The sequence below is a fragment of the Elgaria multicarinata genome, chromosome 13, assembly GCF_023053635.1.
Source record: "Elgaria multicarinata webbii isolate HBS135686 ecotype San Diego chromosome 13, rElgMul1.1.pri, whole genome shotgun sequence".
Lineage (NCBI taxonomy): Eukaryota > Metazoa > Chordata > Lepidosauria > Squamata > Anguidae > Elgaria > Elgaria multicarinata.
The window spans coordinates 11,376,121-11,520,299 of NC_086183.1; the positions used below are offsets into that span (position 1 = coordinate 11,376,121).

General features: G+C 45.9%; 1 protein-coding gene across 2 annotated transcripts; it reads left to right on the forward strand.

Moving 5' to 3' along the window:
* The first annotated feature begins 10,662 nt into the window (after nucleotides 1-10,662).
* RPS6KA1 (ribosomal protein S6 kinase A1) lies at nucleotides 10,663-120,610 on the forward strand. Of its 2 annotated transcripts, XM_063140112.1 has the most exons (23): nucleotides 10,663-10,810; nucleotides 31,661-31,705; nucleotides 69,691-69,744; nucleotides 83,412-83,528; nucleotides 86,244-86,325; nucleotides 86,578-86,658; nucleotides 88,752-88,831; nucleotides 90,684-90,790; nucleotides 92,980-93,017; nucleotides 93,199-93,341; nucleotides 95,096-95,166; nucleotides 96,026-96,114; nucleotides 97,070-97,134; nucleotides 98,616-98,718; nucleotides 100,347-100,474; nucleotides 102,095-102,220; nucleotides 103,544-103,633; nucleotides 105,200-105,358; nucleotides 106,518-106,679; nucleotides 109,073-109,149; nucleotides 115,715-115,832; nucleotides 117,393-117,530; nucleotides 119,559-120,610. In XM_063140112.1, the coding sequence occupies exons 1-23, from the start codon at nucleotides 10,736-10,738 to the stop codon at nucleotides 119,679-119,681; spliced, it is 2,271 nt and encodes a 756-aa protein (XP_062996182.1). In that variant the 5' UTR covers nucleotides 10,663-10,735; the 3' UTR covers nucleotides 119,682-120,610. The 2 variants fall into 2 exon arrangements, with proteins under 2 accessions (XP_062996182.1, XP_062996183.1); XM_063140113.1 differs by lacking the exon at nucleotides 31,661-31,705.
* The last annotated feature ends 23,569 nt before the right edge of the window (nucleotides 120,611-144,179 follow it).

Genomic DNA, 144,179 nt, shown 5'->3' on the forward strand with positions numbered 1-144,179 from the left:
AACTGGGGTTTTGTCACAGTTAGGAATATTTGGGCAAGGACAAATATATGGGATGCTAATACAGTATTCCAAATTCCATAGTCGGACAATTCCTTTATTACAGGGCTTGGCAGCCTGTGGACCTGTGTAGCCCTCTGCTGAATTGCATGTGGCCCTAATTAAAAAAAACAACTCTGCAAGTGATCAGTTCAGATCTTTGGTAACAGTGATCTCTCCCTTCCCCGGTGGAAGCACCTTCTTCACTTGTCAAACTGGTGTGCTTATTTTCAATTGTGTGAAGTGTTAAGAAGGGTGTGCAAATTGGGGCGCCATTCTTCAAGCATGAAAAAACATCTTGTTGGAAGTATCAACGGCATGAATTTTTAAACTGCCGACGACAATGGAAATGCCATTTTGTAATCTTTCAGGTGAATTTAGTACTGATAAACTGGGCTGGAAGGTGAGCTGTTAAACACCCCCTACCCCCACGTCTTGTCAGAAAAGACTTTTCCTATATAAATCAAAAGACAGCGTGCGTGCGCGCACGCACGCACACACACCCATCCCTAATGATTGATTGATTGACTTGTCACTTTTTCTGATCCATTCGCCCGACTGCCAACCTGCCCCTTCAGCCGTTTTAGGAACCAGCTTTTTGGAAACTCTAAATGAGTCTCGTTTTGCCATTTCAAAGCTAGGAGTGTGTTGGTGTCCAGCTTGTGTGGCCTACTTAAATATATATATAATATATATATTAGTTCAATCCTCATAGTTCACCAAAATGTTTCAAACTGACAAAACCAGAGCAAGTATTGAGGATTACTTAAAGTGTAACTAATCTGTGTTGATCAATCCCACCACAGGCTTGCACTTTTGATAAAGAATGTTAGAAGTGTTTGCCAGATTATATCAAAATCCAGCTAAGCCTAGCGCTCTTAGCCAGGATTCCAGTAACCATCAGGCAATGGGTGGTACCCCAGAAATGGGTTGGAGATCCAGCGATGGACCTCAAAATACTGTCTAACCATCCCTATTTTAACCAATAGCATTGGCAAACGCTTAGCTGTTAAATCGGAGCTGTTGTGGGATCATTTTAACTTAAACCAGTGAATAGAAGCAAGATGGTTTTACTGAAACTTACAATTGGTGCAGGACAGAGGAAAAACTGCAGTCTTGCTTTTTTAAAAATAATTTAAAAAAATACATGGCGCTGGACATTTTATTTTATTGTTAAAACATGCCTGCAGGAATGTTATCTGAATCAAAATACTAGAAAGACTTTTATTTTCTTTACTGTCAGTGTATGTAGTAAGCAGAAGAGTTAACCACCACATTTCTACTACTTCTTTCCTGGCTGACCGCCTGTATGTTTAACAGTTGCACAGCAGTATAAAACTTTTTATAAGTTTTCTTTCCTGAGCGTGACATGGAACACTGTGCTAAGCTGAATGTCTTGTGCCATGTAGCTGTTGAGACATGCAAAGAACTTCTTCACACACAAGGCGTGATTAATAATTATGGAATTCACTGCCAGATGACAGCTGCTAGTTTAGATGGCTTTGAAAGGGGGAGAGGGCTGCAATCCTATACCACACTTACCCAGAAATAAGCCCCATTAAATGCAATTTGACTTATTTCTGAGTAGATTACATATAGGATTGCATTGGAACTCCATCAATGATACTGAGCCATGATGGCTAGAAAGTCCATGTTGAGTGGCTATGTTGAGAACCAGCCCAGAAGTAGTTTCAATATATGTTTGGGGAAGGCTGTGAAAGAGAGGTCACCACCACCAGTGTTCCTGTTACAGTTTTTGTTTTACTCACTTCAAGTCCGAGCCCTCACTTTTGTTTAGCTATGTGGGTCATTCCTCCTCTCCCCAGCAGCCACCTCTGTGCTAGCTGGATGGCTGGTCTAACTGCACGTGTTGGAACATCATGCATGCCCAGAGGTGTTCCCCCAGGAGAAGAAGGGACAAGCGTTCCTGGGTGCGGTGAGCTGGCTGAAAGCCATAGTTGGGCTGATTTAGACTTATTAGCTCCCTGAGACAACCAGGAGGCACCTCTTCTTTGAATTCTTAGTATGGGCATCCATGAAGACCAGCCTTCTCCAACTTGGTGTCCTCCAGATGATTTAGACTTCAGCTTCCCCTAGCCCCAGCCAGCAAGGTCAATGGTCAGGAATTCTGAGAGAGGTGATCCAAAACATCTGTGGCTTCATCATCCATACATCTTATTTTTGATTGAAAGAGAGTTGTCCAAAACTCACCGAACTCAGTCATGCCTATGGGCCATAGCACACACGTACACTCACCCACCACAGTCAAATCTTAGACAACTAGGTGGTGCCTTAGTGTGAATTTACAGGTGTGTTTACACACACTCAGAGAGAGTGAGAGAGAGAGCAAGGAAGGATATTAAATAGTAAGCTGGCAGAATGGTCCGGGGTTGTTTCGTGAGCTGTTGATACCCCATCACCCTATGTAAACAGGATATTTGCGTGAGAAAAATGTCCAGCTTCAGCATCTTTATTTTCATGGCTAAAGGCACATGAAAATCTAGCAACATGCATAGGATTGCACCCTAAATGCATTAGTTAAAGACAACAGATTAGAGCAGCCTTCCCCCAATTTTGTGCCTTTCAGCAACTCCAACTAAATTGAAAAGATGCATCTTTACACTCTTTCTAAAAGCCAAGAGGACAGTTGTAGTTCTTTAGGGAGCGCATTCCATAATTTGGGAGCAATGCAGGACAATGCCCGTGTGAATGCCTGACAAATGGGCCTGTGCATGTAATGCCCCCCCCCTCAGGCCCTCTTCCCCAGATCTTAATAATTGGTCAGATTCATAGCGACTTCCCCATCCCAAGTTAAAGGATCAGGTTGCAGGAGAGATAGGAAAGACGCTAGATTGGAGAGCCAGCAGCAGAGGCTGGTGGCTCCGATATCAGTGGCGCAGGCAATCTGCTCCGGATTTCAGTCTGAACCCTAAAGGAGCTCTCCAAGGTACGTACTTTAGATAGCCCCTGACTGAAACCCAGAGCGGATTCACTGCCCCAGTAACATCGGAGCTACCGGTAGACAATAACGCTGGACCTATAATGTACAGTAGCTCAGTATAAGGCAGCTCTGTGCCCTTGTGGGACGAAGGGGAGTTGGAGGGGCACACTGAAGGAGGAGCTGAGGGACTGATTCTGTTGATTCTCCACCGTGAGTTTATTGATCATCATTTTTACATCAGCAGCAGTTCACAAGTGAACTGAAATTCTGCTCCAGAGGGAGCCAGCAATGTTGCTTTCTTTTCTCTTTCTTTTTTCCCTAACTGTGCTTTCACTGATGTCTCCCAATGCTGTTCTCTCTCCTTTCTGTTCACATCAAAGGAGCAGACGTGGCTGTGAATGGCAGTCATGTTCCTGTGGTGTTCTCTCTCCTCTCTTTCTGTGTCTTTGTTATTATTGTAGTTCGTTCATTTTAGTCTGCACGGGAAGCGAAGACACGCCTGCAGAAGTCTCGCTGCATATCATCATTTTATTACAGGGAAGGATCTATTGATGGCCCCCTTGACAATTGGCAACGTTATTCATCTCGTCCTACCTGTCATGCTGTTGCTATCCTGACTGGCACTTCTGTACTGAAATAAGTCTTTCATACATTCACAAGTAACAAATTAAACTCGAGTAAGCATTTATAACTTGCAAAAACATAAATCTTTAAGCTCACACTAACAGATTGCTTTGAAAGAGGCTCTGTTAGTCTGTTACCAGCAAACAAAACAAAGAATCATGTGGCAGCTTTAAAGATTAACAGATTCTTCACAGCAGAAGCTTTTTATGGACTAGAACCAACTTTGTCTGGTGGATGAAATATTATCTTTCATTAACAGATAGATAAATAGATACGCACATGGTTATAGAAGGGGAAACTGTAAAGCATGGGATCTGTGGTCCTGTTGGATTCCAACTCCCACCAGCCCCTGCCAACATGGTCAGGGATGATGGGGACTGTAGTCACACCTGGAGGGCCACCCTATCTGGAAGCAATGGGACCACCTGGCCGTAACAGGCAAAAGGTATAGTCTGTGACAATTCTATGCAATAGGGCTGGGGGACTTTGGCCCCCCAGATGTTTATTTATTTATTTATTTATTACATTTCTATACCGCCCAATAGCCGGAGCTCTCTGGGCGGTTCACAAAAATTAAAACCATTCAAAGTATAAAACAACAGTATACAACAGTATAAAACCATAATATAAAATACAATATAAAAGCTCAACCAGATAAAAACAGCAGCAATGCAAAATTACAAATTTTGCAATGCAAAATTACAACTCCCATTGCACTGGACCACTGGCCATGCTGGCCAGTGCTGATGGAAATTGGAATCCCAAAATGTCTAGAGGGCTATAAGAAGGTGTGGGGCAATCCCAAGGTATGCGTAAGTACATTAAAACCTTATGGAGGGAAGACCCGAAGGCAGCCTCCCTCTATGTTGGCTGGGAATTATGGGAGTTGCAATCCAACACATCTGGAGGGTGCCTCCTCTGAGGGAGACTTTGTAAACCACCCAGAGAGCTTTGGCTATGGGGTGGTAAATAAATGTAATACATACATACACATATACATACAAGGGAGAGGGCCTTCTTGGTGGTGGCTTCCCCCCCAATTCTACCTGACAAGGCCTGCCTGGTGCCAACATTGTGATCTTTTCAGCACCAGACTAAAACTGCCCTCTTCTCTCAGGCATTTGGCAGCATTCAGTGAGTTTTTAATCAGATCCTGGATTGTCTTTGGTTGATTGTTTAGAAAATTGTTTTTAGATATGCGTTGCCTGTGTGTGTGTGTGTGTGTGTGTGATCTGTTTTGCACTTCATATAATGTATTTTTGAATGGTTTTTCATTTTTGTGAACCGCCCAGAGAGCTTCAGCGATGGGGCATTGTGTAGAAATGTAATAAATGAAATGAAATTACGAGGACTGAACGCACTCAGTGGCTGCGGAATACCAAGCAAGCTACAGTTCAGCCTTCTCCAACCTGGCGCTCTCCAAATGTGTCGGATCACCACTCAGATCATTCCCAACCAGCAGGACAGGGGCTGGCTGGGGATGATGGGGGTTGTAGTTCAGCGCACCAGATTTGAGAAGTCTTGCTAGTCTGCGTTTATCAATCATTCTTTTGTTTGGTCTTTCTGGCACCTTTCTGAAGTGCCAGAACAAATGGGTTATGATTTCACTTCTCATTTAAATTCAGCCTGTAATACTTTTAACTCCCCATTATCGTTGTCAGGTACACCGTCAATATGCCAATTTCCTCAAGATGAAATGCTTGAGCTAATCAGGTCTGTTAAGGAGGGGGTGGAGAAGGAACAGCTGAAGTCCTCTGTTGGCTTGCAAGCTGTATGGGGGGGGTGCTACTGCTGCTGCTGCTGTGCTACGTTCCCTGCATAAACCCCATGGACGTTGAGCATTAACTTCCCGCTCTGTGTGTGACCTTGACAATGAAGCAGTGACTGTGCTACCTGCCTGGTGACTTCGGAGTAAACAAAGAGGAAACTGTTTTTTAAAAAACACATTTTCCCTGCGTACCATTGGCAAGCTTGACTTCTGGGGTCAGAGATTTCCCAGCAGTTAAAACAACCAAACAACAAGGGTTTTGTTCACCTCCCTGGTGGTTTGGACCTTGAAAGGACTCTCTCCTAGGGATGAGTGGGGATTTCATTTCAGTTTGGTTTTGTAAGAATTTACTAACATTTATTTATTTCTATACCGCCCAATAGCCAAAGCTCTCTGGGCAGTCCACAAAAATTAAAACTGTAGAGCAGTGGTTCCCAAACTTTTTCAGGTCACCACCCCCTTGGTTCCACAAACTCATGCCCAGTGCCCCCTACCCTACACTATAAAAATCATTATTCAGAATAGCGGTTTTCAACGACCCACTAAGGAAGATAATAACAATAAAATTTAAAACAGTAACAATTAATTGAATATTTATTCAAAATCCGAAGCACCCACTGCAGGCTTGCCGAGGGAGGGAGGGAAAAGAGAGCAAACGCCTCTGTTTTGCAGCCGGCGTGGCAGGGCACACCAAGCAGGGTATGTCTCTGCATTAGCGTTTTGGTGCTTTTGAAACATTTCAATTCACAGTTAAAAGGACTCTTCTTAAACGGTATTAATACATGTGTGGATTCTTCCCCTATATGGCTTGGGACCAAACTACCTTCTCCCATAAAAATGTCCCTGGGTTTTAAGACCTTCTGGAGAGGCGCTTTTCGGAAAAGGCCACCTCGAGCGCCCCCCTGCCACCCCTTTGCCTCTTAACGCCCCCCTATGCAATCCCACCGCCCCCAAGGGGGCAGTACCGCCCACTTTGGGAACCACTGCTGTAGAGTATAGCTTGAAGTATAAAATATGGAAACACAAATCACAATATAAAAACAAAATATAAAAGTACAACCAGAATAAAACCGAGCAGCAATGCAGATATTTTACAGATTTAAAATACAGAGTTAAAAAACTAGGATGCTAAAATTCTAAAATACTAGGAAAATTAAAAAGGTCTTCACCTGGCACTGGAAAGAGTACAACGTAGGTGACAGGCAAACCTCTCTCTGGAGCTCATTCCACAGCCCTGAAGATGATCTTTGCCAAGTTCTCTAATTTTGGAACAAAAAGCACGTGTGATTAAAACATTTTGTACGTGGGAGAAACTGAAACTGATAAATTCATCCATCTAGGGCCAGGGCTTTAAATGTTTGCTCTCAAAAGTCTGGGTTTGAACCCCATGTATTTAGCCATTTTTAACATCAGTATGGCAGGCAGGCACATCAAGGTCCTGTCTATGCTGGCAATAGCTCTACCCATTGAATTTGGCTGGTGAAGATGTGAGAATTTAGTTTCAGTTTGTTTTTCATATGGTTTTACCAAAATTCGCAAGGTCATTCATATTTGGGAGAGAAAGAACTTGAGAATTTTAAGTGTGAATGCGGGTAAAAGTGCAACTTACAGATTTGCCCTGCCTGCGTTCCACCCAGCATGACTCTTCAAATTGGTTGGCATTTCAAGAGCTTGGAAGTTCAAGCTATAGCTTTCCATACCAAGTCTACTTAATGTCCAACGAGCAGTGGTGGGCATTTGATTTCATGATGATCTGGGGAAATTGCCATGTGACGGCAACAGATGTAGCTACAGATGTGCCAGTCCACTCATGCTTCTAGTCCTTAGTGTCTCAGAGGAAAATTGATGGTGTGGAGGGGAGGGGAGGGGAGGGGGGATGCAATGGCATTAGATGTTAAAGACAAAATAAATAAAAGGTTCTAAGATACGTTGTATCTGAGCTTAGACTTAGCACCAGAACCAGTCTCAGAGCTGCATCTCAATCACGGAACACATGAATACTAAAGAGAGTGCTTCTGAGCATGCGATAAATGCTCAGAGGGAGACATTTTTCTCCCTCATAATATTAGAGCCCAGGGTCATCCTATGAATCTGATTGGTGGGAGATTTGGGACAGATAAAAGGAAGTACTTGCGGGGGGCCAGGGCTTTTTCAGTGGTTGGCCCCCGGTTATGGAATGATGTGCCCCTGGAGATTAGAAAGGCTCCCACTCTCAATTGCTTCAAATGCCTTTGTAAGGCGTTTTTATTTTCACAAGAGTTTGGGGAGGGGGTGGTTTAAATTGGGGTTGAGGGCTTTTAATGGTTTGAGGGTGAGGGTTTTAATGGAATTGCTTTATATGTTATTGTAAAGCGCCTCGATGCCAGAAATGGTGAGGCGGCGCTATAAAAATGCTTTAAATAAATAAATAAATAATAAAATAAGTACTTCTTCACATGCCCAGTTCAACTCTGGAATTCGCTACCAGATGTGGTGACGGCCACCAATTTGGATGGCTTTAAAAGGGGGTTGGATAAATTCTTGGAGGAGAAGGCCATAAATGGCTACTAGTGGGAGTGTAACTTCAGGTCATCCTCCTCTTCACTTCAAGAAATTAATCACTGGCCCTGCATAGCTTCCACTGCTACTCCTTAAGAATGCTGAGTTTCATGATTCAGATCCCTTCATTTTTATTTTGTAGAACTTCTTGATGAACAGCCAAGTTAACAAGTAAGATCACACCAGGTGTGATCTAAGGCAAAACAAGATGTGCTATAGTGTTATTAAGGTCAGCAGGATTTTGGTGCTTAATTGGATTTATTTAAAAACACACTTTAAAAATATTTGGGGGTGGATCTGGATTTAAGCTGGATCATCTTCACTAGCAGAAGTGGGCTTCCCCGCCCCCTCCTTCTCATGGCAGCCCTTCCAAACTTCTGAAAATGCTACGCTCAGAGGACCCTGTTGAATGGGATGAGCTGTAGTATTTGGGGGGGGGGATTCCCAAAAATCTGTCAGAGGGACCTTCCATGAGGAGAGCCCTTCCTCTTGTCCTGAATCCAACCCTTTAAGGTTTATAGATGTATTTATTACTGTATTTATTACGTCACTGTATTTTCATGGATTTACATTTTGTTTCAGTGAACCATCTGGAGAGCCTCAGCTATTGCACAGGATAGAAATGTAGAAAATAAATAAAAATTTAAAATGGAAAAAAGAAACTTTTTTAAAATTTCAGTGGGGTGCGTATAAACCCACTTGACTTTACCCACTGGCCTGTCCTCATCACATCCCTCTTGACTGGGGCAGTATCTACACTATTGCTTTAAAATGCTTTATAACTGTAGTGACAACTGTTGGGGCCCAGGACACACTGCACATACAGTTTTCAAACCGTTTTCAGAGTGCCATATCCTGCTCGGTGTACCTCTGGCCTTGGTGTTCTCAGCATCCTTTCACCTGGGTGAAAAGCAATTAACTCCAGGGCCTCAGCTAGACCTACCGGTCTAACGCGACAGAGGGGTGAGGATCTCGCGATATTTTTATCACAAGATCTCCCCCTCTGTTTACATGCGACACGCAACGACCTTGGAGGGAGCGGCTGCCATTTTTTTTTGTTAACGAAGAAGAGCACACGGACGGTCATGGGCAAAAGGTAGGGTTTTTTATTTTAAATTAATTTCCCACCCCACCCCGGATGGGTGCAGACTTCTGCGCCCATCGGGGGTGGGGTGGGGGGAGCGGGGAAATTAATTTAAAATTTTAAAAACCTACCTTTTGCACACAATCATGTGTGGGTCCTAGTTCCTCGCGAGTAACCACGAAGAACTGGGACAAACTGCAACACCCACACACACATTCCATGGTCTCGGGATTAGCCCGAGACTGTGGAAAAAGCGGACTCGAAGGGGAGGGCGAGATCCCAGGGCAAGGGAGGGAACATCCCTCCCTGCTCCTGGGATCCCTTGTCCGTCATGTGGATGCACAGGGATGATCCCAAGGATCACCCTGGGATTTTGCCCGGTCTAGCTATGGCCCAGGGCAAATTCCTGGAGTATTAAGCTATCGATGGCTACCGGTCCTGGTGGTGATACGCTACCTTCGGTATCAGAGGCTTATGTACACCAGTTGCTGGGGAATGTGGGCAGGAGGGTGCTGTTGCACACCCTACAAGTGTGAACAGAATTCCATGGTGTGAAAGGAACGCCGGACACGATAGACCTTGGCCTGACCCAGCATGGCTTTTATGTTCTTATGAAAGTTTGCGCTCCAGCAGGGTAGAGGTGCAAGGCCCCATTCAGCAGAATGAGCAGGAAGTCTCCCAAACCTATTGACAGGGGTGGCGAACCACCTTCTGAAGCAGGACCATTCAGCCCAGAGTCTAAAATTACCTAACTGCATCTCACCCCACCCCATAGTAAATGGCCCAGTGGCCTTAATGGGCGGAGCTATTTGAACCTGGGTCCGGATTCTTCTTCTGCACGGATAACGTCTTGTTAGAAAGCCAATCCCATTGCCTTTGATGTCCCTGACCCCCAGGTATAGAATCGCATTCCAATCCAGGTTAGGAGCAGAAACAGGGTGGGGTTTATTTCCGGATCACTTAACAGCGGAGGACAAAGGCACGCGTGTTGGCACGCGGCCAAAAAGCTTCGCGGGGGGACGTGGGTGGGGCCAAACCCCAAATTACGTCCCATGTAGAGTAGACCCAGGTCCCATTCAGTTCAACGGCTCTACTCTAGGTAGGGCTAACATTGGACTTAAGCCCAATCCTTTCGGCTCTGCGATCACGGCCTTGGAGGGGGGAAATCCTCCCCCCCACTGGAAATCAACAGGGCTTGCTTCCGAGTAAACCCACTTTAGCGCGGGGCGGGCTGCAAAACCGCGCGCTTCAGCGGCGGCCAGGACTCCGGAATTCCGAAGGAGAGGCCCATTTTGCAGGAGGAGGAGCTGCAAAGCACAGAGCTGCTACCTGGAGCAGCGGCGGGGCGGGCGGGGCTGCTCCTCCTCCTCCCCGCCCTTCCCCCGGAGCAAGCCCGCCGCGGACTGCAGGCCAGGCGGAGCTCCTTCCCCGCAAGGCCGAGCGGCCAATCGGGCGCCAGGGGCCGGCGTTTGGCGGCTCCGGCTCCGCCTGCTTCCAAGGGGAGCTCGGTGCCGGACGCTGCTTGCTGCTTGCTGCTGCTGCTGCCGGCGGCGTTGTTGCTGGTGGGGAAAAGGAGCTGCCCGGGAAGTCTCGGGGCGCAGCAGAAGCGCCTAGCCGCAGCCCGGCGCGAAGCGAGCGCGGCTACAACCAGGGGGAGAGGCAGGAAGGCAGGCGGGCGGGCGCAGGAGGCCACGGCGCGGATCTCCTGCCAAGGGGCTCGCGGGGCTCTGAGGAAGCAGCCGCGATGCCGCTTGCCCAGCTGGGAGCGGATCCTTGGCCCGACATGGAGCTGGTGGACATGGAACTGGACGGGACGGAGGTGAGACGCTGCGAGGCGCCGGCTGGCCGCGGGGACGGGGCAGGCGAGGGGAGCGGGTTGGGGGACGGGCGGCGCCTCCTTTCCCTTCCCTTCCTCCGGCGGAGTCCGGTAAGCGGGCGAGGGTCCCCTCCTCCCGGGTTACTTACTTTCCCAGGCTGCCAGCAGAGGGGTGGCGCGTGTGCGTAAGAGAGGGCTGCTGGTGGTGAAGGCACGCGTGCAAGCCCTCTTTCACCCCCACACACCCCGGGTAGGCTTGGAACGGGGTGTGTGTGCAAATCGTAGGGCAGCTGTGAGTTGGTATGGGGACGACGGCAGCCCCCTCGCCCTCCTTCCCTGTCCCCATCCGCCTCTCCTGCAAGGGTAACCGCCACCTGGGAGTAAAGGGTTCGGATTTCTGCGCGCTTTTGTAATCAGAACCGTCGTCCTGGTCTTCGCCTTGTGGCCCAAAGAAAACGGCCGGCTCCTTCTCCTGGAAGCTAGCCAAGCCGGCCATCGGGAGAGGGCTTTTTCCTGCTAATTAAAGTAATCCGAACCACATCATCGATCCGATCTATGTGCGCCTTTAGGGACTGCATGGGAGCGCCGCTGGCCGGCCGGTCTGCCTGCCTGCCTGCCTTCCCTCCCGTGTTTGGAAAGGAGTTGAGAAGCCTTGGATTTGGAAAGGGAGGCGTGTGGAGGGTGTTGAGAGAGCGGGTTGATTTTCCTGATCCTTGGCAGAACATGCCCTCGAGCAGACTTCCAGCTGTTCTGACACGATTCTGAGTTCTTCTCTTTTAAAGGAAAGCAAGGCAAAAAGAGAGAGCTTAAATTCGTAATGCAGCAAAGGGGGTTTATTCATTCTGCCCTGCGGCGGAGGCATGAGTGCGGCGCATTGATCTTGTCCTGCCACGCCAGGGTTGGCACAACGGTGCTCACGAGGAGCCTCCGTGGCCTTGAGCTGCTGCGCCTTGAGAGGTTCAGGGCCTAAACTTCTGGATCCAATGACTTTAAGGACGGGCCCTGATCTTGCACATTGGTAATTGGAGCTTCCAGTTAAGGCCAGGCTGGAGTTCATTATAAGATCTGGTGTCAAAGTACTAGGCAGGTGGAAAAGGGGAGAGTAAAATTCGGATTGGTAAAGATGACGAATTATTTAAAACACAGTGAGTATTTGAGACACGAAAGTGCTTTTTAAGACTTAAGGCTGCAATCCTAAGCATGTTTGCCTGGGAGTAAGCCCCATTGGGGTCAAAGGGGCTTCCTTCTGAGTAGACCCCTATAGGACTGCACTGCATCGCAGTCATCCTGTAGACATTTACTTTGCAGTAAACCTGCTTGAACAAAGTGAGACTTGCTTCCAGGTTAATCATGTGCAGGATTGGGGCGCTCTGTCTCTGTGTGTACGACTGCCTTCTGCAGCCTGTTTTGGGGGAAAGCTTCCCTCTGGCACCCCTGTGAAGTCTGGGGCCCACCGGATGCTTTGGATGACAATTGCAGACTTCCTGACCGTTTGCCATGTTGGCTGGAGCTGATGGGAACTGAAGTTCAAAACCCCTGGGGAGCACCAGGTTGGGGAAGGCTGATAAACTGGCTCGTGCTTGGCAAAGAGTATTTTGTCGCTACAGTAGACACATGCAACACAGTTACTCTCTTTCTCTCTGTGTATATATAGGGGTGGATTAATTGGCTAATGTCTGGCAAGGGTAAATCAGCGCAACAGTGGCATAGGTGCTCCTTTCATTGCACTGCTTTTAGCCGCTGCAGTGTGCTAGGTGCATCATCATCATCATCATTATTATTTATTACATTTATATAGTGCCCCATAGCCAAAGCTCTCTGGGCGGTTTACAAAACTCCCTGGGCGGTTGGGAGTGGGCAATGCAGGTCCTTCCTAGAAAGATCACAATCGTGCACCACCGGGCAAATGGGGAGATTGGGCCCACCTTGATAAGGAGTAGTGATTGCGTGGGTGGTGACGTGGGGGGAGGTGAACGGTTAGAATGGCTGAGACGACTTCAGGTGACTCAGCGAGAGGCTGGGCAGAGGCGGCGTCCGTCGGCTCGCCCAAGTGGGAGGGCCTAGGCTCTTGGTGGACACAACCAGGAGCATGGGTAAATTGCCTGGAAAGAAAACATGGGTACCTTCTCCCTTTGGCCTTGGCTCACATTTATGGGAGCTGCGATCCCCATCACTTTACGAGGATGCAAGGTTGGGAGAAGGTTTCCCTGTGAAGACTGGAGGAAGCCAGCTGTAATGGTTTGTGCAGCCCGTGCTAGTTTCTGCCAGCTGCTTGGGCTAGCTGGAGAGCCCTGCATCTTTCAGTGTTAAAAATTAGAAGGCGCAAACCATGGGATGGAGAACCTATGTTGTCCCCAGATGTTTCTGGACCACGACTCCCGTCCCTTCTGGCCTGTGCCCATGAAGCCCAGGGCTCACGGGATTCTTCATCCCTGCCCTAAGCTGTGCCCTATTTTGTTAGTTAGGGCACCCAGGAATTGGCTCAATAGAATAGAAGGCCATCAGCCATATTTAAGATAGTAGCCCCAAGGGCGGGATTAACCCTTAGGTTAACTGCGCCGTGGAGTCGTTTAGAGCTGAAAATGTTGATTTGCGTGTATAATAGCACTGGAGTGTCGTATCCGCAATTGGATAGCACTGTCTTTTCACTGTTCTCACAGCATGGAAGCACCAGCGTGGGTTAGTGACATTCCTAGATTTGAGTTTTTTTACTCGATGATTTCTCATATCAAAAGGATGCAAAGTACAACAGTGTCACGTTGTACCCCGGTTCGTTAAATGTGTGTACCTGGTTGGTGCATCTATGCCGGTAACTTTTGTCGTTGAGGGGGTGAATTTCAGGTCCATTGGGGATGTTTCTGCAGACCTTTGATGTGCAAAATATATAATTTCTTTTGAGGTGGCCTGACTTGCATAGTGCTACGTCTTTATATACACGTGCGCGCACACACCAGGAACAGCCATTGATCTGTTTAATGGCTTCACTACTTTCGCTGTGTGCCTTATTATTTATTCTTAATGGCCAGTTGGCATTGTGCAGTAACCAAAGAAGTGGTTAAGCTTCCCATTAGATAAAGGGGACAAGAAGAAAATCAGTTTCTCCCCCCGCCCTTTATTTTTCTCCAAAGTTCCTTCTCCCCATGGGGTTTCCGCTGATTCTTTGCTTTGCTTCAAAAGAATAACGTTGCCTGCATTTAAGGAAATAATTCAATCCTTTCCAGCTCTGTCAAATTTTAAGTCTAGGCTAGCAGCTTTTGTTGCTATGCATTATTATTATTTTAACATTTTAAAGAACAGTACCCCCAAGGGCTGGATTAACTCTTAGGTTAACCGTGTTGTAGTGATGTTCTGGAAACACGTCTCTGTACAGAGTGGGACTTCTCTACTCCAAACCTAAGATCCTTTTATCAGATAAAAGTATTTGCTTTTCCCACTTAACAGAGGGATGTAGCTATATTTCCAGTTAGGGAGAGGCTGATGGCTCTGGCAGCCTGCTTAGCGTGAGGTGAGGATGAGAAGAGAAAATGATTGCCTTCTCCATCGTGTGGCAGAGAACAGGTGTAGGATTAGCAGGGGACAGTAAAAGGGTGCTTCAATGCATTGTGCAGGATATAGTCAAATTCTGGATTGTGCCAAGTGGTGAGCATCTTTTTTTAATGCCCCCCACGTGTAATAAATCAGCACATAGAGAAGAGGGCCTTGCTAGTTTGCAAGGATTTTTTTAAAAATACGGAAGAACGTTTAGAAATGTAACACCTCCACCTGCATTCTGAAGTGGTACAGCCCTCTTCATTCTACCTGGAATCTCCTACCCCATCCTGTGTAAATAAGGGCCACTTTAAACAGGGATAAGCAACCTGGTGCCCTCCAGATGGTTTGGACTACAACTCCCATCAGCCTCAGCTCAAATGGTCGATGATCAAGGATTATGGACTATATAGTCCAGAACGTCAGGAGAGTACAAAGTTGTTTGGCCTTGCTTTACACAATCAACAGAACATAAGAAGAGCCCTGCTGGATCAGACCAAGGGTTCATGTAGTCCAGCATTCTGTTCACACAGTGGCCGACCAGCTGTGGCCCAGGAACCCACAAGCAGGACATGGGTGCAATAGCACCCTCCCGTCCATGTTCCCCAGTAACTGGTGTATATAGGCTTACTGCCTCTGGACCAAGTGCTAATGCTGCTCTTGGAAGTGTACTATTTCAGGCAGCAAAACAAAGGGTCACATTGTTTGCCCCCGCATACATGTGCGTGCACAACAGTTCCTGCATATAGAAGGCTAGCATCTCAGGGAAAAGGGTCCAGTCAAATTTTCTCCCAGATGTGGTATTTCTTTATGTGCAAAGAGGAAGTTGTCTGGGTCTGTGAATGCGGGGACTTTCAAACATGTGACATCCCCACATACGCACCCACAAATCTCCTGCACGAAGTTGTTTAATCCCACTTGATTCTTGTGATGATCATAGAAACAGGCCACGGTAGAGGAGCACTGCCTTTCACTCACAGTATATGATACTTCTTGACTGTTCAGGCCCTGTTCAGGTCAGAGCAGCAGTGTGTGACAGACCTATCAGCCACATTTTCAAGGGGAATCCATAGCCACCCTCCAGGAAAGAGAGAGATCCATACTGCATTCTGCTTGCCTGTTATTTATACTCAGAGGAGTTAACATTCTAGTTAAACGCTCCATCGTGAAACACAGACTTTCCAAACAAACAAACTACTAATAAAATCTCACAGGTTTACATGGCATGACTGCAATTCTATGCCTAGTTATCTGGGAGTAATCTACATTGAAGTCAGGGTTGCTTAGTTCTGAATGCATAGGTTCAACTTCTGAAACACGTTGAGCTTTAGGAAAAGATCTTCACCCAGCCGAAACGCAACTTTTTACCTTTTTTAAAAATTAGAAATGTAGATAATGTAAACAATTTACATTCCTTGTCTGAAGTAGGAACTCCATCAAAGAAAAGCATACAAGTATCCTTGTATGGGTTTGCACCATCACATTGGGAAAATAAGCCAAGGTGGTTTATTTCCTCCCTCGCACACATGCTACAGGGATTAGCATAATTACCCTCAGCAGCACAGCTTGTTCTGTCCCACAAACTTGGCAAAAGTAGCCCAACCCATTGGCTGTTGTAGCAAACTGCCCAGAACCCATGGCAACAAGCCATCTTGGCCGGGTTCCCATGAGAAGCTACGTTACCGAGGGTAATTAAGCTAACCCTGTGGGTGAATTTCCCCACGGGGCTTGTCATTGCATCAACCGTTTTGAATTTTCCAGGCACGTTTTGGTGGGTGCCATAGCTCTTGTTATGTGCAAACCCAGTGAGGGTGGATAGTTGGGGCAGTTGCCAAGCCATCAAGAACTCTTTGCAGCCACCACCATAAAGTACCCTTGTGAAAATTCCCCTGCAGTGGTTTCTCATTCCATGCAAACCATGTCCTGGAGTTGGGCAATGAGAGAAGGTTGAGGGGAGACATGATAGCGCTCTTCAAATACTTGAAAGGTTGTTACACAGAGGAGGGCCAGGATCTCTTCTCGATCCTCCCAGAGTGCAGAACACGGAATAACGGGCTCAAGTTACAGGAAGCCAGATTCCGGCTGGACATCAGGAAAAACTTTCTGACTTTTAGAGCAGTACGACAATGGAATCAGTTGCCTGGTGAGGTTGTGGGCTCTCCCACACTAGAGGCCTTCAAGAGGCAGCTGGACAGCCACCTGTCAGGTATGCTTTAAGGTAGATTCCTGCAATGAGCAGGGGGTTGGACTCGATGGCCTTGTAGGCCCCTTCCAACTCTACTATTCTATGAATACCCATAATAAGATTCCATAGAGAATTCCCCAACCACCCATGCAGGCCTCCTCTCCTGTAATTCAGTGCAACCGATGCCACAAAATGTTCTGGAAATCTTTCTTGGCTGTCTAAAATAGCCATGAGCTTTTCCATTGGCCATGTGGGTGTGGATGTGGGTTTTCCAGCTATTGAAAAGCTTGCACCTCTTGGATGGAGGTGGGGGAATCACCTCTCCCTTGTAACGCTGGCAAATGCAACCTTGGCTTGGTATCCAAACAATTAGGAATCTGAAATGTACCTCCCCCCACCCCCGCCCAACCCTCGGTTCTCGTCTCATTTCGGAGCGTGGTTCCAGTTGCTTAATTGCCTTCCCTTGTATTACTTTCAGCTTTGTGTTCAGCTGTAGCCCACATTCCCTGCGTGCCGCCCAGGCACTCCGGAAAGGCCAGGGCATCAAGTAACAACTTGCATGTGGGGCCCGTGCGCCGTCAGAGAGAGGCTGCTCTCGTATTGTTTGCGTCAAATTGGGCAGAGCGCTCTAAAGCAAGGAGGAAATGGCTTTGAGTCTTTGTTGGTTGGATCAAGGTGGTAAGAAAGAAAAAGCACAGGGTGACCCTCAGTGGTGGCTGGAGGCTCCGATGTCAGTGGGTCAGTGAATCCGCTCCGGGTTTCAGTCTAAACCAGCCAGAACTCTCAAGGAGCTATCCAAGTCCTGTTAGCATCTTTAGAGTTCTGAAACCCAGAGCGGATTCATTGCCCACTGACATTGGAACCTCCAGCCTCCACTGGCGACACTTCTTTGTGGGACAGACCGAAGCTCTGTGGTAGAGCCCTTTTTTCCTCATGCAGAAGGTCCCAGACTTCTCCTAACATCTCTGGTTGAAACGTATCAAATACTGGCTGAAGGGAAAAAGCTAAGACCATGGAGAATTGTTGCCAGGTGGAATAGACCAGCCTTCTCCAGACAGAGCCGGCTGCAACTCCCATCATCCCCAACCATGCAATTTGAGGTTGATGGAAGTTGTGATCCAACCCATCTGGGGGGCGCCCCCTTGAGGAAGGCCGGAGTATCCAATGCTGAGCTAAATTGACCCATCCTCTCTTTCGCAATCAGGCAACTTCCTGAAACGGCTCTCCAGCGGAGTGGGCCGCTTTCTTTCTTCTTCCAATGCAAAGGCTTTGTTTTACTTTAGTTTTCGGGAGTCACACTCTGATAACCAGAAGAAAGGTTAACGCCAGTCTCTGTGACAAAACACAGGGCTCCAGGCTACGCTTGGGATTTATTCATTAATCCCATAGGACAGGCCGCCACTGTGGGCTTTCTGCCACCTGCGGCCTCAGCTCTCCATGCGCCATGGCTCTGCTGATTCTCGGAGACCTCAGGGGCGTTGCAGAGAGCTCCTGGAGGGGGCATTTGATGGAGGTTATCTGTATTTGCAACCCTGGCTTGGCATCAAAGCTGTCTGAATGCTGCTCCTCTTTAGTCACAGGAATGCAGAATTTCTATCAATGCCAAGAAGCAAGTAGGAAAGAATGTCCGGACTCCTTTCTCCCAATGTCCGGACTCCGAACGAAGCTGGGAGTGTTTAATAAATTGCTGGGCTGCGTTTTTGGGGTGTGTGGGTTAATGACTGGACCCTAGACCTCTTTCTGTTCTACACTTAAGATGCAGATAATGATGGTTCCCTATGTAAAGTAGCGGGTTGTTTGTTTTTTCCTTTGTGGGGAGCGTGTTCAGTTCTCATCGGCTTAGTAAAATTGGGTGGATGGAGAGAGAAAAGTAGGTCTTTGAAGTATGCAGATGCTGCTGAGGGCTGGCTTGGACCGTGCCTTGAGGTTTTATCCCAGAGCCTGACTTCAGGGCACTGCTTCGCCACTTCTTCCCCCTGAAACCTTGCAGTATTGCTGCTGTGGGGCGGGAAATCCCCATGCCAGGGGGGAGCGCGGGCTTTTCTGGCAGTCGCCCAGGTAACTGGAGCCCTCCCCCTGCCATCTTCCCAGCTTCGGGCAACCAATCACCAGTGGCTATCCGCCCTGAATCAGGGTCACACGGCAAGGTCACACGGCAGAAGGGCCACGGTGACCTTGCTTCCGAGGGAAAAGTCAACGTAAATCCCTGACTTTTTAACAGCGCAACCTCGGGGAAAAGCCCCACAGTGGCTGTGAGTCGGTAGCTGCGTCATATAACTGATGCAGCAGCAATGTGCAGCCACCGCAGGGCAAAGAAAACATTTGAATCCCATTGGGATTAATTATTTATTTATTTATATCCCGCCTTTTTTCCTCCAAGGAACCCAAGGTGGCGTACATAACCCTCCTCCTCTCCATGTTATCCTCTCAACAACAACAACCCTGTGAGGAGGTTGGGCTGAGAACCTGTGACTGGCCCAAAGTTACCCAGTGGGTTTCCATGGCCAAGTGGGAACTAGAACCCAGATCTTCTGACTCCCAGTCCAACACTTCAGCCACTACACCACACTGGCTTTCAGTATTTAATTTATTTAATTTATTGCATTTCTATACCGTCCAATAGCCGAAACTCTCTGGGCAGTTCACAAAATTTAAAACCATTCAAAGTATAAAACAAACAGTATGAAAACATGATATAAAATACAATATAAAAGCACAACCAGGATAAAATCAGCAGCAGTGCAGAAATACAAATTTAAAACAGCCACGTTAAAATTAAATTTATAGTCTGTTAAAATGCTGAGAGAATAAAAAGGTCTTCTCCTGGCGTCTGAAAGAATCTAGGGTAGGGAGCTCATTCCACAGCCGGGCAGCCACAGCAGAGAATTGCACAGTAGGTACAGTTGTATCAAAGTGAATCTTTGTAATGGTACACAAATTGTGAATGATGCACAGGTGGCCCAGTTATCTCTGACTGCAATTTTGGAGATGCTCATTATGCCGTGCCTCCATCTTTCACTGCCTTCAAGGAAACTGTATATCAGAAGTGAAACAAATAGTACAGCAGATTCCCTTCCCCAAAAGGAACTATCCTTCAAGGAACTAGGGTAAGATGTGCTTTGTTTCCTTCATCCCTCTCACTTTTCCATTTCCTCTTTTATGGCAATCTTGCACACACTTTTGACCTTGGTGCATATTTATTCTACAGCCTTATCTGTTTCATATTGTTGCAGCTGTCATAAGTTCGCACCAAGAATCTGATCGCTGTTTGAGAGTGCTGAAAATTCTCTATTACAGATCTGAAGCTTCCCCCATCTCTCAATTTTTTAACTTTTATTTTAAACTACACTGCCCACAATTCCTTGGACAGGGAGAATGAATTTTCCTTGGACAGGGAGAATGAATTTTCCTGGGCTGTAGATATGCTCTTTGCATGAACTGGAACAAAACTCTCAAACCACTTAACAAAGAACTGTCCTGCTCTGTGCGTGACAATAATCCTGAACTAACATATCACCGAGTCACACAGAGAGTATTTGAATATAGTTTCTTCCCTCCGGCTCTCTGCATGTGGTATGTTTTGATCTGGATTACGGGAGTTAACTTGGTTTGTGTGGGCAGGGCTGATAGATGGATAATCCTGCCTTAGAGTGGGTGTTAGTGACCTTCTCATCCCTTCCAGACATAAAATCCTGGGATTGCCCTGTGCATAGAACTGTTCACTTGCCCCGAAGCAACTTGTATTGATTGATATTTTAGAAAAATGAACTTTCATGTCGATACAAGAAGGTGTTGGAGTTGACATAACCCTGGAAGGTGCAGTTCATATGTAGAACTGCTGAAAAGCAGAGTTTAAGCTGTCCAAGGAGACAGCCAGGACATGAATACAATTCGGGCGTGGGTGGGTGTATAGGTAGTTGTATTCTAGAAAATAGTTGTGCACAAAACATTTTTGTAAATAAATCTGCAAAAGGGACCACTTTTGTCAACTTGCTTGTAAAGCTGTTTTGCACAGAGCTATTTGTTTTATGCTACTGCTATTACTTGCTTGCCCACTTACCTGTCAAGTTTTTGTAAAAACGTCCCCACCTGATCACCTGGAGATGATTCTTCCTTGCTGAAGGTGACCAAGTGAGCGATCACTTAAGTTGTGTGTAAACTGTAGTTCCAGGCAGCGTGGACATCTTACAAAGAGTTGGTATTCTAATCCTAAATGCCCTATGCATCTTGCTGACAACCTACCAACTGGATCCAAAACTCTGCAAAATCTTTCGAGCATAAGCTCTTCCAGATGGTTGTTTGACCCTGGAGTAAATGAGGAAGCTCTTGCTGCGCGTTACTAACCCAGTTAATTAAATTAATGTTTCTGTTGTGCTTTGGAACTTGTGTTCTCTCTCTCTGGCAGAGCTCCTGTACTTAACCTCTGCAGGACAGGCAGAAATCCAGTGGGTGCAGCTTATCTGCCCACTGCATCTCCATGCAAGGTGACCCGTTGATTTTCTGCCTATAATGCAACAGAGACACAGGAGCCCTTCCAGAGACAAAAAGGTAGCAATCCTATTCTGGAATGTCAGTTATGTAAGTTACTCTGGGATCTTTGCCATGAAGGTCTTAGAAAGGTTTTCTCAAACTTTTCGATGTCTGAGTCACAGGGCAATTGTGTTGTGGGCGGGGACTAGGGTTGTTTGCCTTTCCCAAACCATGCAAGTGTTAGTAACTTAATTTTAGAGACTTGTCATGTACCTGTGTGTGTGTTTCTGCCCCCAGGGTTATAGCTTCTGATTCTACATGCAGATTAGTCAAGTACCTGAGTGTTTGCATTTCCCACCCTAAGGGTTATAGCTTCTGATTCTACATGCATGGTTGAGACCTTACAGCAGAAACAACAGACAGCTTCTATTTTAATTTCACCTGCTGCCTCCCTTCCCCCTGCATGCTAAAATTATTTCTCTTTTGTGAATATTTCTCCCTTCCTCTACTATTTGGTGGGTGTGACTATCCATAAGTCTTACTTAGTGAGTAAGAGCGTATGCACAGCAATAGGTATGTACAAAAGCATGCTGGCAGGTCCCATTTACTCCATCGGATGGCCAGGGTTGCACCAAACAGCTGATGGCTGGCACTTAAAATGTAGCCCTGACCTTTTTGTCAGTGGTAAACAGTGTGGTGTAGTGGCTAGAGCACCCTTCCCTAATCTGGTGACTTCCAGATGTGTTGGACTCCCAGTGTTTTCAGCCAGCATGGAATGATGGGAATTGTAGTCCTATACAACTGGAGGGCACCAGGTTGGGGAAGGCTGGGTTAGAGTATCAGATTAGGACTAAGGAGATATGGGTTCAGATCCCTTCGTAGCAATGACGTGCAGTGGGTAGCATGAAGTAAGGCACTCTCTGACGACCTAACCTACCTCACAGGGTTGTTGTAGGGGAAAAATAGCGAGAGCCTTTTGCACCACCCTGATATTCTTGGAGGGAGAACAGGAAATAATAATAATAATAATAATAATAATAATAATAATAATAATAATAATAATAATATGTTTTCATTGTCATTGTCCATCTGCCTAGCCAATTCCCTGCAGTATCTTACAGCTGTAAACTCTGAAGTATTCCTGGCCACATGACAGCTGTATATTCCTCACACTCAGCTAGCCCCTCAAGCTTGTCCCTGTCTCTTAGGAATTTAGAGAGCTTCCTTATATTGAGTCAGACCATTGATCCATCTAGACCAATATTGTCAACACTGACTGGCAGCAGCTTTCCAGGGTTTCAGGCAGGATTTTTTCTAGCCCTACTGGAAGATGCTGGAGAGCGAACTCGGGACCTTCTGCATACAAAGCAGGTGCTCTGCCACTGACCCATGGCCCCTCCCATCTCCCCATCAGACATGCTGGAGATTGGTCAGGGGAGGGCCAGCTTCGACAAACCCCCAGCACCTCTGCTCCTCGGCTGCTGCCTCTCCATGTTGGTAGATCTGCAGGTCTTCAGTCGAACTAGGGCACCTCTGCTGGAATCCCAGCTCCTCTTTGCACCAGACCCTGGAAATGTGAACTGCTGCTACTGAGGCTATGGAGGGTGCTGCTGTCACAAGGGGCACATGGTGCAGCCCAACGTTCTTCACGTTTGCACAGAAGCAAGTCTTGCTATGTTTAGTGGGCTTGCTCTCAGGCAAGCGTGCAGAGAGCTGAAAGATACACAGCCGGGAGAATCATGTCACTTGGGACCAGGATTCCTGAGAGAGCTCCTTCTCCCCTACCAACCTGCCCAGTCACTGAGGTCATCCAAGGGCCTGCTCCTGGTGATTCCACATAGATCCATCCTCCGATTGGAGTCCACCAGGGGAAGAGCCTTCAGCGTGGTGGCTTCCCTCCTGTGGAATTCCCTGCCTCTGGAAGTCAGGCAGGCACCAACTTTGTACTCCTTTCGGCGGCTCATGAAAACATCATTATTCCAGGAAGCCTTTCCTTAATGCCCAGCCATGAGTCACTGTATTTGCTTCTTTTAAAATCTGTTTAAAGGGTTTTATTCTGTTTTTATTTTCATTTTATCTTGTACACTGCTCCGAAATTTTCAATGGGGAGCGGTACATAAATATTGTAAATAAAGAATAAATGTTGGCTAGGCATTGCTGGGCTTCACCATTTAGGCTGCAGGTCAACAGGGTGGGATTGCAAGTCTCCCTGTATTGAAAACAACAACAACACACACAGGAAACTGCTAATGCATTGGAGACCTGGCCAGGCTAGACTCCTACTTGTCATTCTGCTTTTGTGTGCTCAGTTTTTTAAAACAGGGCAGACATTCAAAGAGGGTGATTTCCCTGCCTACCTACAATTCAAATGGTACAGCCCACCAGGAACTGGACTTCTGATCATACGTTCATTCTTCTGATAATATGTTTTGGTTTCCTGTCCAACTGTATACATGATCTGGAATATTAATGTGAGGATTTCTTACCAGATTCGTGGTGGGTAGGTCTATCAGTGGTTATTCAGTGAGACAGCCCCAAAATGAAACCTCCTTATTTAAGGGGAGTATACATGAGAATACCAGATGCTAGAAACAAATGGGATAGCTGTCAGCATTGCGGAGTTGTCTGGATGGCTATGGTCAGCAATGTTGTGTGAACCCGGCGGGCATGGGTTATGTAAGGGTTAAACAAATGTTGGGTGATCCTTGATCTGTTTTGGGGTTATGCTTAATTTACGCTCTGGGGATTCACACAACACAACACCCCCCAAGTGAAGATTGTGTATGCAACAGGGTGCTGCGTGTTGTCAAGGGTTCAACAACTGTGTTGTCTGAACCTATTCTAGATGGGCTTTTGGTCTCATCTGCCCAGTGTCTTCAGATGGACACCTGGTCTGTGTCCAGATAGGCTTTTGAACTCACTTGGCAAGGTAGTTCTTGAGTCTGAGAACTCAAAATGATGGATTTTGTATCCAGGAATTGTCTGTGCTTGCATTGTGTTTCCCTTTGGGAGTTTTTCAAGCCACTGTGCTAGGATTTCCAGTCTTAATGACTTCAGACCTTGACGTTAACACTTAAGAGACGGACAGGTGCGTGAGGCCCGCTATTGGCCACAGCAGGAGTAAACCAGTGGCAAAATATGGCATGGCGAAGTACAATGAACTTGTGTGCTGAAGCACAGCATTGCTTTCTCAGCCATTCAAAAGGGGTGTACCCCTGCAAGACTAATTTTCTGTAAGGCAACCATGCGTAGTTGCGGGGAGTTACGGAGTCTTGTGTATTTCCCGGTGTCTCATTGTACAGGAAATTTGAATGCTTCATTTGTATGTATTGATAAAGATGACTGGGAAGCAAAAGGAAAAAGAATTGAATGCGTTTGCCCTCAATCTAAATATTGTAAATAAATAATAAAATAAATCTGCTAAACAAGCCATCAAGCTGCGCTGACATTTTATTATGCTAATATAACAGCAGTGTAGCTATTGTAAAAGTTAACACAACCAACCCAAGGCGTTTTTGAGTTGGAATTAATTTGCTTTTCATGAAATATACAATCCTCACACTTCTGTATTTAAAAACTTCTTAAATCTCTCCAGTATTAAATGCCTTATTCAGACACATTGTCTCTCTTAAGACAGAACATTGCATTTTGTAAAAAAAAAAAATTTTTGCCTAGGTGATTTTGCGTGCTAGCCCACGTTCAGGGACTCTTATGGCCCACTTTAAAGATTGGGGGAGACACACACAATAAACATTTTGAAGTTGCAAAGCTCTGGGTGTACGTATTTTAATTAAGACCTTGATTTCTCCCCCATCACCACCACCAGCAGAGAAAACCCCACCTCACACCTGTAAATAGGGCCAGTCTAGAATTTTTTAGTGCCTGAAGAGAAAAATCCAAATGAATCTCTCTCTCTCTAACTAGGAGAGGTCACAGTCCCATACAAGTGCCCAATGAACATAAGAGTGTTGTGGTAAATTTATTGTAGCATAATTCCAGAAGGGTAGGTGTGTTAGCCTATTACACCAACCACAAAGACTTTTTTGTGGCCATAATAAATCTACTAGTCTTTAAGTTCTTCTACAAAACTCTGGCCCTGTTCTGACGACACACTAAGCCATGATGGTTAAGCATTTTGAGCTGAACATTATGGCTTACCGTGTGGTGTGAACCATGGCTTAGCGTGTCATCTGAACAGGCCCTGTGTGTGTGCGTTTCACACAACCTTCCCAACTTGGTCCCCCCCCCCCATGTTTTGAACTTCAGGTCACAGCGGCTCCAGCTAGTATGTCCAATGGTCAGGAATGCTGGAAGTTGTAGTCTAAAACATCTGGGGGGGCACCAGGCTAAGGAGGAATTGCAAAATTAAGCCTCTAGAACTAAAAAGATCAGGAGCTCTTACGCAGCTGCTCCCATTCACTTGAATGAGGCCTGTGTAGGAGAATTCACACAGAAGAGAGCAAAGACTTCTTCTCTGGTGAGGGCAAGCCCTACATCTAATACAGGAGTCTCCAATGCACTGTCTGTGGGGACCTCCAATGATGCTCCCCACTGTCTGTTCCCTTGGGGGGGAAGGAAAGTTTAATAAAAACCCTGGAAAATGTTGGGCAGCCTCTTTTTCTCTCCCTTTCTAGCCCTGCCTTTTCTCTACCCCTTTGGCTTGCTGTTTTCCCCTCCCTCCTAGCCGCTAGCTTCGCTCTTTCTCTCACTCTCCTCTTTACCAAGCTGTTTCTCCTCGCTCACAACTTCTGGTCTTACTCTTACTCTCCCCTCGTTCCCTTCGCCTTGTTATTTCCCTCCCAGCTTCTACTCTCACTATTTCTCCCTCTTTCCTATCACAACGTCTTTTGACTAGCCAGGCCCCCACAGCAGCTGTCATGTGACTAGCCAGGAGGGTAGATTTTGGCTGATTGTTAGGAACATTTGGGTGGTAAGAGCAGCTAGGCAGCCATCCATCTGTTGTGGGTGAGTGGGGGGTACGGGGAAATTGCTCTAAGCCTGGATTTCTGCAGGGTGCAGGAGGCTGACTAGGTGACCTACAAAGTCCCCTCCCAACTTTTATCAATTTCCTGGTGGATTGTGCCTCATGATTGGGAGAAAGAGTTTTTCTCCATCACCTGCATCTCGCCTCATTGCTGGTCTCCTATGACTATTATGCTCCCTTTTAGTTTTCTCTCCTCCCCACCCGCCAGCAAATCTCCGACCAGCCTGAGGCTCAGCTAGTGCTGAAAGGCGGATGCATACGCAGTTCTTAATGGTGGCAGCGGTCTGGTTTCATGTTTCCTGCGATCGAAGCCATGAGGCTGCAGAACTTCCCTTGGCTTCTATGGCCTGGTTCCTCCGAATGCTTTGTGTCTGCGTCAGGCTTCGATGTCTCCAGATAAGCACCTTCTCCCAAGTGCCTCAGGTGGGAGAGTATACAGCCAGGCAGGCTTGCTTTGGTAACTGAAAGCATATACTGGATTTGGGGAGAGGTAGAAGTTGGTTGGTGGGAAATGACCCCATTTTTGAGGGGACAGGTATGGCTTGGGAATCTTACTTAGCCAAGCTGCTTTCTTAAAGCTGTAAAGTAGCCAGAATAAGCTGCGGCTGCATGCTGTTGAAGAGACTGAGTTAAGCACCAGGACGCCCCTGATTTGTACCTTGCCATGTATTAGCTAGGTGGCCTTAGGCTATTGGATATACGCCCTCCTGCTACCAACTGTCTCTGCAGAGGCCACCAATGAGGGAGGAAGCAGCAGCCAGGCACCTCTCCACCGTGCCTGGGTCCAGCTCCAGCTCAGAGCCCCCTCCCTCCTGCTACCAACTGTCTCTGCAGAGGCCACCAATGAGGGAGGAAGCAGCAGCCAGACACCTCTCCACCGTGCCTGGGTCCAGCTCCAGCTCAGAGCCCCCTCCCTCCTGCTACCAACTGTCTCTGCAGAGGCCACCAATGAGGGAGGAAGCAGCAGCCAGACACCTCTCCACCGTGCCTGGGTCCAGCTCCAGCTCAGAGCCCCCTCCCTCCTGCTACCAACTGTCTCTGCAGAGGCCACCAATGAGGGAGGAAGCAGCAGCCAGACACCTCTCCACCGTGCCTGGGTCCAGCTCCAGCTCAGAGCCCCCTCCCTCCTGCTACCAACTGTCTCTGCAGAGGCCACCAATGAGGGAGGAAGCAGCAGCCAGACACCTCTCCACCGTGCCTGGGTCCAGCTCCAGCTCAGAGCCCCCTCCCTCCTGCTACCAACTGTCTCTGCAGAGGCCACCAATGAGGGAGGAAGCAGCAGCCAGACACCTCTCCACCGTGCCTGGGTCCAGCTCCAGCTCAGAGCCCCCTCCCTCCTGCTACCAACTGTCTCTGCAGAGGCCACCAATGAGGGAGGAAGCAGCAGCCAGACACCTCTCCACCGTGCCTGGGTCCAGCTCCAGCTCAGAGCCCCCTCCCTCCTGCTACCAACTGTCTCTGCAGAGGCCACCAATGAGGGAGGAAGCAGCAGCCAGACACCTCTCCACCGTGCCTGGGTCCAGCTCCAGCTGAGAGCCCCCTCCCTCCTGCTACCAACTGTCTCTGCAGAAGCCACCAGTGAGGGAGGAAGCAGCAGCCAGGCACCTCTCCACCGTGCCTGGGTCCAGCTCCAACTGAGAGCCCCCTCCCTCCTGCTACCAACTGTCTCTGGAGAGGCCACCAGTGAGGGAGGAAGCAGCAGCCAGGCACCTCTCCACCATGCCCGGGTCCAGCTCCAGCTGAGAGCACCCCTCCCTCCTGCTGTCACCTGTAACTGCTGAACTTTCCAACTAAGATTGTAGTGCCTGAATTTGCTTTCCTTTCCCCCCTCCTCCTCCTCCCTCCCAATCCCCTTTCCTTTTGTGTCATGTCTTTTAGATTGTAAGCCTGTGGGCAGGGACTGTCAAGAAATACTTTTGTAAGCCGCCATGAGAGCCTTTTTTGGCTGAATGGCAGCATAAAAATCCTTAAATAAATAAATAAATAAATAAATAAAATTAGGCAAGCCACTCATAATCAGCCTCAGTCTCTCCACCACCACCATCTCGCACACACACAATTTGGGGGAATAATCAGGGCCGGATTAAGACATGCTGAGGCCCTAAACCATTTCTAGATTCAAAGGCCCCATACCATAAAAATAAAGAGAGAAAAAGTATATATTATAATAGGAAGGGTATTGAAAGGGTACCATTTAGCGTTAGGGGTTGTTTATAGTTTAACACTGCTTTCTCTGAAGATGTGTCTAAAAGGACTGATAAAGTAAGTTGATCTGAACTTCTTTTAAACTGGCTCTAGTTTGCGCTTATTGCTTCAATACTAAATGCTGTGTTGCCACGCTTTCTCTGTATAAGGCAACTCTGCTGTAAGTGACACCAGACTTTCCAATGTATTTAAGCCAAACGATATCGTCTTAGTTAACTTACATCTTAGTTACCGCCAACCTATTTAGAGGTCCCTCATAATATGAGGATCTAAGCCATGGCTATTTGGCTTGTTCCTAAATCTGGCACTGGTATTGACTTACCTGACAAGTCTGATTTTGGGTGTCATGAAAGGATGGCAAATAGTTCATTATTTAATTCAGGGATTCTCAATCCCTGTAATTTAATACAGGGATTCTCAGGGCCCATTTGAGAGAGCTGAAAATGACTGAAGCCCACCAGTAGTACAGGATTGGAGCCAGTCACATAATCAGCTGACAGTTACCCTCCAGATGTTTTGGACTACGACTCATATAAGCCCCAGCCAACACAGCCAATGGTTAAGAATTATGGGAGCTGTATTAATTTTATTTTTTTATTTACATTTATATACCGCCCCACAGCTGAAGCTCTCTGGGTGGTTTACAAAGTCCAAATATCTGGAGGGCTTTAGGTTACTGACCCCAGGTGTAGGCAGACTAGTTACAGAAAGAAGCAATTAATGTAATGCTGTAAGACCAGTTTTATATGGCCTCAAGGGAGATGGATTGTAAGGTTCAAAACAGCCCGTTGGCCACCTTGGATAGGTCGTTGGCATTCTAACTGATTAGGGTATTTGTTTCATAACCCTTGTTGTTGAGATCAAAGGTTAGAATGGTTTAGATTGGTTTTATTTAGTATTTATGAACCTTGAACCCAATGCCATGATTCGAAGTTGGGATTTGTAAGGAGTCTATGGGGGTGGAGTGAATATGCGTGCAAGAACTGGCTTAAAAACAAGGATTAAATCGAATGCAGTCCACTTAGACAGTGTCTGTTTACCTTGGTTGACTTTGTACCACTGTATACCAGGGCAAGGATCCAGGTGATAAAACTCTCCCTCGTAAAGGGCTTCCTGCAACTGCCAGCTCAGCTACCTGTGGCACGCCCACCACGATTACTCTTTGCTGAGTCATCCTTGGGATGATGTGGTATATTTAACTCTTTCTATGGGGAAGGACCGTAGCTCCATGGTAGAGCACATGCGTTGCATGCAGAAGGTCCCAGGTTCAACCTCTGGCATCTCCAGGTAATGCATCTCCTACCTGAAACCCAGGAGAGTTCCTGCCAGTCAGTGTCGACAGTACTGGGCTAGATGGACCAAGGAACTTCTTCACACAGTGCAATGTTAAACTATGAAATTTGCCACCACAAGATGTATTGATGGCCACCAATTTGGATGGCTTTAAAAGGGGATTGGACAAATTCCTCAAGGAGAAGGCTATCAATGGCTACTAGCCCTGATGGCTATGTGCTACCTCCGGTATCAGAGGCAGTAAGTGTATATACACCAGTTGCTGGGGAACATGGGCGATAGAATTCTGTTGCACTTGTGTCCTGCTTGTGGGTCCCTGGTCGACAGCTAGTCGGCTACTGTGTGAACAAAGGGCTGAAGTTCATGGACCCTTGGCCGGGCTCTTCTGATGTTCCTATGATTTGACTCAGCATAAGGCAGCTTCGAATGTTACTAAACAGCAAGGGACAAATTTGTTCAGTACTTTGAACTGATGTCTTAGTGCACCATTCTAATGCAACAGCACTTGGCATTTAAAACTTGGTGTGCCTTCCTTTGCACATTTCATTATGTGGTCCTGGATGGCGCATGCAATGGCTGTGCAGGGTGTGTGAATGTACTGTAGTTGTGGTTAGGGACCCTGGGGGACCCAGGTTCACATCCCCGCTCAGCCATGAAGCTCACAAGGTGACCTGGGGCTAGGTGCTACTTCTCAGCCTGACGTACCTCACAGGGTCATTGAGAGGGTAAAATGGAGGGGCAAGCCATCTAAGGCCATGACTAGACCAGGTGATATCCTGGTGATCGCCCCGGGATCATCCCTGTGCATCCACATGACGCACAGGGCATCCCGGGAGCAGGGAGGGATGATCCCTCCCTTGGCCTGGGCTATCGCCCTACCTTTCTCCCCCTGCTTTTTCCGTGGTCTTGGGATGAACCCGAGACCGCAGAATGTGTGGGTGGGCGTCACAATTTGTCCCAGCACTTCACGAGTAACTACGAGGAGCCGGGAGCTGGGCACGGGGCACAAAGCTCCTCAGGAACTCTGTGCCCATCAGGGGTGCGAGGAGGACGAGGGGTGTTTTTTTAAAAAAACAACTTACCATTTCTGTTTGAGCACCCATACACTCCTCCTCTTTTAAAAAACAAAATGGCGGCCGTGATGTCGCACGCCACGTCTAGACGAGGGCGACGATCTTGCGATCATAAAATCGCGAGATCATCGCCCTCCAACCCCCTCGTCTAGCCATGGCCTTAGATACCCTGAGCTCCATGAAGGGAATGGTGAGGTGTAAATGTAGTCTTATCCATCTCTGTTTTCGGTGAGGACATTGCATAAAGGTTCATACACAGACACACCCCATTCTGTAGCCTCCATTATTTCCTTCTCCAACAGCACTAGTGTTCTCCAGTAGCAGCAGGAAGATGACAGAGTTGCACTGGAGTGGGCGAGTGAAAGAAGCTCTGCCCAGCTTCCTGTTCCTGCCCTCCAACCGAAGTATCTATCTCAATACCCTCTTGCTTATTCGTTCATTCTTTCATTCCCATATCACCCAATAGCAGTCTGGGCAGTTGCTTAGGGAGGAGACAGGCCACACCTGCACATGTGGCAACCTCCGGGAACCTCCTGCCCATGGGGCAAATTCAAGCCATACAACCTGCCTCTGAGGCCTCAGGTTAGGGTCCCACCCCCTTAGAAGAGAGAGGGGGCAGGAGAACTTTAAACCAGGGGCTATTGTCTGTTTATGAATCCTGGCTTGTTTGGGTGTAATAAACTATAGCAATTTATTTGTGGCATTGATATACCCCTGCATATAATAACGTCTCTCAGCGGTTCACAATATTAATGGGTTTATATTGTAATTTCTTTGGAATCCATGCTAAGCTACCCCTGCCTGGTTTGTTTTCCTGCTCACATGAAGAAAGGAGCAAAGAGGGAGAGAATCGGCCATTTGCATCAGGATGGTTCTTGTTCACATTGTGATTTAATAATCCAGAACCTGTAGCTTATCCTTATGTGAATGCAGTTTGGGGATGGAGCACTTTGCTTCTGACAAAAGACCTTAAGCTGTTGAGGCTTTTAATAGGTTTAGGGGCCAATGAAAGTTTTAAGTATCAAGCAATGCTTAAGTCATTGGTATTTTTGTCAATGAGAGATGGCGTTGCTGGTCCTACTGCTAATGGGATGTTTGGCTCTTTTGCTTTGCAGAATGGACAAGCTGCTCCAGAAGAAAAAAAAGAAGCGCTGTCAAAGGTAAGAATCCCAACTGTGTTTTTCCCCCCTCCTGATCTTAATCGCACCATTTTATTTCCTGTTGCATATAATTGCTCTGTGCTTCTGGTTCGTTTTTTCCTGGCAGGTCTACGGCCATAGCTAGATGGGACGATATCCCGGGGATCATCCCAGGAGCATCCCTGTACGTTCACATGACGCACAAGGGATCCCGGGAGCAGGGAGAGATGATCCTTCCATTTCCCCGGGATCTTGTCCTACACTTCTAGCCCGCTTTTTCCGCGGTCTCGGGCTGATCCCGGGACTGCGGAACGTGTGGGCAGGTGTCGCGGTTTGTCCCAGCTCCTCGTGAGTAACCGCGAGGAGCCGTGAACCACGCACAGGGCACAGAGTTCCTCAGGAGCTCTGTGCCCATCGGGGGTGGGGGTGGTGAGCAGGGAAAGTAATTTTTTTAAAAAAAAAACCTCACAATTTTTTTAAACAAAAAACCAAAATGGCGGGCACGATGTCGATCTTGCGATCTTGCGATCATAAAATCGTCGCTGTAAAACCACCTGGTGGGGTTTTCTCCACACCATGCATGATTGTGTATATCTCTAGCATGCCCCCCCCCCTTTGCCTTTTTTCTAAGCCAAGCAATCCCAACTCTTGTAACCTTTCCCCATGGGGGAGTTGCTCCGTCCCCTTGATCGTTTCTGATGCAGTAAATAAAATTCTGATTTCATGTTTCAAGGCACAATTCAGCCCCTCTTGTGGCAGGCTGCTTGGAAATCTGCTGTTCTATTTCGACCAGGAGAAACCAGGGCTTGAACCTTGGTCCTTTCTGTATGTCACACATGTGCTCCCCCCCTTCCTTGAGCTATGGCTGACCCAGGGTCCCATGACTTCTCCAACAGGCTAAATAAGGTTAAAGAGAGTTGATGCACATCTTGTTATTTTGACTACATGACGCCCTCGGAAGCTTCATGGCCCACCATCGTCCACCCCCCCCCCCATCCTGTCTTGCGGGGTGGGACAGAAATGGATCCGTGCAGGATCATTCATGTTAAAAGAAGAGTCAGAGCATTTTCGATCTGGCCTTTGCTTCAGCGCTGTGTATGTAGCAAAGCCGTTGCTTCTCTTGAACGTTGCTGTGTTCTTAGAGACGTGCCTCTGTCCCTCTCACAGCTCTTCACCGTCCCGTGCTGAGGATGGGCCTCTGCTAATGGCCAACTCTTCAGTGCCATTAAACAAAGATCTCAGTCTTGCTCCTTTTGAGCAGTCGGCTCCAATTAATAATTAATAATCCGTTTTCAGTGCGCTGCGATCCTCATAACCAGGTTGCTCCCTCCCTCCCCACCCCCACTCAGGCGCTGTGGAAATAGCTTCATTGCACAACAGACATAGCTTATGCCTGTTTTGTAAGGGCTTCAAATATCTTGCCTCACTTTTTGTAATGATGCATTGAGAATAAAAAACTTCCCCAAGTTCTTCTGTCCCCCAAACTCTGAAACATTGCCTATAAAATTTAGGAACAAAGCTGCGATATATTTCCTCAATTGACAATTGGTCACCTGTGGCAACTTCTAAAGATCTTTTGGAGAGAGTGGTCAAAAGTGTTTTAGGTGACATATGGGAGGAAACATTGTTTTAGTCTGCGGACCAATGATGATATTTTTTCAGAGGGCCAGGACAGATGTAACACTGTCCAATCTCCTAACCGTGGTTAGAGGATAAGGTCAGGAGTAGCCATAAGAACTTAAGAAAAGCCATGCTTGATCAGACCATGGATTCATCTAGTCTAGCTTTCTGTTCACCCTGTGAGCTCCTGCCCACTCCTTTCCCCTGCCTCTTTCGGAGTGCTAGCCATGGCTACCTGCAAACCAGAGTTTGCAACCGTGACTAAAACCACGTCTCTGAATTCTGGGTTAAGCTAATCATGGCCAGTCAGTGCTTATGTAATGCTAAACAGGGTTGACTCTTTTATCATACAACTTTCAGTTCTTACATGATTGCACAGATTGTATTAGATACTGTTCTCCAGTTATAATTGCTGTTCTTGGATCAAAGATAATTTACGATAGGAATAAAAGAACCTTATAATCCGTAATTGGGATAAGTAAAGTGACTAAGCCCATCCAAATTTCCTTTAGCAGCAATAATATGATTTGGATTTCAACCCACATAGAGACTGAGATACATTTAAATTGTGGAGAACTAGCAGTGCCTATATAAATATTGATTGCAGAGCAATCTGATCTCTTTGTATGAAAAGATTGTGCACAAGACAGGCAGTTAGGAACTATCATGGTTTGAATGGTTAGGGTTAAGATTTTGATCTCCAAGACAACTTTTCCAATTGCATGATCTAATTTGGATTTGGCAGTGATGGTCTGTGAAAATGCGAAAACATCTTGGCCCTGATCCAGCTGACATTCCTCCTGAATTAAGCCCCAATGAAATCAATAATGATTTTCAGATGATGATGGAGGATAGAATGAATGACACTGTGTGTGAGGGGGTGGGGGAGAAAGAGAGAAAGCAAATTACAGCACCAGCTCTAGCAGCTGCCCATTCCACTCCCCCAACTTGCATGCATACATTCTCAGGTTTGCATAGAGTAGAGGTGTGTGTGGCTCAGAGTTCCCTAATTGAGTAGAGAGAACCATAGATGTATTCTGTTGTATGTGTGTAGGCTCTAGGTCAGCCTCCCCTAACCTGACATCCTCCAGAGGTACCAGACTACATCTCCCATCATTCGGGAGATGTTGTCCGACACCTCTGGAGGTCGCCAGGTTAAAGGAGGCTGCTGTAGTCTGTGCAGGCCTTCAAACGAACGTGCGTTGGTCAGAGACAAGGCTGCCAGCACAACCCCGCATCTCTTCTCCGCTACCTCATGCACATTCAGGGCATAGCTAGACGGGGCGATATCCCAGGGACCGCCATGGGATTGTACCTGTGCATTCACATGACGCACAGGGGATCCCGGGAGCAGGGAGGGATGATCCCTCCCTTGCCCTGGGATATTGGCATGGCCTTTCCCCCTGCTTTTTTTGCAGTCTCGGGATGATCCCAAGACCACGGAACGTGTGGGCGGGCATCACGGTTTGTCCCGGCTCCTCGCAAGTAATCGCGAGGAGCCAGGCACGGGGCACAGAGCGGGGAATTATTCTATTTTTTTAAACGTACTGTTTCTCTCTCGAGTGCTAGCCCTCAAGAACACAGGGCTGGCCCTCAAGAACCCAGGGCTGATACTGTGCTCATTTAAAAGAAAAGAGTGCTTTTATTCAATGATGCAACATCTATACGGATTCTGGCTGATGGTCCATCCAGTGAAGAACCTACTTTTCCACAATCGCTTCATGGCTGGTGAATACGTTTTGTGGTATTTACCCAAGAATAGCTGATAGTGGAGACAGCCTGTATCTCCTCCCTCCCTTAAAAGTTTTAGCAGTTATTACATCATGGTGTGTGTTGAACAAAGGCTCTACTCTTGCAATATTGCAGGGTAATATTGGAAACACACCGTTTCCTGTCATGTCTTCTTGGGCTGTTTCAAATGAGGAAAATACTAGCTGTTGATCCTTTTTTTTGGTTTTCAGAAAACGTGTTTCTAATTATAGGGTTTTTTAAAGAAACGCAGATGTAGCGGTAACCGTTGTTGGATCTTGTGGCAGAGAGTTCCACAGAGCGTAATTGTGCTGTGCAAAAGATTATGGCCAGAATTTGGCATTGGTGGACATGCTTCAGCCCACAGACTTTTATGAAATCTAAATTCAAGTACTGTTGCGCTGGATTTTGGCTTGCTGATTTGAGCATTAAAGCATAATGCAGGTTAGTATAATTGTCTGGTGTTTTTGGTGAACAACCACTGACTTCTTTTTGGCTCCATGCTTGGTGAGGCTGCAGTCCTAAACACACTTACGAGAGAGTAAAACCCACTGAAAACACAAGAACTTCCTTCCAAATAGGCATGCCTAGGATTGCGCTGTGAGTCTTTTTTTTTTCTGACATAAAAGGGAAGTGTGCTTTTATCCCCGAATAAGCTGTAAATTCTCCCTCCATCCTGCTGTCCGCCCCTGCAGTTAGTCATCAGTCAAAGGTGGTAATATTGATATATCTTGACAGAAGCAAAGGTGGTTGCCTTGGAAGTATTGCCTTCACTTGCTCTGCTCTTGATGTGTAAACAGGGTGGTGGTTGGACAACAGACTTGACCTTTGTTTGTTTTGGTTTTTTGGCTCTGCATTTTTCTGTGGCTGCCTGCATTGTGTGTTAAAGGTTCTTTACATCTGCTGAAAGGAGATTCTGGCTTGGAAAAGTGACTCCTTTCCACACCGTTCAATGAAGTCAATGCTTTTCTCTTTCAGCAGCCTTATTTAGGTCGTCAGTGGTGAGGAGTCCTTCTGTTGTCGCTGTAGTGAGAAAATTGAGAGTCAGAAATCCTTGCCAATCTGCTGCAAATCACCCAGAGATCTACCAGGAGATCCGGATTTACCTTCTGCCCATCTCTGATGTAGGAGATGAGGGGGAGCCACGTTTCAAAGTAGTACTTTCATTTAGTCGGCCTACTTTGATACCTTAGCTCTTCAGATAGTGCCAAAAACCAAATCCAGTTGTGAACCAGTTCTGGATTGAATATCCAGAGGTGTTTTTTTTCAGGGTCTGGTTCCTTCCATTCTAGCTGTTGTAAAGAAGAATAGGATGAGGTCGTTGGGGAGAAGAATAGGATGAGGCCCTTTTTCCTTCATGTGTAAAGCTTTCCATTCACAGGACCCCACAATATGCCTGCCTGGGCACTTGTAACTGCCTGGAGTTGTTGGGATAGCAGGTTCTAGGTTCAGATTTTAAGGCAGGGCTGGTGACCCTGTGGACCTCCAGAGTTTGTTGGCCTTCAACTCCCATCAGCTCCAGCCAGCATTGGCAACTGGTCAGGGATTATGGGAATTGAAGTTCCACAACAACTGGAAGACCATAGTCCCCCGCTCCTGCCTTAAGGTTACCTTGGGAAACGAATGCACCAATATTCCAGAGCTCTCTGAATCCGCCCTGATTTCTGCCGCCACCCCACAAAAAATAGCAATTAATGTGGTCTCTGTCCTCTCTTTGCACCTGCCGTATGTAATGTCTGCTCTTTTGGCACTGCCAGTTCTAAATGTCGAATTTCGTGAGCTGAGCTTGTGGTGCCAGGAAAGGGAGCACAGTTCAGGCACTGAGCACCTGCTTTGCATGGTCAAGGTGCCAGATTCAATGCCAGCCATGTCCAATGAAAGAAGAAGCAATAAGCAGGTAACAGACCTCTGCCTGAGACCCCTGCCAGTCAGAAGAGGTGACTAGTCTGACCCTAAAGGAGGCAACTTTCTTTGCTTTTGAAATCTAATTTGTGTAATGACTGTTTTTGCCCCCTTGTCTCTAATTTGTAGACATGCTGCTGTCATGTTTTTGAGCTTGTCTGCTCGATAATGAGGACTGGAAGTGTGTGTGTGTGTGTGTGTGTGTGTGCGTTCTATCACTTTTTAAAAAGTATTATGTAGAAACCTTTCAGCAGATGCTTTCTCATTTTGTGGTGCCCGGGGACTTCTGTGGCAGCCGTGAAGGCACCAGCCTGCTTGTGTGTATTTCGATGGGTTGGGATGTGATTCTCCTGCGGTCACCACATGTGTTCTATAGCCCCGTTTGCAGGCACAGCTACGTGTCCATTTGAGAATCGCTGCTGTAGTGCAGGAATGGGCAGTAAGTAGACTGAATGGGCAAGGTAGACATCTAGCACCTGCCCATTTTTGGACTAGCTGGTACTTTGCTGGCCTGGCTTAGCAAAGCACTCTGATGGTTTGAGGCCTACCGAGGCAAAAAAAGTTAGGGCTTAGAGGCCTAGTATTCGTTTTCTTCTGTTGGGAGAGGGTATCCCTGAGAGGAGTAGTTTAATTTCTCTAGTTGAGATTCATTCCCTGGTTAAGTTTCATTTCTCCAGTTGGATTTTGTTTCTTCTAGATTGAAGCAATGCTTACTGTTATATATAATAGAAAGATATAAAAGAGCCAGCCAGACGAATGCCAGAGAAAAGACCATGAGGAAGTAGCAGAACGATGCAGCTCGAAGAAGGCTAGGTGCAGCTTAGGGTAAAAGAACGTGCGTTTTTGCAACTTTTATTTTCTTTTAATGCCTTTAAAGTGTCTGGCGTGCACGTCTACAGCCTATACCCTACATTACTGGGAAGGGGAAGATAAAAAGAAGGAAGGTGGGACTCTTAAGGAGGCAGAGATAGGAGGAAACCCTGACATATGCCTTTACTGTTAAGCGATCCTGAGTTTTGACTCTTGCTTTGTAAGTTTACAAACCTTCCAGTGGACCATAAGGGGATTTTTGCTTTTAAAAGCAAAGTCAAACACACAAGCCTAGAGTTGGTCCACCCCTTGTTGAGTGCATCAAGAAGCACTCTGGGTAATACTTGTTGTTCTTGTTCTTGCTGTTGTTCTCAGTCCTAGGGCATGGTCTTGAAAGCTCATGAGGCAGAACTGAAGCTAAGGAGGTCTAGGTCTGGCTAGTGCCTTGGAGGGGAGACCCCCTGGGAACCGTGTGTAGCCGCCTTGAGTTCCATGGTGGCAGAGAGGTGGGATTTAAATGTAAGAAATAAATAAGTAATAACCATTATTTCCAGCTTTTCAGTTCCTCAGTGGAATCCCCAAAGTGGAGGGAGTGAAAGAAGGCACCTGTAATTTTGTGTTGACCTTTTCAACGCATGCAGCTTGAATTGAGAAGGAGGGTCCTCCTATAACTGATGGTTATATGTGGCTCTAGAATTCTGCAGCACCAGTGGCTTCAGATTTCTGCGCATCCCAAATTTTGCTGCTAGAATCCTTGTGCACTTCTGCAGAGCGTTGATTTGTATGCTTTATTTGGGATGTGCAGCTTGTGAGTATGTGTTATGGAAGAGCTTGACATGTTTGGTTTGAGGCTGGGTCTGTTGCTTGGTGCAGTCTAAGTCTGAACCAAAACATGTCGAGTTCTTACAAACACACACACGCTTGCTTGATGGAATATTTGAACATAGGAAGCTGGCTTATGCTTACTCAGGCAATTGGTTTATCAAGCTCAGTATCTATATCAGCCTTTCTCAACCTGGGGCGCTCCAGATGTGTTGGACTACAACTCCCAGAATGCCCCAGCCAGCTCTGCTGGCTGGGGCATTCTGGGAGATGCAGTCCAACACATCTGGAGCGCCCCAGGTTGAGAACCACTGATCTATATCATCCTTCCTCAACCTGGATATTTTGGACTTCAACTACCAGGACACCTCTTTCTTTTTTAATTAATTTTTTTATTTTAAAATTTCAACAAAACAAAGAAGAAAAGAAATGTAGCTATATAGATTTTAATATATCTGCTTCAATGCATGCATATGAAGTGTGTATGTGCTTTCTAAGAATTACATATAAGCATCAGCAAAAGCAGACCAAATATCCTTATAAGGGTCCTTTCACAAGTGGTGTCTATATACTAGCCATTCAAATGTTGAACATGTTCTGTCTTCAACCCATTGCATTATATGAGATGAGCATTTATCCTTCCAGTGTTGTAATATTTATCTTTTAGCTGTCGAAAAGATCCAGTAGACCTGAGTAACCCAGGAGAATTATTTCTGGATCCAATAGGGCTGCTTGTCATACCTCTGGCCATAGTTTCAGCTAACAACAAATTTTGGTTTGCGGGGAGGGAATAAAATTTAGTCTTGCATGGGGAGCGGCTGTGGCTTCGTGGTAGAGCACATGATTTGCCTGCAGCTTCAATCCCTGGAAAATCTTCTGTCTGAAACCTTGGAAAGCTTCTGCCAGTGCTGACAATATGGGGCTAGATGGGCCAGGGGTATAAGACAACTTCCTACATTCCTGTGCATTCTGCTTGCACAAGAGGCATCCGTCTGTAATAAGACATAGCTTTGGGTTGGGGAATCGTTTGCTCTCTGATGGCGAAACAGGTAGGGCTCTGTTTAAAATGGGTATTGTACCTAGCTCCAGTGACCTCATCAGGATAAAGAATAAACACAACACCCATTTTTTTGGGTGGAGGTGCAGCTTTCATTTTATTGGGCCAACCTCAGGCAGCAGTTTTCGGGATATAATTAGGGCTGAAAACGGTCAATTATTTAACTTATTTTATTTTACCAACATCTGGATTTCCTGCCTCAGGGATCGAAATATCTGGGAACATCTTTGGGTGCTTCTTCACTAGCTGTTTTCTAATGTACTTTCTTTGCTTATTTGGGCATTCTGGGAAATCCAGACAACTTCTTGGCCGATGGGCTTCAACTGGTCCAGACCCCAGACCCATCTCGGACTCCCAGCCTGCAACATGCCACGACCCATCTCAACTGAGACAAACCAGTTGAAGACCTCCCAGTATATTCCATGTTTGAGGCAGGCTGATTGCGGGGTGGGAGCAGGGGGGGGCTGATCTGGTGTTTTGTTCTTGGTGTTTTGTCCTCACATCTCATACAGTCTGGTTTGTTATAAGGCTTGTATAAATGTGATTCCAGTGCCAGCCAGCCTCTCACACGTGGGTTGGGCTTGACTGAGCTGGAATGGAGGGTTGGGCCATGATGCTGTTGTTGACGTGGTTGTTCTTTTTGCTTGCCCTGCATTTCCTGGTTGCACTGCGGCCATTTGCCTGTTCAGCGCTCAGGTAAAATCCAGCTGTTTGGGAGAAGAAGCAAAGGGCTACATTCTGTTCATTTGTGTTTCTTCCAGCTGAAAGTTCACCTGAACTGGCTTCTTTCACCACTGATGTTATAAATCCTGCAACACTGCCCCTCCCCACCCTAACTTTTCACCAGCCACCTTCTGCCTTTTTTAAAAGATGAGTGCTCACTTCTTGCACTAAAGTTCAAGTGTGCAAATTATTTGTTTGTTTCTTTAAATGTAAAACAAGCAAGCATTTAAACTCCTTTGCTTGGGAGTAGTACGGCCAGAGCATTAATGTGCCTTCTATTTGTTTACTTTGCCCTGGGGATGTGCATGGTAGGGCTGTAATACAGAATATAGCATTGTATTATGTGTAGAAGACCAGTGCTATGGTTAACAACCCACCCTGCAGAAAACATACTGCATTCACACAACATGCTAACTACTTTTTCCGCAGGATGAGTTATAGTGTCATCTAAACACAGCGCTTTTTCTGCAAGGTGGGTTATTGTGCTGTCTGCAGGGTTGCTCGTTAGCCCTGCAGTGTGGCTTGAACAACCCATCAACAAGCTATAGGTCCTCAAGGTGGCTTGTTCGAGAGAAATAAACCACACTGCATGGTTAACAAACCACCCTGCAAAAAAACACGCTGCATTCAGACAACACGATACCCCACCCTGTGGAAAATGCATTGCGTTCAAACAACACGGTAAGTCACAGTTCAACAAAAATCCACCCTTGGTGGGTTAGCATGTTGTGGGAACCCTCCCACTTGTGCTAAACAGTTCTCTGATTCCATCAGAACACTTTCTGCTGGATTGTGCTCATGATCCATCAGATCCATCTCTTTTTCTGCCACCCTGGCTTAATTTGCTCCTTCCCTTCTGTTTCTTGCCATTTCTGATTATTCCTCCCCACCACTCCATCTGCATAACTCTCACTTCAAGGATTGATGGCTGTTTGAAACAGTGAATGGTGGAGAACTGTTGGGATTTTGAGATGCGCACAGTTGACCCTTGATGAAAAAAGTTTTAAATTATCTTCCTTTAGTGTGCAGAGTTTTCATGCCCCCTTGAGGATTGTGCAGTTAGTACACGTTGTATGGAAGAATCACTGGGAAATGGAACTTAGACTGTGAGGTGGGTGTATAGTAGCTTTCCCCAACTTGGGCCATAGCTAGATGTGACTTTATCCCGGGGCGATCCTTGGGATCGTCCCTGTGCGTTCACATGACGCACAGGGGATCCCAGGAGCAGGGAGGGATGATCCCCCCCTTGCCCCGGGATCTCACCCTACACTTTCGGCCCGCTTTTTCCACGGTCTTGGGCTGATCCCGAGACCACAGAACGTGTGGGCTGGCGTCTCAGTTTGTCCCAGCTCCTCGCGGTTACTCAAAAGGAGCTGGGACCCACGCACAGGGTGCAGAGCTCCTCAGGAGATCTGCGCCCATCTGGGATGGGATTGCGGGGAGCAGGATTCTTTTTTTAAAAAAAAAAACACTTACCTTTTGCTCACGAGCGCTCCTGTGCTCTTTCTTCTTTAAAAAACAAAATGGCGAGCGCGATGTCCTCTCCCTCCGAGGTCTTTGCACGCCACGTGTAAACAGAGGGGGAGATCTCGCAATAAAAATTTCGCGAGACTTTCACCCCTCCTTCGCGCTAGAACGGTAGGTCTAGCTGAGGCCTTGGTGTTTTGAATTACCAACTCCCAGCATTCTTGACCATTGGCCATGCTGACTGGGTCTTCTGGAGCTGTAGTCCAAGACATTGGAGGACACCACATTGCCTGCCGCTGAGAGAGTCCTCTCCAAGTATTTATGTTTTTCTATCCTTGTCCGTGTGTCTATGATCAAGGTGTTATCTCTGCCAACAAGCCTTCACATGAAAATATAAACCCTTGCTGTTTTTTTACTATCCTGCTTGCAAAATGCAGCTGATTTTTTCCTGCCTCTCCGCCTCTAGCAAGTGCATGAGGGGATAGTTGCAGAACGTTGTGTGGAGGCTGAGACCAGATATGCTTGCACATAAAAACAGCTTTGTGGGATCAGACAAAGGATTGCTTAATCCAGATGCTGTTTCCTACAGTGGCCAACCAGAAGTCCCCGGAAAGCCTGCAAGCTGGACAGAAAGGCTGTGATAGAGCTGATACTAGAACCCGGGGCCATCCAGTGAAGCTCCATGGTGGGAGATTGAGGAAGAGCAAAAAGATGTTGCTGCTTCACGTAGCACACGTAGGGTGTGGGGTGGAGGAATGCCACTGCAAAGGTTCTCTGTGTCTCAGGTTTCTGAAGCTGCCGGTTTCTGCATGTGGCACTATTAGTTCACAATACAATATTTGTATTATGATGGCCCTATTTATAGAAACAGGCACCATGCTGGATTGTTCGGACCTGTGGATAGTTTATGATTCTTCCTATTGTACATTAGTCCGAGGGTGTAGATCCTCCCTAGTTTATACCTGTTCAATGAATATCATATCTCTTCTTTACTCCATGCCCTGGATGTCACGGTATGTGGGAGATGCAGTCATCTGACTTAACAGAACACCTGCTTTCGTGCTTCGTTTTCAGAGTCAGCAGCTCCATCACTTGCAGGGAAACTCTGAAAATAACTGCGTCTAGAAAGGGGGCGTTATCTAAATGTACAATCATGTTTATAGCTCTTAAGAAGGGATCTGCATTTGACAGGTTTGAACATGGAGGAGAAGGTTATCAACAGCTACTAGCAGAAGGCTGCTATTGTCTGGCTTGTGGGCTTCCCAAGGGCATCTGGTTGGCCATCTTGTAACAGAACGTTGGGCAAGATGGGCCTTTGGCCTGAGCAAATGGGGCTTTTCTTATGTTCTTCCAATTCTTTAGGAACATAGGAAAACTGTCTTATACCAGACCACTTTGTTCATCTCAACCAGCATTCTCTATCCTCGCTGGTAGCAACTCTCTGGGGCCTCAGAGAGAGGGTGATATTTCCCATCTCTTGCTACATGATCCTTCTAACTGGAGTTATCGGGGATCGAACCCGGGGATCGAACTCGGACTACCATTGAGCTACGGCCCCCGTGATTCCGCAAGGCATGACAGGCACCCAGTCCGTTGTGCAGGTTGCTGCTTCCTGTCCGCTCTGCCTTTCCCCAGCAGGCCTTTAGAAGAGCTACCTTTAGAAGAGCTACCTGTGCTCTGACGTTCTTAACGTTTAGTGGAAGAGGCAGCCCCTGGAAATGCACAAGAGGCATTATTTGTATAGCTTGCCATTCAGAGGCACATGGAATTTTACAACTTTGACAGAGAACGCATTCCACAGTGAAGTCCCAAAGCGCATTGCTTAATCCCATGGACAAGTACAGACGCTGCTGCACTGGTTGGTATCTGCAGGAAATGAGGTGGAATTCAGGAGGTAGGATGGACTGCGCCACTTCAGGCTGTAGGTGGGGAGGTTCTAAGGTGTGAATGCTCTTCTTAAATTTAAAAAAAAAGATTTTCTGCAAATCGAGAATTAGCACATCAAAGAGGGAAAGGGCTGAAATAGCACCTAGCGGCTGTGCTGAATTTCAGTTTACAGGGAAGTGTTTGAAGATTTAGTCACCTCACCCCACCCCTGCAATCTGAAGTGGTATAGTCCACTTTACCGCTTCATTCCGCAACATGTGTAGACCCGTGCAAAGTTTTTGCGCACGTTACAGATACATCAGGTGCATGGAATGTGAAACTGCTCAAATTCTTAAAATGAAGCAGAAGAGCAAGAATGTGGTTTCGGTAGATGGCGTTCTTGTTTCCTGCTACAATGATGGTCTAGCCTAAACTCTGCCTTGTGGCTTTAAATGCTGCTACCTTCCCTGCCTCCACTGCATTACTCTGCTACTGAGCTAGTTCTAAAAAGTTCTTGACTTCACTGCACTCCTTCGCTGCTCTTGATCACTTCAAGTCCTTCTTTTCATTGCTGGTACGCTAGTGGATGGCACACACAAAAACGGAAAGTCCTCTAATATCAGGCAGAAAATGCATAATCGAGGTTAGGGACTGTCCCCGTTATCACACCTTCAATGTCACCTTTCACACTGGCTTCATACACACATGATACATTCAATCCTCCCCGTCTTTTTGAAAAGAGAAAAATTGTGCAGATGTACGTCCTACCTCACATGTTCCACTGTTCTTTATCCTGAACCACTTCAATAATTGATTGCAATGAATAACAAATGTCATATTGTTTATTTGTTGTTTCAACCATCATGGCCATATCAACTTTACAAATGCATACACCAGCAATACAGGTAAGCACACAAAAACTTTACAATACAAAGAAGTAAAATACAAAAAGACACTAAAATGGTTTTCATTAGAAGGTGCCCACAAATATGTAAAAGTTAGTTTTAATACAAAGACTTAAAATAAGAGACACTAAGAATTTACATTAAAAGGTCCATAAATGTATAAAAGTTAATACGACTGATACATTAAAACTTCATCATTACAGTTCACCACATTGACCTCTATGAATCTTCTTCTCAACTTTTGGGCAGCCACTGCGAATCTCTCAACTCTGTCTGTCACAAATTTGTCAGCATCAGAGAGCGAATATATAACTTTAACTTGATCATCACTGTCAGATATATCCCGTAACAGATTTAAGATAAATTTTGTCCTGGGTTCAGAATACAGAGAGCAATATAATAAATAGTAGTAGAGGTCCTCTACTACTTGAGCACCACATATACAGTACCTCTGTTCTTACAGGTATTTTACAGTAATGGCCCTCTAAGTATTGTGAAGGCATAGTTTGGAAACGCAATGCCAGGAATAACAAATGAATATTAAGAATATTGCGCCTCTTGCTACAAGGAGCTCAGGATTGCCCCTCCTTTTATACTCACGACCAGGTCCGGACAAAGCTGGTAATAGTCCCGGGCCAGATAGGAAATGTAGGCCCCATTTCAAACTGCTCATTAAATATTTTTTAATCTGTTCTAAATACATATGAACTAGAACAACTTATAAAAATGGTAATGACAAGCACTTTTATTCAAGCTGTATATAAGACATCACTTCTTCATTTGAGGGGAGATTGAGGGGAGACATGATAGCACTCTTCAAATACTTGAAAGGTTGTCACACAGAGGAGAGCCAGGATCTCTTCTCGATCCTCCCAGAGTGCAGGACACGGAATAATGGGCTCAAGTTAAAGGAAGCCAGATTCCAGCTGGACATCAGGAAAAACTTCCTGACTGTTAGAGCAGTACGACAATGGAATCAGTTGCCTGGTGAGGTTGTGGCCTCTCCCACACTAGAGGCCTTCAAGAGGCAGCTGGACAACAATCTGTCAGGGATGCTTTAGGGTGGATTCCTGCATTGAGCAGGAGGTTGGACTCGATGGCCTTGTAGGCCCCTTCCAACTCTGCTATTCTATAATTCTATGATTCACATTCAGAAATGCTTTACATGCTTTTCTTTGGGCAAATTCATCAACAACCACAGAAAAATCAAGCAACTTTGCCCAGGGGGACTCGGAGTAGGCCCTCTCAAAATCGTAGGCCCATGCCAACTGGCCCTCCTGCCCCCGCCCAGCCCTGCTCACGACAACCCTTTGAGGTAGGTTAGGCTTAGAGGTAGTGATTGGCCAAAGTATGAGCAGGGAATTGAACAGGTCCTTCTACTCAGAGTCAAATACCCTGTCCACTACACCAAGCATCAGTAGACTTCAGGCTTAAATGCTCTGGTTTTGGGGTTGGTTTTTTACTAGAATTCTGTGGCACACTAGCTGGGTGCAAAAATAGTGGCTCAGTGGGAGGACTGAATTATCTACCTGGGCTGGTCCATGAAGTCACGAAGAGTCGGAAGCAACTGAACGAATAAACAACAATGAGCCTTACATTGGGTGACCTGCATATTCAAGTGCACATCTGCTTCTGAGGGTTGATAAAAAGCTGTGTACATATTTTTTTTAAATGGATTTTTAAAAATTTAAATCAGATTTCAAAATTTTCTTAAAAGTATTTGTTAAAAATGAGCCTTGGTCAAATACTAATTATACAACTTGTAATTATATTCTATAGATACGTTAACATCAGTTTATAGAGATGGGAGAGATAACCTGATCAGTCCTGTCCTGTAGTACAGGTGGCTTACAGAAGCGCATTGCGCCCTGGCGGCCATGCCTCTCTCTAAGTTGCAAAGATTGAGAAGATCAATGAATAGAGAATTTGGGGAGATGGAGTAGATCTGAACAAGGAGGAGTCTGGATATAAATACAAGGGATGGGGAGGGGAAGAGAAAGTGAAACCAAAAGTGAACAGAACATATTCATGGAGTCCTGACTCCTGAGGAAACTTCTGCTACATATATCTTCCACTGTCGAAGAGAAATACCTAGCATGGCAGCAGCTGGCCATAAAAGAGAGCCGTTTGGGGAATATTTTGTTTCTGTACCTGCTGTGGTAGAAATCGCCTAAATGTTATTTTTTAACGAACTTTACATTTATCTAAAAACTGAAACAACTGATCTCTTCCGGCAGGCCTATCCAGTAGAATTTTAGGATACTTTTAGGATGCTTTTAGGATGTGTTTTTAACAGTGTATGCTATGTTTTTAATCAGTATTTTATGATTGCTCTTCTTCCCCGCCTCAATCCAATCGGAGAGGCGGGTAAGAAATTATTATTATTATTATTATTATTGTTATAAAATTCAAGAGCATGTTTCGTTAATGTTGTTTGTTGAAGAAGAAAACTAACCCGAACCCCCAAAGATCTTATTAGTACAATTTAAAACCCTGCATGGTTCTGGCACAGCCTGACAAAAACATAATGTTTAATTGAACGTTGCGCAAAATGACAGCCGTGCAGGGGCCCCTTTATGCCTCTAATGTTGCAGAAATGGCCCTTTGCGGCCGCCATTTTGTGCAACATTAAAAATAGGAAAGTGACGGAGCTGCCGTCTTGTGTAAAAATGGTGGTTCGCATCGAGAAGCGGGCAATGGCGGGGTGCCTCTAGGCTGCACAGTGCCTGGCGAGCAAAAATATGAGTGTCCACAGCTCAACGAGCAACATCCGGGGGGCACTGAGTGGGGTGTAGTCCATCGGACTCTCAGAGGGTCTATTGTGTTAATGGCTTTTGGTGATTTTTTTTTAATATCCCACCTCAGTTTTGTTTGTAAGCCCCACCCATAGCCCTGAGGGTGAGGCAGATAATTAGTACGTCTCTGTATTAAACTCTCTCTTTTGCAGTTGACCTGGAGCGTTGGTAGGAAAGGACCTGCACACTTCTTTGGAACATGTTCTGGTTCCCCCCAGCCCTGTTAACAGATCTCAGATCAGCCACTTTTACCTCTGAGCTGGTTTCCCTTTTTACGAGAATTCCCCACTGCCAATATCTTCTTTAGCAATAGTCTATTTGTGATCTGGACTTCACACCTTCTGGGAGAGGATTTCCTTCCTGTGACAACTTTGTCTTCCTTGTAATGAGAGACTGGAATATAAATACCTACTTTTGTTCAGTTGAGGGCCTGTGCAGCCTGTGCAGAATAGCTAAACTTTGTGCAGAATCGTTCAAACATGCCTGTTCCCCGTGGGCCAGAGTTTAGACCTATGGTCTGTGTTTGGACAACACAATAGTCAACTCGACAGTAGTTTGGCTAGGAGGTACTCCCCACAAAATGTGATAATAATCAACCTTGATGAGGATTAGGACCAGCATTGATATGACTATTCGTCCACGCTGAGTTGACTCATTCATCCCCTGCCCTCTCTCCCCCCCATCAGTCCCCCCGCTAGTATCCCATCAGCCACTGCTGCCGAAAATCTATCCTACCAGCTGGGCTAGAGTGGCAGCTGCTGCTTTGACTGCTTTTGCCTTGCGACTCTGTGTCTGACGAAATAGCCAACGCTGGCCGAGGTTCAAATAGCCAACTCTGAACAGTGTTGGTTATTTGCGTCGGTTATTTCGGCCAAATAACCGACTGTTGGTCAAAAAACTCCCTCCACACAACACGATAACCCATGGTGGGTTAAATAACCAACTGTTGACTATTCAAACCACCGCTGGTTATCGCGTTGTCTGAACCCAGTCATGGTCTTGGGAGGGTAATCAAGGATCTTGAGTTTTGAGAGATTATTCTGCCCATCTTGTTTCTTTTGTTGGACAACCTAGATTGGTGTATGCAAGTGATTAGCTTACACACTACTTTGCAGCAGGCACATTAGATATATATATAGAGAGAGAAATAGGGGAAGTCTTTTTTAACCAGATAGGTCAATATCAGCTCTAGATCTAGGAGCTGCTTCAGTGTAGTTGCCCCACCCTGCTGGCTCCCGGTTTTTGAGGGCCATTGGGCAAGATACCCTCAATGAGCTCACTTTCTCTCCACCATTGTCCACAACTGCTGTTGCTTCCCATTCTCTTTCTAATCATTGCAACCACTTGCTTGTTTGGCATGTAGAGAGGCAGTGAGCAGGTAGGCAGTGGCATCTACTGCTCCTCCTTCTCACCACCACTGATATGGCCAGAGTGAGAGGCAAGTGAAGAAATCCAGCAGCCTTGGGTGTGGATCTGCAATGTTGAAGACATACAGAAACTCCAGGGGGCTCTTGTCGGTGCCCCCTGTTGGGCTTGGCAGGTATGTGTGGGAGAGAGATGGAGAGAGGGATGAACCATGGCAACAGGGCTAGCTGACGTGGTCACTTTTAACACTCAGTACTTCCTTTTGATCATTCGGTACACACGCTGCCTGAGTAAAATAAGGGAAACCGATGCATTGAATCTACTTATGCCGCCTGGGTATTTCTATAAGCCAGTTCCTTATTGCATTGCAGAACGTATTTTACACAACCTGTTGACTAGATGTTCTGCAGACAACTGCACTAACGTTATAAAGCCCTGAGGAAGAACGCAACCGCGTTTGAAACGCGTGGGCACCTGGCACTTTAATAAAACTTTTACTAATAACATTATTGTAGAAGATTACTTGGTTCCGCCCTTGCCTTTGGCTATTTTTTACTCCCCTACGGGGTTTTCCTTGCTTTCGGACTTGTTTATTCTGTCTAAACATACATAGGATCATGCGTTAACTTGCAGAAAAATACATACCCATGGTTGCTGGATTTGTCACAAATGCTTTAACTTATTTTTATTATTATTTATTTGTTTTCATTATTACACATATATCCCCTCTGTTTTTCATCCAAGGAACTCAAGGCAGTTATCCTTTAGAAAAAGAGCTGGTAGTTCTGTTTAGGCCGTGAAAGTACGTCATCTCAGGGCAAATGTAGGTTCCACACTGATCCACAAAACTGGACTGGGAGATTCATCTCAAATGAAGATAGCGTGTTAACATGACACAACTTCACCTTTTTCTAAAAACTGAATAGCATCACCCTTTTTTCCCCTTTAGTTGTTGCTGTTAACTTATGATGAAATGAGGTTTTCCCCAGAACTCCTGCAATTGCTATATTTGTGAGTGCAAAATAATACATTTGCAAAGACGCCCGATAAGCAGTGTTGCTTCCACGCCTTCACTTTTTTAACAAGAACTTCTAACACTTTCACTTCTGCAAGTAAAACATTTTGAAGCCTACAGATGATGCCAGTGTAGAAAGCTGATTTTAAAATTCAGACACTTTGGCAAATGAAGCTCCCATCCCGTCCTCCTACGCATCCCGTCCTCAAGGGTAATTGCTGCGCAGGGATGGTGGGACTTGATTTTTGTGGGGATCGTGATTGGGGAGGGAAAGAAAGACTAAATCTTCCCTTCCTCTGCTGCACTGAGGTTCTGATGAACATTACGGGCCCTTTCAGGCTAGGTAGTAATGAAAAAAAACCTCACCAGTAGCACTGCTTGCTGCACTTTTAATGTAGTATGTAGGTAGGCCCCAATATGGGCCTAGCACTGGTCATCTCTCTTTACTTCCTATGCTGAGCCCCACCTCACCCCTTCCCCACCCTTTCGTATGCCCCACCGCTTATTTCTTTAAGCTACTAATTTAGAGTAATTCCTGTGACTTCATAGAGGCTTAGCAACAGTTCCTCAAAGAACATACTAGTTACCCGTGGGCAAATTCCCCTGAAGGTAACTTGTTTATCTCCACTGAGCGTCCTTTACAATTTGCGTATGCCAGAGATTTCTTTGGAGGGATGGAGCAACTCCCCTATGAGGAAATGTTGCAACATCTGGGACTGTTTAGCTTAGAAAAGAGACAAGGAAAAGGCGAGACGTGGTAGAAGTGTATAAAGGTATGCATGGCGCGGAGAAAGTGGGCAGGGAGATATTTTTCTTCCTCTCTCATAATACTAGAACCCGGGGTCACCCCATGAAGCTGATTGGTGGGAGGTTCAGGGCAGATAAAAGAAAGGACTTCTTCACACAGCACGTAAACTTTGGAATTCGCTCCCACAAGATGTATTGAAGGCCGCCAATTTGGATGGCTTTAAAAGGGGGGTGGTGGACAAGTTCCTGGAGGAGGAGGAGGCTATCAATGGCTACTACTCCTGATGCTTGTGTGCTACCTCCATTGTCGCTTTGGAGCAGCAGTATGACGCCAGAGGAAGTATGCCTAGCTACATCACTTGCTGGGGAACATGGGCAGGAGGGTGCTGTAGCTCTCCTGTCCTGCTTGTGGACTTCCCATTGGGGCATCTGGTTGGCCACTGTGTGAACAGAGTGCTGGACTAGATTGGCCCTTGGTCTGATCCAGCAGGGCTCTTATGATGCACTAAGTGATTTGCAGCTGAAGATTAAAGTGAGGTCCAACCAAGTTGGCAAATGAATGGTGGGGGGCTTAATTAGTATGTTTTCTCCAAGCATCCTCCGATTCATCTGCCAAGGAAACCCTGTGTGTTGCAATATGGAGAGCCTGTGCTGAAGATTGAAAGTTTGAAAACTCAACAAATATGCTGATTGTGCATAAACACACGCACCAGTTCCCAGAAGAAAATAGGGTGTTGGCATGTGGTGTGTATACACACTCACACTCTGTTTACTTTGTACGTGATAAACTGTGATTGGGAAAGATGTCAAAGCACAGAAGGGTGCCAGATGTATGTCTGGTGCATTTGCTTGTTTCACGTTTATGCTTTACGGTTTTCACTGCAAAACACACACATAACAAGGCCTCTACCCACAAAGTGTGAACTGTGAATTGTCAGTTCCATATAACAAGGGGTTCCTGGTTTAACAACCTTGAATTGAAATTATATATTAAAAAATAAGTTTGTTTGCAATTAAAATCTTTGGTTATAGCTTCTCAGTCCCCATGTGGTAGGGGCCAGACCTCTTGATTCAGTCCGTGAAGTGGAGAATGTGGACAGTAATCCACAAAAATGCCTTGGAATATATTTTGCAGACGTGCTGAACTTGAACCTTTTTTTGCCTTATGTTGCCTTGTTGGAACTAGATTCAGCGAAGTGTGGGCACGCAGTAGTGGTAGCACTGCAGTGTTATTTGTTTGATTCGATTATTTCAAGTATTTTTATGCCACCTTTCATTGAGAATAATTCCAGGGTAGTTTACAACACTTACGTTTTTAAAAAGCAATTAATTACAAGAAGCAATCACAATAGCTGTGTAATAAAACCAGCAGATAAAACAGTCATAAACAGATCTAAAATGCTTAAACGCTCCTTGTAAAACAGAGATAGACCACATATCAATAGTAGAGCACCTGTTTTGTGTGGAGAAGACCACGGGTTTAATCCCTGTGTGTCTCTAGGTAAGCCTGGGGAAGTCTTGCGTCTGAACCCCTGCAGAACCACGGCCAGTCAGTGTAGACTGGTGGCTTAATCTGGCCCTCGGAGGGGGGCACATAAGCCACACCCCTTCCCAGGCTCCATCCCTTCCCCAGGCTCCACCCCCTTCCCTCCAAACACCAGTTTATTGTTTCTTGGCAATTGTGCGCATTTCCCCCTCATTCTGAAAGGTTGCAGTGCCTCTCCTAAGGCTTAGTTACTGGCAGTAAGATCTTGAAGCTAAAATATGCTGGAAGGTTTGGTATTTTGGCCCTTCCCACTGCTGTTTTGCTGTCCCAACTGCTTCTTCAAAATGGAATTTGGCTCTTGTGCTGAAAGAGGTTCAACACCCCTGCTGTTGACATTACTGAGCTAGATAGACCAAGGGTCTGGCTCAGTATAAGACAGCTTCGTATGGAGAAGGTCCCAGGTTCAATTCCCAGCATCTCCAGATTGGGCCGGTAGACTCCTGATTGAAACCCTGAACAGCCACTACCAGTCAGTAAGGCCAATACTGAGCTTTGTGGAAGTGGCGCTGATGTCAGCGAGGTGGTGAATCTGCCCTGGCTTTCAGTCAAAACCAGGAAGAGGGCCTTTTCTACTGTGGCACGCCGGCTGTGGAATGAGCTCCCTAGAGAGGTTCGCCTGGCCACCTACGTTGTACACTTTCTGGCGCCAGGTGAAGACCTTTTAATTTCCCCAGTATTTTAACATGTAATCATCCTAGTCTTTTAACTCTGCTGTTTTAAGTCTTTAACATCTCTGCATTCCTGCTCAGTTTTATTCTGGTTGTACTTTTATATTGTGGATTAAGTTTCCATATTATACTCCAAGCCGTACGCCATGGTCTTAATTTCTGTGAACCACCCAGAGAGCTTCTGCTATTGGGAGGTATAGAAATAAAATGAAATGAATAATAAGTGAATAAACTGTTCAGAACTCCAAAGGAGCTCCCCACCTTGGATAGCTCCTTTAGAGTTCTTACTGAAACCCAGAGCAGATTCACTGCCCCACTGATGTTGGAGACTCCAGCCTCCACTGATGGAGCTAGTACAGAGCCTGACTTATTATTAGGCCTCTTCGTGTGTTAAAAATACCCGGAGGGGGAATAGAAATACTTTTGCCTAGCGCCAAAAAGAAAGTCATATTGGCACCGGCTGAGCCTCCTCAGGGAAGAGGATTCCATAATCAGGAAGAGGATTCCACTCCTTTGACGGAAAAGACAGAGGACCTCAAGAGGGTGGGCAGATTGGCACGGGAGAAGGCGCTCCGTCAGGTTAACCCCCCAATGGGGCTGAAATGGTGTGTGGAAGTGAAACGTGTGCACATGCGGACTCTTTTACACATAGTCATCGGAGTGAGGCCAGAAGCCCACTTCTAGCCTATAACGTAATGCCAGCTGTCGTTTTGGAGCAGCAGTATCACACCAGCAGCTTCCTGTTTATGAAATGCCGATCCGGTTGTAACTAATACTACTTTAGTCACCTAATCTACAGGATGTATTTGATCTTGATGCAGAAGAGCAGCAGACTGCTTTTCTCTCCGTCTCTCTCTTTCTCTGTCTTCTTCCTGCAGTTCCAGAACTGCTGGGAGAGGCGGAGCATCCCCCAACTTTCCTAGGGATAGTAGTCTATCATTTATTCATTCATTTATTACATTTCTATCCCTCCCAATATTCAAAGCCTAAAGATACAATATGATAACATACAATATAAAACAAATGTACAAAAATAGAACAATTTTAAACAATGCTGCAGTAAATCCAAGGACCCATTAAAAAAATTATGTGCTGTCAAATGCCTGAGAGTAGTGGAGAGTCCCCAACCTTGCACAAAATAAGTTAAGGAGAGGTAAAGGTCCATCTAGTCCAGCACTCTGTTTACACAGTGGCCAACCAGCTGTTGACCAAAGACCCACAAGCACAACGTGGTCCTCCCACCCATGTTCCCCAGCAACTGATGTACACAGGCTTACTACCTCTGATAGTGGAGGTAGCACATAGCCATCAGGACTAGTAGCGATTGATGGCCTTCTCCTCCAGGAATTTATCCAACGCCCTTTTAAAGCCATCCAATTCGTCGGCCATCACTACATCCTGTGGTAGCTAATTCCATAGGTGAACTATGCACTGTCTGTCCTGAATGTGTTGGCTCCAGGCAGGCCTCAATAGGGAGAGTGTTTCTTAACTGGGGAGCCGCCTCCAAGAAGGCCCTGTCAGCTGCCAAGGATGCACGAGAGCCGTTTCGCACAACTTTGGAAGGGGGCTGAGTGAACCTGGATGGGGTTTGTATTTTGCAGTGAAGCACTTGATCATCTCATTTACTGTGGGCCCAAGCCAAGATCCTTTTTCCTTGTATTACTAGTGAGGATTCACCAGTAGGACATGGTCTGAGAGAACATGATGCAGCCACTTTGCAGAAGCCCTCCGTCAGGTTGGCTACAGTGTACACCATTGCAGGGGCTAAGTCTAGGGGTGCCAGGAGGCGTGGCTTCACTCAGAGCAGGCACAGTGTGTCCAACTCAGCCGGCTGCTTAAGTTTGCTCACAGCTAATTGGAAATGCTGCAAAGTAAAGGGGTGCCCTCCAGCTCCATCTTTAATTAGGTTCCAGAGTAGTTTTGCCTTTGGAGCTCAGGCCCCACCTCTGCATTGCACTTACATTCTTGGGCAAATTGCTCTTCTTTAGTCTCATTAGTTTGCCTTCTGGGAAATGAGTGGCAGCCATTTTGTGGGAGCAACTGCAACACTCTTCAGAATGTGTCCCAAATGTGTCCACTGACCCAAAAAAGGTTGGGGGCCCTGGGTTATTCATTGCCTGGCCTGTGAATAGTGAGATGCTTAATAACAGGTCAGACTCTTTGACCATTTCGTCCAGTATTTTTTACTGACTCTGACCGGCAGCTTTTCAGGGCTGCAGGCAGTGAAAGGTTTCTCTTATCATCTACTACCTTATCCTTATGCCAAGAATTTGACCTGAGACTTTCTCCATGCAACTCTGATGCCCTAGTACTGCACTACCTTGCAAGAACTGTGCATGAACTGAGCACACTGAACATGCCCAATGCTTCCCTGTGGCCTCACACTGCAGGTGGAAATCAGTAGTGGCGTGCAAGCCATCTTTTTCAGGGAAGCTCGTTTACTAGCAATCTTCTCATTTAAGGAACCCCAGATAAGCTTCTGAGGAACTGCTGAGTTCTCCGGAATGCAATCCGAAATCCCCTGCACTACACCAACCAGGTTGGTGGGTGGTTCTCCAGATACAATCAAATCTTGAATTGCCTAAATGGTTCTCTGCAACCCTTGCTTGCTTATCCTCCATCTCTAAAAGTAAGATACCCAGAGTTGCAGAGTTGCTTGCCGATGGGCTGCAAGCTCGGTTGTTGCAATTCATCAACAACATGACCAAAGGGATATTTATTTATTTATTTTATTTTATTTACTGCATTTCTGTGCCGCCCAATAGTCGAAGCGATCTAGGTGACAGGCAGCCCTTTTGAATCCAAAAGGAATTATCCCGGTTTACTCAGGTCTAGTAGATTACTTCAATTCTAGAGAAAAGTATGGAGCTCAATAGACAGGTGTGGAGCTCAAGTCCTAAAAAGAGACCTACTAATCCTCCCCTCAAGGAGGGAAAACTCACATTCCACAAGCTTCCCTCTGCTGCATCTCAAGTCACTGATCAGATTTGTTTATTTGTATATAAGCGTCAGACTATCACAAAACAAACATCTAACAAAAGGTCCTAGATATCAATACAAAGATAACATATTTACATAAAGGTAACAAATGATCATGTGATCTAGGATAAGATGGTGGCGTCTCACCACCACCCACCCCCTCTTTGCCTCCAGCATCGGGTACTTGGTTGTGTGCTGCTGTCTTGTTGGTTTGATTTAGCTATCATGGCTGCTTGTTGTTGATGGGCCTCTACTTTGCAATAAATAAATAAATAAATAACAGCTAGGCCCTTAGTCTATGTCCTTTAAAGAACACAAGTAGTGAATCACCACCTCTTGTAGAAAATTGGACTTCGGAGCAGAGATTTGTGCTTTTTTGGGCTGGGGTGGGGGGAAGTTCACTTGGGTCATTACAACATACAAGTATTCCCTCTAATAGCAAATTTAGGAGGTGAGTTCTGATATAAATGTGGGGAGGGGGGAGAGAAACAGCCACTGAGAAATAAAAGGGAGATATGAACACATTCAGGGGGATGATGATGATAGAATCTTAAGAGGGGAACAGCCCCCCCACCCCCACCCCTATTGTCTGAGGATTGAGCATGCTCAGTAACGGTGGAAAGACAAGAAAAGCGGGGAGGTTGGGAAAGGGAGCAGCATCCCTTGCCTGGTTAGAACCCTGATTAGAACGACCCCTGCTAGGAGGAAAGATTACGCTGCAACACCCCGTGGCAGTTTCCTACTTCCTTTTTCATGCCAAAATGCAGACTTAGGCCTTGCTTCATAGGCAAGGCCAGGAAGAGCATTTTGCTTCGTAGTCAAGACCGGGGGGAGGATTTTTGCAGGTTTCCTCTGAGTAGGGCCTGTTAGGATCCCACCCAAGGCCTCGTACCCCTTTTTTTTATCTTTTCTTTTCTTTTTCTTTCTTTCTTTCTTTTTTTTTTTACTACCTATCTGATTCATCAGCTGGGCTGTCTGCTGGAAACACTTTGTGGTTTATCTGTGGGGAAATTACACAGTTTCCTCTATGATGAAAGTTCCAAAATATTATGCCCAAATGACACAGAGCTCGGGGCAATCCTGCCGCCCGGTGTGTCCATGATTGGGAGAAGGTGGCGGGCGATGGGAGACCAGCTCCCCGGCAGCTGTGGAGATAATGATGAGGCTTCTCTTCCGCACCAAGGCAAGTGCAGCCGTCCTTTGTGTTTTTGTCCTAGCTTGGCCGTGGCGTTCGCGACATGGCCGGGTCCCCTAGCGTATGGCCCGTGAAAGATTATCGGGGCTGTGGACAAAAACAGGGATGCCCCACACATGGGGGTGGGGGGGCAGGAAACGAAGGGAGAACCTCCAGGCGCTGAAGGAAGATTTATTCGTAGGCCCAATGCATCCCAGAAAATCTTCCCACGGGGGCACTATATACAACCCATTCTATTTCCCGAGACGCGTTGGGCCTACAAATCAAAATGTTTTGGAGCATCTAGAGTTTCTCCCTCCTGTTTTCCCATGATGTGAGGGGGGTCTCGTAGGCTGGGGGCATCAGGGGGTGAAGGACAGTCTCCAGTCAGGATTGTTGCCAAGCGATGTGGAGTGGCTAAGGAGGGAGGTTATGAGGAGTGGGAGACACATCTCATGCTCACCCTGGTGGCACAGGTGATGTTTTTAGGGGTTGGGGTTGGTGAGGCCCTGTAAAAGCTATGGGATTGTGGGAAGTTGCCTTGTACCAGTTCCGACTATTTGTCCGTCCAGTTCAGTACTACTATTGACTTGCAGTGGCGGTTGAGGCTGTTGGGTAGAGAGAGGGCTTCCCCATCCGCTGTTACTGGATCCTTTTTGTCTGGGGATTCCACGGAGTGAACCTGGGACCGAGTTATAGTCCCTGCCCATGAACCAGGGAAAGCTGCTCTCAGAAAAGTGTAGCTTCCAGGACCCCTTGCAAAGTCCACGCAGCTACTGCAGGACAACTTGAGGAAGAAATGACTCTAACCCCCGTCCCCCTTCATATGTTACTTGAGTGAAGGAGTGAAACCTGTCAAAAGATGTCCACTCTGCACAGGTGGCTGGTGAGGGGTGGGGCTAGGAGACCCTGCATGACGGTGAAGGTGAGGCAAGGCTTTTCAACATGCCGTGGCCCTTCACGTAAGCACGCGTGATGGGGGCTTCTAGGGTCCGGATTTCCAGTTTATTTATTTTGGTTATTTATTTAAGCATTTTTATGCCGCCGTTCAGCCAAAAAAAGGCTCTCACGGTGGCTTACAAAAGTATTTCTTAACAGTCCCTGCCCACAGGCTTACAATTTAAAAGTCATGACACAAAAGGAAAGGGGATTGGGAAGGAGGAGGACATCCCAGTTGAGTGGGACATCCCAGGCTCAATGCCTGGCATCTCCTGCTAATGGCATCTCAAAGGACCTGGCTTGAAAGGACCTCCCGGAGAGCCACTGCCATTTATAGGCTGGGCTGGGCTAGGTGGGCCACTGGTCTTGATGGGAAGAGGCAGCTTATTGCAGTTGGATGTTTCTCTGAAGAAAGACAAGGGGAAAGTGCGCATTGGGCGGAGGTCTGAATCGGAACAAGGTGCCAACTGCACTGACAGCTTGCGGCACAGACTAGCAAATACTATTTTGGAGAGGGAAACTGGGGTGAGCATACAGTATTCTTGCACTGGAAGCAAGCTGGCAGAAATGCCGACAATACAACACCTGGGCCAATGGCCTCCTCTCCAGGGGTAACTTCTGCAAACAACACGCTCTAAGCCTGCCTTCCCCAACCTGGCGTCCTTCGGATGTGTTGGAATATAACTCCCAGCATCCCTTGCCAAGAGGGCCAATGCCTTGCTGGCTGGGGATGATGGGATTTGTACTCCAACACATCTAGGGCACGCCGTTTGGGGAATGCTGCTCTAAGCGTGTGTGTTGGGGCTCTGAAAATTGCTGAGGTCTCCAAAATACCCCCTAGGATGAGAACTGTTGCCATTCCTGGTATTGTACTCTTGACTTCAGAAACACCTCTTGGCAGGGTTGCTGGGAGTTCCAGGTCTGAGGGGGTTGCTGGGAGTTCCAGCTCCAGGTCTGAGGGGGCACTTGGCAAAGTGACCGCTGGCGGGAGGCCTTCCTAACATCAGCGGGAGGCAGTAGTGTCGGCCTTCTGAATTTGCACTGGGCGGCTTGGAGCCTGGTGGAGGCCGCCATTTTAATTTCCCCCAGTGCCCCAGAGCAAGGCTAAGTTGGGGGCACTGTGGGAAAATAAAAAGCCAGCTTCAAGCGCCCCTGCCCCCCACCCCAGTGCTAATTTGGAGATTTGGGAGGATTTATTTTAAAGGGGAGGGCACTAGGGAGGTGCCCAGTTGCTTGCCCATCTCTAGCCAGGTCACTGGTGAAACACAAGGAAAAGGCTATGGGGAGGGAAGAGGGAGGGGGAAAAGAATCCATGTCTCCTCCCCCACTCTGAGAGCTCCTTAAATCTGGGGTGGGCAGAAAGTAGATCTCCAGATATTTTAGGAACTTCACCTCCCAGCATTCCCGACCACTCGCCATGCTTGCAGAGTCTTCTGGGAGTTGAAGTACAAAACATGTTTCTGGGCTTCGCCATTGGAAATGATGGGGTTTGTGGCCCAGCACATCCGGACAGCACCACATTGGGCAAGGCTGCTCTCCCATGTGTATATCCTTTCTCTTCCCACTCCCACCCCAGATTTCTTTATACAGTGTGCATTATTATCATTTATCTGTTTTGTTCAGTAAAGGAGGAGGTTGTCATTCTGTAGCAAACACGTTTTAATTAGCATCTTAATCCCCACTCGCCCCCCAAAAAGTTCTATGCCTTTTAATCAGGCTCAAAAGAAACTAGTTCCTCTTCATCTTTGAGACAGATGTACATCCTGTTTCCAAAACCACCTGAAAGATGCAGAAGTATCAAAGTTGCAGGGGGAAAAGGTGGGCTTTTTTTTCCTTTGCAGGGGAGGGCCTGTGTAGGCAGTATCCCTTGAAACCTCCGATTTGAACCCATCGGACAGCGCTTTGAAAACAGGGTTGCTTCCTGACACCATAAACCAATTACAGCAGTCCATTGTGGCCTGTCTTTCCCCGAGAGTGCAAATCGGTTGTTGTCATCTTCTGCTTTCAGTCTTAGTGCTTGCTAAAATATTTGTGTGTTTTGTGTGGGAGAAGGTGGGCAGAATTTGGATTTCTGCAGTACTTGCATGCTTTGCCCGGCTGTGCGTAGGTCTAGCTTTGGTTTTACCATTCATTTCTGTCTTGTTTAAGGCAGAAGTTGGCTGATTTTGTTCTTGTGGTCTCTCTCTCTGTCTCTCTCTTTTTCAAACCAAAATCCCCATGTTTCATGAGTGTGCCTTAGAATTGACAAAGAGTCGTGTCCCCCTGGCTGTCTTAGCAGTTAAGGGAAAGCTTTAAATTGAGCAACTAAGGTTTATCCCAGGAAAGTCCCGGGGTCATCCCTGTTCATGTAAATGACACATAGGATATCCCGGGAGCAGGCAGGGATGACCCCAGGACAATCCCGGGATAAACCTTAGGTCTAGCTAAGGCCCCAGTCTCCCTGGTGTGTATCCCAAATCAGACTTGGAGCCTGAAGAAGAAGTACACCAGTCAAGATAGGAAGCAGGAGAGGAAATTCTCTTGAGACACTCCAGGAGTCAAGGAGGAATCTTCCCAGGAGCTTATCAGACAGGAGGCCCAGGCTCAGAGATCATCCTCCCAGCCCCTGGGAATTCAGTCTTTGTTGGAGGGGGTGGGAACATTGGAATTGACAGAGTCCACCACAGGGTCAAGCGGGTGGAGTTGAGAGGAGGTAAGAGATGGTCCGCTAGGCTAGCCACTCGCCAAAGGTTACAACTTAAAGACCCTCCCTGAAGGTAAAAGCCTGTCAGGCATAGCTGGGAAACCGTTCATTTAGTTGATAGGCAACTGCCTTTCTTTGTTAGTCTAATTAAGCTCAGAAGATAGTTCCTAGCAGTCTCACTCCCTTCAGGTGTGAAGAGATGCCTGTTTGCTGAATACAACTTTGTGGATTGCATGGCAGACCTCTTTATCGTCTCACATCTCAGCAGGAGGGCTCGGAATCATGACACTGTCATGTCCTTTTAAGCTATTTTCTTGTGATAAGGAGCTTAAGAGATGGACAAGGAAAATGAATGGGCTCCTCCTTCCCTGATTAAAGTCAAATGCTTCAATTACTACAATTTTATCCCACCCTTTGTCCAAAGAGCTTGGTGTGGCTTATAGGATGGCATGGTTTGCAAGCCCCTCACCATTTTACTCTCTTGCCTTATATAAAGAAAGTGCGGCAACACAACATTTAATATCGGAGGCAATCAGCACAAACTAGTGCCAGTTTAAAATTATTATTATTATTATTATTATTATTATTATCATTATCATTATTATTATTATTTTATATAGCACCATCAATGTACATGGTGCTGTACAGAGTAAAACAGTAAATAGCAAGACCTTGCCGCATAGGCTTACATTCTAATAAAATCATAATAAAACAATAAGGAGGGGAAGAGAATGCAAACAGGCACAGGGTAGGGTAAACAGGCACTGGGTAGGGTAAAACTAACAGTATAAAGTCAGAACAAAATCAAGTTTTAAAAGCTCTAGGAAAAAGAAAAGTTTTTAGCTGAGCTTTAAAAGCTGCGGTTGAACTTGTAGTTCTCAAGAAGTCTAAAGCAACTTGCTTTATTAGTCCTTTTATACACATTATCAGAGAAGGCTTTTAATGATATGCATCTCCTAACCCTTTCGTTAACCTTCTTATTATAATGTCATCCACCTTTTCTCTTTATTTTTATGGGACGGGACCTCTGAATCTTGGTATGGCTTTGGGCCTCAGCCTGCCTTAATCTAACCCTGCATCTTACTAAGAACATTTAGTTTCAAGTCTCTCTAATACATTTATAGGAAGACAAGTGATTATTCTCTCTGTGTTACCCATTCTCCCCCCCATCCCCCTTCAGAGTCCTAATTTTGCATTTTCAGATGTTTCTTGGCTATAGGTTACTGGCTTCCCTTTTTGGTCTGTATTCGGGGAAGCCAATTTGCCCAGGAAATGGTCTCTCTGCTGTGGCTCCCCGGCCAGCTGAGCTGTAGCATTTTCACTGCAGATTGAGAGAAACGGAAGTAGGAGCAGCTTTTGCTTTAAACATGACTCTTTTAGGTTCATTTAAAGAGCCCTTGCAGGAGGCTTGCGGTTTGAGCATTTATTTGGTTTCCTAAAACCAGAGTGTTGCTGTTTTTTAAATATGTTTAAACTTTAGCTGGCTTGTGTCCCTTTTCCCTGCAAATTTTAAAATGGGTTTGGATTCTTGTCACCTTCTCCATTGTCGGAAGGCACAGCCTTCTGATGGAATCCTCTCTGTGCTTAAGTAGGGTGTGGCTGGAGAAGTAGGCCAGGTGCCCGGGAGAAGAGGTAACGTTAAAATAAAATAAAGCCAGTTGCATATTCTCCAGCACCTGTGCAGATGAAAAAAGGTGAAGTGTAAATGCCAAGGAGCAAAGGCTCTTTACCTGCCCCTCTAAAACAACATCAGAAGAGCCATCCTGGATCAGACCAAGGATATATCTTGTCCAGCGCTTTGTTGACGTTGACGTTCTTGTTGAACTGTGGGTGATCGTGTTGTCTGAACGCAGCGCGTTTTCTGCAGGGTTGCTTGTTAACCACACAGTGTGGCTTCTGAGCACCCTAACAAGACCTGGGTCCTCAAAGTGGCTTGTTTGAGAAAAATAAACCACACTGCATGGTTAACAAACCACCCTGCGGCAAATGCACTGTGTTCAGACAACGTGTTAACCCACCATGAAGAAAACGTGCTGCGTTCAGACAACATGCTAACCTGTGGTGGGTTAACGTGTTGCCTAAACTCGGCCACAGTGGCCAGCCAGCTCCTTATGGGAAAATCACAAGCGAATACAACAGTGGTTTTAAGTATTGAACGTACTAATGAACCATCCATTTGCCGTTATTATTATTATTTTACTATATTATGCCACCCACTGGTATGGTGCAACGTAGAGAAAGTGTGGTGAAGCGGTTGGAACATGGGATTGATGAGACAGGATACAAATCCTCTGCTCTGCCTCAGGGGTTACTGGCTGGTGTTAGCTCTGTTCCCAGGTAGGACCGGCCCTACCATTAGGCAAAGCGAGGCGACCACTGCAAGCAGCTGGCTTCGGGTGCCATGAAAGAGGCAGCAAATTGTTAGTTTGCAGTTGTGGTTGTGGTTGATGATGAGGATGACTGCCAGGCAGGTGGAGAAGCACTTTTTGGAGCAGTAAAATGGAGTGGCCTAATTAGTTTACTTACAACCCAGGGAAAGCCTGGGTGAACAAGTGTGTCTTCAGGAGGTGCTTAAAAGATGCCGTATATTCTGCTACCTGAAACACATGAGGGAGTTTTTTCCAAATGGTGGGTGCTGCTACAGAGATGTCATAATAATAAAGAAAAAAGATGAAGGCCCACTTTATACTGTTAGTTTTACCCTACCCTGTACCTGCTTACCCTACCCTGTGCCTGTTGGCATTCTCTTCCCCTCCTTATTGTTTTATTATGGTTTTATTAGAATGTAAGCCTATGCGGCAGGGCCTTGCTATTTACTGTTTTACTCTGTACAGCACCATGTACATTGATGGTGCTATATAAATAAATAAATAAATAAATAAATAATAATAATAATAAATGTTGAAGACAACACATTTGGGGGTGGGGGAGGTAATAAAGGAGAGTGCCTTCTCAGTGGTGGCTCCCTGATTGTGGAATGCTCCTGCCAGTGGGGTCTGCCTGGCATCAACATTGTCACCTTTTTAGTGGCAGGTTAAGACTTTCCTCTGCTCCCAGACATTTGACAGCCTGCGATAAGATTTTAAATGGTCCTATGTTGTCGATTGTTGATTGTTTTTAATTGTTTCGTTGTCTGTAATGGTTTTTATGTAATGCTTTTAAGATTTTAATCTTTTGTAAACTCCCCAGAGAGTTTGGGCTATTGGGCGGTATAGAAAAGTAATAAATAGTGTAATTTACACAAAGTTCAAGCACAAATTGCATAACTGATGTAAATTGCGAGCCAGCAATTTGTGCACATTTCTATTTGCATAACTATAAAAAATAATAATGGAAAAATCTTCACGTTGGGCCAACTCGATACAGCTTGAGTCAGGCCAGCTCGCAGGGAAAAGTGCCCAAGTCCAGGGTGGGGGCAAGCAGATGAAAACTCGGCAAACTCCACCACCACCAGATGGGTTCCTCTGGCATTCCTACCTACTACAGAGTCAGGGCTGCATGTTGGCAGTGGGTGTCATGTCTAACCCTACTGCCCCTGTTTTGGGAGAAGGTGTTTCAAGTAATCAATCAGAATCAGATTTGGACCTAGAGGAGGAGGCGCCAGACACCAGCCAGCTTGTACCAGTGGGGGAGGAAGCTGTCACAGGCGATTCACCAGCTGGGAGTCAGCCTTCTTCAGAGCTTATCTCCTCAAGGCCAAATCCTACACACTCAGTGGGAAGTGAGTTTTCTTCCAGAGGAGAGCGTCCCGACAAGCTAGCTGATGCTAGGGTCTGCCGGAAGCTAAAATGCACAGAGCGGAAGGAAGGTGTGAGAAAGTCGGTCCGACTAGGATTGTGCCAGAACCTGCCTCCACACCAGGCTCTCTGAAGTTATGGGAGTTTGGCAAGGGGCTTCTTGTTCTCCTTGGTCGGATAATTGTCTCGCTTAGTTTGCATAATTTTGCCTAGGGGGAAGTTTCCAAGAGATTAGACTCTCTTATTATTATTATTATTATTTATTTATTTATATAGCACCATCAATGTACATGGTGCTGTACAGAGTAAAACAGTAAATAGCAAGACCCTGCCGCATGGGCTTACATTCTAATAAAATCATAATAAAACAATAAGGAGGGGAAGAGAATGCAAACAGGCACGGGGTAGGGTAAACAGGCACTGGGTAGGGTAAAACTAACAGTATAAAGTCAGAACAAAATCAAGTTTTAAAAGCTTTAGGAAAAAGAAAAGTTTTTAGCTGAGCTTCAGGTAGAAGAGATGTTTGCTGCTTAATAAAAGCTTTGTAGATTACCTAGCAGGCCTCATCGTTTGTCTCTCATCGAAAGCAGGAGGTTTCTGAGAAACACGACAGCGAGCATGGCCGAAGCCAGTGTTAAGCAGGGCCTGAGCCAAACATGGGTGGATCACCCTCTCTATCTCTCTCTCTCTCTGTCTACCGCCTCTTTTTCTCCATAGCCCTCTTCTTTTCCACGCAGCAGGCTGCCAGGGAAGGAACAGGTTGCTCTTGCTAGAAGCATGAACAGCTCGCATGCAGAGGGTTTTTGAAATGGGGCTGAGAGCCGCAGGTTGGTCTGGCATTGACCCTCCTCCAGGGTCTCACGAAGGGAGGAATTTCTTCCTATTACTGCTACCTGATCCTTTTAACTGGAGACGTCAGGGATTGAATTTTAGAGGGATTGCATGCAGAAAGATCCGCCACCGGGCAGCGGCCCCTCATTCAAGGACTGAAATGAGACCAAATGCAGTTAGCACAGTTGGGGATGAATTTCAGCTCAGGGTGCCCGCTAAGGAAGAGGGGACCAGAAGACCTGAAGAGAAACAGGTAGGTTTTGAGAAGGGGCTTCCGACTTGGATTTTCACATTTCCTAGTGCAAGGTCCTGGGAAGAATTGCTAACTTGTATGCCGAAAGAGTGAGACGGATCCCCAGGGATTACAAGCGGGGTTGTATGGATTGTCCCTCCTCCTCTTCCCCACCCCCCAATCTCTCAGGTAATTGGTAGACCAAGTGGTGTGTTTCCATTTGGTCAACTGCAAGCGGGTGGTGGGGTGATTTTTGGTACACATCCGCACTGTCAAAAGAGCTGCTTCAGAGGCTTAAAAATAGGTACAGTGCTGAGAAATTTGACACGGCTGGAGGTTATGCCATTGATTGCTTATCTACCTCTGCTTCCTCAGAAAAAAGCTTGCTAGTATTGATTCAGGTCTGACCTCTCCCACCCACCACCCACCCCCACCTCCGCTCTCCCAATGTCTCTCCCAGCTCAGTACATACATTAACAGCTCATAACTTAACATTTCTCCTACACTCCAGGAAGCTTGTTCCTCTTCAGGTTGGGTGTGTGTGGGATGGGGGCATGGGCTAGGAAATAGACCATTCACCATTTTCTTACGATAACTTTAAATGCACACGGAGTTTGGATTTTCCCAGTAGCTTCAAGACACGAGCATGTTAACCTACTAGTTTCCATAACCACGATGATCTCTGCACTATGCATCTCTTTGCCCTTGAGGCTGAGCTTTTATCTGTATAATCATTTGTTCATCTCTACAGCTCCATCAGTGTGCGTGGTTCTACACTGAGCACAACAGTTCAGATCCCCGTCCTGAGGACGTAGGGGTGGGTGAACTCACCCGCGCCCACCTTGGCAGGCACTCTCACCATCACCAGCTGGGGCGCATGAGCCTCTTCTAAGACTCAGCTTGGCCCAGCGAGCACCCAGCAGCCGCCTGCCCTCGCACCAAAATTGTGCACTCCCCTGCTGTGTCAGTGGCGTCTGCTGCTGACACAACGGGGGGAATTCCGCAACTGACACGGGGGTGGGGGGAGGATTGTGAAATTTCGGCACAAGAGTGGGCGGCTGCATTCTAGGGGCCGAACGGGTGCTCAAGCGGGGTCCGCACTCACACCAGAAACTCCCAACTGAGTCCGGGAGGAGTGGACGTCGGGAGGTCCGCCAGACTCCCAGACCCAGTTGGGCACTGGCAACGTCCCTACCGAGGAGCTCCCAATCTAAAACTCAACAAGGGAAATGTCAGGAGAAGGGGAGGCAGAGGTAATTAGGGAAGCAAGATGTAGTTGTTTCACCTACTGGGCCTGTTCAGACAGTATGCTAAGCCACAGATAGGGCCGCTAACCCTTTTGCAGCATGTGGTTAGTTAGGGAGGATGGTTAAATTGTGGTTCTGTAGCCATCATGGTTAGGGGAAACACCCTGTACATGACATGTTAAGCCATCATGGTCAGCTCAAAACGCTTCACCATCATGGCTTAGCGTGTCGTCTGAACAGGCCCAGTGTGAGTGAGGCCATGGAAGTGAGGGTATTGTGCCAAAGGCTTTATGGGAAAGGTGGGTTTTGAGCAGGGATTTGAAGGAAGAGAGGCGGAATCACACAGGCATGCCTGGGAGGCAGTTCCAATTATAACCGGCATCAGAGGAGCGGGAAATATTTGGACAATGGAACATGAGGAACGTGAGGAACAAAGATCACGGGCAGGGGTGTATTGGGGTAAGAGCAGGAGGACAAGGTGGAGCAAATACAACCCTACCTCCACTTCAGCAGGAATGCCATCCGGCAGGTGAGCATGTGATGGACTCAGAGGAAACACACTTGGCCACCATGTCTTAAGTGATGCAATGCTTGTGATTGTTTTGGAGCAGCATTTTGAAGGCAGGGGGGACTCCTGTTCTGCTTGAGTAAAGCAACTTTGTCTCGCTCCCTGGAATAGGGTTCTGGGCGGTCAGGGCCCTTGTGGCACGGGCTGCAGTTTAACTTTCCAGTTTCTGCCTGCAGTCTGGAGGGCTCGGCAGGTTTTTAGAAAGAGCAAAATCTCTATACTGCACATTCAGACATCTGTTGTAAGTTGTGGGGCAACGGAATTCGAGCTGTGGGAACTTCCCTTTTCCCAGGAATGGTGTCTAGTCTGGGTAGATGTCTATTGTGCGTCGGTCCTGTGGTTTTGAATACAAGCGTTTCCCAAATGCAGTGTAGAGACTTGTCTCGTCACAAAGCTTAGAGCTCCTAAACCAATCTCAATGATTGGTGAAGCAAGGGAAGAGTGAACTGTACCACAAGAAGTCTTAGACAAGGTTTGGGATGGGTTGAGTGTGGGTTGTCGTTGAACTGTAGGTTGTTGTGTCGTCTGAACCCAGCTGTGATAACAAACCATGGTTTGTTAACCACAAACAACCCACAGTTCACAACCTAACAAACCATGGGTTCTCTTCAGCGGTTGTTCCTGGTTAGCAAACCATGGTTTGTTAGCGTTTGTTGTGCCTCAGCTCGAGATAGAGCGGAAAGAAGGAACAGCTGAGCCTGGGAGCGTTTGAAGAGTGGTTTTTCTCCAGCAACAGGCAGAAGCCGGCTGCAGGCGAATGCAGCTGACTGTAATCCCTAATCATCGCCATCCCTATTTAAGACATGCAGGGGCCTCTGAGCGGTTCTGGAAGCAATTGTTGTTCTTCCCTGTCTTTGCCCTTGGTCCTTGCCTACCGGCTCCTGAACCTTGCCTGGACCTAACCTGACCTTGGACTGGACTTTGACTACGCCTTGACACTTTCCTGATTTCAGTATTGTTGACCCGGTTTCGGACAGATACTTTGGCTTTTGACTACGGTTTATTGACATTTCTCACCTTCTTATCTTTGTAACGTGATTTACGACGGTGTTCAGACAACACAACAACCTGTGCTCAACCTTGAGTGTGTGTCATTGTGTTGTGAGAACCCACTCTTACTGTTTATAGGTTTATAACACTCAGTGTTGGTTGTAACCTACAGGGATTCTTGAAAAGGAGTTTAAGAGTACCTGACTTTTGCAAGCCCTGGGCAGATGATGAAGTAGTGTGTGTGGCCGGGGTGGGGAGAGGGGCAGTGTAGAAATACTGTGGCAAAGAAGTGGCTCAATGCGAATAGTGAATATCCAAGTAGAGCTATATCTAGTTGGCATCTCTTCCCGGGGCTATGGGTACTGGTGCTAAAACGTATCCAAATTCTGCAATCTTCTTTGTGACATCTACTTCCTGGATTCAAAATGCATTTCTTGCAAGGAAAAGTACAGCAGAGAGAAATTGGCTGCATTCGGACAACACCATAGTCAATGGTGGGTTGATAGTCAACTCCACGGTTGATTATTGAGGGGGTATTCTCCAGACGACATGACAGTAATCAACTGTGGTGTGGATTAAGGTCAACGTCGAGTTGACTGTTAGTCAACTGTGTGTTTGATCAACACATCCCCTGCCCTCTCCCCCCCACCCCCATCAGTCCTCCTGCTGTTATCCCATTAGCCATTGTGAGATCTGCCAGCTAGACTACAGTGGCAGCCACCGCTTTTGCCACTCTTGCCAGGGGACTCTGTAGTCACTGAAAATAACCAACTGTGTGTGATGAAAATGTCAACGGTGCCCAACACATGACACGGTTGTTCAGATAATCAGCCCCGCACAGTGTTGGTTATTTGCATTGGTTATTTCCGCTGAATAACCAACTGTGGTGTGAAAAAGACCTCCCAGAAGATACAATAACTGACTGTTGACTCTTGAACCCACCACCGTTGGTTATCATGTCGTCCGATCCCAGTCATTAACTTCCTTTCCACTCCTCTCTTCTTGGCTGCATCAGTATGGACAAGAATTGCATTTGGAAAAATGAGAAACTAAGGCACATTAGATATTACCTTCAGTGCCAAACATCTGATTTCTGAAGAACGTGGAATTCACAACCTTGCCTATGCTGTATTTCTGGTGCTGGCAATTTGGTGCTGCCTGCAAATGATGTTCTTGCTTTAGATCAGCGGTTCTCAAGCTGTGGGTTGGGACCCCTTTGGGGGTCGAACGACCCTTTCACAGGGGTCGCCTAAGACCATTGGAAAAAACATATTTCCGATGGTCTTAGGAAACTGTATTGACTGAACTATGTCATGTATCATCTTTTGTATTATTAAAGCTATTGTTATGTATTATTTTCATTAGCAAACCATCCCATGACAATGAATCGTGTAGAGAAGAACGAAAATAATTTTATGGTTGGGGGTCACCACAACATGAGGAACTGTATTAAAGGGTCGCGGCATTAGGAAGGTTGAGAACCACTGCTTTAGATGAACCTTTTAGGGACATTCTAATTTGGCATCCATCCAGCGTCTGCTCACGTGCTAATTTCTGTTTACCCTGCAGGCAAAGCGGGAGCCCGCTTGGATAGAGAAAGACACTGCGAACACTGCAGATAAGGTAAAATTCTGCTGCAAAACTCCTGCTTGGGGAAGATTCCTTCTTTCACATTCTCACTTGTTATATCTTGGGTGGATGCTGAGGGACGGGCAATTTCTTTCTGTGCAGGATTTCAGTTGAGTTAATGTAGGCTGTGCATCATTCTTTCCCCCTGAGGTCACTCACTGTCTTTTTGCTCTTAAACCCAGGCTTGGAAGTGCGGACGCCTGTTGCATTAGCAGGTTAGTTTGGAAGGAGGCATTAGTTGCTATCCAACAAGTTCACCGATATGCCCTGTTCTCAAAAGCAATACGGCCTGTCCTCAAATGATGTTCATTTCCAGCATCAAGCAGACTTCAGGTCTCAGTGGCATGTTACTAACAGTTCACAATCCTGTTTTCATGAATGAAGCAGGTTGCAAACCAACTTGGCTTCCCTTCTACAGTTTTGTGTTGACATTACTTCAGATGTGATTTTAGGCATTGAAAAAATCTCAGTGTGGACCAATATTGAGACTTTAGCACATTATTCATCTGGGGGGTGTATGTGTGTTGTGTTCTTTAACTTCTTTTGGTGCATTTAGAAACTATCAATTTTTCAAACATTTTTGCAACCTGAAAAGGAAAACCGAAGAAGCTGAGGCTGGAATTCTCTGAATTACATCAACTCCAGAATTATGGGTTAATGAGTTCATCTACTAAGCCTAGACCCTGCTTTTTTTAAAAAGGCCTGGGGGGGGGGGCTTCTCCTGCCTCAGTGTGGATTTATCCAGTAGCACGATTGCAATACTTAGCCAACATACTGCTATGGATCTTCTCTTCTTGCTCACCTTGCCTCACAGTTCCATATATGGATTTCCATAGTGTAGTCTCTCTTAATGTTAGCGGTGGGGCACCTGTTGAACTCCAACTCCCATCAGCCTCAGCCAATATGGCCAATGGTCAAGCATGATGGGAGTTGTAATCAAACAACATCCCAGAGGGCCACAGGTTCCCCATCCCTGCCCTACGAGACCTGTAAGCTTTACTATCCTGGCTTTGCCCATTCCTTCCTTGGAGCTGGGACCTTTCCCCTGTTTGCTACTCTGTAAACTGCAATATACAGCAATGATAAGTTATGAATAACAGGATACTTCTCCTGGTTCTCTGGCTATAGTAATCCCTCTTTGAAATCTTGAAGCAGGTCAATAGCAGGATGTAACATCTTCCCTATGAGGAGATTGTTTAGCTTGGGGAAAAAAGGAGGCTAAGGGGAGACATGATAGAGGTGTACAAAATTATGCAAGGTATGGAGAATGTGGATAGGGGGACATTTTTCTCCCTCTCAATACTAGAACCCGGGGTCATCCCATGAAACTGATTGGTGGGAGATCCTGGACAAATAAAAGGAAGGACTTCTTCACACAGCGCATAGTTAAATTATGGAACTCACTACCACAAGATGTAGTGAGGGCCACCAATCTGGATGGCTTTAAAAGGGGGTTGGATAAATTACCTGGAGGAGAAGGCTATCAATGGCTACTAGTCCTGATAGTTGTGTGCTACCGCCAGTATTCGAGGCAAAAGGCCTGTGTGCACCAGTTGCTGGGGAACATGGGCGGGAGGGTGCTGTTGCACCATGTCCTGCTTGTTCATCCCTGGCCGATGGCTGGTTGGCCACTGTGTGAACAGAGTGCTGGGCTAGATGGACCCTTGGTCTGATCCAGCCTGGAACTTCTTATGTTCTAACTGGCCACATTCTTGTGGTCAGGCAGTGTTGGTTTCTCAGTGTCTATTGGAACCTCACATTCACCTGTACTGGGAACACTGAGTGAGAGGATGAAACTGGGGCACATATTGATCTATCCATGCCTAAAAAGAGTCCTGCTGGATCAGGCCAATGGTCCATCCAGCCCAGCATCCTATTTGCCCCAGCGGCCAACCAGATGCCTCTAGAAAGCCACAAGAAGGTCATGAGGGCAACATTCATCTCCTGCTGCTGTTCCCCAGTGACTGGTATTCATTTGGGATACTGCAGCCTTCCTCAACCTGGTGCCTGCCAGATGTTTTGGACCTCAACTCCCATCCAGCCTTCCTCAACCTGGTGCCTGCCAGATGTTTTGGATCTCAACTCCCATCCAGCCTTCCTCAACCTGGTGCCTGCCAGATGTTTTGGACCTCAACTCCCATCCAGCCTTCCTCAACCTGGTGCCTGCCAGATGTTTTGGACCTCAACTCCCATCCAGCCTTCCTCAACCTGGTGCCTGCCAGATGTTTTGGACCTCAACTCCCATCCATCCTTAGCTAGCATGGCCAATGATCAGGAGTGCTGGGAGTTGTAACCCAAAACATGTGGAGGGCAGCAGATTAGGAAAGGCTGGCATACTGGCTCTGAAATTGTAGTAGCCATAAAGACTAGCAGCCATTGATAGATTTACATCACAATCCTACTTCTGAGTAGGCATGTATAGGATTGTGCTGTCATTCTCCATGGATCTGAGGGAAAAAAACCTGCTTTTTTTTTAATGGCCAATAGTTTAGGTGGCTTTTAACCACATCTTGTGGCAGCAAATCCCACAAATTAATTATATGTACCAAGAAGACATGCCTCCTATGTCTGTCCTGAATCTCCTGCCAATCAGTTCCATTGAATGATTTTCAAGTTCTAGTCTAATATTGGAGGCAGAAAAACTTCTTCCTATCCATGCTCTGTTACATGTATCCTTCTATAATCACCTTTCGTGTCCCACCATGTACATCACCTTTGGGACCTGCCTAAGGAAAGTAGTCAGTGCATCATTTCCATGAAGACCATATGGTACTCTAATGCTCAGAACTGGTAGGACTTTGTCCCATTTTGCAGGTCCCCCAAAGAGGGGCCACTCTGATCCAAAAAGCAAGAAACAAAACTGGAAAACCGCTAAGATTCAGAAAAAGACAGGATGTTTTGGTGCATTCTGTGCTACTATGGCTGATCAAAACTATTTGTAAAAGTATAAGCAAGTCGACCTGTTCAGACAGCATGCTAAGCCATGGTTAGGACGCTGACTCTTTTGCAGCAAATGGTTAGTGAGCATGTTTAAACCATGGTTATGTAGCCACCGTAGTTAGGAATGGTTCACACGACACGCTAAGCCATAATATTTAGCTCAAAATGCTTAACCACTGTGGCTTTGTGTGTCGTTCGAACAGGGTCAGTGTGACGTGATGTCTAGATGACCATTTTTTAATCCCCCTATGAACAGCTGTGTTGGCTTTCAGTGTGTTGGGAGAGTCTACCTTTGGGCTCACTCAAGTATTAATTGTGGTTTTCCGTTCTTGCACTGACAACTCTTGGTGCCACAGTTCAAGGAGGAAACTAGCAGTTTATAGCTCTTTGGGCTGGGCTGGGTATTTTTTTCGTTGCTGGGAAGGAGAAGAGAACAGTGGTTTAAACTAAAGAAATGACATAGGTTTTAGTCTGTTGAGGAGGGGAGAGCAGGCTAACCATTTTTAAAATACCCCAAAGACTATTGGGAAAGGTTTGACTGGCCTTTACTGGGGAAGGAGACAGAAACGTGAAAGGTCTCTATCTCCTTGATATTACATAAAACCATCAAAAAGCATAATACAAACCATAAACAATAAAACCACGATAAACAATAAAACCCAAACCAAACACGTTTCGACCCTATATGGTCTTCTTCAGTGGAATACTAAAATTTACCACTGAAGAAGACCATATAGGGTCGAAATGCGTTTGGTTTTGGCTTTATTGTTTATTGTGGTTTTATGGCTTGTATTATGTTTTTTTATGGTTTTATGTAATACCGTATAGTTCAGATTTATTTGAACTATATTGAACACTTTTGTTACATAGTATATTAAAGACATCTTAAGAATTCCACTTATATGACTATTGATAGTGGAACGATTAGCAGTTTCTCCACCCCTTTTCCCTAGTTCATCGTTTTAACCTCAAGGGGTCAGGCTAGGTTTTTTGCTTCTTTGAGGTCTCTGTCTCCTTCCAGTCCCTTCTCTCCACACCTTAGTTCCAAGGGAAGCACATCAGCCACCCACCTAAGCTATGCTTTCACCTCTCTAATGCTAAATCGGTCGCTTAAAATGTCATCTCTTGTCTGTGATTCGATTTGATTTTCTTTAAAGCAGCTGACCTGGTATGTATTATGGGGCTGCAGTGCCGAACCCCTTTCAGCCTGAGGGCAAATTCCATTTTGGAGAAGTCCATCAGGTTGTGGAAGGCTGACTTAGATCTTACATTATGAGACAAAAAATACATTTGCTCAACGCATTTGTTTTTCCTGAGACCTGGGAATACGCCAACCTAGAGGCATAGATACTAAGATAAATATTGTCAGGGGACAGGAGGAGGTTAGTTGCCCAGGTTAGAGTAAGTCTTCTTTGCTGATGTCCACAACAGGTTTGCCCACACAGGAGGCTATGAGTGAGCACCAACAGGGAGGCCTTGGTTTGTAGTAGGGTTATGTGAGGGTTGTTTAACCCTCAAATAATCCACTGTGGCCGGTGTGGCGTTACACCCCACAAGTCAGTTCCCTAATGTATGTCTGAATTGGTAAGTCTGTGGTGCTTAGAATATTGACCTAAGTGGATGGAGTTAGAATGTCTTGGGAGGGGGAGGAGTGCTATATAAGGGAATGACTGAGGAGATTGGGAGCTCTCTGTGTGTGTTAGCTCTTGGTGTGTAGAATACTTGGGTTCTGGAGAATTTGAGGTTCAGAGTAGAGAGTGGTGTCTTTTGAGAGTGGTGTGCAGATAGTCAGTCGGTGTATATTAATCAATACTGATAATAAAGAAAGTTCAAGAGTGAATGTGTGAGAGAAAGGAAAGCGTGTATGAGAAGAGTGAAAGGATTGGATGAGAGGTTTTAAAAAGGTTTTTTTTTAAAAAAAAAACTGTTTTATTATGAAACAAAGCCTGTGAGCTTTTAAAATAAAATTTTAATCAGTTTGTTTTAACTACCTCAGAAATCCCACGTGTCTGCTTGGCAATTATCATGTGCAGTTATTTACATTTAACACCCACTCTGACAATAATTCACCTCAGTACATATAATTCACAGCGCTTTAATTTATTACTGAAATCCTTCCAATTTAACCCCTTTCTCCACATAGTTTGGAGAAAGGCGGTGGTTGTCCCTCGCCTCAGGCTCCTCAAGTGGTGGGGCTTAGCTTGAGCAGGGAGTGTCCGCGGCCAGGCCTGTTGTTCAGAGCCTGTGTCATGGCAGCCGGGTTCAGATAACATGCCGTAATCCCATTGCGGGGGGTGGGGGGCATATTCATAATGTTAGCCACATGCACTGCAGCTCATTGTGGGTTAAATAACCCATGGCAAGTCCGCATGTTGTGCAAACTGGCCCAGTGAGTCTCCCAAGATCACCCAGTGAGCATCATGGCAGAATGAGGATTTGAACCCAGCCCTCCTCAGCCTAGTTCCACACTCCAGTTGCTACCCCACATCAGCCCTTTGAAAACCCACCGCTCTACATGTGTGCACGTGCATAAACCTGTGAGATATAGTTCGCGTTTCCCCTGGCAGTGGGAATTGGGCATGCGATCAGCAAATTCAGGGACCGCCTTTGACGTTGCGAGGAGCTCTTCCACTTTTCCTGTTCTCCGCCTTCACCCTCCCATGCACTTTTGCAGCGTTCCCATGCACATGTTAACCCCTTGGTTGCGGCGAGTGCGAGAGCTTGAAGCAGCCGCTTCGCGTTGCCTTTTCTAATGACTGAAGCCCTTCTCTACAGTGAGGCTGACCGTGTCTATGTCACTTTGGTGGAGGGGAGTAAACTCTGTCTCCTGTAGAGCTGTTCTTTAAAAAACCAGGCCCTGCGAGGTTCAGCGGAGACGCTCGTCTTTGAACAGAAAAAAGTGAAACTGGGTTGTGAAAGCTGGGAGGTGTTCAAAGCTAACTTTACCACAAGTGTTCTGCTTCAAAAGAGGGCAGGAAACTCTGTTTTCGACCTGCTTTGCGTTGTAGGCTGCACTGCCTCCACACTTCGCTTGGCTTGGCTTTGGGCACCTGTGCCGGTGGGGATTTCTCCATGAAACGGAGGCCATTCTGGCTGATAGCACGTCTACAGCCACCGGCCATGCTCCCTTAGGGAGCCCAGGGGGATCTGGTGGTGGGACATGTGCCACTCTGGCTGGAACGGGACGATGGATATGTCCAAGGAACCCCGGCTCCCTCGCATCTTCACCTTCCTCACTCTATGGCTGCACGGGAAGCGCCGTTCCGAACCTTGCCGGCTGCCGATGCTTTCCACTGGCAACCTCAGCAACCCGGTCAGTACTTCAGGCCGTCTGTGTCCCCTGCACGCGCTCGCTTAGCTTAGTTTAGCAGGAGCAGTGAAGTAGCTTCACGGGTGACTGGTGCATCCTTCCCCTCTTTGGGCAGGACTCCAAAGTATTCACAGCTGCATTGCAGATCTCTAGGAAACGTCCTGTGTTCTCATCATGTGGTTGGTCCAAAGGCCTCTTGGCCTGGAGGCACACGATGCAACCGCTTTGCTGGAGCTCAGCTGGTCTGTGCCTGGTCAGTGCCTGGATGGGAGGCTGCCGGGGAAGCCAAAGTAAGCCGCTTCGAGTGCCGTGGGAGAAAGGAGAGGCGCAAATACAAAGGACAAACAAACAGAGCATCGCTAGAGTTTGCAATGGCCGGCTCTTTGTTGTTTTTGCAAACCAATGCAGAGATTCAGTCCCTGAAATAGTGCATTAAGCCAGACCACCTGGAAATTATTCATGAAATGTTTCAAAGGTTGCATGCAGAAACCTCTGGCCAGAGCACCGTGGAACAGTGACAGAAGTTGGCTCGGTTTCCTGGAAGCTAGGAGCGTCTCGTTTTGTTTTCATTACCTCTGGGGTGATGGGGAGCGGTGGCGGTGGTTTTGGATCACTTGTACAGAGGAAGTTTGGGAGACCGCAAAGAGAGTAGACCCAAGAGCACTGGAACGGCTTTGGGCCACTTCCAGGCAGCAGGATGGGACTGGCTTACTGGAGGAAAGGATGCAGCTCAGTGGTCAACAATATGCTTTACATGCAAAGATTCCATGTCCTGCCCCTGGCTGAAAAAGTCTTATGTCTCTGAAATCCTGGAGAGATGTTGCAAGTTAGTGTAGACCAGTGGCAAGCAATGTAGCACCTGGAGGTGGTGGGGGGATGGGATGGGACTGAACAAATTTCTTGGTGCCGATTGACATTCCCTATTCTAAGCCCTACTTCTTCATTTTAAATTAACACATTTTCTTACCAGCAGCTGGGGTTGTTGTGAATTAGGTTTCTGTTTCTGCTGCAAACTGTGAGTTCAAAAGAATTTTTTTAGTGTGTTGGGACTCAGGTCTCACCTTGAACTTGGTCTTTTGGACAGGTTATTTGTTGTTTGCCATGCCTCCCCTGGCAGCCATTTTGTGGTGGTGCCCAGGACAGTTTCTCAAATTGCCAAACATGCCCACAGCCCCCAAACGTTGTGTACCCATCACGGAGACAATACCAAGCTAGTTGGGCCAATGGTCTTGCTTGATATAAAGCCTGCCAGGTTTGGCACCTGTTTTTTTTAACAGTAGGAATTTCAAATAGGGCGGAAGAGACCCGATAGCAAGTGGATGTTATGTTCATCTGCCTGTCAAGTGATGAATTGCTGGGTCGTCACAAGTAGGATTTCTACATCTTTTCGATTCAAATGAAATACTTGTATCAAACTTGACGTTGTCTCAAGTGTTCTGGTGCCAGTCATTGAGCCCAGATGAAGCAACTGAAGTGTGAACCAACCATCCCAGATCCGCAGGATCCCAGCTGACTTGCAGCCTCATCCAGTACATGTTAACTCAGAAGGAAGTTCCACTTATTTAAGTGGTGGTTATTCTCACTGGTGTATTTAGTCAAAGTCAAAACGTTTTATTGTATGTTATTAATAGCATATGTGTGTATAGAACTGCAACCTTTGATACCTTACTTTTTTTAAAGAAAAGCGGGGGGGGGCAGCCTTTTGACTTATCATAGAATTGTAGAATAGTAAAGTTGGAAGGGGGGCCTATAAGACCATCAAGTCCAACCCCTTGCTCAATGCAGGAATCCACCTTAAAGCATCCTTTTCAGATGGCTGTCCAGCTGCCTCTTGAATGCCTCTAGTGTGGGAGAACCCACGACCCACTACCACAGTGCACTTAAATAGGGCAGTTAAGGTATCGATTGGGGTAGCTGGCCCTGTTAACATAAACATCGCCCAAAGTTTTGGAGTGCAGCCTTCAGCCCGTGTTAGCTGTTGCGGAGAGGGATCTATGCATCAGGGGGTAGGAACATCTCGTGGGAACTACCAGAAAAAAGTCTATAACAAAGAAGAAGGAAGAAAAGGATGTTTAATGTGACTCCAACGTGTTTTGGACCCTCAGGTCGTTCTTCAAGATACAACAACAATAATACATGTTTATATATTCACATATCCACCATTTAAATCACATAAATCATACAGGTGTGCCTCATTGTATAAAACTATGAGTTTCAAAAAGACTACCACATTATGAATGACAGGCTCAAAGCATGCAAGCTATTTACAAACATTCACATATCTGAAGGATAAACTAACTCACATAATAACGCTATAGAACCAGTGTGGTGTAGTGGCTAAGGTGTTGGACTGGGAGTCAGGAGATCCGGGTTCTAGTCCCCACTCAGCCATGGGAACCCACTGGGTGACTTTGGGCCAGTCACAGACTCTCAGCCCAGCCTACCTCACAGGGTTGTTGTTGTGAGGATAACATGGAGGGGAGGAGGATTATGTATGCTGCCTTGGGTTCCTTGGAGGAAAAAAGGTGGGATATAAATGTAATAAATAAAAATAAAAGGATGACTCTTAAAGAGTGAAAGGCTCCAAACATATAAACTATTTACAAACCTTCACATATCTAGACGAAGAACTGACTCATTTATTAGCATGCAATAGGTATCGCTTATTCCAAATCCTGAGCCTCCTATGCTATGTTTTCCCATTTTTGTTTGTTTGTTTGTTTATTGCATTTCTGTACCACCCAATAGCCGAAGCTCTCTGGGCGGTTCACAAAAATTAAAGCCATCAAGTACAATTCAAGGTATAAAACAAACCCCAATATAAAAACACAATATAAATGTACTTTGGGCTTTGAGTTAGCCAAGTTGCCGGTAGCAGGTGTACCATTGGCGCTATCCAGCAAAACTCTTCTGAGGTCCACTTAATGCGATTCTTTTCCTTTTTATAAGTGAAACTCGCAAGCCGTCTGCCACGCCTTGCTCTCAGGCAGCCCGGCAACACCCATCCGTGAATATGACTTCTGAGTTTACTCACTCAGCCTTCTTGATTCTGATTCCCCCACTTCCTCTCTGATTACATAAAGCCTGGTTTCAGACCGTGCCACTTGCAAGTGTTGGCATTTCCTCAATCTCTCCCCGAAGGGAGGTTGTGGGAATGGGACACAGAGGCTGCCAGGAGGCACGGAGACGCCTACTTCTACATTACTGCTCATGAAGCTGAACAGATGGATGGGGAGTTGGGTGGGGGGCGGCTTTGTCTGTGGCACTTGATGTGCCAGCCGCACCAACTGTGTTTCGCAACAAACCGGGGCGTTTGTGTTGGTGTGGTGGGTAATTTTGGCGGCACAGACGTTTGCTCTCCTTGCCACCCGCCAAAAAGGAAGGGAAGTAGATGGCAAAATGCTCTCGATGTTGACGGAAGAAGGTTGCGAGGGGAAGCGGGATGAGGGGGGGACACATATGGCACCGGCTGAAAACAGCACATGTTTGCAAGCCACCAAGCTGCCGACTTGAACGCTTGCCTGCTGCCAGGAGCACGTCACTGGGGCAAAGATGAGAATCTTGTGCCTGCCCCCGCATCCCCAGACTAGCACATTTATTGTACCGTATGTTTTATTATGGGCTGCAGCCCTGCTGCGTCAGATGCGTGGATGATACCCGCATTTGGCATATATTTACATGTGCAAACATACAATATGCATGTGCAAGGGTAGTGCGTGGATTATTAAAAGCGAGGACAGAAGATCCATCAATGCAAATGGTAGACGCACCACATTATTATTATTATTATTCAAAGCACAAATGAAATCAGATCCAATTTTCTTTTTAAACTCCTCCATTGAGTCTCAGCCAGAAGGCCGGTGAGGAAATAGGCATGTGATATGATCTGGACCTGTAGCAGATTCTGAGGCTTTTGGGCTATTTATTTATTTATTTATTTATTTTTATTTGCTTGCTACACTTCTATACCACCCAATAGCCAAAGCTCTCTGGGTGCTTTGCAGAGACGTGTAGCGAGTGCCTTGCAATGTGAAGCCTGCGCTGCAACATAAGGGGATGACTGCAACATAAAACGATCCTTTGCGGAAAGCGAAGGGGCTGTTGCGGATGTGACTGAACGCCAGCCTCTCGGGAACAACAGTGGGAGAGGCCCAGCGCTCCCACATCCTGCTTGCGGGTTTCCCGTCAGCATGCAGCTGGCCGCCGCGGGGAAACAAGGAAGCTGAACTAGATGGGCCATGGGTCTGTTGATGATGATGATGATAATAATAATAATTTATTTCTTACCCACCTCTCCACTTGGATCAAGGCGGGGAACAACAGTGAATATAAACACATTAAAAACTCATTAAAAACATAACATACATGATTAAAACATCCTAAAAACGTTCCCAAATTTCACTGGATAGGCCTGCCGGAATAGATCAGTCTTTATTAAATGCTAAAAGACTGTTAAGTTGACGTATCTCCTCCAGCAGGCCGTTCCACAGTCTGGGAGCAGCAGAAGAGAAGATCCTCTGGGTAATACCCGTCAGCCTAGTTTTGGTTGACTGAAGCAGATTCTTCCCAGAGGACCTGAGTGTGCGGGGCGGATTGTACGGGAGAAGGCGATCCCACAGATAGCCTGGACCCAAACCATGTAGGGCTCTTCTGAAGATGCCTGTACCATTTCAAATGTACTGCTTCTCAGAGGTTCTGTGGGCAAATGGACGAGACCACGCTGTTTCACGAGGAGTCGTGGTCCAACAACATCTGGAGAGCCACATGTTGGCTTTGTGCTACCTCCAGCATCAGAGGCAGTAAACCTCTATGCACCAGTTGCTGAAGAACATGGGCGGGAGGGTGCTGTTGCACCATGTCTTGCTTGTGGGTCCTTGGTTGACAGCTGGCTGGCTCCTGTGTGGACAGAATGCTGGACTAGATGGACCCTTGGTCTGATCCAGCAGGGCTCTTCTTAGGTTCCCCATCCCTGCCTTAATTCATCCTTCGTGGTAAAGCTCTCCCAACATTGCTCTCCCAGAGCTTGTGTCCTTGGCTGCCCTTCCCTGTAATGGACACCTTTTTGGAGGCCCACACAATGCAGGAGCTGACAGGCCTGCAGAGGCCCTGAGCCTTAAATATAAATATTATATATTTAATATATATAATTATTTTTATAGATTTTTTTAACAAAACATTAATAAACAATATGACAACTTTGGAATACATTGACTACCATCTGACATCAATATCCTGCATTACAATACAGCGATTGCTTTGCCTATACTCTATTCATTTATCCGAATCCATTCATATTCCATTATCCTAACAAATCTTTGCATAATTGATTGTGAGTCTGTGGTGGTTTTAATGTTTTCTTGTGCCTAATCATCTACGTTATAAATTGATGCCAAGTTGCATAGAAGTCTTGTTTAAAGTTAACTTTTGATTTGGGCCAGCTTTTCCATAAGAGCGATTGACCAAACTCTGGGGTACCATTGCTGTAATGTGGGTTTACATGGGTCCCTTTTCAGCTAGCTGCAATATCCTTCCAGTCTGCTGCCCATAAGACAGTCAGTCATTCTTTGTTTTGTAGTTTGTCATTGTCTTTGTATAGATATCGATAACAGCCCCATATCTGGAGGCAGATTAATCATTTGCCCAGTCATTTTACCAGCTTCTACAAACACCTCTTGCCAAAACGGTTGTATAAGGACACACGACCACCACATATGAAAAAATGTACCATCGTATTACAGTTCCGCCAACACTTCGGGGTGGTTATCATATCATAGGATCATAGAATCGTAGAGTTGGAGGGTGCCTCTAAGGCCATCGAGTCCAACCCCCTGCTCAGTGCAGGAATCCACCTTAAAGCATCCCTGACAGGTGGCTGTCTAGCTGCCTCTTGAAGGCCTCTAGTGTGGGAGAGCCCACTGCCTTCCTGGGTAATTGGTTCCATTGTCATAGAATTGTAGAATCGTAGAGTTGGAAGGGGCCTGTAAGGCCATTGAGTCCAACCCCCTGCTCAATGCAGGAATCCACCTTAAAGCATCCCTGACAGGTAGCTGTCCAGCTGCCTCTTGAAGGCCTCTAGTGTGGGAGAGCCCACTGCCTTCCTGGGTAATTGGTTCCATTGTCATAGAATCATAGAGTTGGAAGGGGCCTATAAGGCCATTGAGTCCAACCCCCTGCTCAATGCAGGAATCCACCTTAAATGAACCTGACAGGTGGCTGTCCAGCTGCCTCTTGAAGGTCTTTAGTGTGGGAAAGCCCACGACCTCCCTAGGTTAATTTGTATATCTTGCTTAACGTTTGCCCCGAGCCTGTTTTAAAATTCCCGATTTCTCAGTTCAGACCTCTTTGCCGTCAACTTGCACCTTATCGTTACCTACCTCTGCTTGAGTAATGTTCAGCTGGTCCCTGAAATGCAGGGAATGAGGATAAGAAAGATGCTAAACAGAACTCTTTCAAAAACCGTCATTGTATAGCTGCGTGTGCGCTGCTGATGCCGCCTCCCGCATCTGACTGTCTTCTAGATACTAGAACTATAATGTGGCCTTGGCACGTCCCTCGATTACAATCGCATAGTCATGCCGTGTTTTTCCCAAGTCCTTAAAGCACTTCATATGCACTGGTTCGTTCAGCGTGGGCGATTCACTAGAAGGTGAGTTTTGTGCGTGACCAACAGTGTCGTCGTCTTCTTTTTTTGTATCAATTTTTTATTGTTTCATAAACATACATGACTTAAAAGCATTACATAGAGACATTACATCTAGGGCGGGGCGGGGGAAGAAAGATGAAAGAAGAAAGATAAGGAAAAGGAAAGAAGAAGAAGAAAGAAAAACAAGTACGCACACCAAGGTTAAAGTGTATTTTTGGTTCTCTACACATCAAAAATGTGAATTAAATTCTCTCCTTGTTATTATTTAACACAATAATCAAATTCTTTTCTTTCTTCTAAGTTAACTATGGCCCTTTCTACACCTAAGGGTTATCCCGGGAAAATGGAGGGATCTTCCCTGTCTGCTCCTGGGATCCCCTGTGTGGCATTTGGATTCACAGGAACAATCCTGGGACATTCCTGGGATATAGGTCTCGTGTAGACATGCCCCATATCTCATACACTGAATCCACAGACAAATACATCATTTTTCTCTGCTTCTTGCAAAAATTCTCTCAGAGGTTTCCATTCAAATATAAATGTGGCTGTTGATTTATCTCTCATTATCGCTGTAAGTTTTGCCGTTTCTGACCACCTGCGTCTTCTGAAGTCGACCAGGAAGTCAGCCTGCTTTTCGTGAGCTCCAAGCCAACGCAACGTCTCTGGGTGTTTTGTTGTTGCGGTTGGAGCCATGGCTCATCTTCCTGGTTTAAGTCCATAAATCCTGCTAACCTTGGTGTTGTTGTTGTTTTTCCTCCCCCAATTCAGAATGAAGGCTCTATCCAAGAATATACCATCACGTACCTTGTGAAAGAGGGGTCTGAGAAGGCCGATCCGTCACAGTTTGAGCTGCTGAAAGTCCTGGGTCAGGGTTCTTTTGGGAAAGTGAGTACATTGTTACATGCAGATTAAGTTTGTCCCTCCCTGAACTGAGGGAAGAGTGAGGTGGGCGGTCCTGTCCAGGGTGGCCAGCTCTCATCAGAAGGACTCTCTTTAACTAGGGATTAGAGAACTCAGTGGGTGCTCACCTGGCCCCATTCTAGGAGATGGCCCAGATGAGCGCTCAGCGAAGCGCACTTTCTGGGACCTCTGGAAACTGCACAATTCCCCCGGCACACCACTAGCATGGCTGGCGGAATTGCGCACTTTCTGGAGGCCCTGGAAAGTGTGCTTTTCCTCTCCCCCGCGCCATTAAAAAACCCTCTTAATCCAATATTTTAAGAGGGCCTTTAAGTAGGGTGACCATACAAAAAGGAGGACAGGGCTCCTGTATCTTTAACAGTTGCATAGAAAAAGGAATTTCAGCAGGTGTCATTTGTATGCATGCAGCACCTGGTGAAATTTCCTCTTCATCACAACAGTTAAAGCTGCAGGAGCTATACTGCAGCTATACTGTGACCAGATTTAAAAGAGGGCAGGGCACCTGCAGCTTTAACTGTTGTGATGAAGAGGGAATTTCACCAGGTGCGACATGCATACAAATGACACCTGCTGAAATTCCCTTTTCAATACAACTGTTAAAGATACTGGAGCCCTGTCCTCCTTTTCATATGGTCACCCTAAAACTTTAAGGCCATAATTGGCACCGGGGGGGGGGGGCATGCAATTTCCCCAAGGTTGGAAAAAATGAGTATTCACACACACACACACACACACACACACACACACACACACACACTGCATTAAAGGCAACCACCATTAATGCAGTAGTGGGAAAGGACAAAGCATGCAGATCAGGGTGCATTAGTTCCGCCCTGACCTGCACCCTCTTCTAGCATTGAGGCGAAAATCTGCCGGGCATGTCCAGCGGGGCCCATGAAGGCCGGACGTGGGGCGTCTCCTGCCCTGGGAGGCCCAGGCGAATTTTCGCCCCAGTGCTACTCTCAATGCAGTGTGCAGAAAGTTGTGCCCTCTGCAATATTGCTAACATGGATGATCTGGTGTAAATGCAATAACATTTGCATTTTTTCCCTTTCTTTTTTTTGACGGAAAAGTGACTTGGATGTAGGCAGGCACACAAACATATTTATAGGCACATGCTCCCCCCCCTTTTTTTTTAATCGACTGAAAACTCTGCCTAAGGCTCCCTTCTCCTTTCCAAGCGGTCAGTAGTGGCTACCCACTTGTCATCAGATCTTTTGCCTTTATGAGGACCAGAAGCTTAAGATTTCCAGCCTCATCCAAATCCAGATCCTGTGAACATGCAGAATGCAATATTCTTATAATTTTGAAATAAATACAGTTTTGACTGGGAGGAGGAATGGCCTTGGAGTTGGCCTGAAAATTATCATTGCCACAAAGATGACAAGGAAATTAGCATTGCTACAGGGAGCCGCTCATTAAACCTTCACAAGATCTTCAGCACATTTCTAGATAAGTCTACTCTTCAATTCAATGGGACGTATTCCCAGGTGTGTATGATGTAGAGATGCAGCCCTTAACCCTGTAACTCAGCTCAGGGCTGAATTATCCATTAGACATGATAAGCACAGTGCCTAGGGCCTACAAAAACCCCAAAGACCTATAAAAATGTTTGCAGCCTACAAGAAGATTCAATTCAATTAAAACAAATGATGGCTTGATTAAGCAATTTACCCATACAGGCGCAATATGCCTTAAGTAAATGTAAATTAAAAACTATCTTTGTGGCTCTTTTTGTTAGCAAAAATCACAGATTAATTCTTCAAATGTCCCTTTCTCCCCCACCCCACCCCCTTTTCTCCTCCTTTTTTGTAAAAGCTCATTCTCAGTTGAGAGTAATACAAAGAAGAAAGTCTTTTCTGTCCCATGGTTGACCTAAGACAGTTATACATTTCAGCTTTGAAAAAGAGCCCTCCCCTTCAGAAGTTGTTCCAAAAATGGCAGGATATACATTCTAAAAGCAATCTCAGAGAAAGACTGTGCGGGATTTGTCACTTGGCAATCAAACCTGAGTCAGTACTCTCCATGCCAGCTTCATCCAAAAAACCAGGTTCCCAGTTGTTTGTGTTATGTAGTCCCTTGGATGGTGTGAGTTCTGTAGCAGCAGCATTCTCGTTGACCGATGTCTAGGCCAGGGTTTCAAGTTTTGTTCAGGGTGGGTGTAGCTGTATGTCCTGGCCTAATTGATCAGTGTTTCACACACTGCCCTGATGCATAGATCTGTGATTATGCGACCTATACGATGTAGATATTTATCTATAGATCTAACTTTGGGTGGGGGCGACAGTTACGAGAGTGCCTATAAAGACTTTAATCTGGCCCTGATTCAGCGCCATTAGTTAATGACGAATGTGGCTGCTAGAGGGGGCATAAATATTCACAAAATCTCCATTGCTTTGAGTCTCAGGGATAGGACATCTCCTCCAGATAGTGTTGGCCTTAGATCCTCTTCTTTTTTAAGAATGCCCACTGAGCACTGTTTCTCTTCATTTAAAGAAAAAGATATAAAGTATTAGTACCGCTGAGCTTGTACAGAGTGCCTTGCCCATGCCACTCACCACCACTCCCTCAACCTATATACTCACAAGGTTTCCTTGCTGGGCTCTTTTCACAGAAATTCTGCTTGAGTGTGACTGCCTCTCTTTTCCGCCCCCCCTGGTTTGGCCCTTCTCTGTGCAGGTCTTCCTCGTACGAAAAATCACCGCCCCAGACAACGGCCACCTCTACGCCATGAAAGTCCTGAAGAAAGCAACCCTGAAAGGTGAGGAGGCTCTGCGTGGTGGGGAACTGAACGAATTGGGAAGTTGTGGCGTGGGGGATACATTTCAGTGATGCTCTGTCCTTGGGATAATTCTCCCCCTGCCTAATCATCCTCCTGAATGGTGCATAAATGCGGCACCCAAGCCCTGGGAGAGGCATTGACTAGCTTTGAAATGAACGTTGCTTTCCATAGCTAGGGCTGTGTAGTTTTTTTAGAAGCATTCCATCTGAATTGGGTCTTCTGTGTTGACAGTGCGTGATCGTGTAAGGACCAAAATGGAAAGGGATATTCTAGTGGAAGTGAACCACCCGTTCATCGTGAAACTGCACTACGGTGAGTGTGAACGAGTATTTTTGTGAGTCTTGTGGGCAACGGTCAAGATTTCAACCAAGCAACCGCTTCTAATCTGCTCCGAGAGCTTTTCCAGTGAAGTGATCTACACAGATGGGAAATAATTGCGTGCACAGAAGCCTACCTCCCCAACTCCCTGAAGAATTTTCTCAAAATTGTACATATACATACAGTCATGTCTCCTGGATGTAGGCATGAGAAGGCTGTATGCTAGGAACTCTTCGGTGCAAAGCAACAAACTTTCAAACATGAGATAACAGCATGAGCTTGAAACTGAAGGAAGAGCTGCCCGTTACAATAAACACAGGGCTGCTGCTGAAAATGGCAGGCCCGTGTCCAGTTCTTCCCTCTCTCTCTCTGCAAAGTTCAGTTAAACTTACCCATGTCCTGCCAGGAGCAGCCAATAAAGTAGAGAATGGGGATGGAAATGGACCTTATCATGATATCAGGACACGGGTAAGTTCTACTACACATCACAAGGATGGAGATGTTGTCACAAGGCTGCCATTTTTGGCAGCAGCAGCGTTTTTACAGTCATGCCTAATTCCTTCCTGAAGTAGAGCCAGGCAATATGGTACAGTGGTTAGAGTATTGGTCTAGGATTGGGGAGACTGAGGTTCATATCCCCACTCAATCAGGATACTCCCCAGGTAATCTTGGGACATCTCTTGGCCTGGCCTACCATACAGGATTGTTTTGAGGATAAGACAGGGAAAGAGCCATGTGCATCACCCTGAGCTACTTGGAAGAAAGGTGAGATATAAATGTAATACGTCCCAAGAATTTAGGGCTAAGACGCTCCGTATATTTACAGGGCCAGGGCACAGACATAATGGCAGTGCTTCGTTAAATGCAGTTAACAAATTCGAGAGCCAGCCTCAGCGATTTGGAGCAAGTCTCTCCTTTCCCCTGTAAAGCAATTTGCATTGGCCCAGTCGCTTTTACTAGTTTGGGTTCTTTTATCATAGTTACAGGATTTTATTAGGTGGGATTTTGTTGTGTACGCTGACATGGGAGGACGTTAAAGTTGGCCTAGAAATATTTAGGGTGACCATAAAGGTGGCCGTGTGTGGCGTTACACCCCACAAGTCGATTCCAAATGTATGTCTGCAGTGTGTAAGTCTGTGGTTTTTAGAATGTTGGCCTGAGTGGGCGGAGTTAGAATGTCTTGGGAGAGGGAGGAGTGATATATAAGGGGATGACTGAGGGGATTGAGAGTTCTTTTCAGAGTTCTTGTTCTTTTCAGAAGTTCTTTTTCTTTTCAGGGAACCTTTTCAGGGAGACTTGTTAGGTACTCTTAGAGTCTGTAGTGCTCTTGAGAGTCAGTGTAGTGAGTGGTGTCTTTAGAGTGTGGTGTGCACGTAGTGGAAGTATATTAATCAATACTAATAAAGAAAGTTCAAGAGTGATTGTGTGAGAAAAAGGAAAGCGCGAATGTGAGAGTATGAAAGGTTTCAAAGGCCGTGGCTCAGTGGTTGAGCACCTGCTTTGCATGCAGAAGGTCCCAGGTTCAATCCCTGGCTTCTCTAGGTAGAGTTAGGAAAAATCCCTGCCTGTAATGCTGGAGAGCTGTTGCTGCCAGTCAGTGTTGACAATACTGGGTTAGATGGACCAATGGCCTGACACAGTATAAAGCAGCTTCCTGTGTTCCTGGGCTTAAAGGTAGCCTAGAAATATATTTTTTAAAATAAGTGGTTAGTTAGCAGTTATAGTAGGTGGGATTCCCCTTAACTCGGAATCTGAACCCTGCTTCAGCCCCCTGTTTTGAAACGGGGTTAAATGCGTTTTAAGTAGAGTGTTTACTACACACAGGTTGGGCAACAGGATATAGTGCAACCTTCCCCAACCCAGAGACCTCCAGATATGTTGGACTTCAATTCCCAGCAGCCCCAGTTAGCACGGCCAATGGGCAGGGACGCTTGGAGTTGTAGTCCAAAATATCTGGAAGAAGGCTGCCGTAGAGAGTATTAATACATGGCGATGCAGGACTTGGTTTCTCCCCTAAACTGCGTTGGACTCCCCTGGAGCCCTAAATCAGGGGGGTCCTGATTCCTGTTTTGTGTCTTGCATTTCAGCTTTCCAAACCGAGGGGAAACTATACCTCATCCTCGATTTCCTCAGAGGGGGAGACCTCTTCATGCGCCTTTCCAAAGAGGTGAGCGCCTGCGTGCCATGTGTCAGGTTGCATCAGGTTGGTTGCTGGCAGCAGGAATTAAATGAACGGTTCAGCGCTGTTGCAATGCTGTGCAGTGTTGTCAGCAGCCAGCGCAGCCTACTTTCTGCAGAGAGACTGTGGTCCTGTTCAGACGACACGCTGAGCCATGGTGATTAAGCATTTTGAGCTAAACATTATGGCTTAGCATGGTGTGCGAACCGTTCCTAACCACGATGGCTGCATAACCATGGTTTAAGCACGCCCACTAAGCATTTGTTGCAAAACGGTTAGCAGACTAACCATGGCTTAATGTGTCATCTGAACAGGCCCACGGGGTCATGGTTAGAGCCTGAGATTAGGCCTGGGGGTACTCCTAATTCCACCGTGGCCACTTACTACGGCCATGGCTAGACCTGCCAATATCTCAGAGATTGTCTAGGGATCATCTCTGTGCGTCCACATGACGCACAGGGGATCCTAGGAGCAGGAAGGGATGATCCCTCCCTTGCCCTGGGATATCAGCATAGCCTTTAATCCTGCTTTGTCCATGGTCTGAAGTAGATGAGTCGGTGCCAGACACAGGCCAGCCTGTACCAGTGGGGGAGAAAGCTCTCACAGACTATTCACCAGCTGGGAGTGAACGCTCTTCAGAGCTTATCTCCTCAAGGGCAAACAATACACAGTTGGAAGCCAACATTCTTCCAAGGGAGAGAGCATGGAGAGGTTAGAGTACACCGCCGACTAAAACAGGTGGAGCTAAAAGAAGGCGAGAGAAAGTCTGCCCGGTTGGCATCCCGTCAGAATCTGCATCACAACTAGTCTCTCTGAAGTTAACGCGTCTTTGAAAAAGGCTTTCCATTCTTCTTGAAAGGACAATTGTCTCACTTAGTTTTCATAGTTTTGCCTACGAGAAAGTTCCTAGGGATTAGACTCTCTTCAGGTGGGAAGAGATGTTTATTGCTTGAATAAAGGTTTGAGGATTACTTCGCAGGCCTCGTTATTGTCTCCCAAGAAGGCAGGAGGTTTTGAGAAACACAACAGGTGCTCTCTTTCTCTCTTCTGTTGCACCGTAGCTGCTTGAGCAAAGTGATTGGCGACTTTGGAGTGGTGGTGAGAGAGGCTGGCAGGAAGTGTAGAGAGGCCTTGATGGGGTAACAGGAAACTGCTATGAGAACAAGGAAGCACATGACATCGGGAGGACAACCACTAGGAAATCTTCTAATAAAGAGGATTCAGAATCTGTTCTCCCCCTCCAGCTGCTTAGCAACTTTGACGTGTTGAAATGGATGCATTTACTGGAATGTGCCTGTGGAATTGAGGCAAGCAAGTAGGCTAGGTCTCTTTAATAAAGTGGAATAGAGACAGGGGGAGTCTCAGAACTGCAAGTGCACAAAACATTTGTGCTGAAAATGTCTCCCGGGGCATAAGGCAGAGTTCTGCAGAAATGCCATGTTACCCAGATTCTGCAGCAAGAATAAGTGACGCAACCCAGGTTCAGCAACAAGAATTAATGATGCAAAGCCCTTATCTGTTTGTCCAGATTAATTACTGTGCTTTGAAGATCCTGACATTCTTCTCCCTCACCCCCCCCCCCCGTGCAAAGTTGGGGTACTCTGACTTAGAAATCTGGTCTTCCCCCTTCTGAACTTTTCTCCAGATATCTCGGCTAATGAGGTCTAGAAACTTGCTTTTTTAAAAAGAGAGAGAGAGAGAAAAGGCAATTCTCAAGTTGCAAAATTCGGCCTGAAGCAATGGGTCGCTTGCGAAACAGTCTTACAGGTACATGGTATAGCCCTCGCCATTGCTTTCTGCATAGTTTGACCCCAGCTGGCTTACTCTTTCTTTCTCCCAGGTCATGTTCACCGAGGAAGATGTAAAGTTCTACCTCGCAGAGCTGGCACTGGGTCTCGGTCATTTGCATCGTCTGGGAATCGTGTACCGGGACCTTAAACCAGAGAAGTATGCAGAGCCCAAAAGTTTCAAGCTTCTTTGTGGGCTTTCGGGGTGTATTACTGAGGGGCTGGCATGCATATTGCCAACTGGGCCAGCAACTTGAATTGGGGCAAGCCCCCTTAGTAGGCTGCAGGGGCCACTGACTGTTCCAAAAGGAATATAGTTCTGCCTGGGACACTTGGAAGGTGAAAGGACAATAGGGTGCAATATCATGTACTGCCCAATAGGAGTCCACCAGGAGAAGAGCCTTTAATGTGGTGGCCCCTTCTCTTTGGAACTCCCTGCCCCTGGAGGCCAGGCAGGCCCCAACGCTGTACTGCTTCCGGTACCTCCTGAAAACAGCTCTTTTCCAGGAAGCCTTCCTCAACTGACCAGCCACTGTTTTTATTAGTGTTCTGTTTTAAATTGAAGAATTTTAATTTGCCATTCTAACCTTTTAAATCTTTTAACTGATTTATTCCGATGTTATGTGTTTTGCATTTGTGTTGTACCCTGCCTCGATCCAGAAGGAGAGGCAGGTATTTATTTATTTATCTATTTAGAGTATTTTTATCCCGCACCTCAGCCAAAAGGCTCTCGGAGCAGCTTACAATAAAGAAGACAGTCCCTACCCTCAGGCTTACATTCTAAAAAAAGACGTGGCACACAAGGAAAAGTGGATGGGGAGGGAAGAGGGAGAAAATAAAAAGAAATTAAGGAGACTGCTTAGGCTGGTGGGAAGGCCCTGCTCCGTCCTCTCATCTCCCAATGGAGGGGCAAACCAACAGCTCCTTCTTCCCCACAAGGTGAAAATGTTAGCCCTGTGGGGGGGGGGGGTCCAACTGAAGCAGGCTCCGATGGTGCCTGCCTGCTCCAGTCTCCCTGGAGTAACAAATTTATTATTATTATTATTATTATTATTATTATTATTATTATTATTATTATTATTATTATTATCCACTCTATTTTAGATATGGAGCAGCATATAGATATTGTAAATAAATAAATCTTTCCTTGGCCTCGCAGCAGGCTGCGATGATGCTCGTGTTTTCTGTAAGGCCAAGAGGCAGCTGGAATGCATTCCTGGCCCAGAGGACCAAGCCGGGTTTTGGTTGTCCACGGAAGCTAGACGTGAATTGATGTTCCATTTTGCTGCAGATGCTTAAAAGCACTAGCCAACCTCAATGGGGGGAGCATTCCCTAATCAAGGGGGCCACCACTGAGAAGGTCCCTTTCTCTCGTTGCCAGCCTCCAAACCTCCCTCAGATGAAGGCCTCTGGGTTGTATCTCAAGCTTCCTTATATTGAGGCAAATCATTAGTCCATCTACTCCAGTGTTGTTTACTCTGGCTGTCAGCAACTTCCCAGAGTCTCAGGCAAATGTTTTTCCCATCACTTGCTACCGGATCCTTTTAACTGGAGATGCTGGCGTTTGTGCCTGAGGTCTACAAACCATGTGCTCTCTTGCTGAGTTATGCCCCCCTTCAGCAAGGAGGCTTTGACAAGGAATTAAGAATCATAGAATAGTAGAGTTGGAAGGGGCCTATAAGACCATCGAGTCCAACCCCCTGCTCAATGCAGGAATCCACCCTAAATCATACCCGACAGAAGGCTGTCCAGCTGCCTCTTGAATGCCTCTAGTGTGGGAGAGCCCAGGACCTCCCTAGGTCACTGGTTCCACTCACCCTTCCACTCACCTATGATGTTACATCATTGACATGAATAAACCACTCAAGTGAGCAGCTTTCTCTGCTTATTATGTGGTATGAGCCAGCTTTCACTGCAGCAGAAACTTTATACCAGCTCTAACAGTCAGGAAGTTCCCCATCTTGATCTTCCTCTAGGAATGCAATTGCCCTGTGTCTTGCGAACCAGAGTTCAGCTAATCTATGTGTATTCCAGTGTGGTGCAGTGGCCAAAGTGTTGGACTGGGAGTCGGGAGATCCGGGTTCTAGTCCCCACTTGGCCATGGAAACCCGCTGGGTGATTTTGGGCCAGTCATGGACTCTCAGCCCAACCCACCTCACAGGGTTGTTGTTGTGAGGATAAAGTGGAGAGGAGGAGGATTATGTACGCTGCCTTGGGTTCCTTGCAGGAAAAAAGGCGGGATAAAAATGCAGTGATAAATAAATGAATAAATAAATAAATAAAAATAGTATGCTGGCATCCCTGGTAGCTATTTCTCCACCTTACATTCTCTGTCCCTTTTCCCCGCAGCATTCTCCTGGATGACGAAGGACATATCAAACTCACGGGTATGACCGCTGTTGGCTGTTGTTCACTAGGGCTGCTGGTGGGTCGTGGGTTGGTTGTTTCCTATGCTGCTGGACCGAAAGCTGGTGCCTCTTTGCCTTGCCCTTGTTCAGCAGAAAAAAAATGGATGGTTTACTCTTTCTTCGGTTCTCTTCATTCCCTCTCTCCGCACCCCTTTTGTAGACTTTGGTTTGAGCAAAGAAGCCATCGACCACGAGAAGAAGGCCTATTCTTTCTGCGGCACAGTGGAGTACATGGCACCGGAGGTGGTGAATCGCCAAGGCCACACTCAGAGTGCAGACTGGTGGTCCTACGGGGTGTTGATGGTACAGTCCCTTTTTGCTTGTCCCTTTATACCAGCTCGGAAGCCCACGGAGCAGCTAGCAGAATAAAAACAAGTAAAACCCTAAAACGACGTCGTAAGATTAACAGAACGGAAAGATAAAAGGGAAGCACCCAAAATAATGAAGTTGTTGGGAACGTCGGAAGCTGCCTTGTACTGAGTCAGAAGCATTGGTCCATCTAGGCCAAGGTTGTCAACACTGACTGGCAGCAGCTCTTCGGGGTTTCAGGCAGGAGCTTTCCTAGCCCTGCCTGGAGATGCCGGGCGTTGGACCCCCAGAAGCTTCGGTACGTCAAGCTCTGTCACTGAGGAATGGCCCGGTTCTATTATTGCAAATGTCAGGGGTCCCCAACGCTGCGCCCACGGGGGACCTCCAGTGGTTCCTACGAAGCTCCCCCCTCCCTGGCCCCTTTAAAGAAATTGTTTTAAGAATGACGTCTTGGGACAGCCCCAGGGCGGTCATAAAGCCCTAACGGGCCCCCAACGAGGCAGCTTCAGTGTGGGTGTCCGGGACCACCGTCCTCAGGGTCCTCAGCACCATGTCCAAGACCAGTTTCATTGACTCAGGCTGTTGAAACTCAACTCCTGCTGTATGGAAGCTACCTGTACCGGAAGCGACAATAGGTGTTGTTAGGTGAATCAGTGCTGCCCTCTTGTGGCCGTTACATTTAAATCCCTTCTGGCCTTGCTAAGGGCAAAAGGGGATGAAAACAAGGTAAAGACTGGTGGGACTGATTTGTTTGGCATAAGCTCTTGTGGAGAAGAGGCCGCTTTTTCACGTGCATGCTGGGTTATCTGCAGTTGGCAGAGGACAGGGCAGCAGTGGCTGCTGCTTCTTGGCGGCCTCACTGCCCAGTCAGGTGAGTGGTGCCCTCAGTGCCCAGGCAGGTGAGTGGTACCCTCACTGCACAGCAGTTCATTGGCCCCGCAACTACCCAGGCAGGTGAGTGGCGCCCTCCCTGCCCAGGCAGATGAATCACGCCCTCCCTGCCCAGTCAGGTGAGAGGTGCCCTCAGTGCCTAGGTAAGTGAGTGGTACCCTCACTGCACAGCAGTTCAGTGGTGCCGCCACTGCCCAGGCAGGTGAGTGGCGCCCTCCCTGCCCAGGCAGGTGAGTGATGCCCTCCATGCCCAGTGAGTCACACTGTCCCTGCCCAGCCAGATGAATGGCGCCCTCCCTGCCCAGGCAAGTGAGTGACGATGAGTCGCTGCCACCTGTGGTTCTGAGTGGCTGTAGAGACGGGCATCAGAGGGCCCAACGCTCAGAAGAAAAGAGCGGGTGAGCTGGAGCTGCTCCCTGCGTTCAGCTTCTCAGACAAGTGGTGATGGCAGCAAGAAAGAGCTGCCTGCCCTCTGGGGGGCCACTGGCAGCCCTTTGCCGCCAGCTTCATTGCCCCACACCCATTTGGGCAGGTGAATGATTGGGTGCCACCCACCCTCTTTCTCTGGGTAACTAGGGGAGGGAGCCCACCCTCCCTGCCGCCCATGTTCAGGCCTGAACGTTGCTCCTTTGCAGTGGGTCAGGACTCGGCTCCAGTGAGCCCTCCTGGTGAACTGGGGCCCTGGCAGCTGCCCAATGATGCGAGGCCCCGTTGAAGCTGAAATACCTTTTGTGGCTCTCAGATGCCTCCCTAAAACCTAATTACCAAGTAAAGTTAACAAATAGAATCAAAGTGTGCCCGTTGAGCGTTGTGCCCTGATTCGTAATGTGATGTTCTTTGTTTGCTATTCTTTGCAGTTTGAGATGCTGACGGGGGCTCTGCCGTTCCAAGGGAAGGACCGGAAGGAGACCATGAGCCTCATCCTCAAGTAAGATCCAGAGGCCTATCAGCATCCCGATCTGGAGAGGGTTTTGCATCGTGCAAAACCTCTGGTCGGCAGCTAGTTTTGTCAGGGGCAGCTCTTCAGAAAGGGAGCCGGAGGTAGCAGGGATAGATCATGGGTTTTTTTAATCCAATTTATTTATTACCTTTATGTCCCACCTTTCTTCCATTGTGGAACTCAAGGTGGCTACATGCGGTCCCCAGGTGGTCTCCCCTCCAAGCACCGACCAGACCCAGACCTGCTTAGCTTCAGCAAGGTGGCGGCCTCATGTGCTATAAGACCATGACCTGGGCTATGTCTCTATTCTGTCTGTTTGTATTGTATCGTAATTTCCCATCCCTTTGGACTTCTTTTGCACTTTGTCTTTGGTTTGACTCATCGTTCGCTAACCTGAGCAGTGTGAAAGCACCGGAAAGGGCCCCCCTATAAATGTTTGTGTAACTGTAAATAAATAAATAAAATATGCCCCCACCTTCACACACATACAGACACACACACCTTCTTTGCTGGAGTGGACAACGAGCGGATCAAATAGCATCTCTTGGAAGCGAGGGTTATGAATTTGGGCCAGGCCCTGCCATTCGCCAGCATCTACTCTGCACTCTTAGGAAGTACGCATGCCACTGGAGACGTGATTCTAAGTCCCTTTGCCATTTCAGCAACCCTGGTTTGTGTCGTGGGAACGCTAGAACACCCTCTTCCCTTGAAACTGTGCTGTGCAAGGCAAGGCAGCAGAGGGTGACAACATCCTGGAGAGCTAGAGAGGCTGCAGTCGCTTTGCTTCTTTCTTGGTGACTCATGGCTGGTTGCACAAGGTTACTTTATTCATTTGCCTTTTGTTCAGAGCAAAGCTGGGCATGCCCCAGTTCCTGAGCTCCGAAGCACAGAGTCTCCTGCGAGCCCTTTTCAAGAGGAACCCGGCCAACAGGTTAGGTAAGGTATCCTTGGTTGCTTTGCATCTCAGCATATCCGCAGACGTGCGGTCAAATGCATGTTGAGTTTTTAGTGAGGATTGCTGCATGGCGTAGCGTTGCTAAAAGTCTGATGGACATTTTACATCCCTACGTGAAGTTAAACTGTTTTGAGGAATGGGGGGTGGGGAATATGACAGCGACACGACAGCAATTAAGGACCCATCCCACAATGAAAGCTTCTCTCTTCCAAGTTCCTGCTGCAACATATCACACTGTAATGAGAGCAATACAGTGGCTGGATTCACACAACACACTAACCCACCCAGTGTGGGTTGTTGTTGAACCGTGGGTTATCGTGTTGTCTGAATGCAGCGCGTTTTCCTCAGGATGGGTTATTCTGTTGTCTGAATGCAGGGCTTTTCCCACAGGGTTGGTTACTGTGTTGTCTGAACGCAGTATGTTTACCACGGAGTTGTTCGCTAACTATGCCATGTGGCTTGTTAACCATCTTGAACGAGCCATGGGTTCTCTAGGTGGCTTGTTCAAGAAAAATAAACCACCCTGCATGGTTAACAACCCAGCCTGTGAAAAACATGCTGCGTTCAGACAACACATTAACCCACCCTGCAGAAAATGCGCTGCTTTCGGACAACACAATAATAACCCATGGTGATTTAGTGTGTTGTGTGAACCCAGTCAGTGTTTTGTCACCTGGGACTGCTGAGGTCCAGCATCTTCAAGCCTGTGCTTGCAGCCGAAGGGACTAGGAAAGGGTACGTGCTCCTCCATATTTGTTATTTTCTAAAATGAAGCTGAGATTCTGAGTATCGAAGCACTCCAGTTAACACAGTTCTGTATTTGTGTGTGATTTCTATGTTTCTGTGGAGCTGTGGGGCACATCTAACCATAAGCTTACTGGCTTGATCCTATGTTGTATGTCGAAGTGATCCAAAACGGGGTATCTGCTCTTACAGGGTCCAGCCCAGATGGTGCTGAAGAAATAAAGCGTCACCCTTTCTATTCCACCATTGATTGGAATGTGAGTACTAAACCTCTTTTCTTTGCTTAGCACTTCAGTCCTGTCAGATCTTAACATTCACAACAGTAACTGGCAACAGTTCAGGCACAACTTCTAATTTGCTTGTGTTAAAAGCACGTCTGTGCATGTTGGCTGTTTGTGGGAGAGGCAACCATAAGTCCCTAAAATTCTGCAAGTGGCTGGAGAAGAAGTGAAGGTGGAGGTCTTTATTCAGGTTTTTTTCCCCTCAACCCAGCCAATTACTGTTCTAAATCTGGTCTACGTAACTCTGGTTATGCAAAACACCAGCCAGTTTTAGGTTCAACAAACCAGAATCGCAGAATGTAAAAATGTCTGCCTGTTAAGAACATAAGAAGAGCCCTGCTGGATCAGACCGAGGATCCAACTAGTCCAGTGGTTCCCAAAGTGGGCGTTACTGCCCCCTTGGGGGCGGTGGGATTGCATAGGGGGGCGTTAAGAGGTAAGGGGGCAGCAGGGGGGCGCTCGAGGTGGTCTTTTCCGAGAAGTGCCTCTCCAGAAGGTCTTAAAACCCAGGGACATTTTTATGGGAGAAGGTAGTTTGGTCCCAAGCCATATAGGGGAAGAATCCACACATGTATTAATACTGTTTAAGAAGAGTCCTTTTAACGGTGAAATGAAATGTTTCAAAAGCACCAAAACGCTAATGAAGAGACATGCCCTGCTTGGTGTGCCCCGCCACGCCGGCTGCAAAACAGAGGCATTCACTCCCTTTTCCCTCCCTCCCTTGGCAAGCCTATTCAATTCATTGTTACTGTTTTAAATTTTATTGTTATTATCTTCCTTAGTGGGTCGTTGAAAACCGCTATTCTGAATAATGATTTTTATAGTGTAGGGTAGGGGGCACTGGGCAGGAGTTTGTGGAACCAAGGGGGCGGTGACCTGAAAAAGTTTGGGAACCACTGATCTAGTCCAACACTCTGTTCACACAGTGGCCCACCAGCTATCAACCAAGGACCCACCAGCAGGACACATGTGCAATAGCACCCTCCCGCCCATGTTCCCCAGCAACTGGTGCATATAGGCTTACTGTTAATAAGGTCCAATTAAACTTTTTGGCCTAGTTCTTTGTGAGGTGGCAAACCTTTGTCTGGACTGTACCACTTTGGACTGCACGTGGGGGCTCACATCATGAAACACTGCCGGGGCAGGGAAAGCCCTGGTATATTGGGAAGAAGACTAGGGCGAAAACCTTTTCCTCTGACAATTATTTTTTTAATGAGTTTTTGCACGAAGGAGCATCCCACACTGTGAATTTCCACCTGAAACCCAAAGTGCTACAGTCCAAACACAGGTTTGCCACTTCAAGGAGAACCAGGCCTGTGGCTGGAGTTTTGCTGTCTCGGTGCCCCTTTGGGCATTTTTGGTGCCTTTGTTTCTCCATGTTTCTGCGTGTTTTCCCCTTATTTGGTTAAAACGGGCTCAGCTGCCCCTTCCCATTATATCACTTTTACGCTTTGCAGAAACTCTTCCGCCGAGAAATCAAGCCGCCTTTCAAGCCTGCTGTGGGCCGGCCGGACGATACCTTTTACTTTGACAAAGAGTTTACCTCTCGCACACCTAAAGGTTTGTGATTTTGGACTTTTGCAAAATAATAATAATAATAATAATAATAATAATAATAATAATAATAATAATAATAATGCCTTATGGTGACCTGCTGATGTGACTGAGCCTAGCCCTGATGGTGGACACCTTGTTCCTAGGACAGAGATAGGCAGCAGGTAGATCTGCCTCTGTTAGTACTGGTGTGGGGAGCCTTCAGGCTGTGGGCCAAATCCGGCCTGCTGGGATTCCCCAAATGGCCACTTCCCCATGCCCCACCCACTTTTCCCCAACTGACAACCACTGGGTCATTTCCTGGCCTTTGTGCAGTGTTGTTCCCCCTATTCTCAAAGGCTGGAATGTTTTCCTTAAGGCTTAGCTACTGGCAATCAGAGACAGCTCCTCTTCAGTATGCTGGCATTTGGGGTAGGTGGGTTCTGCCCCCCCTTGCTATTGGCCCTGCCTACCACTAGAACACACCCCTCAAAATCTCAATAGACCCTTGGACTGAACGGAATTCCTCACCCCTGTACCAGCAGATCTCTAGCAGTAGATCAGCAAAGGTTTCTACCTCCCAATTAACAACAATAACAGGAGCAGCCTTTCCCCAGATCCTGAAATTAGGATGTTAGTATCTCTGATCTGCAGTAACTCAGAGGTAAATGTAAACTTGCATTTGCAGGTTATCCCTGTGCATAGTTTATGGGATACTTTGGGTATTTGGCTCCATCCTGCAAGGACCCTCAGGCGTCTAGTAAGAAGACAAAGTAGAACTTGCAAGCACAAAGTCTGCCCTTGTCTGTTATAAGACATGCAGCGAACCTTGTCTGCAGCGAATGTGCTCTTGATCCTCACACACGTTTTCTCTCGGAGGCTTGATGGATGGGTTTTGCTTTATGCTTCTTGTCCAGCTGCCAGATCTGGGGTTGCCCAGGTGCTCTCCCAATGTGAACAGCTTCCCTGTGTGTCAGGAACAGTGTTCTCACACACTGACCCCATTCATGGGATCTCCTGCACGGTTATCAACCACGGTGGCTCGTTAACCATGTCGTCTGTGCAAGTCGTAGGCCAGCCCGGTGGGTTTAATCGTCCCTGCTGGTATGGCTTCCTGTATCGTCTGGACCTGGCAAAGGTTTTAAGGACCTGCCACAACAAGTCTGTTGGGATGGACAGGGAGGCTTTACACAGCAGGATCTTGGCCTTAGCTATTGCACCATTGTAATGGAGAAAGCTCAGCGTTAATTCAATCATTCAGTTCTTCCCCCTCCGTAATTTAAAATGTCGCAGCCCGGCAAAGACTGTACCACGTGAGTATCGCAATTGTTTGCTTTTGCTCCTTGTGCCGCAGGGGGAATTGGGGGAAACCTTACTGCAGGGGGGGTTGGCCTAGTGGCCCTCCAGATGTTATTGGATTCTCATCTCCCATCAGCACTGCCAACAGTCAGAGGTGATGCGACTTGTAGTACATAAAATCTGGAGTGCCACAGGATCCCTTGTCTCTAGATTGTACTTGCCTGGTGGGTCTTACCTTGGCCCTGTCTTGCACTTTACTGCCTTTATTTCGGGGAGGGAACGGCAAAGGGCCACGTGTTAAGAAGCTGCTGTTTCAGTAGGATTAGCTCTCACCTTCTCTGCCCCTCCCGTTCCAGACTCCCCTGGGATTCCGCCCAGTGCGGGGGCCCATCAGCTCTTCCGAGGCTTTAGTTTTGTGGCCACCGGCTTGACCGAAGACGAGAAGGCCAAATTCCCACCCCTGCCTTTGCATTCCGTGGTTCAGGTAAGGAGAGGAGCGAAGTGTGCCTGAGAAGCATCAGAAACGCTACAGTCCGCCCACCACCACCACTCTCCAGGAGCCCAGGCATGACTCCAGCAAATGACAGCCTTGTTTGCTCTAGAGCTGGCCCTTAGTGGATGTAAAACCTACTTCTCCCCCACCAACACTGTTCTTACTCATTCCCAAACCATGGACCAACCATCAAATAGTAGTATATGGTTTGAAAGAGATACAAGGTTTTCATGAGCTGGAGTCAACCTCAGCAGATGCAAGTTGACATAGAACATGAGAAGAGCCCTGATGCTGGATCAGACCAAGGGTCCATCTAGTCCAGCACTCTGTTCACACAGTGGCCAACCAGCTGTCAACCAGGGACCAACAAAGCAGGACATGGGGCAACAGCACCCTCCCACCCATGTTCCCCAGCAACTGGTGCACACAGGCTTATTGCCTCGAATATTGGAGATAGCACACAACCATCAGGACTAGTACCCATTGATAGCCTTCTCTTCCAGGAATGTATCCAAGCCCTTTTTAAAGCCATCCAAACTGGTGGCTCTCAAAACATCTTGTGGTAGTGAGTTCCATTGTTTAACTATGCACTGTGTGAAGAAGTCCTTCCTTTTATCTGTTCTGAAACTCCCACCTGCTCCATGGGATGACCCCGGGCTCTAGTATTATGAGAGAGGGAGAAAAATGTCTCCTGTCTACATTCTCCACACCGTGCATAATTTTGTACATGTCTCCCCTTAGCCTCCTTTTCCCCAAGCTAAACAATCCCAGCTGCTGCAGCCTTCCCTCGTAGGGGAGATGCTCCAGCCCCTTGGATCCTTGGAGTTGCCCTTTTCTACACTTTTTCTAGCTCTACAATATCTACAATGCCCAATTATTTTAGGTTGAAGTTAATAGGTGTGCATGGCCCTCTCCATGTATGAATCTATCTAAGTTGATTGGCATATTCTCCATGTATTTATTTATTTCATTTCATTTGTATACCACCCCATAGCTGGACGGTTTAGAACAATTCATAAAAATACAAAATGCAACGTAATAAAAATAGTCTAATTTTTTTTAAAAAAATAGAAAACTGAAAACAATGTAAACCACTAAAAGCATTTAAAAAATAACCACAACCACACAATGTTTTCCCTAATAGACCTTTTCTAAAACAGCAAATATAGATGCCTCATTATATGCCATTAAATGCCTGGAAGTAGAGGGTGGTCTTTTCCTGGCACCGAAAAGAGGCCAGCGTTGGCACCAGGCACCTCTGCCGATTTTAAGGCACCCGCTTATATCCAGCGAAGTGGGCTCTAGCCTGCCACCCTCCCCACCCTGCTGTCAGGAAAAATGTGACAGGCACAGATGCACCCACCCTTCGAAAAGAGACAAAGGGCCCGTTCAGACGACACGCTAAACCGTGCTGCTTAACCACAGCATGGTTAATGGAATGCATTAAGGTTAGTGCATTCCGTTAACCATTTGTGGTTAGATTTAGCGTGTCGTCTGAACGGGGCCAGAGAGGCTTTTGCACACCCCTGCTGTCGTGCGTAGAAGGCGTGGCCCGCCGATGCAGGTTAAATTCCCCTCGTTCTGTTTTGTTTGTATTCCCCCGACTTGTAGCAACTGCACGGCAAGAATCTCCAGTTTAGCGACGGTTACGTGGTCAAGGAGGCCATTGGCGTGGGATCCTACTCGGTGTGCAAGCGCTGCGTTCACAAGGCCACGAGCACGGAATACGCCGTCAAGGTTGGAGCCTTTCTCCTTTGCTCTGCCCATGAACAGTGGCACCTTTTTTAAATGTCATGATTATAGAAATTCACACCTCCTCTAATCAAGGATCTAATAAACATTCTCAACTTTTGAACAAGTGTTATATGGACACAACTTGCAAGTGGATAAATATATGGATATCTGGTCTGCTTTTCTTGAAACCTTTGTATATAACTCTCTCTTTTGGGGGATTGGGGGGAACGGTACATACGATGGAAATGATGATAATTTTATATACGCAATGTAGGGTTTTGCATGAAATACATGAAAATGTCCCCCCATTTTCACATATTTTCTGTTCTGTTTGTTGATATTCACAATTTTAAAAGTTTTTAAAAAGTTTTTAAAAATTATTATAGAAAGGGAATTGTAATTTGCAGGCGCAGGGGGCGAGGATGGCATTCAGCTCTTAGGAATGTCTCAGCCTTTTGGCATTGAATCTCAGAGGCACAACGGCATTTGCCAGCCTCCGATTTGCACAGCAGGATCTTCAGCCTGAGCGATTGTGACATTGCAGTGGAGCAAGCTCAAAATTATCGTTGTCATCATAGGAAGCTGCCTTATACTGAGTCAAACTCTTGATCCATCTAGCCCAGTATTGTCAACACTGACTGGCAGCAGCTCTCCTAGGTTTCAGGCCGGGTTTTTTTCCAGCCTCACCTGGAGATGCCCAGGATTGAACCTGGGACTTTCAGCCTGCAAAGCAGGTGTTCTGCCACTGAACTACGACCATAGCTCAGTGGTCATAAATTATTATTATTATTATTATTATTATTATTATTATTATTATTATTATTATTATTATTATTATTTCTTAGATGCTTTCCTAAAAAACACACTAAAGGCAACTTATGGCAAAATTTGAAACATACACAGTTCAAAACAACTAACAACAATTTATCCACTAAATCACCATCAATGACAACCGTAAAAAATTCAATTGATGCATTAAAGAGCCCATCATATGCCATCAAATGCCTGGGAAGAGAGAAAAGTCTTCACCTGGTGACGGAGAGATGGGAATGCTGGCACCGGCAGGCCTCTCTGCCTGATTTCAAGCAGTCCCTTGTTTCAGATCTCACCACCACCATGCATTTGCTAGGTAGCCTCCGGCAACAATCTCTCTGTCTTCCTCTCGGCCTCCGTCCCCAACTGGAGTAAGAGGATAAAACTGGCCTAACTTTGTGGGATTGCTAGAAAGGTTACGAAACTAAATAGGCAGCGTTTTGAACACTCAAACATGATGCCAGTGCTAAATTGGTATCGCTTTATAACGATAAGCGATCTAATTTCTTGCAGGTCATAGACAAGAGTAAGCGAGACCCCTCGGAGGAGATTGAGATACTCCTACGGTACGGGCAGCACCCAAATATCATCACACTGAAGGACGTGAGTGCAATGGTAGAACGGGACTAATCAGCTCCCACGTTTGTGGTGGGAAAGCAGTTCTGGAAACACTGGGGAGGAGGAAGGTCAAGAACTATATTTGTAGTTCACCTGTAGAAATTCGTCATCCTGTAGACAAAGCTTCCCTTCTCTCCCTGTGTCACTGTCAAGTTAGATCCACTTCCCTGCAGCTGGCTTTTTGTATAGCGACAGCCTTGCAAGATCATTATTATTATTATTATTATTATTATTATTATTATCTTTTCTCGCTTGTGGCGGTTTTTCTAGACAGACGTGACGGGCTTTGCCAGGTCAAGCTGTCTTCAACTGATTCAGGAACTTCCTGACTATTGAGCATGTTTTAAGCATGACTGCTTTTGGGATGGTGGTATGGATATATTTTGGTAGGCCCGGTTTCTGAAGGTTTTCTGTAAAAAAAATAAATGATGTGATGCCTGTGACTGATGTGACTAACATATCATCATCATTATTTATTTATTTATTACATTTCTATACCACTCCATAGCCGAAGCTCTCTGGGCGGTTTACAAAAGATTAAAATGTTAAAAACGATAGCTCACCTACCGGGAGAGATTCACCAACTTAACAGTGTTTCTGAATTTTAAGAAAGCTATAAAGACTGATCTCTTCCAGTAGGCCTACCCAGTTGAATTTTAAGATGTCTGGCTGTTATTTTAATAATGTAGTAGTTTTATATGTTTTTAATCAATTTTATGTATTTGATAGTATTTTTGTATTTGATGTTGTTCCCCGCCTTGATCCAGAGGGAGAGGTGGGTAAGAAATAAATGTATTGTTGTTGTTGTTGTTGTTGTTGTTGTTGTTGTTGTTATTATTATTATTATTATCATCATCATTATCATCAAAACATAAAATGGACAGTATATACAAAGACAACATACATCTAAAAACAGGCATACCTAAAACATGTCTTGGATCAATTAAAAACTCATCACATACTGCTAAATGCCTGGGAAAAGAGAAAAGTGTTGACCTAGCACCGGAAAAAATAGCAGCGTTGACACCAGGTGGGCCTCGTTGGGGAGATCGTTCCACAATTGGTAGGCCACTGTTGAGAAGGCCTTCTCCCTTCCAAAGAATTTCCGCACCCACACAATGCTCTGACATGCACTCAGATCCCTCTCTGAAGTCCTCCTTTATTCCATCAGCAGAGAGCTTCTCCTCGCAACGGGAGAGTGTTGTTGGAGGTATAGAAGCAAGGAAGCAGCCACCTTTCAAGAGAAGCTTAGCCTTTAGTTATGGGGGCCCTGGGTTTGCAGGCCAGCCGCCCCCTTGCTGTCGCGACTGTCTGCTTTGCTCCAGCAGTGTGTTGCTGGAGAAAGATTCAGCAGCCTCGTTCGTTTCGCACGCTAGCCGTTGCACTTGCCAAGGCCCACGCTAGATTCCATGCGTGCGCCTTGTGAAACTAATCGGTGGTGGTGTGGAACACGCTTTGCCGCGTACAGTTTGCTGGTCTCTCGGATGCAAACGCCAATGTATACGCTCGTAAGCGGTTGGTAGCTAAGTAGCTTCTTTCGAACCTGTCCAGGTGTACGACGACGGCAAGCATGTTTACCTGGTGACCGAGCTAATGAGAGGAGGGGAGCTGTTGGATAGGATCCTCAAGCAGAAGTGTTTCTCTGAAAGGGAGGCCAGCTCTGTCCTGCACACGATCAGCAAGACCATGGAGTACCTTCACTCCCAAGGGGTGAGTAGGAGATGCTGAGAAACGCACTGAGCCTGGGGCTTCTTCTTTTGCCTTTCTCTGGCTACGAAGAGCCTTTCTACACAAGGCTTTGGTTGTGCGCTCATGATTTGCTCACTCGACAGTAGTTTGCAGGTCCTTTATTTATCTAAAATATTTCTTGGCTGCCTTTCTGGGCAGGAACTCTCCTGAGGTAGTTTACAGACATAAAATATATAAAAACAGTTAAAATGTTAAAAGCTATAAAAAACGGCAATTAAACAACAATAAAAGCCAACAACTAAACCAGCAACAGAGGCAATAGCAGCAGTCATATCAGGAGAAGAACAAGGTAAAATAACATGTTTTCAAGGCCTTCTTAGAAGCCTGCAATGATGGGGCATGGCAGACCTCTGATGGCAACTTGTTCCAAAGATTTGGGGCCACTGCAGAGAAGGTGTCATATGTGTCCTCCACCTCACTGCCTTCATGGATGGGCAAAGGAGAAGGGCTTCTCTCTCTTATCTTAAAGCGAGCAGACTGATATGGGTGTAGGCAGTCGTTCAAGTAACTTGGTCCCAAGCCGTTTAAGGCTTTAAAGGTCAAAACCAGTACTTTGAATCAGGCTCGGAACTGCACTGGTAACCAATGCAGCTGGCCTAGTATTTACATGATGTCATCATCCACCAGGGCCCCTCCCGCTCTTTGCAACCATTGCCCCGGCTTTTTTTAGATTGAGGGGAGTGTGGGATTTAGAAATGGAAGAATGAGACTCTCGTGTTAATGGCAAAATTCTGCAATACCATATCGCCATCTAGTGGTTGTGTAATGACGCATAAAAAGGCAGAGAAAGAAAAAATTGACCATGAATTTCCTGTGTCGTTCCTCTCTCTCTGTCGGCAGCAGACCAGCAGGGCACTGGATTCACGGAAGCCTCTGAGATGGAGGCTTCCTTCTTAGGGCTGGAGCTTTTGCCTGCAAGTTGTTATTAATTAATTGCCTATCTATATGGCCCAAAAGCCGAAGCTTCCTGTGCGGTCCGCAACAATTAAAACCATAAAATAAAGCATGATAAAGCCCAATATAAGTTTAAAACTACGGGATAAAATAAAACCAAAATAAAAAGTTGGAAGGCGGCCAAGACCGGAGGGATGACCTGTGATTTCCACTGTTGCCTTCGTAGGTGGTCCACCGAGACTTGAAGCCTAGCAACATCCTCTACGTAGATGAGTCTGGCAACCCAGAGTCTATTCGTATTTGCGATTTCGGCTTCGCCAAGCAACTGAGGGCGGACAATGGGCTCCTCATGACCCCTTGTTACACTGCCAACTTCGTGGCTCCAGAGGTGAGTAGCTTGTGAGCTTCGCCCGTACGACAAGCTTGTTTTACTTACGGGTGCAGACGAGCGGTTTTCCAGCAGCTGTCTTCCGCATGATTATTTTTGGAGGTGCAGGTTAAAGTAGAAGCCGGGGCTCTCTTTTCATTCTTCCCCAGCAAGAGGTGAATTTGGCGGTCATCTGTCACGTACTTTGCCCGGCCTCCATCCCTGGCACTTTCACAGTGGTCTCCATATGAGAGAGACGGGCCCTCTCTTAGTTGCTAAAAGCTGCGATTCCCAGACACTATTCTTTGTGGGGTTGAAGTGTGCCTTGAAAACTTAGGAGTGGTGCAGCATTGATCTTCAGCAGGGGTGCACAACGTGAGGCCCAGGGGCCAAATCCAGCCCTCTGGGAGGGTCCCCAGAAGGCCACGCCCCTTTCTTCCAACCACCAATCATTGGGAGGTTTCCCACCTTTTGTGCAGTCTAAAAACGTCTCCTCTTCTAAAGCTTAGTTACAGGCAGTGAGAACTTTAAGCTAAAATACGCTGGCATTTTCCCCCGTTTCCCCCTTTGGCCTTCAGCCATAACGTTCCCCCCCCCCCCTCCAGAATGCGGCCCCAGACAGATTCTCTGAAATGGTTCTGCACCCCTGGTAAATACAAATCTACTTCTGAGTTACTATAGATCTGAATTCTGTATACAGAACTCCCAAAGTGCCTAGAAGAGTTGCACCAAGACCTGGGCAAATATTCCTATTTGGCAGGAGAGGAACATATTTTATTTATATATTTTACTAGCAAAGGGAACACTGAGGCTTAACAGATAAGTGAACAGCAGGAAGTCAAACATGTCAAAGCCTTATTTTTAACTTTCAGTTTTATTTGGTATTGCTGAACTACTGGGAGTCAGAACCCCTTTCTGATTTACTGCAAATCACCCAGAGATCTACCAGTAGATCATGGTCTTCTCCTGGCCTAAGCGACCTCCCTCGCTGTTATCCTGATGCAAACAGCCAGTAGAGACAAAGACTCCAAGCCTGAAATGCAAAGTCCAAGAGGAACAGGAAGAGGATCAGAGAGTGACATACTTAAATAATACATTTAAGTCAAAAGCTTGAGTCGATTGCTAAACAGGCTCCCACACAGTTTGATTCCTGGAAATGGACCAGAGTTGCTTTTCCAATAAATGGCCAATTTCGTCTGGTCATCTTAAGCCTAGAAAACATGTATTGTAGATATATAGTACAGCAGAATTATACTCAGTTGATTCATAGGCTGTGTGACAATTGTGTGCTCCACTCCATATGCACCAGTTATGGTGGCCAGGTGATTACAGTGACCATATGGAACTGAGGACAGGGCTCCTGTATCTTTTAAGAGTCGTATTGAAAAGGGAAATTCACCAGGTGTCATTCGTATGCATGTAGCACCTGGTGAAAATCCCTCTTCATCACAACAGTTAAAGCTGCAGGAGCTCTGTCCTCTTTCTGCGGTTTTAACTGTTGTGATGAAAAGGGAATTTCACCAGGTGCTGCATGTGCTCTTCGCTCCTCTGATGCCATGTTTCTCGCCTGCCCAAGGGCCTCTACTTCCCTTGCTCGGCTTCGTCCATTTTCGTCTGCTGCCCCTTACGCCTGGAACGCTTTTCCAGAACATTTGAGAACTACAAGTTCAACCGCAGCTTTTAAAGCTCAACTAAAAACTTTTCTTTTTCCTAAAGCTTTAAAACTTGATGTTGTGCAGACTTCTACTGTTACTTTCTACTGTTAGTTTTACCCTACCCTGTGCCTGCTTACCCTACCCTGTACCTGTTTGCATTCTCTTCCCCTCCTTATTGTTTTACTATGATTTTATTAGATTGTAAGCCTATGCGGCAGGGTCTTGCTATTTACTGTTTTACTCTGTACAGCACCATGTACATTGATGGTGCTATATAAATAAATAATAATAATAATAATAATGTAAGCAAATGGCACCTGCTGATATTCCCTTTTCTATACAACTCTTAGAGATACAGGAGCCCTGTCCTCAGTTCCATATGGTCATCTTATAGGGGATGGCTTTGTTACTGAACCATTAGTATTCAAAACTGGGTGGAGCATAACTCTTTGTTTGTCTAACTACACAGGATGTTGAATTGTTCTCTGAGGCTAAGCTTTGAGACGCACATATCCCTAAACATCTCTGAATTAGAGTTCTTGTGTGTTTTAAAACATTTCATTTCAGTACATGGTGATAAATATCTTAGAGCAGATAAACTCATGAACTTAATTTTCTTTGTTTTCTTTCTTTTTTTTTAGAGGCAAGGAGAGCTACCGCCAGCTCAGCTTTCCCCCATTTCATGTCAAATGTTATCCCATTTGTCTTGGGGATGATACTGATATTCCCTCCCTTTTATTTTTCTTGCTTCTCATTTAGGTTTTGAAACGTCAAGGCTACGACGAGGCCTGTGATATCTGGAGCTTAGGAATTCTCCTCTACACAATGTTGGCTGGGTAGGTGCCGTCGTCCTTTCGTATGGGTAACAATAGAGTTTCAGCCCTGTTTGTTTTCATCCCATCATATGGGTTTTAGTTTGATTTGATTGGTTGATCTATTGATTTTTAATTTGCACGTGAGTAAAAGCAATATTTCTCCAGCAAGAAGCACTTGTGCCAGAGCGGCCACTGTTCTCTCAGTTAAGAGGCCTTCCTTCCAGCGTACGTGAGGAAGAGAACACCTATTTTTTTAAGATGGCGATTGCAGTCTGCCATTTTTAGAAGCACTTGTATTAATAATTTTTTTTTAAAATCTGCTCTGCCTAATTTAATTGGGAGGACTGAGGGAATGTCTGCACCATACTTTTATCCCGGGGTCGTCCCTAGACCATCCCTGTGCGTCCAAATGGTGCGCAGGGGATCCCGGGAGGCAAGCAGGGTACGACCTCTCCATTTCCCCAGGATAACCAAGACCTCGGTTATCCTGATTTTGCCCGAAGAGCGCAAGCAGTGTGGACTCCACTCCCAGGTCTTCCCTTCTTCCCCGCGAGTAGCAGGGCCGGGCACGGAGCTGCTCAGGGAGGCTCCGTGCCCGTGGAGGTGGGCAGCAATTTTGCCATCCCTAGGATGTCAGGGTGGGTGGGTGGGAATAGCGGCCACAACATCCCTCTTCCCTTCTGGGACATCGCGCAGGCATCTAGACACTGGGGAAGGATCACGGAAGCAGGTAAGTCTGTGATCCTTCCCCCTTCCTTCCCTGCTACACCCTTAGGTGTAGCCAAGCCCTTAGACAATGAGCAGGGCTATTTTACGGACGGGGAGAGAGAAGGAGAATTCAAGGCAGAGGCAGCATCTTTTCCTGTGCCCTGCCAGGCTTGCAGCAACAGGGCCAAAGGTATGGAGTAGGGTGTCCATGTGGAAAGGAGGACAGGGCTCCTGTATCTTTAACAGTTGTACAGAAAAGGGCATTTCAACAGGTGTCACTTGTAAGCATGCAGCACCGGGTGAAATTCCCTCTTCATCTCAACGGTTAAAGCTGCAGGAGCCCTGCCCTCTTCAACTAGAATGACCAGAAACAAAGGAGGGCAGGGCTTCTGCAGCTTTAACTGTTGTGATGAAGAGGGAGTTTCACCTGGTGCTGCATGCCTACAAATGACACCTGCTGAAATTCCCTTTTCTATGCAACTGTTAAAGATACAGGAGCTCTGTCCTCCTTTCCATATGGTCACCCTAGTATGGGGGGCAGGCATTTTTCTTGTCTTGTTCTCCCCCCCCCCCATTTTTCAGGAGGATTAAAAAACAAACGCCCGTTCCCTTCCCATTCATTCCAGTGGAAGGAAATCAAGTACACCAGCTCCAGGGCTGGCATCACTTTTCCCCTGTTCCAGTGGTTTATTGCGGGAATGGGAGGGCCTTAGACCCTGTCGATCCGCTGCATCTCCTAACATGTCTCCAGAACGCCCCCTCCCCCCCCCCCCGGCTCTCTGGCTTTGGAGGGGCACCTGCTGCAGTCCTCTCTACAGCCTCATAGAGGAGGCTGATCTCCACCCATTTCTTCCTCTCTGCCCCCAGAGAGTGAGATCTGAAAAACCCTATAGCTCCTGGGATAGACTTCTAGGGGCCACAGGAATGCCGCCTAAATGATTTTTAGCTCTTAAATTAACCAAGTAGTCAATTAAACATTGTTTCCCTAGTTAATGAATGTTTGTTGGTGAACTGAACTGACCTAGTCTGATACAAATAGCACAGATGTTAGAAATACATTTATCTTAATGTCTGTATCCTGCTGTTCTTCAGTGTATTTGGATACTGCTCAACAACAAAGTCCCTGGGAGATTTTGAGTAAAAGTTAAAACCATAAATAAAACATAAACTCAACTTCTGAATAGAATAAGAAAAAAAAACTGGTAGCGGTATAACTAAAAGCAGCAACAGAGCATTACAACAGTGCAAAATAGCTAAACCTATTTTTAAGATGGAAAGGGCTGAGGGACATAAAAAGGTCTTCACCTGATAATGAAAAGATCACAGTGTAGATGCTAGGTGAGCGTCTTCGGGGGGTGGCATTCCGCAATTGGGGCACTGCCACCAAAATGGCCGCTTCCCTGGTAGCCACTCACCTCACCCCATTTGGCAGAGGCATGTGGAGAAGGACCTCTGAAGATGATCAAAGAGCCTTTCTACAAGAAGCTTTTATTGTGAAGTCATGCTTCTTCACACACAGTAGATTGTGGGTCCTTTACATGACATCGGCATTCTCCAGAGCTTCTCCTGTGCTTTGCAACTACTATCACGAGGGTTTTTTTTCCCTAACGGGAAAGTCTAATGTTTTTTTCTCGGTGGCACTATAGAACCCTTATGCAATTGTGCAATTCCACTATATCACACCGTCACCTAATGGTTGTATAATGTATAATAAGGCAGAGAAAGAAGAAGAAAAAAACCAGAAGAAAACACATATAAAGGAGCCAAACTTAATCCCGCAAAGAGTTTAGAAGCAGAAAGGTGCAGTTAAAAGACTCATGTAGAAAAACCCTTAAGGTCTGGGCAGGTCTGTGTGGGAGGAGACACTCGTACTGGTAATGTTGCCCTAAAGCCAGTTTAGGGCCTTACAAATAAAGCCAGCACTCTGAAATGACCCTGGAAACCAATGCCCAATGGCAAAGCACTGACAATATGATATTATCAGTAGGGCTTCAGGCTAAGGCACCAAATATGAGCCGAAGTGGGCTGATTTGGCCCGCCTCAGCTTGGTTCCGAGGCGGTTCTGGCTCGGCTCGAGGTGCCCCGAAGCTGATCGGCCCCAAAGCTTCGGGTCGCCTCGGGCCGATTCGGAGCAGCACCGGGCAGACCGTACCTGCCACCTCTGCACTTCTGCCGGCTTCCGTCGCCAGTGACACAGGTAAAAATAACCAGGCCGCACACGACTTTAAGATATCGCGGGGCCTCTGAGTTATTAGTACTTCTATGGCCACCGTAGTTTGTGGCGATAAAGGTACTAAACTGTTTTAGTACCACAGAGATACTAAACTGTTTTCAAGTCCCTGGGTACCTCTGCTCAGCCGGCACCTAGAAAAGTCTGATTCGCCTTGGAGGGCCTGAATCTCGCCTTGGCTTCGGCGGATCGGGGCTGCTTCGGGGGCTCTGAACCAGCCTCCGAGGTGGATCGGGGGCGGGGGGGTCCCTGCACAGCCCTAATTATCAGCCAGTCCAGGTTTAACCATATTACTTCCCTATTTTGGACCAACCATGGGGGCCCCAGGTAGTCTCCCTTTCAGGCACTGGCCTGCCTTTGACCGACTTCGCTTCACAAAGGTTGCTGTATCGTGTGCCTTCGGACTGTAGCCCAGCAATTCCCAAGAACATCCTATGTCGTGTGTAAAAGTCAGGGAAAGCCTGCCACGCACGCCCTCAGGAACTGTTCTTAGCACTAGGTGGCAGCATTTCCCTTGAATTGGCAGAGGAGCTTGCTTTTCCTGGTGTTCCTTGGGAGCATCAAATGTTAGAAGGGAGGACGTGGGGCAGGAGAAGGGGGTCCCAGTGTCCTCTGCCAATTTTAGCAGTGATCTGTGAATCTGGAAGAGGTTGCCTGGTAACTTAACACCTTGAATTGCATAGGATCATGGGCAGCTGCCTTATACCATTGGCCCATCTAACCCAGTATTTCCTACTCTAACTGGCAGCTGCACTACAGGATCAAAGGCAGACACAGGTCTTTATTATTCTGTAATTATTTTTAGGCCACTTTCAAGGGTAGAACCCTCTCAAGGCCGCGTGCAAGGTAAAAACTATACAAAATAGATATAATAAAAATTCAATAAATCCATATTCAGTAAAGGTCTGATTTTGTTCTGACTTTATACTGTTAGTTTTACCCTACCCAGTGCCTGTTTACCCTACCCTGTGCCTGTTTGCATTCTCTTCCCCTCCTTATTGTTTTATTATGATTTTATTAGAATGTAAGCCTATGCGGCAGGGTCTTGCTATTTACTGTTTTACTCTGTACAGCACCATGTACATTGATGGTGCTGTATAAATAAATTAATAATAATAATAATAGGTCTATAAAAGCAGAGGTTACAAATGAAAAAGGTCAATAAAGACAGAAGTTGCCAATAAAACCAGCAGCCCAAGAACTACAGAAAGGCCAGTGAAAACAGAGCTTTCCTGAACACCTGCAGGAAAAGAACACCAGAAAAGTCCTGATGAACCCCCAGTGGAAGTGATTCCAGCAGTGAGGGGCCACCACTGAGAAGAACCTTTCCGTTGCACTTAGCAGCCTAACTGCCCTGGGTGGCAGGCAAGTGAGAAGGACCTCCGATGATGATCTCAGAGTGCTGTCAGGGCCGGTACAGGGCTTTTCCATCACTCGCTACCTAATCCTTTTTAACTGGAGGTGCCAGGGATTGAACCCACAAAACGTATATTATCCTACTGAATCATGCCCCCCCCCCCCTTCTCATGGCAAAGAGCAGGTCTGTCTGCAACCGTTTCTTCAGGCAGACCCGGCTCTCTGTTCTCAGCTGATGCGTACCCTTTAAAAACATTTTATAGGAGAGTTGGGAGCCATTGGTTTATTTATTTATTTATTACATTTTTATACCGCCCAATAGCCGAAGCTCTCTGGGCGGTTCACAAAAATTAAAACCATAATAAAACAACCAACATGTTAAAAGCACAATTACAAAATACAGTATAAAAAGCACAACCAGGATAAAACCACGCAACAAAATTGATATAAGATTAAAATACAGAGTTAGAACAGTAAAATTTAAATTTAAGTTAAAACTAAGTGTTAAAACACTGAGAGAATAAAAAAGTTTTCAGCTGGCGACGAAAGGAGTACAGTGTAGGCACCAGGCGGACCTCTCTGGCTCATTCCACAACCGGAGTGCCACAGCGGAGAAAGCCCTCCTAGTAGCCACCTGCCTCACTTCCTTTGGCAGGGGCTCACGGAGAAGGGCCCCTGTAGATGATCTTAAGGTCCGGGTAGGTACATATGGGAGGAGGCGTTCCTTCAAATAACCTGGCCCCAAACCGTTTAGGGCTTTAAATGTCAATACCAGCACTTTGAATCGGGCCCGGACCTGGACTGGCAGCCAATGAAGTTGTAAAAGGACTGGCGTAATGTGATCTCACCGGCCAGTCCCTGTTAGTAAACGGGCTGCCCTGTTTTGTACCAGCTGAAGCTTCCGGACCGTTTTCAAAGACTGGTTCCTTTTCAGTCCATCAAAGCAGGGATTTTCCATAGGGTGTCCATATGGAATGGAGGACAGGGCTCCTGTATCTTTAACAGCTGTATTGAAAAGTAAATTTCAGCATGTGTAATTTGTATGCATGCAGCACCCGGTGAAATTCCCTCTTCATCACAGCAGTTGCAGGAGCCCTGCCTAGCATGACCAGATACAAAAGAGGACAGGGCTCCTGCAGCTTTAACTGTTGTGATGAAGAGGGAATTTCACCGGGTGCTGCATGCCTACAAATGACACCTGCTGCATACAGAAGCCCTGTCTCCTTTTCATATGGTCACCCTACTTACTTTCCATAGAGTCACTTCTGATATGCGCCACCAAGGATCATCTGTTTCTTAAAGAATTAAGAAACCCTTGTCAATGTGAAATAACAGACACATTATTTTTAATCACTAAAACTGTAAAGTTACAGTGAACCTGGTGGTCGTTCAGGGCAACCTTCAGCCAAGACTCCCATTCCCAGCCAGTCATTAGCAGAGCAGACCCTATGATTCAGATTTATAATAGGGTGCACTGACTTTATTGCATGCTTGTAATTACCATGAATGATAGAATCTGCTAGTGCAGAGTCTGTGTCTGTGTGTCTGTCTTCTGAAAATCCCAGCATTTGTGGAGGATTTCCTTTTGGTTTTTTTTAACAAAGAATAGCATGTGCAGGAAATCTTTATTTATTTATTTATTTTATTTATTTATTTATTTATTACATTTTTATACCGCCCAATAGCCGAAGCTGTCTGGGCGGTTCACAAAAATTAAAACCATGCAGAGCATAATAAAACAACCAACAGTCTAAAAACACAAATACAAAATACAATATAAAAAGCACAACCAGGATAAAACCACACAGCAGAAATTGATATAGGTTAAAATACAGAATTAAAACAGCAAAGTTTAAATTTCAGTTAAATTAAGTATTAAAATACTGAGAAAATAAAAAGGTCTTCAGCTGGCGACGGAAGGAGTACAGTGTAGGCGCCAGGCGAACCTCTCTGGGGTGCTCGTTCCACAGCCGGGGTGCCACAGCAGAGAAAGCCCTGCACCTTCCTCACATCCTTTGGCAGGGGCTCACGGACAAGGACCCCTGTGGAAGTTGTGTTTGCTAAAGTCTCTGGGTAGGAATTTCATGGATTCCTTGCTGGCTGGGGGAGGGGGGGATAGGGATGGAGAGGGGGGATGAAAGGAGAATTTCTCTCCTTTCCCTGGTGTGGGCTCCAGTGCCACCTTCTCCGTCCCCTTCACCTGCTCCTTCTCACTGCTCTGTGCTTCCTGTCCCCCCTTTCTACTTGATGTTCTAGCATTGCAAACAAACCCAAACCAATCTCCTCTTGCAGGTACACTCCATTTGCAAATGGGCCCAACGACACCCCCGAGGAGATCCTTACTCGGATAGGCGGCGGAAAGTTTTCTCTCAGAGGGGGAAACTGGGACACAGTTTCTGATGCAGCCAAGGTACGGTTTAGTATTTTTATTTATTTTACATCTTGGACTGCCTTTGGCTGATTGTTTATCTAAAATGTCCTTTTTAGATGTGTGTGTGTGTGTGTGTGAGAGAGAGAGAGAGAGAGAGAGAGAGAGAGAGAGAGATCTGTCTATAACGTTTTTATGCAAATACTTTTGTGTGTGTGTGAGAGAGAGTACTTTGTGTAATGTATTTTAATGGTTTTAATTTTTGTGAACCACCCAGAGCGCTTCAGTTATGGAGCAGTATAGAACTAGTTAAATAAATGAATAAATATTTGTTATTTATTTATTATTACATTTGCATCCCGCCTTTCTCCCACCCCCTCTTGTAAGGAATCCAGGGCAGCTTAGATGGTCCTCCTCCTGTGCATTTTATCCTCACAACAACCCTATGAGGTAAACTACACTGAGAGTCAGTGACTGGCCTAAAGCCAACCATTGAGCTTCATAGCCAAGTGAGGACTTGAACCCCAGTCTCCCAAGTCCCAGTCCAGTACTCTAACCATTACACCACACTGTCTCTCAGTTCGAAGCAGAGACCAGGGGTTGACTCTACCTCGGTCCACCTTCCACCTGCTAGGAATTGACAAAGGGCAGGGCTCACTATATCCCTGGGTTCCAACGGTGTTTTCCAAAGGAAAGAGCCCCAGTTTTCCTGAAAGATGACCCGTAGTCTTCATTTTCACCTTTAACATAGTCTCTAGAACAAGGAAGGGAAACTAGTCACCCTGTAGATGTTGTTGGACTCTAATTCCCATCAGCCCCAGACAGCATGGACAGTAGTCAGAGGTGATGGGAGTTGAAGTCCAACATCTGGAGAGCCACCTGGAGCAGAATTTGGGGTTCCTGCCCTACCAATGGATCAATTATTGCAAGGAGAGGGGCAGGAGGAAAGAGAGATTGCGAGGGTGGGGTGAGAGTCATCTTTGGTCCTGTCTTAAGATGACAATTTTATCAGTCGCTTAAGGAATCCACTGTGGGCACTCCCAGACCAGGCTTTTCCTGTGCCATCACAGTGCCTCGTCTGCTTAATTTTACAGGAGCTCTAGATGTGCTTCCAGACAGAGCCCCCCCTCCCCAGTGCGAACGTTCAAAAAGCATTGTGCAGCTACTTTATTTACTTCTATTTTTCCTTAACGTTTTTTGGGGGGTTTTCTGGTAAGAAGACAGACAGACAAAATGGCGGGAAAGCATGGGAGGGCTACAAATGGAAAGTGATGACATCTGGACCTCCTGTAAAATTAAGTAGACGAGGCAGTGTGATGGCACAGTAAAAGCCTGGTCTGGAAGCGCCCACGGTGGATTCCCTAAGCAGCTGACAAAATTGTCAGTTACATCTTAAGACAGGACCAAAGAGCTTTACATCTATCTATATTTGGCGGTCAAGGTACAATTGCTCCTAAACAACCGAAGTGATTCTGAGCGCAAGCCTCAGACAAATACAGCCCAGACCTTTCGAAATAAGCTGTGTGGTTTCCAGTCCGACCTGTGACTTTCCATGTGAAAAGAAGAACTGCAGCAGCTATAGTCTCTGAATGCTTATTGCAGGATCTGGTGTCGAAGATGCTCCACATTGACCCTCATCAGCGCCTGACTGCCAAACAAGTCCTCCAGCACCTGTGGATAACCCAGAAGGACAGGTTGCCACAGAGCCAGTTGAGTCATCAGGATGTACAGCTTGTAAAGGTACAGAAACTATGGTTGGAGTGAAGGGGTCGAGGTGCTTCTAGCGCTGTCCGATTATAGATACTATATTGGCCATGGAAATACCTGCTCTCTTCCCTCATCTTCTGCCCCTCCAGAAACCCAGCAAAGGCTAAGATATTCAGGGAAGAGTTTGCCCATTAAGATTCTTCTCTCCCTACCCGAAAAGCATCCTACAAAATAATAAAGTGTTTCTTCTTTGCCACACTTAACTGCCCTGACATGTTCCCAATCTCCATGTCCCTTGATCAGCGAGAAAAGTGTCAGAAAAATATTTGGGCAGGGATCTTCACTCCATGATAGAGCACATGCTTTGCATGAAGAAAGCCCCAGGTACAATCCCTGGCATGTCCAATTCAAAAAGGATCTTGGGTAGCCGTTGAAGGACCCTTCTCTGCCTGGGACCCTGGACGACCAATGCCAGAGTAGACAACCCTGAGTTAAATGGACAAGTGGTGTGATCTGGCGCGCCAGCTTCTTCAGTGGTGTTTTCGAAGCATATCAGTGGTTAACAAAACTACAATAAAAAGCAATAAAACATGAAAACCGCTGGCCACACACGACATGAAAACCAGCATCAATAGAAAGAAGAGCTGTCACTGTCCTTTCTGTTAAGCAGCCCTTTGTACTCTCCAAATTCCGTAGGAAACAATGCCTTGGGAAGGCGTTCCAAGTTATGGGGCCAGCTGTGAGGAGGTTCTGCTCCTAGTGGAGACGGCCTAGTGCCCATAAAAGAGCAGGAACAGTCTCAAATTGTGTCAGTTACTCCAGACCCGGGCCATTTAAGGCTTTATAGGTCAAAACCCGAGTACCGGTAGGGGCAAGTCGATTTGATCATGTAATACCTATATTGGGCCAGCTGCACTGGTTACCGATGTGTTTCCGAGCCCAATTCAAAGGGCTGGTTAGAGCTTTAACGCTCTAAACCGTTTGGGACCTAGTTACTTGAAGGACCACCTTCACCCATATCAGCCTGCCTGCACTTGTGAGACCAGAAAGAGAGGCCCTTCTCATTTGCCCACCGGTGAGGGCAATTAGGTGGCCCCAAACCTCTGGAACACTCTCTCATCGGAGGTCCGCCATGCACCATCCTTGCAGGCTTTCAAAAAGGCCTTAAAGACATTTTGTTTTACCGTGGTCTTCCCATGATGAGTGTTGTTATTGCTGCTATGGTTGTTGTGTTTTATTGTTTTAATTGCTGCTTCATTGCAATTCTGTTTTTATTGCTTTTAATGTGTGTTTTTTTATATTTTACTGCTGGTAATATTTTATGTATTTTGTTGTTGTAAGCTGCCTTGTGAGGGCCTCTGCCCTGAAAGGCAACAAAGACATGTGGTGGTAGTAGTAGTAGTAGTAGTAGTAGTAGTAGTAAAAACCATCACTCAAGAACTGGGCCTGGGAACAATAGTACAGTTACTGTAGAATAGGGGTGATATTCTCTGCCAGTTTCTCCTAGCAGGAAACAACCAGCTAGGTAGAAGATTCAAGAGTTCAAGTGATAAGCTGCACCACTCTAAGGACCTTGTCCGCAAGAATAGGTCCTGTGGAATAACTCAAGAGGCAGCTGGACAACCATCTGTCAGGGATGCTTTAGGGTGGATTCCTGCATTGAGCAGGGGGTTGGACTCGATGGCCTTGTAGGCCCCTTCCAACTCTGCTATTCTATGATTCTATGAACTGCTGCTGGACTCGCTGAGAAAGGGTGCGCTTTAGGAGCTGTTTCACACATACATGACATGGGCTTGCTGCCCGAAGTCCATTAAACAGGGAAACGTCAGCCAGTTCCGACTCCCTGAGAAGCATACCTGACATGATGCGTGTGCCTGCCCACATAGAGTGACCCTGTCGGTGTGTCCCTTTTCCCAGAGGTTCGCCCTAAAAGCCATTTGTGCCGTGGCTCTTGCTTCGCTGGATTTGGCTTTTCGTTTCGGCCCCTGGGTGGGTCTTGGGTGGAGCGGCCTCCTCCTGCCTGTCTTGTAAGCAAACCCCTCTGGCTCTTCTCTCTCCTAGGGTGCCATGGCTGCAACGTACTCAGCGCTGAACAACTCCAAGCCGGGCCCTCTGCTGAAGCCCATCGAGTCCTCCTTCCTAGCACAGAGGCGGGTCAAGAAGCTGCCGTCCACCACACTGTGACTTGGGAACGCTGGGTACCCACCCGCCCCGTGCTGCTTCCCTTGACTCTGCACAAGCTTCCTGGAACTTCCAGGGAAGCAAGAAAACACCATCCCAGCAAGAAGTCGATTTTGAGGCACTTCCTCAAATGCACATCCAGGCCAAGTGCCTTCTGAAAGACTGGCTCCCGTTACCCTCTCTTTGTTTTTGTTTTAAGTGTACAGAGAGACTATTTGTAAAGGGATCTATGTAGGTGCATCTGAAAAGCTGAACGTGCAAAACATCCGTGGCTTGCCACCCGTGACGCAGTTGATCTCCTCCAACTGCAAACAGCCCAGTGGACGCCTCTGCGGCCCAAACCTGGTACAGCTGGAACAACATCCTCTCTTTTCACCAAGATCACTCCAATGGAGGGGATTCTTCTTAGGATCCCTTCTGTACAGACTATGAGTTCTTGTGTGTGCACAAGCTTCTTCGATGTCATGGTCCCCCCCATCCTCCAAGCCCTGCGGCTGACATCCAAGAGGATTTTGAACCACTCACTCTCTCTTCTCTTCCCCCCCCCCCCCCCCGTCCTCCTTTGGACATCACACTGTCACAAGCACCCCAACCTGCAGGGCTGGAATTACTACTCATTTTCTATTTACTTGAATCCAGCTGCCTCTTAGACCTATGCCAGATTATATCTAGCTTTTGAATGTGCAATGGGCTTCTAAGAAAGCGATTTCCCCACAGCAACGATGTCAGGTTTTCGAGGTGGGGGGTTGTCTTTTTGTTTTTGTTTTTAAAAACTCTCTCTGTTAAATAGCACAATCCAGAGCCTCATGATGCAAAGTGCAAAAAATCAGCTTTGCTTTCTTTTTCTTCTTTCTTTTAAATTAACTGATTCTGTGGCTGGTAACTCAGGGTTTCTGTCTGAATTTTCAAATAAAACATATCATGCAGTTGAAGCTATTTCACTGATTGACCTTGTACTTCTCTGGCCATCTTTGGATTGTAAGACTCCTTCTGTGTTGCACTTGATCTGAAGATAAGAGGTTTACCTGACTCACTCCTAATTACTAGCATTGTTGTAATCTCAATTTATTGTCCCTCTGTGTAGTTTGCAAATCAGTTTATCTGACCCTCCAGCGATCTTAATGTGTTAGAGATTGCATGAGTGAGTGAAAGAGTGTGTAAGGATTTAGTGAGAGACGCTGCACGGGTTCATATTCTGTCTTCACAAGATAACCTGTGGATTTTTTTAATTTTTTTATTTAAAAAATAAATAACACCCTACCATTCTATTGTGATCACAATGCTCAGGGCAGCTCCCAACAAATTAAAAACAATTGCAAAATAAATCTTAAAAATTAACAATACAACAAAAACAGGAGATGGGCACAGCAGAGAGAAGCAGCTTGAGAATAAGGTACCCAGCCCGTATAACAACTCCGCAAACTGGCAGGTCAAATGTCTGCCAGAACAGGAACACTTTGGCAAAGCAAAACAAAAAGTTGAGGGGTGGGTGGCGTTAAGTCCCAAAATCTAGGTGCAGCCATAGAGAAGATCCTTTGCCATGACTCAACCAGTTGTGCTTCCACAACCAATGGAAATGAAAAGCAAAGCTTCCCTTGCATATCTTAAAGACCAGGTGTTCTCATATGGGAGAAGATGGTCTTTTAGGTAGCCAAGGTTTGAGCCATTTAGGGCTTTAACGGCAACAATTAGCACCTTGAATTGTGCATAAGATCAAGCTAGAAACCAGTTGTTGTCAAACAGTTGGTGTCATGTGCTTGCTACCTGTTGCTTTCCCTTTGCCTCTGATGCGACATGTAACCAGCAGCTGCTATGGCTGGAGTATTTCCTTTGCCACCAAGGTGCTGCCTTCTACAAGAAAACACTGGCAGGATCCCTCTCTTGTTAGAGCTAATCTGAACAATAAACCCGTTCAGCGACTAGGAACCTCTAGCCCTAGTTCTCTATAATGTGCTGAACTGCTCGATCCTGAGTTTGCTATATTGGCTGAAGACAGACAGCCATTTTATTCACTGACCCTGTTCAGATGACACGCTAAACCACAGTAGTTAAGCATGTTGAACTAAACATTACGGCTTAGCGTGTCATGTGAACCTTTCCGAATCATGGTAGCTACATAACCACAGTTTAAACACACTCACCATTTGCTGCAAAGGGGTTAGCGGCCTAACCATGGTTTAGCGCGTTGTCTGAACAGGCCCAGTGATAACTTAGCCCAGGCTGGCATCAAGGGTAGGCTTGGTTGGGCACCTGCTGAGGACCCCACATCTTAGCAAATGTGTCTTGAGGTAAATTACTGTCATTTCCCCTATCTGTGCTTTACCTTAGGATAACTTCTGTGAAGAGCCTGTGATTATCCCAGGGCCTGCTTCCTTCAATTGTCCATTAACTGGGGGTAAACAAATCTGTAGCCTGTGATAAGTAATTATGTAAATAACCCTTAACCATAACTTTAGCTATAATACCTCAGCCTTCTCCAACTTGGTGCCTTCCAGATGGGTTGGACTACAACCCTGATCATTCCCAGCCAGCAATAGCATTGTCTGTACTGACTGGCAGCAGCTCCCCAGAATTTCAGGCAGGAGTATTTCCCAGCCTTACCTGGGGATTGAACTTGGGATCTTTCATATGTAATGCATGTATTTTACCACTGAGCTATTCCCCTTCCTTCCTACCGCATGGTTGGGTAAGTTGTGGCCTTCCAGATGTTATTGGACGCCAACTCCCATAGGCCCCAGCTAGCATGGCCAATGGACAGTGGTTATGGGAACTGGACCAATTCTGCCTTGGTATAAGGTAGCTTCCTGTATTTCCAAGCACTTGGATTATACATGTATAGAATTTCTTTTAATAGTGAACTCAGGTGGTGAGTGCCAACAGGATTGTAGCCAAATGGGCGGCCCTAGAGAAACAAGAGGGAGGTATTGGCCTGCTCAAACCAGAGTGCTCCAAAAATATAAGATAGGGTGACCATATGGAAATGAGGACAGGGCTCCCGTATCTTTAACAGTTGTATAGAAAAGGGGATTTCAGCAGGTGTGTGCATGCAGCACCCGGTGAAATTCCCTCTTCATCACAACAGTTAAAGCTGCCGGAGCCCTGCCCTCTTTTGTATCTGGTCAAGAGCATGTTTACAAGCAAACATAATGCAACACAAAGACATCCAAAAGCAAATCTAAACTCCAGGAGGGGTTTAGCAACTCAGCAACTCTAGAACGTTGAGTATCGGTCAGAAAAGGAAAACGGCAGGGAAGCCTGGAAGAGTGAAATAGCCTGCTTGGGAAAAATGCTGGCTGAAGAGGCAGCCTTACACACGGTAATGTTTTGTCTCTGATCCTGCTTGTGCAGCATGTGATGCCAGAATACTGTGCTTGTTTTATAACCAGTACCAAGCCCTATTTCTTCTTGTTGTTGTTGAGAACAGTACTAGCAGTCAGGCTAATTTATGTACAGTAGTTCTTGTGCAATGACATTTAACAAAGCTAAGATCCGCTTCCCCCGTGTTATGTTGGATCTGCCCAACATACAATTAATAGAAGGTTTGGCTAAATGGAGACCAGAGTACCACCTATTCGTGCCCCTATCCCATCCTATCTTTAAAAAGAACAACCCCCTTTTATGCAGTATTATCCTACAGTAATATCAGTGGGTTCATATTATTGGTGTATTTGAGTTTCTGTTATTCGATAATGCCAATCTATTGGATGCATGCAAATATTCTTAGGATGGTTTATCCTCCTGTCCTATTGTTCCACATTTGCCTTTGGCATATACTGCAGAATAGCCAAAATGGCTTTCTTCTTTTTTGGGGAGGGGTACAATTAAATAATATTTAGCCCTTGCTACTTGAAAGCGCCATGCATTAGTTGATCTATAGCAAGGGAGAGATGTCATTATGGGAGCAATTCCCAGTATGGATACAAGGAATGATGGGAACCATCAGGCCATATGCCCCAAACTGGGAAACTGTTGAAGAAAAGGTAGAGAATGTTTTCATACTGGCATATCTGTAGTATTTCAAACATATGAGGAAGAGTTGAAAGAGCGGAGTATGTTTAGCCTGCTGGAGAGATTAAGGGGGAGGCATGATAACAGTCTTCAAATATCTGAAAGGTAGTCATGCAGAAGATGGAGAAGACTTGATCTCTGTTGCTCCAAGAGCAGGATTAGAACCGATGGGTGGAAATTGCAGGGAAGCAGAATTTGGCTAAGTGTTAACAGAAACTTCCTAATGGTAAAAACTGTTTGACAGTGGGCCTTCCTAGACGAGGGTTTAGCCCAGTGCGAGGCCCGGGCTCCCTGCTGTGCGTGCAAATGACGCACAGGGGATCCCAGGGTCAGGCTGGGCTAAACCCTCCCTTGGCCTGGGATAACCGGATCCACCTTTGGGCCGGTTTTTCCACAGCCCCAGGCTGAGAACGGGGCTGCGGAAAGTCTAGCAAGTTCCGTGGCTTTTCCTGGCTGCTTGCTTACTCGTGAATAGCCGGGAGAAGCTGAGCACTGTGCCCATCAGGCCGGGGGCGAGGGAATCGCGGGGGGGGGGGGGAGGAATGATGGGGGCCAGGGGTGAAAGAGCGGATCCGACAGGAGAGAAGTGGGGGAAGAGTGGAGCCAGGGTGGGGAGATCGCGGCTGGGGTGGTGGTGGAGGAGCATCGGACCGGGCGAGCAAGTGGGCGAGGAGAGCAAGCAGGGGGGCGAGCGGGCGAGGAGAGCGAGCGGGGGCGGGCAAGTGGGCAAGCGGGCAAGCAGGTGGGCATCAGACATTGTGGGGGGGAAATCGGGGGAATGGGGAACCCTTTATTTTTTAAAAAAAACACCACTTACCTTTTTGTTGGTGCACTCCTGCGCACATGGCCCCTTTAAGATTTTTTTAAAATGGGCAACACGACGGGGCTTTCCTTTCCCCGTCGCGTCTGACGTCTGGATAGGCATGACGGCCTGTGCTAATTGTAGCACGGCCTCGCCACGCCTGAAGGCCGGATTCAAAGGTAGGTCTAGCAAGGCCCAGTGTAACCATCTGCCTTGGGAGGTGGTGGGCTCTCCTTCGTTGGAGATATTTAAGAAGAGGATGAGCAGCCATCTCTACCACAGTAGGTGCAAGATTCTTGCATGGACCAGGGGATTCGACTAGATGACCTCTGAGGTGCCTTCCAACTAGGGATGTCAGAGAAATCTGCCAAGGATTCAGATGTTTGGATTTCTATGAATCCGACTTTCAGATTCTGCAGTGGACTGGCTTTTACCTTGTTGCACAGATTCTGTGGATTTGCGGACTTTTTTTTTTTACTTTCTGGAATGTCACACAAATTTAATCATAGAAAAATATGTAATATATATATATATATTAAAAAAACAACTCCCAAAATGTGCATTTCGCCCACAGGCTAATGCATGTAAATGCACATTTTGGGCGGGATGTGTGCATTTGGGGGACAAGTTGCACAAATGGGTGTATAGTAAATCTGTGGTTTGTCATCTCTCATTGACAGGTACGCTCTGGCATTTGCTGGTATCTGGCTGCCTGCACTTCCTGGGAGGGAGTGGGGTGCATCAGCACAGTGCATGAGAAAAGTTGTGGATGGTGGCCTACTTCTGTAGAGGTCACTGGAAACAAAGGGAACTTAGGGCTCATCTACACCAAGCAGGATATTCCGCTATGAAAGAGGTATATAAAAGGCAGAAGCCACACGGCTGCTTTGTAACAGTATTGAAGTGCAATATAGGATCTACACTAATGCTTTATAGTGGTACTGAAGTGCACTGACAACTGTTGGGGCCCATTGACACATCTACACCAAGCAGGATATAGCACTATGAAAGCAGTATGAAAGTAGTATGGTATGTGTCAATGGGCCCCAAGAGTTGTCAGTGCACTTCAATACCACTATAAAGCAGCAGTGTGGCTCCTGCATTTTATATACCGCTTTCATACCACTTTCATAGTGGAATATCTGCTTGGTGTAGATGAGCCCACAGAGGGCCATTTTGAGGGGGGATGGACTTCAGAGTGTGTTTGTATGAGAATATTCCATCCCACAGTGCTTAAATTGCACGAGCGTGCTGGTCTCCCTTTTGGTAGACTTAAAAGGCTATGGGACATGATTTGGTGCCCTTTTCCTCTCCTCCAAGGGCCTCTTACCTGGATCTGTCTACTGTGTCTCTCTGTACCTACATAGAATCATAGAATACCGTATTTCTTCGATTGTAAGATGTCATCGATTGTAACACGCACACGAATTTCAGTACCACCAACAGAAAAAAATCTTTGATTCTAAGAAATAATAAACACACCCTCGATTCTAAGATGCACCCTGTTTTTAGAGATGTTTATATGGGGAAAAAAGTGTGTCTTGGAATCGAAGAAATACGGTAGTAGAGTTGGAAGGGGTTAGGGTCCCCTTATAGGATAAGGCCATCGAGTCCAACCCCCTGCTCAATGCAGGAATCCACCCTAAAGCATACCTGACAGATGGTTGTCCAGCTGCCTCTTGAATGCCTCTAGTGTGGGAGAGCCCACAATCTCCCTAAGTCACTGGTTCCATTGTCGTACTGCTCTAACAGTCAGGAAGTTTTTCCTGATGTCCAGCCGCAATCTGGCTTCCTGTAACTTGAGCCCATTATTCCGTGTCCTGCACTGTGGGATGGTCGAGAAGAGATCCTGACCCTCCTCTGTGTGACAACCTTTTAAGTATTTGAAGAGTGCTATCATGTCTCCCCTCAATCTTCTCTTCTCCAGGCTAAACATGCTCAGTTCTTTCAGTCTCTCTTCATAGGGCTTTCTTTCCAGACCCCTAATCATCCTGGTGGCCCTCCTCTAAACACGCTCCAGCTTGTCTGCGTCCTTCTTGAATTGTGGAGCCAAGAACTGGAAGCAGTATTCTAGATGAGGCCTAACCAGGGCTGAATAGAGAGGAACCAGTACCTTACATGATTTGGAAGCTATACTTCTATTAATGCAGCCCAAAATAGCATTTGCCTTTCTTGCAGCCATATCGCACTGTTGGCTCATATTCAGCTTGTGATCTACAACAATTCCAAGATCCTTCTCATTTGTAGTATTGCTGAGCCAAGTATCCCCCATCTTGAGGCAGCCTATCCAAATCAACACCTATTCACCAATTGAATTTGAACGGGCGCGGGGGAGGGTTGACCACCTTACTTTTTATGGCGACATCCTTATCTCCTGTTTTAAAAGGTGAAGGGGAGGGACATGATTTGCCTAAAGTTGGGATGAAGCTTGTAGATTTCATTAACACCACCCACCCCTGTACCTTTTCACCCATGGTTTGAGCACTGCTATCCCCCATTTTTGGTAAAACCAAAAGAGAGGTGGATCTCGCCCCCTCATTGGCCACTTTGAAGCATAAACTGAAGACAGTTTTATTTTAAGTATGTTATTTATTTAGGACCTTTTAAAATGACCTGGTTTTACAACTTCTGCTGTCTTTACTGCACATTCCTGTTTTACTATATATTAAATAGCTTTTCTTATATTGCTTATTTTAAATTGTTCTTGTAAGTCACCTTGAGTTGGCTTTTGCTTACAAAGGCGGGATATAATATTTTTTTTACTAGAGATCTCTTCATTGTGGTAGCTCTGTTTTCCTCAGGGGAAGAAGGGTAATCTTTCACACTGACACTAATCAAACCTGAAGTGGGCTTACTTCTATGTAAAATGGCTTGAATTTTCTGGTAAATAGCACTTCACATTAAGCAAGTATTAGGATTTCTCTCTCTTACACCATGAGCTGGAGCAATTACATAGATGAGGAGGCTGGACACATTAATGGACTGGTATCATTGATTCAAAAAAAGATTTTTAATAATAATTTTTGATCTTAAAAACATCTGCATTGTTTTGAATCAGAACTTTGCAATAGAACACCTGGTTGCCATTGGTGAACACTACCCACTTTGAGGCGACTAGCCAAGGAAGCTTTGAGAGGGGGCGAAGCAATTGCTCTCTTCCCCCCCACACTTCTTTTGAGGCCACATACGACTTGACACAGACTAGGCTAGTAAAAATGTGCTAGCTATTACGTTGGTGGCCTTACTTGCAAGTCAGAGTTAAAAGGTGGATTCTTGAACCGAAAAAAAAATGGAAGGCCACTCGTTGATCTATATCACAAGGTGGTTAGGAAGCTAAAAATGAGACAGAGCAAACATAAAGCATCTTGTACGCTAAGTCCTATACCAGCTAATATTAAAGGAAGACTCTCTTAGTTGCAAATGAACCATAGGCCCTTTCTACACCTAAGGGTTATCCCAGGAAAATGGGGGGATCGTCCCCTGTGTGGCATTTGGATGCACAGGGACAATCCCGGGATATAGGGCTGGTGTAGACATGCCCATAGCCTGGATATTGCCTGGCACTTTGGATATGACAGGATGAGTTCCCTGTACATAGCATCAGTCCGGGGACATGCTGTTTTGTTCCGATGACTCAACAATATTCTGACCACTTTAGGCATTGGAGACAGTATGGATTGGACCACCCTTGACTAGGGAACTCTCACCAGTTTTACCTATTCTTTAAGATACATTGTGAATCAACTGTTTCTAGTATTTACAACTGTTATAAAGCTATTGAATATAGAGGGAGACTTGATTTCCATTTCTTTCTCAACCAGGACACCTGCTCCCTTTTCTCTGCCCTATCAATCCAGTGGCTGGTCTGTCTCAATTATGTCAATTAGAGATTCAATGCTGCCTTAAATGAATGGGGATGGGTTTTCTCCTCCCTTGACAGGACTAGAATCCAAACTGCTGATGGGTTTTCATTGTTTTGTTGGTTTGCAGATTAGAAAATTACAGTTTTCGTGGGAAGATGGTGCTGGCTAAAAAAATCACAAGCATTTATTTTTAGTGTTCAAAGGTTACTGAGGTTTTCAAATCCAGGCACACTAGTGCCTTTCCTATGTAGCTATTGATGTGTTCGTTGTAGTAACCTGGTTTTTCTCCTCTTCAGCCTTTTCTAGATTGGTTTGCTGTGCATATAAGCATCAATCTATTTTCCGTGAGTATTCTTGTGTGTCTTGAATTTTTATATCTATATTTTATATCTATATTTACCTGTGAGCCTGCTGTCTCCCCACTCCACTTCACCTCATCAGTCAATGCAACATGTTCACCAATATTCTAACTATTCAGTTTTGCTGCTAGGCTATGAAATAGCCATTAATTATGTTATACTATATAAAAGCTATCAACAAAGTAAACAACAAATGGCAGAAGAATTATGCAAAGAATGTACAGCCAGATTTCAATGCACTGGAGAAGGCAGAAGCTGTGGGCTTTAACTTTTACATTGGTGAAAAGAGAGGTTGGCCATTCAGCCCCACAGATGCATACCATTTCAATGGATCTCCTTTAACTAAGACTAACATTGAATCCAACCCTATATATTTACTGTGAGGTACAAGCCAGTAACCTAGTTCATCATCCTTGGACAACAGTTCCCAAATATGTAGAGCAGAAGCATTTGTTAACCGCCTTGCTAAAGTACTCGAAAGAGTATGAGGCTTATGTAAAATAGCAAATCAATATACTCAAGTCAATTATACTTTTAAATTTATACAAAATTCACAAGACAGCTTCCAGCACTAAAAATTTTTTTTAAACAGTATGAAATCATGAAAAAACCATAAATATAAAATGGGCAGCATAAAACTAGAGTTGATCAGGATGAACTTCATCAGAAATATCAACATCCCCTCTTCCTTAGAAGCACAGTCAAAGGCCAGATCTACACCTTGTGTGAAATCAGCATGAATGTGGAATAAAGAGCAGGATATAACACAATGAAAGTGGCATGTGGAATGTGTATTGTGTCCCAACAGTTATCAGTGCACTTCAATACTGCTATAAAGCAGTGGTGTAGATCTAGCCATAGCTCTAGCTGGCACCCAAAACCTAACAAGGTCAAGGTTGTCACCAGGCAAATGTGTCTAGGGAGAGAGTCCCATAACCACAGAAAAGGCCTTAGCTATGGTAGTTGGCCAGATGCCTGGCAAGCTACACCTTCTGAAATCCCCTCTTCTACACACCTATTAAAGGTACAGGAGCTGTCTGCACCTACTGTATGTTATATAGAAAACGTTGTTTAGCATATAGTAAGCCATGTGAACTATGGTTTCCCATTTTATATTCTAGTTCTCATTTCCTATTTGTGATGTCTTCCTTTTGGAGCAGGGGTTTGAAAGGCAAATAGATTGTGTGATTTTGTTCAGTACAATTATTTGGATGCTTGGAGTAATTAAAAGTCTCTGAGCAGTTTTTCACAAGCACAAGTATATAGGCTGAATGACAAAGGCTGTAAGACAAGGCTTAGGGACAAGATGGGATATATGCCTTGAGAAGAGAAAGAAGCTTTGGGCACTGAGGAATTGGGACTCCAAAAAGCAAGGGAGCAGTCAGGACAGTGTGTGTGTGTGTGTGTGTGTACGTTCGAATTTCAGAACAATTTGATCTAATAATCCAGATTTTGGTTGAAGGTCTTCAAACACACTTAGTCTGAGCAGTTTTCAACTATCACTAAGAAAGCATAACATCCATTTTACAGTATGGTCTTCATTCCTGAATTATTCATGTACCTTTTCATGAGTAGTTCAGAATGACTTAACAGTGTGTGTGTTCTTTAAATCACACTTCCCATTTTAGGGGGCCCCAAGTCTAGCAGAGACCAGGATAGACTTAGTAGAATATCGCCTCTCTCTGGTTTTTGAAGTGTATTATGGGATATCACCTGGCAATTCACAAGTGAACAATATTGCCCCTAAGGTTAAGAACATTCCTAACTCATCATCCCAAAGTAAAAGGATTTTCTCACTGCAATACAACACACTGTTGATGCTTTGCTATGGGATAAAAGTAAAACATGAGCGTATTATCCCATCCTATTCCATCAGGCCCACCACATTGCAGTACTGCCGCTTTCCCTCACTTGTTAAAATCCCTCGTCTCTCCAGCCCTAAGCCTCTGGCTTCATCTTCCTTTGTCACCTCTTCTTCATTGCTTGCAACTTAAGGAGCAAAACCTGGTTCATAAAAATGTATTGCCCTATCCACTTTTGTGGCATCCATTCTCCTGCTTTAACCAACATAGCAAGTGTTCTCTCTCTATAGAAGCATGATACTAGATAGCTACACTTGTGACCTGATGGCTGACAATTTTCTGGTTTCAAATTAAAGAGGAAACGAAATTAGCAAATTAATTGTTGCTGTGTTTTTGCTAGGTGTTGTGTCAGCTGTCTAAAGCTTGGCAGCCAATTGAAAGCCCAACTTGAGCCATCCTGGGTAGGAGGTGGAGCTCTGTGTTGAGCCTTGCTATCCACAGAGTATCAATCACATTAATTTTAAATTACTTCTGTACAGCCTGGTGTCAAAATGATTAAAGCATGAAGAGGAAAGCAAAGAGGCACAGATTTACCTTGCAATTACAACAAGGACACTTTAAAAAAAATCTTTCTGCAGCCTCCAAACTTGTGGAAACCTTAAAATATTTGTCCTCTATACTGATACCAAGTTTCTGGAGGACTGAGACAGTGATAAGAAAAATATAGGGAATTATTAAATGCTGCTATAAAATGCATGAGTAATATTCCTTACATGGCGGAGAATTACATTCCATGTTGCATCCTCAACATACAAAAGAAACAGAACAAGTGCAAAGGAGAGAATGAGAACAACAACAATGAACCTTTCTTAAACTTAGAGCTCCATCCGACAAGCGTTTTATTGCACACTCGTTACTGGGCACTCACAGAGTTTGCTCAGGTCCCTCACATGATGTCGTCTGCCTCCCGCCCCTCCTGGCCTTCCTTGAGTGATAAAAAAACTCTCCACAAAGTCTGATGTATTTTTAAACACGGAATTGCTGCTCTCTCCTGCTGTGTGCAGGAGAAGCAGCGCCATTAGAACAGCAGACTCAATGGGCCTCGTGCTCATTGTGTACTTCCTCTTTTGAAAGAGGAAGTAACTGAGGAACGAAAACACGGGCGGAGAAGCAATGATAGGGAGCGTGTTAACCCCCGGTGTGATGGAGCTCATAGTCCCCGAAATCATATCAGGTTGAGGATTCATTTGGGTTAATTTTTAAATAAGAAAATTATTAGGATGTGAAAAGGGCAAGTCCATTGAATGTGATTTGTCCCATTTTCTGATGCCTGCCTGTCTGCCTACTTGCTATCAGCAGATATGCTGGCCACAGTAATGTTTCATGTTTTGAAGGACTGGGGTCAAAAGGTCTAGTAATTGAACTATATGTGTACTAATTTTATTTTTAATTGTTTGTGGAAGTACTATAACAATTTTGAGAGTGAGGGGAGGGAGAGAGAGATTGCAAAAGGCAAAAATATTCAGAATGTACAGTGGCCAACCAGCCGTCGTCCAGGGACCAACAAAGCAGGACATAGGGCAACAGCACCCTCCCACCCATGTTCCCCAGCAACTGATGCACTCAGGCTTACTGCCTTGAATACTGGAAGTAGCACACAACCATCAGGGCTAGTAGCCATTGATAGCCTTCGCCTCCAGGAATTTATCCAACCCTTTTAAAGCCATCCAAATTGGTGGCTATCACTACATCTTGTGGTAGCGAATTTCATAGTTTATGTGCTGTGTGAAGAACTACTTCCTTTTATTTGTCCTGAATCTCCCACCAATCAGCTTCATGGGATGACACCAGGTTCTATTATTTTGAGAGCGGGAGATAAATGTCTCCCTATCCATACAATGCATAATTTTGTACACTTCTATCATGTCTCCCCTTAGCCTCATTTTTCCAAGCTAAACAATCCCAGTTGTTGTAACCTTCCCTCATAGGGGAAATTCCCAACACCTTAATCATTTTAGTGAACCCATTTTCTGAATGTGGACCTTTATCTACCCAAAGCAACATGTTCCATGTACAAGAGAGAAGTATCAGTAGCCTTGGGGGAACTTCCAAATTTTGCAGAGATACTAAGAACATTTTAAGAGAACAAAATCCCCTCCCACTCAAGCTCAATTAAGAGTAAGCATGACACAGGAGTGCTGGCTGAATCTTCGCGGTGGGGACAAAAAGAAGGGGAGGAGAAAAACAATGGGAATATAATGGAGCATCCTATAAAAAGGCATAGCTGACTGGAAATCTGAGCAGGAGCACTCCATCCTGCAACATTTTGCTGCAGGTCCCACTTGTACTCTTAAAGTTGTCAGATCCAGCCGCTAACTAAGATGGTGGGAAGGCATAACTCACTAGCAGATCACATGTTTTATGTGTGTAAATGCTCTAGTTCCATCTCCAGAATTTTCAGCTAACTTATCTCAACTCTCCAGGCTAAGACAGATCTCTCAATTATACATTGGAGGGGTCAGCACACACAATGGAGATCCAGATGGACCATTGAACTGACTTCGTAAGGGAGGCAGCTTCTTATTCCTGTAAGAGAGTGTATGTTCAGGCAAATAGCACTACCAGATAAACCCCAGTAAAATTTAGAACATACAAGCAGCTGATAAACACAGAAAACACTATACCTGCTAATGTTTCCCATAATTTAACATTTACTTATCATTAAAAGTGTGCTAGGTTCTAAACAGGAATTTGTTGAAGCATATGCAGGGAACCCTGCTTGGCTTTGGTGTTAGTTTAATGCCTCCCTTTGTCAGCATTGGAACAAATGGAGGAGCATTGATAAAGATCCTAGTTTAAGTCAAAGAAAAACCAAAACAGTGTTGGCAGCTGGTAGCATTCTTGTCCTCACGCAATAACAGAAACAGAAAAGAGATAGAGCAGATGTAAGATTTTAAAAGATTTGGTTTTTAAAATCAGTGCCTCTCTAAATGGAAGGCATGGACGGATGCCTGGGGGGTTCAGGAGTTTCCTGACCTCCTCCCAGAACTTATCTTGAACAAGGCAGAAATCAAAGTGCCTATCTTTGTATTGACTGTCAGTGTTGAACATCAATAGAGCAACCATTCTACACACATATCCCTCAGGCACCTTCAAAGCTATAACTGGTCCATGTAATATATAATTGATACACCATTTCTAAAAATATTTTTCCAAAAATAATATTTTTCCAAAGCAGTTTACAAGTGTAAATGTAAACCCTGCTCCCTTCCCTTTCTTTTCCAGATATGTGCCTCTTAAGTTGAGGGCAAAAGTTAACACTGCAAGCTGAGCTCTCTGTCATTCAGACATTTTTAAGAGGTTTGTTTTCTTGTCTAGGAGAGATTGACTGTGACAAAGTTGGATAACTTGTGCTTTAATGTTTTGCCTTGAGGATAGGATGGGGCTTGTATCATTCACGAATTGTTTGGAGTTATTCATTCTTCAAATAACTCCACACTCCTTCTGTGATACATCCTCTCTCAGCTTGGGCAAAAAGTGGTCTGGGTTGCACAAGGAGAAATGGGTAGGGGTAGATCTGCAACAGTTTGTGTTTTAAATACCAGAACTCAGGCCTGCTATATAATAATGGAATAACTGAAGAACCCTATGAAGGGAGAGCAGGGCCCTTGAAATTGACCTAATAAGGTGCAGAGAATCTTTCCTTCACCGCAGCCAGCTTTAACACAGTATTTCTTAATGAATTAACCACTGGTTTTCCACCCATAGCTCTTCTGCTTTCACAAGCTCCCCTTCACTACTTCTCCCTCCTGTCCTTTAAAGACACCCACCCATTGCTTCTTCCATCCCTACTTCAACTCGTAATCCTATGCTCAGATAAGACCTTTTTTGACAAAGAAGTAAGGTGACCATGTGTCTTACTTTGCAGAGGATAGTCCACTATATGAAAGGCTGTCTTCTGTTTTGAAGGCGTCATCTATTTTAAGAGCTGTCCAGCTTAAGTGCAGTTTAGCTATGAAGAGCCCTAATAAAGCAGAGCAGGGGCCTTGAAATTGCCCATCAACAGTTGTTAGTACCTGTATAGCACACTGAGTACGTCAGCACAACACATGGAGAGATGTATTGTATTTCTATTTAAATTATTGTAATTATCCCCGAATTAACAACTCTCTCTCTCTCTAAGGCCCTTTCTACACCTAAGGATTATCCCAGGCAAATGGAGGGGTCGTCCCTGCCTGCTCCAGGGATCTCCTGTTTGTCATTTGCATGCACAGGGATGATCCCGGGCAAAAAGGCAGGTGTATGCAAATTTTATGCTCTTTGAGGGTGATGCATTTCCTCTTTTTTGGCGAGTGACCATCCTATGGATGGGGAACATGCATATAATACGAATATATGGTAGTAAAATTCCTCTGAACTTGAGCTAACCCTGCCATGCAATCTGTGGGCATGGCTTGTTTCACATGCCAACGAAAGAACCTCACACAAACACACACACACAGGCCCAAAAAACAGTTTAGCTGGGGCATGTGCATGCATGCATGCATATACTTTTTTTTTTCCTGTGAGAAATTTGTAAGAATTGGCGCCAGGGGGCAGCAAAGGGAGAGTTTTTGTTCTCTTCCCTGCAGTTGGGCCGTTTTTCCTCCTGATTGTGCTAAATGCTTATGTACCAATGTTTCCATTTACAAACCCTGCCTCCCCTCCCCCCATCCTCCAGCGCTGCTCTGCCGTTAACCCTGTGCGCCGCTGCAGCTTGCTATGGAGCCTGTTCCCCACCTCCCAGCTGACATGCAGCTTGGTGATGGGATAAATTGAAGGTCTCTGAAAGGAGACTGAGAAAAAGGAGTGGAGGGGGGGGGAACAGCCTCTCCAACGGCAAAAAAAAATAAAAAATAAAGGAAAATAAAGCAGGAAAGGGGGTGTTAAAAGCCCCCCCTCTCCTGCTCTCCGTTTCTAAATCTGTAGGGAGTAGGGGTGGGGGAGGAAGGGGTGGCTACTGCTGCACGTTTTCCAGGTTTAGGGGGCTTCATTAACTCTCCTTCGGGGATGGTGGTGCAAGCAAGCTACAGCAGACTCTGAAGTGCTCCCCTTCCCCGTATGGAAAAGTTAGATTCCCCTTGTTTGGAGGCAAGAGCCATCCTGCTGTAATATTTTGACGGGCTTCCTCTTCTTTAGAGAAGGGGCTGCTGTTATAACTTGGGGTTCAGCTCCCCTTCCACCCCCCCCCCACGTCTCTGAGTACAAGAACTCTGCGTGTCCATATATATTTTTAAAAAATTATTTTAACGTGAGGGGAGGGAGCTTCCTTTCTAGGACAAAAGGTCTACGCTTCGCCCCACCCCAATTTCGGGGGTTTGGGATTCTGCTGAAGTGTCTCTGTACCCCTTGACCTATTAGGGTCATTACGTCTCTTCCCCCGCCTCTTGTAAACTGATGCCAGTTTCCTCTTTTTAGGGGATGTGGAGTGGGGGGACCCTCCCGAGTGTCTTTGTGTTCCCTCGTTTGGAGGACAGAGATCAAAAGCCTCTGATTGCTTGCTTGCTTCTTTCTTTCTTTCTAGGTCAAGCGTGTCTCTGCGGCCCCCCTTTAAACTGAGGGGTTGTATTTTATTTATTTTATCAGGCAGTGAGCACTGTTTTATGTCCCTGCGTTGGCTACTTTTGAGTTCTGTACTCTTGCGTTGCCCTCTGGGCTAGGTCTCGCCTTCTACCTGACTGACTGACTACCCGCCCACACCCCTCACTGTGTAGGACGTCCTCCCCGCCCCCCCCTCCTGACTGCCCCACCCGCTCCTAAGCGGGAGTTTCCAGGAAGCGCTGAGCAGAGCCGCAGTATCGCTCAGCCGCCTCCTCGCTAAATCCCTCCGCCGAGACTGTGGCAACCACGTCAAATAGTCCCTGGTCCCAAGCTTTTATTTCCCCCTCTTCCCCCGTGTAAAGTTGGGGCGAATTGAAAGCACACCCTACGCGTGCTGGAATTTAAAGAACGCTTCACCAGGCGTAAAGACGAAAGTGTGTGCGCGTGTATATAGAAGTGTGTGTGTGAGGCGAAAGGAGTCCCGGCCACGGCGGCAGGATACAGAGGCTAACGAGGGAGTGCGTGTGAGAGAGCAGGCGAGAGCGAGCCGAATAGCTCGTTTAGCGAGAGGGGAGGGGAGCGAGCGGGAAAACGCGGTTCGGAGCTGGGAACAGCCTTCCCTCCCCCACCCCACTCCCTAGCCGGGGGCGCTTCTCACTGAGTTTCAGAGGCGCCAAGCTCAGCCGAGCCAGGGAGCTCGAGCCTGCCCTCTTTACACGGAGTAAAGGGGGCGCCTGTTTCCTAGCTTTCATTTCGTCCTCACAAGTCCTATGCCTGTGTCAGTTTCAGGCAGACAATCCACACGCACACCCCCACCCCAACCCGCGTGCCTCAGTTTTCAGTCAGGGGGCATCTGCCTCAGGTCTCTACTTCCTGTTTCACATGGACGTTTGCGTAGAAATAACATATCTACAGTTAACGCCCCCCCCCCACCCCCCAATACCTTTCCTGTTCTCAGCCACCCTGCAAGAGCTCCTAGCCTGGAGGTTTTTAGAATTTCAAGGAGTGGCTTTGAAAGAACGAAAAAGAACGAAGCGATAAATCCCCGTAGAAATCCAGGAATTCACTTCAGAAAACACCACACAGCAGGGCAAAACACCCGCTAAATTAAGAATTGTCCCCACACGTTCCAAAAACAAATTCACTGCCCCCCATGAAACAACGTCCTGCAACGTCCACAGAGCTCCCTGGGAAGGGGCGCCCTCAGCCACAGCTTTTTAGAGTCTTGTCAGTGGAGACACCTTCAGAATTCGATAAAATGTGGCTTCGTATCTGAGGAGGTTTCCCTCACAGTGCTCAGACTACTGTTCAGCGAGTTTGTCCTCTAAAATAGTGGTGGACATTGTGGAATTGAAAACAGCACTGGACTCAAGCAGGGGAAAGGGAGTGAGAAGGCAAAAAGTTTGAAAAGGGGAAGAAAAGGGGGAAGAAAAAAAGACCCTGGATCGTAGGTAGATGAGAGTGGAATGATGGGGTTAGAGCCCCTGAAGATGGTGATAAATTTGGAGAAAATGGGGATAGGGATTATGTGGGACTTGTCAAAAGAACTGGTGGAACCCCTTCAAATCCAGACATTAGTTTCTCAGTTTGATCTTGAATTCTGACAGTGAATCAGAATTCACTGATTCCGACAAGAGTCAGAATCAGTGAAGGAGGATTTACATGAAAATGTTGAAGGAAACTGGGTTGGAAGAGTTTCGCTTAAAGGATATTTTGGTGGATATTTTGGGAGACAAAAGCCCTAGAACCTGGGTGGATTTTTAAAAAATGTTATTTTATTTTAACGGGGGCCAAATTTCAACATAGGTCTGGCAACCTTGGCTCTTCCCCAGGAATCACTCCCATAAGCAGAGATTCAGGCAAACAGCTCTTAAACCTACTCTTCCACAATGCAAACTGCACCAGAGGCTTTGCACAGCCCTTTCTTCAGGCATGTCAGTAGCTCACTACAGTCCCCCTATATCTTGGCTTGTGCACAGAAGTGAGCTGCTGAGGTGCATAATAAGGGGAACGCTCTGCCAAAGTCTTTCTTGCTGTTTACACTGCTGGAGAGGAGGTTACAGAGGAGAAAGTGGCTGAGATGCATAATGGAGTGAGTGTCTTTGGGATCAGGGGTTATGCTGCTACAGGCCAGATGGAAAGCTTTTGTGTGTGGGGGGGGGGGTGAATTTGGCCCCCAGGGTTCCAGTTACCTAACCCTATCCTAGAGTATGGGCTATTAACATGTTGTTTACATTTTCTAAAGCTTTGTTGTTGTTTTTTAAATAGGGCTACAGAGTGGTTAATATGGAAGAGTGATCCTACCTAACATGTGTTTGTTCTCTTTAATTCTACCAAAGAGAAGTTCTGAACTCTACTTTCATGCTCTCCTTCACCAAAATCAAATCCAAACAGACAAGTCTAGCCTTGTCATATTTGAAGTATACAGTTACATAGGATCTTTCTTTTGTGGGGATCATATTCTGTCAGAACTACAACATAGAACACACGGTTTGGGTTTTCAGACCGAAGATTTAATTTATTTCTCTTTCCAAAGAAAATAGTTTTCCAGTACCTCTTTCCAGTGGGTATGTTATCCCCACCCACATTGAATGCTTTATTTCCCAGATAAGGAAAATTCAGAATCTGGTTGGGCCCACTGCACATTGTACTTTGCACTAGACTCCACAAATCCTAACTCTGGATTTTTACCAGAGCTTCACATCCTCCAATTAAGCTAGCTGGAAGACAGGGGCAAAAACAGTGATCATTCTGAAGACTTGTTTTCTACTGATTCAATTTCTACATTTCAGTTACCCAGTGTTCCTATTAACCCTGAGAAAGAGGGCAAAAACCTAAGTATTCTCAAGCTTATTCTTGCTGTTTTTCTCATCTTATTTGTAGCTACAATGGCTTCACATCCTCCTGTTAGTACTGCTGAACAGAGCAGAGCACTGATGAGAATTCTCAGGCTTTGCTCTGCTTTCCCCCACCCCCTCCACTATCCCCATCCCCCATCAAAGCTCCCATAACTTGCATCCCTCCCATTAACACTGAAAGGAGGAATACAAGGAACTCTTATGGGGTTTCTCCAGCTTTTTCTATGTTCGCTTCTCTCTGTTAGCCAAAATCCAGATACACAACCTTGCCCAAGTTCAAAACCCACAGCCAGCTTTGTTGTCACATCTGAATAACTGACAGCCACCACCACTCCACCATCAAACTGCCCAGCTCTGCAGAAAACAAATACGTGCCTGTATTTTGCTTATATTAATTAAAGGCATTATTCTTTATTTAATAGATTATTATTATTATTATTATTTTGTTTTTGTTCCTCAGATATTCAGTTATTGCATAGCTCATCAGATACTCAGTTATTGTCCTTTCTAAAAGTTCAATCTTTGTAATTATCTTCGTAATTTCTTCTGGATCACAAAATGTATCTTTAACCCCTTCTTTTTAAAAAATAATAATTAGTCAGTTTAGAAATAGCAGATAGGCTTTTCATTTCTTAATGCACGCTTGTTATATTTTAATTATTTCCCCCCCCCATCTATCTTGAAGCATAGAAGTGAATTTCACCACTGATTAAAATCATATACGAGTTAATGAAATGCTTGCAGGTTATGCATGCATAGCTAGAGAGAATGTTTAACCAATTTTGCCTTTTCTCTTAACATAGCCAAATTGTACCCAATAACGCTGAAGAGGGAGTTTTCTTTCATGCCATCAAGGCTCATATATACAAATAAATGCCACCAATGTAATTTTATTACTTGACAGTCATTAAGGCTGCAATTCTATACCCACTTACCTGGGAGTATGTCCATTGAACTTAATGGTACTTACTTCTGAGGAGATATGTATAGAATTACACTGTAAAATGCTCCCAGTAAAAATGCATATAATAAAGTGAGTTGATATTTGCCTAAGTACACAGGCCGTGTGAACATCTCCAAGCCAATATGACAGAAGTGTTATTGGTGTTATTGGTGGTGTGTGTATATACAATTCAGTTTAAGTTCTATAGTTCATTAGTACCTGGGAGATCAGAGTCTTTGTATCTGTTGAACAACCAATACATCCTCTCAGGTGCTCATATCTGCCTAGGTTTTGTTCTGATTTGTGCAGATCTGAGGTCTGGCTATACGTTTCTGCAATCATTTCTACAAAAGGCATGACATGAGGATCTCTTGTTGTGGGGAGATGACCCTGCTCAGGATCCTACAGCTACTTTTTTAAAAAAAAATAGCAATGGGGAAAGACAAGGAATTACCACACCATTGACCTGTGGCAAGTCCTGGCCTGCAAGCCTCTTGCGCTATTCTTTGAACAAAAACGTGTTGGAGGATCTGGTGCATATTCTCACACACCCTTCCAAAAAGCATCCATGCAAGGCTAATGGACAGTGGTATGAACTTGCTAGTCTTGTATGAAATAGTATGAATTCCTTCTAGAGACATAGCCATGTTAGTTTGTTGCAAGAAAAGCAAAAGTCTTGTAGCACCTTAAGAACTAACAATTTATTACGGCATAAGCTTTTGTGGACTAAAGTATTTCATTAGATGCAAGTAAATTCCTGTAACTCTGGAATAGTTGGTACTAACTTTAAGAAACAGAGAATAACATGTAACTTACCCTCTAGTCATATATATATATACACACACACACACACACACACACATATACAGGGGTGGTGGTACTGAGTCTACAAAGTATTGTGTTACTTGATTATGTAATAAACTGCTGGCATTTTTTTTAATGCTAGTGTTATACATGAAGGTACTCATTCAATTAATAAACATTTTTAGAGTACCTTTAACTTACATTTCCTACTTTTTTTTCCTTTGGGGAATGCTATTTAATGTTTGTGAAGTTACTTTTCATTCAATAATCATGTGCAATATTTATCAGTACCTAAAATAATAGGCACTGTATATGTAGTGCAACAATTCCCTAACTACAGTCTCATAGTCTAAGGCAAGGCTGCAATCCTAAACACACTGACTGTAATCCTATATATGTCTGCTCAGAAGTAAGTTTCATTGAGTTCAGTATGACTAAGTGTGTATAATCTTAGTATGGAGTAAGCCCTATTGAATTCAGTCAGACTTCTGAATAAACAGACATAGGATTGCACATTAGGCAAAACATATATGATCTTTATCCTCATCTGAAAGTATCTGGCAAAAGGTGGTTTGGTGATTTTTAAAGGGCCAGTTTTATTTTTTAACACTTTTATATTAACACATTGTTTGCAAACTCATGCTTATATTATCTCATAATAACAGCATGATAATTATGGCATTTCTTGCTAGAAGAGATTAGGTCAAGAGTAATATCAGATGGAGGCCAAAAGCGTGTCTTTTAAAAAATGTGTTCCCTTGTAAGCAAAATAAAATATCTTTGAGCATTTATCATAGAACACTAATAGTTTTCATGCATTCCGTTGCCTTTTTAATATTGTACTTAAGACATCAAGGTGAAATGTGTTATGAAACCAGGTAAAGTGCTGTAATTAACATTTTATAAGGGACACACACACACACAGAGAGACAACAAATCATACCTCAGTAGCCACATGCTGTTCATAACCAGACAAAATGCTCTTTCAAGGGCAATTTAAGAGTGCAAAGAAATGCACATGTGAATAGGTGGCTCAATAGAATCTTGCCTTTGCCCTATCTTCTGTCCCAGTTACATCTGGATAAAGAGGAGAGTTCAGCACCCCAAATTAGGAGCCCCCCAAAGATTGCAGATGAGACATAAAGGAGCAGCATGCTAGCCACATGCTGGTAAGGAGAAGGCAGGAGAAAAAGTTAGCTGATAAGAATTCTAGGGAAATAATTGAACAAGTGGAAAGTGAGGTAAGGGTAAACTTTTAATTGTTTTTGTGGTTTAAGACTCAAAAGTTTAATATTCTATCCTACTCAATTTTGTAAATTTCTTAGGAAAACAAATTTTAGATAAGGCAGTGGTAAATATAAGTTTCTCCCCCCCCTTTACCAAGAAAACACAAAACATTAAGAAACATAAATGTATATAAATATGAATTCAACTACTGTTGCAGTTACAATGCAGCAAGTATAGAGCTGATGTTTTCCAATTTGCAATATATCTTTTTCAAATAAAAAAACAAGTTTGGTCTTTCTGTTACATCAGAATAGGTATTCTGTAACACAGTGTTACTTAGGGTGACCATATGAAAAGGAGGACAAGACTCCTGTAACTTTAACAATTGCATAGAAAAGGGAATTTCAGCAGGTGTCATTTGTATATATGGAGAACCTGGTGAAATTCCCTCTTCATCACCACAGTTAAAGCTGCAGGAGCTATACTAGAGTGACCAGATTTAAAAGAGGGCAAGGCACCTGCAGCTTTAACCGTTGTGATGAAGAGGACATTTCACTTGGTTCCCCACATATAGAAATGACATCTGCTGAAATTTCCTTTTCTATGCAGGAGCCCTGTCCTCTTTTTCATATGGTCACCCTATTGTTACTTGGTCATTTCTACTTCAACAACTAGACCTGTAGTATATGGTTGCTTAATGCCCTGCATTGCTGGTAGTAGTGATGTTTGTTAGAATCAAATATCTTACTTAGGCTTTCAAAGTTTGAAAATGGAACTAATGAATCGATTGTAGACTTCCATTAAACAATGGAGATAATGGAGGAAGTGTGGGCAGAATAGATGGGGATCTACTGGTCTTAGAGCAAGAGTGGGCAGAATAGATGGAGGTCTACTGGTATATTGGTAAAGATATTTGACTCCCAAAAGTTTAACAATAGCAACAGCAAAATTACTCTTCCTCCTAATGTTTATTGCTGAAATTAAGAAAGCTTGGTTGTAGTGGAGGTGACGATTTGTGTGCAGAAGGACTGTGATCTTATTCAGTTCTGATACTTAGAATTTTGGGCTCATTGTTCAATTTTAAGCATACGTCTCTTTCATCTGGCTTTGGTTGTTGGATCTTGAGATTCTAGTAAAACAATTATTAGACTCTGCAAGGTTGAAATCTACCCATTCTTGGTTCAGAACACAATCCTTAGGATGTGGGGAATGGTTTTGCGTTTACCAAATATGCGCTAACAGGTCTTGCAATTTACACAGACCTCACACAAGATTAAATCTTATCATTCAACATGAAAGCTCACATGTGTCAAAACTCCGAAACTGCTAAACATCTTTAGGTCTTCGTCTACTGGCCAATATTCCCACAGGATGGCCCTGACATATCCATATGCCTATCAGTTATTCTAGGCCTACACTGCTAGTTCATTTCATCATGATCCATACCCTCTGGCATTGTGGGAACTTACATATGTTAAGCAGGAGGATAATACTGGGTTCTTCCAGTTCAGCCATTCTACAGGCAATTGGCATGTGTCCTTTGAAGTCAGCAGTGGAATTTCCTCCAAGGAGCATGTTTTACAGATGCAAGTAGCGTGGCCAGATGCAAAAAAACCCAAAAAAACCCAGGGCTCCTGCACCTTTAATAGCTGTGTATATAGAAAAGGAATTTCAGCAATGGTAGCTTGCATGACAACTCACACCTGCTGAAAGTTCCACTTCTACATACCCAACTATTAAAAGGTGCAGATCTCAGTATTTTTATTTTATTTTTGTATCTGGCCACCCTAGATGCAAGTGTAGAAGGACACTCTCCCTCTCTACTTGCAGCTGTGGAGCTTCATTCTTCTTGTGTGAATTTTGCTTTGTGTTTGCATGCTTCCCCTCTCTCAACCCTCTTAATTTCTGCATATATTCTTGCTGATCCTTTTTTCCAAAACTTTTCCTGTAGCGCATCACATTTTTCTAACCCAGTTCTTACTTGAATGTGGTTACATATCCTTCTCAGAGGTTGTGATTAAGCAATCCTATTCCATGTCAGAAGTGCACATTACTGTGTCGACACACCTTGGATTGGCTTTCACAGGGATGGGCAACCTGTGGCCCTCCAGATTTTTTGGCCTACAACTCCTACCAGTCCTCTCCATTAGTAACTGGTGGGCCACTGGGCTATCACTTCTTTCTTTCCTATAGTTAGCTTTTTCCGTTTTGGCTATATATGTGTCAGTATGTCTCTGTGTGTGGGTGTTTATATC

Coding starts and splice junctions, on each gene's coding strand:
- RPS6KA1 (XM_063140112.1), top strand. CDS start 10,736: ATGCCGCTTGCCCAGCTGGGAGCGGATCCTTGGCCCGACATGGAGCTG. Junction 115,833..117,392: donor CAGTTTCTGATGCAGCCAAG/GTACGGTTTAGT, acceptor TGCTTATTGCAG/GATCTGGTGTCGAAGATGCT. Junction 117,531..119,558: donor AGGATGTACAGCTTGTAAAG/GTACAGAAACTA, acceptor TCTCTCTCCTAG/GGTGCCATGGCTGCAACGTA.